Below are 121896 nucleotides of genomic sequence, written 5' to 3' on the forward strand. Positions count from 1 at the left end.
TGTCTTGATTATGACTACTTTATTCTGTTTCTATAAAAACATCATGAATTTACTACCTCAGTATTTAGGAAACCTAAACATGTGCTCCTGGGCCATCTACAGTCATATTTGGCTATAGAATCAAGCATGTCTTTTGTTTTGTTGAGGTGAAAATTGATCATACTTTGGTATGCAGATCATACCTACCTGGGAGCTATTCTTTTACATCTCCCCAGGAAAAGTTAATGCACCATTACCCCAGACCCACTGGGTTGGAAAGCTGAAGGGGAAGAGATCAAACTATGTCTCTCAAGTCCTTTCACAGATTCTAGTCTCTAAAATATGCCACACTTGACCTAAGTGTGTAAGTAAAATATTGTTAGAAACCAGCCAGTTTCATTCATAGTTGGTTTTGATCTATAACCAATCTGCTCTACAAAAGCAGATTAAAATAGTTGCAGTTCAAACACAGAATTACAAGCCCACAATCTTTTAATATTTGTTATATGATTCTGTGCAGAACAGGTTTGATAACCCCTAGTTTAGCGGAAACCCTTACGGTAATTATGGCATAGTAAACATATTGCCTGCTCACCCCCTTGCTTTTTCCTCTTCCTCCTTTTTCTTCTTTTAAGATATGATCTTGATACTTAACCCAAGCTAACCTAGCACTTTTCTTTTTCTTGTTTTGTCTTTTGCTTTCTTTCTTTCTTCCTTCCTTTCTTTTTTTAAGACAGGGTCACATTATGCACCCTTGGCTGTCCTGGAACTCACTCTGTATACTAGGTTGGCCTCAAACTCCCAGAGCTTGGCCTGCCTCTACCTCCTGAGCCCTGTGATTAAAGGCATGTGCCACCACCTAGCACCCAAGTTAGTTTAGAAGTTTTATGTAACCCAGGCTGGGTTGATCTTGAGATTCTTCTGCTTCAGTCTCCTGAGCACTAGGACTGTAGGTGTGCATTGCACCTGGTCTACATTTGTCCTCTTCTGAAGCCTCTTAAATACTTTAAAAATTATGATTTTAAAAGAAGTTATAATAGCCTGGATGCAGTGGCCATGTCTTTAATCCCAGCACTTGGGAGGAAGAGGCAGGTGAATCCAAGTAGTGAGTCCATCTCAACAACAAAAACAAAACGAAACAAGGTTTCTAATGACCAGAAAACAGGAAAGGGTAGCATCAGTAGGCCAGGCAATGTGAGAAACTGAGTGGCTGAGGAAGCAGATTCCCAACCGAATGTTAAAAGTTAAATTGTCCCCTGAGGGCTGAGCTGAGACTGTTGGCCAAAGGAAGCAACAACTGTTGAGAAACCCAGTCAAGTTTACACTCTGAGTTAAGCAAACTGAGTCCCCCAGCAAAACGATGGGGCCAGTCCGTAGAGACCCAATCAGAAAATCCAGCTGGCTCTAATGCTCCCAAGAGACCGGAACAGCTGGAGACAGACCTTGCTTATAAACATAGATGGAAGGGACTCCCGGCTTTGGTGCTGGGGACTGAGATGTTGTGTCCAGTAGAGTCCTATTCCATGGTAGTGTCAGAGACTTGCAGAGAGAACAACAGTCTGAACAGGACGAAGTGTCATATTGGTCTCTAAAGTGGAGTAGGAGACTGGTGCAGTGACTTCTGGGCTTAAAGAAGTAGGTGACTGTGCAAGATGAGGAAGAGAAGCCTGTCTTTGCCCTGTAGTTGGGAGGCTTTTCTTTGTCATGAGTTAAACTGCCCTTCCCAATGTTGAAGTCTTATGCTCTACTTCCTAGATTATTGATTTATTTGGTAATCATCGTTAACAGAATGTGGTTTGTTTGGGGCGATATGCATTTCTTTTTATTTCTATGTGGGTTCTCTGACACTTTGCACCCAAGTCACCAGCCAGGTGGAGGGAGCAAGAATGGGACAAGCAGGAGAGGAAGCTGGGGAGATAGAAGAAAATGTCCACACCCTTCTTTATAGCTGCACTATTAACTTTTACTGTGTGGATGCTGTTAAACCTCGCAGTGCTAGGAGAGCTGCCACTAGACCTCCAGCACCCCAAACTGCCCTGTGTCCAGCATATGATAGGGGGTGGGGGGATAGATTTCCATTCAGATTTGGGGAAAATAAGGCGTGATTAACCCAAATGCTAGAGAACGTACTTACAACTAAAAAACACAACTGCTTAGTTCTGGGACTTTTAGATTAGACATAGATAAACACCAAATAGATAGTCTGTGTTAACGTGAGGTTATTTGCGGCACATGGTGGCCCCTCGATCTAATATGACTGGTAGACTCAAGGAAAGAAAAGGGATACATGTGAAGATCCAAAAGCATGCTGACTTAGAGGAAAGGTGAGCCTATAAAGACAGAAGCCAACTCTGGGATTCCGCTATCACAATCGTGGGACCAGAAACTGGAAGAAGCTAAGGGAACCTAGAGGCTTCAATGGTCGCATGGCCTCTCCAACACCTTGACTTGGAACTTTCAGCCTTCCAAACTTCAAGAATGTCCATGAACAACCAAGTTTATGTTTATTAAGGCAGTTCTGGGAGACTGATGCACCAGCCCTCCTACCCACACATCCACTATTCTTCCTCTGTCGCCAAGAGTAGACTCTACATTTTCATCAGGCACTCTGAGCTTGGAGCAGCTCTGACAAATCCCAGTTACTCCCTGGACCTGTAAGGGTGCTTTCCCCAGACTGTGAGGGAGACAAGAAGCAGCTTGTAGTGGGGAGGGTTTCCTGCACATAACATTAGGGGAATTATACGCTTGTTCCCAAGAAAAGTGGGCTGTGGAGTGTAAAATCTGGGCCCTGGAGGGCGTTCCCTAGGCAACAGGCTGAACCTGCTCACTCCTTAGAAAATCCCTTCAACCCTGGCTGTTTTCTGGAGCAGCAGAGGCCAAACTCCAGAAACATAACAAAGGAAATGGATAGGACCTCTTCTAGGGAAAAATCCAAACCATCATTGACAATGTTTAACATCATGGCCCAGAAATTTTACCACTTCAGAGAACTATGTGTGTGTGTGGGGGGGGGGGGATCTCTATTGAATTGCTCATTCAGATTTCATGGGATTTGGGCATGTGCTATAGTTGTCTGTGTGGAAAATATTAATATAGTTTGATTAAATCATCAGTTAAAGGACAATGGTTGGAAACACAATCTTTTTCTATTTTTCTAAATGCATTTATTTATTTTGTGTGCACATGTATGAGTGTAGGTATAAGTTGTCATGTGTGGGTATGGGTACACTGGTGTTCGGGTATGCCTGCCCATTTGTATATGTGTATACAGAGGCCTGAGGTCAACTTTGGATGTTATTCCTCAGGAGCCATTGACCTTGTTGGGTTTTGTTGGTTGGTTTGTTGGTTTTGGTCAGAGAGAACCTCAGATTTACCTGTTTCTACTTCCCCAATACTGAGATCACAGGCATACAAATCATAGGCCCCAGTATTTTATGTGTGTGTGCTGAGGACTGGACTCGGGGTTTATCCTTGTGCAGTAATACTTTTATTGATTTAGCTATCTCCCTAGCCTGCAAATTAAATTTATTTTAATTGCTATGTAAAACACAAAGATGTGCATATTAACTAGGTATCATGGGACTTTGATATAAACATATGTACTTAAAATAATCAGAATAAATTTACCTTTCATTTACATTTATTTCCTTAGTCTTATGAAATAAAACATACATAGCTGCTATCTAGTTACCCTCCTATGCAAAACCTCATCAGAAATTTTGCTTTTAACTCCAGCTTAGAACCCAATGATTACCCCCCTTCCCTCATTATTTAGAAGACATGGAAATATAGGTTTTTTTTTTTTAATTTATTTTACATCCCAGTTGCAGTTTCCCCTCTCGCCTCTCCTCCCAGGCCTTCCCCCCAACCTCCCTTCTCATCTCACCCCTAATGCACTTCTCCTCTGTTTCTGTTTACTAAAGGGTAGGTCTCCACTAAATATCAACAAAGCATGGCATATCAAGTTGCAGTCTTCTAAGCACTTCTCCTTGCATTAAGGCTGGGTAAGGCAGTGCAGTATGAGGAGTAGGGTCCCAAAAGCCAGTAAAAGAGTTGGAGACAGCCCTTGTTCCCACTGTTAGGAGGCCCATAAGAAGACCAAGCTACACAACTGTAACATATGTGCAGAGAGCCTGGTTGTTGATTCAGTCTCTGTGAGCCCCTATGAGCCCAGGTTAGTTGATTCTGTGGGTTTTCTTGTGGTGTCCTTGACCCCTCTGGCTCCTACAATCCTCCCCTGCCCTCCCAGTCTTCTACAGGATTCCCCAAACTCCACCTAATGTTGGGCTATGGATCTGCATCTGTTTCCATCACTTAGTGGATGAAGACTCTCTGATGACAATTGGGCAACCACCAATCTATGAATCTATGTGTATAGTAAATATCACCTAGCACCATTACATTGACAATTTTTCCTCCACTCATGTTAGGTTCTATCCCAGGTCTTTGGGTCATCCAGCCTGTGGGTCCTGGTACTCCAGGCAGTGTCAGGTGTGGGATTACTCTCATAGCATGAGTTTTAGACTAGACCAGTCATTGGCTGGCCACTCTCTCAATCTCTTCACCACCTTTACTCCAGAACATCCCATAAGCAGGTCAGACTACAGGTTGAAGGTTTTGTGGCTGGGTTGGTTTCCCAATTCCTCCACTTGAAGTCTTGCCTGGTCATAAAATATGGCCAGTTCAGGCTATGTAACTGCTATTGCTAGGAGTCTTAGCTAGGGTCATCCTGATAACTTCTTGGGAGATTTCCTTGAGCCAGGTTTTTACCTGATCCCAAAATGCTCCCCCTTTCTAGTAGTCTCTTTTAGTACTCTCCCTCCCCTCACCCCAACCCAATCACTCACGTTCCCATCCCCACCCACCCACAATCTACTCACAAAATCTCTTCTATTTTCTGTTCCCAGAGAGATCTGTGCATCCCCCCATGAACCCTCCTTGTTACCTAGTTTCTCTGGTTCTATGGATTGTAGTGTGGTTATCCTTTACTTCATGGCTAATATCTACCTGTGAGTGAATACATACTGTGTCTTTTTTGGTCTGGTTTACCCCCACTCAGGATGATATTTTTTCTAGTTCCCTCCATTCGCCTTCAAATTTCCTGGTGATCCTTTTTTTAAAACAACTGAGTAATACTCAATTTTGTAAATGTACCACATTTTCATTATCAGTTGAGGGACATCTGGGTTGTTTCCAGTTCTGGCTATTACAAATAAAGCTGCTATGAACACATAATTAGGCAAGTATCCTTGTGGTGTTATTGTGCCTCCTTTGGGTATACGCCCAAGAGTAGTATAGCTGGGTCTTGAGGTAGATTTATTCCCAATTTTCTGAGAAACTGCCACATGGACTTCCAAAGTGGCTACACAAGTTTGTATTCCCACCAGCAATAGAGGAGTGTTCCCCTCTCTCCACATCCTCTCCAGCATGAGGTATCACTTGTGTTTTTGATCTTAGCTATTCTGACAGGTATAGGATGGAATCTTAGAGTCATTTTGATTTGCATTTCCCTGATGTTGAACATCTCCTTAAATGTTTCTCGGCCATTTGAGATTCTTCTGTCAAGAATCCTCTGTTTAGATTTGTACCCCATTTTTAATTGAATTATTTGATTTGTAAATGTCTAGTTTCTTGAGTTCTTTATATATTTTGGAAATCAGCCCTCTGTTGGATGTGGGGTGGTAAAGATATTTTCCCATTTTGTAGCCTGCCATTTTGTCCTATTGATGATGTCCTTTGCCTTCCAGAAGCTTTTCAGTTTCCTAAGATCCCACTTATTATTGATCTCAGTGTCTGTGCTATAGTGTTCTGTTCAAGAAGTTGTCTCTTGTACCAAAGTGTTCAAGACTATGACACACTTTCTCTTCTATCAGGTTTAATGTGTCTGAATTTATGTTGAGGTCTTTAATCCACTTGGACTTGGCTTTTGTGCAGGATGATAGATACATATCTATTTGCATTCTATATACCAACATCCAGTTAGACCAGCACCATTTGTTGAAGATGCTTTCTTTTTTCCATTGTGTAATTTTGGCTTCATTGTTGAAATCAGGTGTCCATAGGTTTATAGATTTATGCCTTTGTCTTTGATTTGATCCCTTTGATCCACCTATTTTTATGCCAATACTATGTAGATTTTACTGTTATAGCTCTATAATAGAGCTTGAAATGAGGGATGCTAATACCTCCAGGAGTTCTTTTTAAACAGGATTGTTTTAGCTACCCTGGGGTTTTGTTTTTCCATATGAAGTTGAGTATAATTCTTTAAAGCTCTGTAAATAATTGGGCTAGGATTTTAATGGGGATTACACTGAATCTTCAGATTGCTTTTGGTAACATGGCCAATTTTATTTTACTATGTTAATCCTCCCTTTCCATGATTATGGGAGATCTTTCTGTCTTCTGATAGTTCTCCAATTTCGTTCTTCAAAGTCTTGATGTTCTTGTCATACAGGTCTTTTAAAAACAGTTCATTTTAAAACCCATGCAAGTCTGTGCAGCATGTTGGAGGCCATGCATTCAGTTGATAGCACCATGAAAACAAAAACAAAACAAATGAAAACATCCTATATTCACAACCTAAATAAGCTGCTGCCCTGTACAATGTAGGATGAGCAGATAACAGGTTCATTTCGATCATACTCATGCAGTACTTATCTGGAGTATTTGTAACATGCATCAGCTTTATTTTAAAATAAAAGTATGTCTTTATAAAGTATGAGGCAGAAATGCAACTCTGTTGTTGTTGATAATAAAACGTTAGGTCACTTCAGCTCCTGAAAGGAGCTGCCTTTATTTTTCTTTTCAAAACTCAAATAAATGTCAAATAAATACATACATATTGTGTGTATGTATATATATATATGTGTGTGTGTGTGTGTGTGTGTTTGTAACGATGCTATTTTATTCATTTAATGTTTAAAATGCAACCAGAAAACATCTCTTGGAACATGTCTTGGAGTATAAGAATACATACACATTTATGTGCCAGCAAGATGGCTCAGTGGGTAAAGGCATTTTGCTTTCAAGTGAAATGACTGTTCACTCCCTGGTACCCACAAGGCAGAAGGAAAGATTCATTCCTGTAAATTGTCCTCTGACCACCACACACCACTGCCCACAGGTTAATAAATAACTGTAATATTTTTAAGTGCTGGAGAGACAACTCACTGGTTAAGAGTATTTGTTCTTCTTCCAGAAGACCCACGTTTGGTTCTCAGCACCCCCATCAGGTGACTCACAGCTGCCTATAACTCCAGCTCCAGGGGATCTAATACCTTCTTCTAGTCCTCACAAGGACCCACATATATGTGGCCTGCATACACATACACAGACACACATAAATAAGTAACTAAAACTTAAAAAACAACAATAAATATATGGGAACATATAGAGAACATGTTAAATAGAATCAATGTTTAGAATACAAATTAGACATGAATATTCAAAAATGAAACAAGACCCACATGGTAAATTTGTTAATTAATTATAATTAAAGTATTATACTTGACTATTTTCACCCATGAGTCATTCACAAGAGAGAAAAACTAAATATTAAGAAATGTACTGAATTCCAGGGTACATACAGCTCATGACAAACTTACAGATCCAAAAGACTCAACTGCAGACTTTTTCCATAATGCCATGTAAAAGAAAAGATTCACAAAATAAAAAATGTTAGGGAGTAGTTAGCATACACAGAGAAAGGTTCCACATGATGATCCAGAAAATTAAAAAAAAAAAACAATAAAATGAGAATAACTAAATAAAGTGCACTTCATGGTTTGATGAAAGAAAATGGCCCCCATAGACTACCAAAGATAAAGAGAAAAATCCCCAAAACCTCCATTGTGAGGAAAGATACAGATGGGCCAGTCTGTTTGCGTAGGGGATGGGGAGGTGGACTCCAAATCATTGAGGACAGAAAGCAGATGGCAATGTAAGTTGCTAAAATGAGTTTGCTAAAGAAAGGTGAGAGAAAGACAGAATCCCTCGAAGGGGTATCGTCAACAGTGAGCTAACGTTCCTAAATTCTCACTTTCCTCATAAAGCTTCGTGTTCAGCAAGAAATAAAGTAATTATAACCCTGGCCTCAGCTATAAATGGATTGATGCCAAAGCATCATCACCTAGCTATTCTCTTGAAACTGGTCCGACATCCATCTCTCTCATAAGAAGCCGGGTTGTGGTGCTGTTCTAACGTCCATACATCATAGCATCATTTCAATTTACTAAGCCCTCATAAAGGCCCATTTTAAAGTTGACATAGACCAAGGAGAGGAGATTTCCCGCGAGGCACCTACACATACACGGTGCTGGCAGGTGAACACGGGGCTCTTGACTTTGTACCAGAATGGGTGTCACACTGAGAACTCAGCATTGCTCTTTCTACAGACTTGCCTTGTAACACTGCAGAAGGATGCGTACCTGTCCCCAAAACGGTGGGAAGCGACCCCAAAGACTCAAAACAGTACAAATATCCTTCACCTTCTGCAGAAGCCCTCAGTCCTGGCTTTATGATCTCCCCAGGCAGGAACAGTAAATTCCAAGATTGCTTAAGGTCACCAGAGGGATTGGGTGTGTACAGGCTGGGAAATGTGCCATGTGAAAAGCCATGCCCAGGCAGTGTTCAGTAACTCCTAATGAATACTCAGTGGCAACCGTCTTCCTTCCAGTTGGCTACAGAGGAGGACTGACAGTCTGCCATCATTCAGTCATCACCAGCACTTGCTCACCCACCTCAGGCAACATTCCAATTGTTAGAACCTCGGGCTTTTTGGATAAAATGTAAGCAACAAGTCTGGAAATACTTTCTCTTCAAAAGTGGCCCCTTAATAATTACTAAAATTGCCTGGTCTAGTCCAAACTGTGAGACACACTTTCCAGCTAAGAGCACCACCTATTACTTTGTAAATTTTGTAGTTTGACAAATAGATAAATAAATTGAAATTTGTTTAACATTTGAAAATCTTGATGTTCAATAAAAAACTAGACTATTAACACCTAAATTTTCAACATATTAGAGTTTCCTAAGTCTATATTGCTATATTAACATAATGTTTTTACATGTAAAATCCAAATCAAGTCTCTTTGAATTTCCATGGACAATTATTTGATATGAAAGAGTAACCACATTTCCTTCCTCATATTAGCTATGACAAAATCATTTTTTGGTCATTTTCAGAAAACAACACTGATCTACAAAATGAAATAACTTCAGGTTTTCATGACATTTGATATTTCCATAACACTAGCCGAGTAGCAATGGCCTCTAGACAGTTCTCTGCAGTAAACATACCAGCTGGAAGTCCAGCAAGCCTATGTACTCAGACAATTCCCAGGCAGAATCCTCACTACACTGTGACAACCAAATACTTGATTTTCATAGCTCAACATATAATTTTAAAGTAGGGCAACCAGACTTGCAACTTGACAACTGGAATTTCTTTATTAAGTTACACCCATACTGAACAAGTTATACTGAAAGAAAAAGCAAAGCATTTAAAAAACAAAACAAAACAAAATTAAACAAAACAAAACAAACAACAAACAAACAAAAACAAGCTTGCACAAAGAGGGTTTGAGAATCTCTTCTTTAACACAGCAAAAGAAAAAGTGTGCTTAGCCAAAGGCTTTGCTAAATCTCTTTCATTACAGTGATAGTCATTTCTTGATTCTAGAGGAATAAAAGACAAATATGCATTGTCTCAAGAAAGTCCAGATTACTGCCGGAATTTTGCCTCCTTCTTTGGCATTTTTCCTCTAACCTGAAAGAGAATATCCTCTCCAGTATAATAAACTATCTTAAAAAGAACTAAGAGCAAAGACAGAGAGGTGGAGGGAGGAACAGTGGGGAATAGGCATCATTATGAAGCAGTTGCCTCATGACACTTAGTTTTGCATTTATTTCTGCAAACAGAACTAATCAATCCAGTAGCCCTCCAGTCAGGTGTGGTGCACCTAGAAAGGCCAAATAGGAATTCCTGGGCTGGCATCAAGCAACTGATATTTGGATATCATATCAGTTTAGTCATTTTGACATTTCTAGGTGGCAAAAGAAAACTTTTTATTTTAAATGTATTTCAAGTAATGAGAACTCTACAGTGTGGTTTCTGAAAATATCTAAAAGGATCAATGTTTTACCTAGAGTTTTCACAATTGACAAAACAAATAAGTTTCTGTTTTCCTGAAAGGGTTAAATAGATACCTAGGAAATAAATGACATGTATCTAAGGCAGGCAACTAAAAAATAATGAAACCCAAAGAGATTTTCCCAGGACTGAAGGGAAAATGTAGAGTGAACCCAAGGCAGTAAGGGAGAGTGTACCAGCAACTGGGGAGAGGCGCAGATCTGGTGTGGATCTGGTGGGTGGATTTGCTTTGCTTTGTCTAACTTCCTTGTTTGCTGTGTTGCACAAATCCTATTGAATATCAAGATTTGGCCTCATATGAATAAGACTCTTCAGAGAGAAGGATATTAACTTGTTCAAGCCTACAAACCCCTTCTATACACACAGTGAATTTTAAAACAATTTGATAATGAAAACCCTCAGAAAACACGACTTGAATGATGGTATCATTAAAAATACTTTGTGACTCAAGTTCACTGAAGCAAAATACAAACTGCTTAAGAAGGGCTATTTAAGTTTATGACATAAAAGGAATCCAAACAAGTGCTTATTACCTGGTCTGCTTTTCATTTTTGTACTTTTCTCCAAGTAGAATTGTGTCTTGCTTCATGAGTGTACTAAATAAAATGAAAGCTTTTGTTGTTGCTAGTGCTGCTTAACATTGTTTTTTTATGTGCAAGGAATGAATAATAATTAAAAAAAATAAGGAAAGGAAAATTCAAATATACTGAGCGATATAGGGAGAGAAGTCTCAAGAGCTTGGAGATTTGCATGTGGATGTGTTGGTTTGCTGAAGAAACATCTCTTGTGAGCACTTCATGATTCAGTCAGCATACACAGCCTAGAATCACTGAAGCAAGCAAGGCTAAGAGATGATGTGACCACAGATCCCCTGACCTTATTTCCAGGACAGCTGGGACTGCACCAACAAAGATGATAATCCATCTGGAATAGCAAGTGTAAAATAGGGAGGATCATAGCAACATGCTTAGAGTAGAAGACTTTGGGTAAACCCCTCCATTTACTTTTTGCCTCCTCTTGTGTGTGTGGGGGGGGGGAGGCATGCACACACATAAGTGTTAAAAACTAGCTGAGACTGCATAATCACGTATTTTGCTGTTTATTATGACTTTGATGCTTGCAGTGGTTTGAAAATGGTCACTGTAGACCCATAGAGAGTGGCACACATAGGAAGTATGGTCTTGTCAAAGTAGGAAGTGTGTCACTCGGGGTGGGTTTTGAGGTCTCAGAAGTTCAAGCCAGCCTAGTTGCCCATTGTCTCTTCTGACTGCCTGAGGATCCAAATGTAAAACTCTCAGCTACCTCTCCAGCACAATGTCCTCCTACATGCCACCATGTTCCCACCATGATGATAATGGATTAAAACTTTAAAATGTAAGCCAGCCCTAATTAAATATTTTCCTTTATAAGAGTTGCTGTGGCCATGGAGACTCTCACACAATAAAACCCTAAGACAATGCTATATAACTACGCGAGTTTCAAACATCCTCAAGAAAATTACATGTAACTCACTATTGTTCCTAATCATTTCTAATACGGCTTTCTAAAAGCTCAGTGTGAAAACATATTGTTTATCTCTCTTTACAATTTCTAACAACAAAAGCATGAACAACTTCCTCCCAGACATGGTTACATCTTTTATGGATGTAACTTTTCTGTCAAGCTCAAAATCTTTGTGTTTTTTTTTTACACCTAAAACTAACCAACAATCAAGTATTATCAATTCCATTTTGGAATCTGCAGAATCTTTCCCTACCTTCCAGTTTTACACTCAACTCATGCATCACACCAATCAACACTGGCACAAAAAGAAAAGGAGTATACAAAAGCATGACTATCAGAAGAGAAAGTGGGAAGACAATGTGTGAAGACAATGTGTGAAGCTGGGTAACAAGTAATGTAACAGGAAACATGGCCACTGATGAGGTCAGCATCCTTAAAGAAAGGGGTATTTTTCCAATAGGAAAGGTAGAAAACAGCACTATAGATAGTCCTGACTGGCTCAGTTGAGAACATGTTTCTATGTATGAACCAAATTATGATAATGAGAACTGGCTCTCTTTGGTGCATAGACCTGGTCTGTGTGTTCTGGCTGGGGTTTCTCATGAAGAAAGCAGACTTTACCACCTGAGCCACTAACTCATAAAAAGGTAGTAACACAAAAACTATGCTCTTTAGTATACCTCAATATAGTACTTCATGAACATAACACTTCAACAGCCCAGTTATCCTTGTAGGCATCTGAATTGCCCTGCCTGTTGACCTTCCTTTCCAAGTGGTACATACCTGACAAATTAAGTTTCCTCAAAACTCAGCTTGAACCAAGCCTTTTGTTTGTGCCCAAATCGTAGATGGGCCTTAACCACTCAGAAGGTAATTCCTTAGTTCTTAACCTTCTCCCATTCACATTCTCACATAATCTGAACCCAAATTCAAGATACAATTTAATATATCATTTTTCATCTCTTTGAAAAAATAATTTTCTAATGCTTTCCCCAAAATGGCTTTGATTCCATAGTCATATTTAAATTAAGATTCTTTTTTCAGCAGGAAAATCTTTTATTTTCCTTACCCATAACTCACCTATTCTTATTATAATGTTAGGTTTAGTTCTATATGCATTCCAATAGTCATCCTAGTCAAAAGGAATGTCTTCCCATTTTCATGACATTATTTTTGTTATAACATTCATTGACAAATAATGACACACTATTTTATTCTATCATGAAAAATGATTTCAATAAATAATTTATATCTTATATGTTTCAAACTTTGCTTTTAAAAATATTTTTATTAATCCTTTGGGACTTTCATAGAAGGCATTTTGATCATATGCACCCCTTTTCACAACTCCTCGAAGATCCACCCTCTTTACCCTTATCTCCCAACCCACCCAACTTTGAGTTTTCTGTTTTGTTTTGGTTTAAGCCTATTGGATCCAGTTTGCATTGCCTAATTACCCTTTGTAGTGGGGCCTGCCATGGCATGTAGTTGACCTACCAGAGGTTAATACCACTTAAGAAAACCAACTGTCCCAGCAGCTTTCAAATGCCAATAACACTTTAGCTAGGGGAAAAGTTTCATGCTCATCCTGCCCCTCTATGCTGGTATTTTGTGCAGCTTGAGCAAATTTTTTTTTATTTTTATTTATTTTTCTTATTTTACATATCAATATCAATCCCAGTCTGCCCTCCCTCCTAACCTCCCATGCTCCCACCACCACGCTCCCATCCCACCCAACCCCCCCCAACAGGTAGGGTGATACCTTCCAGGAGGGGTCCTCAAAATCTGTCAAGTCATTTGGAGTAGGGACTAGGGCCTCCCTCCTGCCTCTAGGTTAAGGGAATATCCTTCCAAAGGGAATGTGGTCCCAAAGTCCTTTCCTGCAACAGGGATACATCCTGGTTCTACTGTCAGAGGTCCTTTAGACTGCCCAGGCCTTTTAACTGAGACCCATGTTCAGGGGATCTGAGTCAGTCCCATGCTAGATTCCCAGCTATCAGTCTGGGGGCCCATTAGCTCCTCTTGTTCAGGTCAGCTGTCTCTGTGGGTTTCTGCAACTTGGTCTTGTCCTCCCTTTCTATATCTGGATTCCAGTGCTCAGTGTTCAGCTGTGGGTGTCTGTTTCTGTTTCTATCAGCTACTAGATGAGGGAGCTTGAGCTAATCTTATAGGCAGTGTTATTGGCTACATTTATTTCCATCTTCTGCCCACTTGGGTTGCAATGAGTGAACAACTTTACATGGTTTGATGGTGCAAATAACCTTAGCCCTAAGCTTTCTGACCAATGCACACATTAAAGGGAAATGCTATTTCTACTGACTTCTTGCTTTAATCACTATACTATGATATTTACATTTTTTTTGAAATTCCTTCAATACAATCGCTTTAGCCAAAATCTGTACCAGAAGAAGAGATGTGTGATAATTGGAAGTATGCTCTGGTTCTAAAGCAATATGAGCATTCTACAAAATCTCTCTAGAGAATGAGTTGTGAATTTGCAGAAGGGCTGGAATGGCTGAAGCAATGATCCAGTTGACTTCAGCAGCACCACTCCTTCTAGTCTAAGCTGGCAGCTTAGAATTTACCTTATACTGCTATGTTAGTGGCAATGGGAATTGCTTCTAGGAATTCACTCCTGTGAGAATTTGGCTATTTATGTCCTTGGCCAGAATTCCTTGAGTTTTGGCCTCCAGTCTCTCTTTTGCTTTCCTAGTAGAGAAGTTGTACTCATAGTAGCCTGGCTATAAGGGCCTTTGCCAAAAGGAAATCCGCATTGACTGTAACGGTAAAAGAACTGCAGCTAGAGTAATGGCATGTACTCTAAATGAAACAGACCCACCCACCATTTCCTTACCAATGGTTCACCAAGATGGTATTTGAATACTGCAAATAAACACTATGCCAGATATAGTGGGTGCACAGATTATCCAGGGATCACTCTCGACAGGGTGTGACACAAAATAGTGTGCACATTCTAAGTGAATGATAAGGGTGTCATAGATAATGAGAGAAGGTGGGGTTTAGCATGGGCTAAGAAAATCCAAAGTAAGTTTCAAAACTAAGGGGACTTAGCGGGCGCACAATTGAGTAGGAGTAGGCCACTTTATGCAGAGTCCCACCAGAGATGGAGTCAACAGGGGCACATTCTTGGACAACCTGATGCAAAAAGAGAGCTTTCGCACAGGCATAATGAATAAGTGATGAATTCAAAAAGTTAGGAAACACACTAGGACAAGGTGTAAATATTCCCTATTTTACACTACAATGGACATATTTGAGTTTTCAAGTAATCTTTTATTACCAAATTACCAAATAATTGAACTGTTAAAATAATTCTATAGAAAAAGAGATAAGGGATTGAAGATGCTCTTATCTGACAAGCCTTTGCTTTGAAGACAAACAAAAGAGGAGAAATGGTTATGCTAAGAGTGCTGAAGCCTTCTGAACCCTAGTCACTGTGGGACTGTGGCCAATGGGGGTCAATCTAAATGCTATTAAAAAGTTTGCACTGGACACAGAAGAACACACAGACTTTGGCAATATTCTTATCTTTTATTTTTCCACTGCGGGATTGAATCAAGGGCCTTGCATATGCTACGCCAGCATGCCACCACTGAGCCACATCAGTCACATCAGAAACCTTTCTTTCCTTCCTTCCTTCCTTCCTTCCTTCCTCCCTCCCTTTCTTCCTTCTTCCCTCCCTCCCTCCTTCCCTCCCTCTCTCTGTTTCTTCCCCCTTCCTCTTCTTTTTCTTTCTTTCATTTTTTTTAATGTGCGAAGTAACAGACTTCCTTACAACATTTTCATAAATACTCGATTTTTGGTTACCCTGTCCCTCTCCTCTTCCTCATCTTCCTGACTCCCAGCTCCATTTAAAAATTTCTACCCCCACTACTCCTCCTTTAATTTTTATGTCATGTGACATATCAGGTCTCTAGCCCTTTCCTTTAAAGGTTCTTTTCCCTTTGCCCTTTCAGTCCCTTTCTAGATTGTCTGCCCTCTCTCTCTCTCTCTCTCTCTCTCTCTCTCTCTCTCTCTCTCTCTCTCTCGGTGTGTGTGTGTGTGTGTGTGTGTGTGTGTGTGTGTGTGTGTGTGTGTAAAATTGGGATATTGGGATCTTGGCTTCAGGGACATTTCTGAGGAAAGTGTCTTCAACACTTGTGCTGTTCCCAAACTCTGAAGCTACACTATTTCAAAAATCCATGCCATTCACAGGAAGGTGTCCAGAGGTCAATCCCTGAAAGGACAGAATATCCCACCTGCTTTTAGACAGCCTCAAAGAGCCAGCCCTCAAGGACTGGAGAAAAATCATCATCCTGGGAAAGGTAAGATGGCAATTGCACTTTGAAAACAATCCTCTTCAAAGGGTACTACACTTAGCCAGGGAAGGAAGATAGGAATGTGACACAGAACCTGCTGACTGGGTCATGAAGCAACTGTGACAAACTTCAATCATTGAGCACTTGTATCCAATTGAGTTCTCCCTCCTGACTGCACCAGAATCCAGTTTTTGCTTGAATTCTGTTCTTACAAACTGTAGGAAAATATCTCTGGAATCTTAGGGTAAAGAGTATAATTAAAATTTTTAACTGTGGGACATGTTGGCAGATGCCTTTAATCCCAGCACTCAGGAAGCTGAGGCAGACTGATCTCTGTGAGTTCAAAGCCACACTGGTTGGTCTACAGAGCGAGTTCCAGGCTAGCCAGGGCTCTGTTACACAGAGAGACCCTGTCTGAAAGAACCAAACCAAAACAAACAAAAAAATCAAAAATTTTTAAGTTTTGTGACATAAAAAGAATATCAGAAATTCAAGCACATTGAGTAAAAACCATGCAGAGCCCATTTTACAGATTCTTTTTTAACCAAGGATAGATGTTTAGCTAGTTTTTCCAGCACGTAGTACAGCTAAGAAGAATTTTGCTCCTAGGTGATAGCATGTGGATAGCATGAAAAGTTAAAGATGATGTGGAAAATAGAGACAGAAATATGAAAACTTTACATTGGCTGGTTAGAGCAGTCTCCTTAAGTATAGAAGCAAACATCATCTTTTACTGAAAATTATTGTAATTATAACGAAGTAATTAGCAGCCCTAATGACCCTGAGTCATGAGGAGAACACAAAGTTTCACAGTGCTTAATCTGATTAAGGACTCGAAAAGATTATTAACAAGAACATCTTTATAAAACAACCTTCAGACTTAAAAGGGAAATCTTAAATTATGTAAATAATTCCATAATTATTCTAAACAAATGATAAACAGTGATCATCATAATTAGATTAGAAAAGTTCTGTATTACAGTGGCTTTTGATTTTTTTTAACCACTGTTTATTATTGTCTTAAAATTGGGGTTAAAAAAAAAGTAACAAATGCAAAATTGCAAGTATCTTTTAAAAGTGTGTTCTGAGAGTATGGCTTACAGAAGAAGCACATGGAATACAAAATGCAGTCCTTGACGTTTTATTTCAATGATTTAACACTACCGCAGTCAGAATGCATGACACTAAAAGGAACACTGGTTACTAAACCAAAACATTTAGCAAAAAGAGCTAGCACTCACGTACTGAGCACAAGTAGTGAGCACAAAGTATCAAGCAGTACAAACCCTCAGGCCTCTGACATTGCTTCGCACCTAGCAATCTAGGTAGCAAAGGCCAAACAGGAGGATAAGGATTTTCAAAGTTGAATATGAAATTCAGTCAAACTAAAATAATTGGATGGGAGTCTCTGGATGTGGCTGGGTTGGTGGAGTGTTCGCCTAGCATGCAGTAAGCCATGAGCTCGGTGCCCAGCATCTCATAAATGGTTATAGTGGTGCATGTCTGTAATTCCTCACCTGGGAAGTAGAGGCAGGAGAAGTCAAAAGCTGAAGATCACCTCTGCTAGGCTTCATAGTGAGTTTCAAGCCATCCTGGTGTCCTAAAGACCCTGTCACAAAAAAAACAGAAAAAAGTATTTTTGGAAGCAAAGAATGGTGTGAGAGGCTAGCTCGAGTTACATAGTGAGGTCATGTTTCAGAGAGAAAGGGAACCTTCAAAACATAAAACAATGCCATTCTTCTCTCTTTTCACTATGGAAAATAGCAATTCATAAAAATATGGCATGTATGTTAGGATATAATTGATCTAGCATTATTTTTACTTAAATGTCACTTAAATGTCACAAATGTAATTTCAAAGTCAATATTGATTGATTAGATAACATGAAGATAAAATCTCCTTGAAATCCAGCAATAAGTTTTCATGGCATAACTAAGGTCTTAGGCAGAGAATATGGGTGGAATTGGCAGGCTGAACAGCATGGGCACATAGTTCACCTATTTTCTTCTGTGGTTTGCTTTTCATTGATCTGTAGAGGATCTTATTGTCAGAAACATGCTGTGTGCATGGGTCTTTATGTGTAGATACACGTGTATGTCTGTTTATGCATGTGTATATGAAGCAGCTTTCCACAGTGTGATATGTTTTTATTTTCTCTATATATGTGTGTGTTAGACTATGAAGAAGTTTTAATTTTTATACCAAATGTATAACCGTTTCCTGTTTGATATGTAAATGTGTGTGTGTGTATCTTAATAAATTTATCATTACTTGAAAGTCACAGATATTCACTTATATTTTAATCTTTAAAGATATTTGCCTGTTTTCAACTTTTACTTTCATTTTCCTAACACTGATTTTTGGTACAGTTAATATATAATTTCTAATCTTAATAAAATTATTTTTTATAAATCAACACAATAATTCTTTCTTCCTACTGATATATAAGACCTGTTCAATCTCAAATCAAAATTTCCTATACATATGATAATTGTAATGCTGTCTCTTTTGCTCCCTTTTCTGTCTAAGCCTGTGCTATTCAATCCTTATGACCACATCATTAGCCCTGATATGTGGAAGGGCAAATTATTCCGTATAGTTCCTCTTCCAGGGGATGTGAAGATTAGTCAGCATTGTATAAAACCAGATATAAAGAAACTTGTTATTTATAAATACTGTGACCAATTCTTGTAACTTTTAAAGAAATAGATGGTGCTCTATTTTTATAACATTTGAACATTTTTCTTAACTGTATTTTAAGATAAGTGAACCAGACCAAACACAATACAAATAATAATAATAATAATAATAATAATAATTCTAAAGGTTAAAAAAATAGGGAGGTGGGGAGGATCTGGAGGGAGCTGGGGAGGGAATAAAACATGGTCAAAATACATGGCAATGAATTAAAAATTAATGAATTAAATAAATAAAAGGTTAATGAAACAGAGCTTCAAACAGACTTCAGTTCTAACATCTCTGCTGCTGTCTGTCCATAATCCACCCTGATCCCTTGCAGTCACAGTGGGCAAACACTGCTGTTTATAGAACCTGCAGCTGGATTTGCTTCTGCAAAGCCCATCTTTCATCTGGTCTGACGCCAGGATTTGGACCATAAAAGACAATTTAATTATCTCCAGAACCTGTCCTCTTCACCTGAGCATTTAAAAGATAATGAAATGGTAAGAAACTATGAAACGCCTTTTGGGTCTTTTTGAAATTAGAATGCAAGAGGGAATATAGTTTGTGGAGGACCGGTTCATACTTGTACTTTAAAAGTTGTTGAGCCATTTGTTTGAGAAAGATATAGACTACATTGTATATAATTAACTGTGTTCTTACTATGTTATCCACTAATGTGTCCCTAAATCACTCCAAAATGACAGTTTAAAGCAATATGCTCTCTTTCACTTACTTTTTTTTTGGTTTTTCTAGGCAGGGTTTCTCTGTACTGTTTGGAACCTGTCCTGGAACTTGCTCTGTAGACTAGGCTGGCCTTGAACTCACAAAGAGCTGCCCGCCTCTGCCTCCCGAGTGCTGGCATCAAGGCTTGTGCTGCCAACACCCGCTCTCTCACATTCTTATGAGTTCACTCCCCTCAACATAGTGAATCTCATTTGGAGTTGTTTTGTTGTTGTTTGTTCTTTTGTGGCAGGTTTTCTCTGTGTAGCCTTGGCTGTCCTGGAACTCACTCTGTATGCCAGATGGGCCAAGATCTCACAGAGACCCATCTGCCTCTGCCTCCCATTTGGAGTTTTTTTATCTTCAGAAAGTATCAAGGGGCTGAAGTCATCCGAGTCCTCTGAAGTGTGAAAGTGCCAGGTAGCTTTTTCACTCAGGGTCATCCATCCCCATCCCATCCCTGCCCCCACACCCCTCCCACCTGAGAACAGCTAGGGCCCATCAGGCATCTCTCTTTCTGTGTACTCTATAAAGCTAGTTTGAGCTTCCTTGCAGCTGGGAAGTCTTGGTAAAAAATTTAAAGAGATGCTTGCTTCACCTGGGGTAAATATTCCAAAAGGCTAAGGCTGAAACTATCAGTCCCCTTGGAAGTCACACAGCATCTGCATCTTGCTGTTTGCCACATGGTGCCAGCCTGTATTCATTGTAGGAGACGACAGACGACCACAGAGAGCATCTAATTTTATGTTTTGCTAAAAAAAATTGTTTATGTTCACATTTCAGACTTTTGGCTTAGGGAATTGTCTTGAGGTTAAGATTCATTTAAGTACAAGCTTGTGTTAAAGACTTAAGTGACAAGTTTCGTGTGCAACTGTTTGAAAGTGATTCTAGTGCTTTTAATACTCCATGTGCCTGTGGCTAGAAGAGATCTGTAGTGCTATCTCTAAACTTTATATGTTATACAAAATGTAGAGAGTTAATAGAGTGTGAGTTTAATACATACAAAATAGCCAGTAAATAATATTGCCCAGCACCAAGCTGTCTTAGCAGCCAGACGTGACTAAAGGAGAGATAATAAGAGCAGAGATGCCCATAACCACTCCTCCCTGCCCACCCCCCCAGCACTGGGCACAGCAGGCCAGAGTGCAGTCATGCTTCCCCGAGGTCCTAAGGAATAATGCAAGGCAGCCATGTGGCTGCATCCTGAATGAGAAAGAGGGACAACCCATAGAGACTGTGAGTCAAGAAATGCTTGCTTATCCACATAGCTCTATCTAGTTTTGCCCCTTTAAAAGAGTGGCTGATGGGAAAGACACAGTCTTTTTATGCTGTATTGGACCATGTTGACCATTTTCTTTATTTTCCTGAGCTACAGACTCCTGAAAGTGGCTTAGAACAGATAATGACCAGCCTTTCTACTCTCTGTAAAAAGGTCTCATTACATAACTCTGACCTTGGTGTCTTATACTGCTATCGGGACACTTTTGCTAAAGAGACCAGAGGTTAAGAGACTCGTCAGGGAGGGCAGGGGCCTCAAAGCAACAGTCCAAAGATGACCTTGCTGGAATGCCAGAGAGGGTTCTGGTTGCTGTTTCTTTGTTATCTCCCAAAAGAATTCCTCTCCTCAAGGCTACCCTGACTGTAGGATTGAAACTGAAGGGAGGCATCTGACACCCCCATGGCTCCCCCAACTGGAATGGCCAGCTCATTCTATCCCTTCATCTAAGCCCAGTCTCTGCCACAAACCCTTAAACCTCAGACCAGTAAATCCAAGGCACCCAATTTCCTGGGACCTATAAGCAACCGGAATGAAGCTTAGTGGGACATACACACACACACACACACACACACACACACACACACACAGAGGGGCGTGGGTGGGGACTATTGAAGAGTAGGAAATCATCAGAAGTGGGAAAGGACAGGAGAGGATAATAGGAAGTGAATGTAATCAAAACACATTATTCATGAAAATACACGAAACCATTACCATCTATACACACAAGTTAATAAAATGGATGTGTGCATATTTTTATTTATGTGTGCTCTGAAATTGCCTGCTTTTATTCAATTACAAGGTGATAATTCATGAAAGCCTAACTAAATTCACTAGTAAGGAATTTTTAAGGTTTATTTTCTTTTCTTTGAGACAGAGTGGTTACATAAGTCAAGCTACTCTCAAACTTTAAATCCTACTGTGTCAGTCTTCCAAGTGTTGAAATTATAGGTAAATGCTGTCACAACCCGCTCATTAAACAAAAAAATATTTTTGTTTTATTTTTTCAAAATTGGGTTTCTCTGTGTAGCAGTTCTGGCTGTCCTGGAACACACTTTGTAGACAGGCTGGCCTTGAATTCACTGAGATCCACCTGTCTCTGCCTCCCAAATGCCGGGGTTAATGGCGTGTCACCGCCCAGCAAAATCCCACATTGTAAGTGCTTGGTAGAGGATAGTGACATGCTCAAAAATACCTACAATTTAGAGTCTGTTTTGTATGTGTACTAAATTCCACAAAGCCAGGATTTGATGGTCTTTTTGCTTTGTTTTGTTTGAGATGGGGTCTTCTGTAACCCTGTCTAGCCTCAAACTCAAAGATCTGCCTGCCTCTGCCTCTTAAGTGCCTTTAGGATTAAAGGCGTGTGTCATCATGTCCCATTAGATGAGTGCCTTTAACATAGCAACTAACATTTGCTAGCATTTAAATTTAAGCATGCGCATGTCAAGACATGAGCACATGACTGTCATTTACTTTTTATGTACAGTTTGCCTGATCATTATTAGAAAAAGTCTGTAAGTGGCTGCCAGTGTCTATGAATTCTACCCAGCTCATCAAGGGCTGGAAGCTGTGAAGTCAAGGTGGCTGCTATCTCCAAGAATCTCTGCTCACTTCAAAGCTATGAAGAAATACAGAACCTTACTGATATGTTGCCTGGTCTATTCCTTTTGAAACTGTAGAAAGATTTATCCTCCTACAGGAACATTACAAAGATCCTTGCACTGGGGCTCTACTCAGATTTTGACTTCTTTATGTGACATGGCCCTATTCTAAGCATTATTGTAATTTAGATTCGTTTTGATTACTTTATTTTCTGTGTATGGGTTTTTCACCTGTATGTATGCACCATACACAGTGTTTGGTGCCCAGGAAATTGCATCAGATGCTCTGGAACTGAAGTTATAGACAGTTGTGAGCCATCCTGTGGGAGCTGGGAACCTACTCTGGCTCCTCCTCAAGAGTAGCAATTGCTCTCACCAGGGAGTCATATCTATTAATGCTATTAACTTATTTTTTTATTATCACAAAATTAACAGAATTCACAGAAGAGATTCACAATAGGAGGGAAATAGAAGATTAATGACAACACTACCCAACCAAAATTTTCCAGGTATTTGTGCTGTTTTCTATGCATCCATTTTAATTGCATATATTCTAAAGTGTTCTTAATCTTCTTAAACATATATAAAAAAATAAGATGCCTTTGAATCCCCCAAGACAGCGCCCCTTACCAGCAGGAAGTAGTTTGGAAATTCCCAAATATTGTGTATAAATGTTTGTTTTCATTTAATTGGACTTTGTTATATAAAATTAAATAAAAATAAATAAATAAATAAAAATAAGATGCATTGCTAATGAGATGCTGAATTTGAAAGACAACTGTACACTCATATTTTTCCATAATAAATTTTAAAGTCATAGAAATAATTAAGACATATAACCAGAAAAATAATTTAAGAGGATCTTTTTATCTTTTATTTTATGGGTGTTTTGCTTACATATATATCTGTGTACCATATATTTACCTGGTGCCCAAGGAGGCCAGTATAGGATATCAATTGCTCTGGACCTGGAGATACAGACTGTTGTAAGCCATTGTTGTGGTCTGAGGCTACGAATCAACCCAAGCAGACACAAGAGGTTACTGCAAGGCAATATTTAATGCACAGCAGCACAAAAGAAGGGGAGAAAAGTGGGGGCGGTGGATCAGGACCACAGATCAGATTTGGGAGCTAAACTACAACCCCAAACATTAGTTGAAGCAAGTATTGAAGCACAAAAATCTCAAATATTTGTTGCCAAGTTACAGTTACAATTTTCACCAACCAGGCTTTGGAGAGTAGGGGCTTCCTTGAATGTTCTATCATTGTCATCTGACATACAATGCAAGCTTTTCAGTCTAACCAATCAGATTCATTTCTTCTTTCTGTTGTTAGGAACAGCTATTATGTTTCTAGAGAACTACAGATGCAGAAAGACTATTTCTGTGGTTTAAGGAGGAGGTAGGTCAGTTATTGGAAGGTTCCCAGCTCCCCTAAGGCTTGGGAACCGGACACCCTACAAGCAAAATGGAGTCTGAAGTCAAGGTAGCAGTACTTCGGACAAGGTGCTTTTTGCCTGTTCCCAACACCACCACCTGGGAATTGAACCTGGGTCCTCTGGAAGAGCAGCTAGTGCTTTTAACTGCTAAGTTATCTCTTCAGTTCCATAAAAGTAATTTTTAACAAACCCACATTTGGAATAGATCTTAAAGAAAAATTGTCTCCACTTAATATCCTAAAGAGTAAGTTATATAAACATGTTAAAACAATATTTCATCACAAAATGATCTGGATTTTTTTTTCTGAGAGTGTCTTATTATGTAGACTTGGCTGGTCTGGCTGTGTAGACTAGGCTGGCCTTGCACCTACAAATATGTGTCTGCCTCTGCTTTTCAAGTTCTAGGATGAAAGGCATTTGCCACCATATTCAGCTGGGGGGGGGAAATGCATTTTCTTAAAGCTTTGTGTTAGACCACTACATATTGTATTATGGAATACACAGCCATTAACAATTTTCTCTGGGTGTGTAGTGGAACATGTTTACACTCTAGAAGAGTTCAAGACCAGCCTGCTCTACATAGCACGGTCCAGAATAGCAAGGGCTACACGGTGAAATCAGCTTAAAGAGAAAAAGAAGCCCCTACTTATGTTGATGGAAAGATACTCATGAAATAATGTTATTAAAAATACTTATTTCATACAGATGCACATTTGGATCATTTAGTTGCTTCATAAATGTTGCATATTCTGTATCTAACTTAGCCAACATTCTACTGCTATGAAGAGACACCAGGACCACAACAACACTTATAAAGGGAAGCATTTAGTTGGGGGTTGCTTACAGTTTCAGAGATTTAATTCATTATCAGTATGGCGGGAAGCATGGCAGCATGCAGGCAGACATGGTGCTGGAGAAGGAGCTGAGAATTCTACATTTGGCAGGCAGAGGAATAGAGACACTACTGGGACTGGCTTGGCTTTTGAACTCCATATTGACCTACTTCCTCCAATAAGGCCACACCTACTCCAACAAGGCCACACATCCTAATAGTATCACTCCTTGGTGATCCAGTTTTCAAATATGAACATGTGGGGGCCGTTCTTATTCAAACCCCCACAGTCTTCAAACAAAATCTATTTGTATCAGGTGATACAGCACACACATATATATCTTGAAGGATATAGGTACGCATTTACAAATAAATTTTAGATAGTATCAGCTGACATTTATTGAATTAATTTTTAAAAAGCAGAATTTCATACAAAGGTCATTCTATCTGTAAGCAACATCACAAAGCCTCTTCACTGTTAAAAAAAATGGTATTTGCTGAGAATGGGCCAAGTGAATGTTTTAGTGTAGAAAGTCACAGAACCTTTAATCCATTCATGTGCATGATGGCTTTCTAGAGTGAAGATCCTACCCATTATACACCCCAAAGTCTACTGGTTTGTTCTTGTTTTCTATCATGCTTTACACTTACTTCACACATGGAGAAGGGCTTGTGTACATTTTATTTGACCTACTTAATAATTTATCTTCCCCCAGCACACAGCAATTGGAATACTTGTAGTCACTCTGTCTTCTGCATGGTTCAAGAGTGCCTACCATCCAGAATATATGACAGGAACTCAGCAAACATGTTCTTAGTGAATGAGTTGTCAGAGAGTTTCAGGTGCTTAAAGTTTCCTCAGGCATTATCATTTCAAAGTTATTCAATTGCATAATAACTTCAAAGCAGAAATTATGTTAGCACCTTTGGGCCACTAGAGATTCATTTAATGAATTATTGTTGTGCTACAGTGGAATGAATTATTTCAGGGAACTGAGGGTGTTTCTCAGAGAGTGCTTCATGACCTGGAAAAGACTTGCAAAACAAGCTTTATATACTTTGAAAGTGTAACCAGACAACACAGGTAAAAATGACCACTGGCTCATGAAATGGCCCAGAAGGACCCGTACTCTGTAGCCACAATGGCTATCTATGGAGCACATTTGGCAACATGGCATTTTTCCACACAACAAGGATGTTTGCTTATTTTAATAGTTCAAGTATGAAAAACAGATATTCCTTCTGGAAACTGCACATTGTTGACTCATTCATTCTTTTGGGAGGTACATATTACTTCATTTTTTACATAAGTAGAGCCCATGTCAAAACAACTTTTAAAGGTATCTAAAATGTATAGGTTACTTATGTCTTCTATAATAACTTATGGTTTATGCTACTTAGAAAATATCTTAATAACCTTTGCTAGACATTATATAATGCTTTTTGTTTATGTGACAGCAAAGCTATATTTTCTCATCAAATGATAAAAGACACAACAATTTTCTCCATTGGTACCCCAGAAGTGTTAGAAATACCCTGCTGTTTTCATTATTTGTCAGTAGTTGAAGTGAATAAACACTGATATAAAATATGTTTTTTTTTCCCAGTTACCAAAATGGAAAGTATTTTGCCAGCTTTCAGTGCCTCCACACCCTAACCGCACACTAACCGCTGAGTTTATGCCTAAACTTTAACCCTTAACCCTACTTGGGGGTAGGATCAAACAAAGGATGTGCTCTTGCAGAGGTTAATCTATGCATGGCTTTCAAAGGGGAAAGTACAGTGCCCCAGGATCGATGCAAGACCCTCTTCTGGTTTTGTTCTGTTTTGCCTAGTTAATAAACCACCAAGAAAGATAATTTTTAAACCTAATTTGCTGAAATGAGAATTTACTAACATCTGGGGGGGGGACCCCGAGTCGAGAATTTTTGATAAATTGATTTTATATTAAAAATAAAGATCTCCACTGATAACTTTTGACCGAGAGGGTAAAGGATAGCTATCTACTTGGTAATCCAAAAAGAGGGGGAAAAAATTACCCAGTACCCAAGGTGCCCTTACACAGCTCAGCGAACCCTGGATGCTCCATGGCCACTGCGGGAGTGGCGTCTGGAGGTAGGCAGCTCTCCGCAGGCACGCAGGTCTCCTGACTTGTGGCTTAACCTTCCAGTCCCCACAAAGCTCGCTCGCTCGCGCGGCTACAGTGAAGGTCAGGGTGCACAGGCTAACCCCTGCAACCCACCGCTGCGAAAGGCCTCCTGTCCCAGGGAGTTTGAAAATGCGGGTCGTGAAAGGACATTTCTGATCATTCTCTTTCAAGGACGCAATCGAGCCCAAAGGAAAAGCGCAGTTTCTTCGAGGTTTGTGTGGAACAGAGTAGCTCTGGAGAATGGGGGTGGGGGGGGGGAGAGGCGGCGAGTGGACGGGAAGGGAGGGAGGGGGGCACTAATCAAAGCCACGTCCGGAGAGTCTCGGAGGCAGCGCAGTGTATACGCGGGCTGGATTCACAAGGGCTGCTTCCACGGCTTCCACGGGGGTCTTCGCAAGAGCGCGCGCAGGCGTGGGGACCGTGGCCCGGGGTGGTCCCCCGCCCTCCCGGCGTCACCGCCCCCCTCCGGCCTCTGCGCGCCTCCCCCTGCTCCTCCTCCCCGGCGCGGTCCGGCTGGAGGGGCGGGAGATCTGCGGGAGGAGCGCTCCGTAGGCCCGGGAGCTCGGCGGGCCCTGGGCGCGTGGGAGCCGCGGCACGGCGCTACGAGGCCCGGAGAGGAGGGCGAGGAGGTGAGCGAGCTCGGCGAGTGCCCGGGGGGTGGCGGGTTGTCCGGGGTCACTGGCAGCAGGCGCTGTGCGCCGCATCCTTCCTCCCGGACTCGGCGGGTGCTGAGGTGGCCAGGTGGCAGGGGGCCCGAAGGGTGTCCGCGCACCGGTCCCGCCTCCTTCTCTCCGTGTTCTCCCGGAGCCCCCGGAAAGTCCTGAGGTCCGGCCCAGCGGAAAGGACGCCAGGAGAGACCTTGTCCCAGGTAGGATGTGCCCGAAAGCGAAGGACCCGCAGGTGACTTTTACCAGTCACTTTGGATTGATGCAGCACTTTTCCCTGTAGGAAGCGCTGCTTGACAAACAGGTAAATAATGCCCGCAGTGGCTTTGCTTATTGCCCACTAATGTAATCCTGCTGTGTCCAGGCCATTTTGCATTAGAAGTAATTGGTCTGTTCTTTTGATGTCCTTAATTATCTCTGCGTCCCGTGTTCAGCCTCGGCTGAAACTTGTTGAAAATTATGTCCTAAAAATCTTGTTCTTAAAATAACACAGAGAGATAAAGAGGATTTGGGGGGTTTTTTTGGGTTTTTTTTTTTTTTTTTTTTTTGGAGGTTTCCATTTATTATTTCCACTATCCCGTGGAGTAGGACTGGTGTCAGATTTATACTCTTCTGGCAGATAGTTTTTCTTTCTTTTCTTTAATAGAAAAACTTACTCCAGGCTACGTTTAATTATTGCTTCATCACTGTAGGCAAAATAGAATTCAGACTCCTGCCCCCATGACTTGATTAGCCACTAGTCCCAGTGTACTGGGCCACTGCTCACAACCTTCACCTCTCCAATCTACTCCCCCTACCCCTTCCATCTCGTTGTCTGGTTGGTCTTGCTTTTCGCTCTTTGGCACTGCACTTCTCCCCACACTCGAGATAACCTATTTGGAGAGAAAAATATGCATTCTGACTCTTTAGCAATCAGCAGAGCCACTGCAGGCTGCCTGGAGGTGTGAGTGAGGGAGTGGTGGCTGCTGAAGTTTCTGCCTCTCAGCTAGTCCATCAGTTGGGGGAGGGAAAGGAGACTGTTTCATCAGTGTTAAGTTTAGTTAATTGTGAAAGATGAAAATGAGAAGCTTCATCCAAATTACTTTTATTGTGCTGCTACCATGGAAAATGCACTTATACTGAATGAGGGTAATTGTACTTTAATACTGGAACACAACACAGATGGGGGCAGTATTTTAAATGATTATAAATGACACAGAAAAATGAGAATAAAGGTAGATGTGCCAAAAGCTGGAAAGGTGAGGCCCATGAGAAAAGATGCAGGCCTAATATCAGGAAGTGCAGTTACTACCCTCAGTTTGTAACCATGACACTTACATAGCCTTGATATTAACACATCACTTCATCTTTGGGGCCCACAGATCTTGACTATCAGAAATGTGTCTGGCCTCAAGAAACATTACATTTTCTTTGGCCTTGGCATTTATAAAAATGCACTTAGTAACAAAGAACATTTATTGCATACTTAGTCAGTATGTGCCAGGCAGTGTTGTGCTGGCAGGGTGTGTGTGGTAAGAAAATGGTTTAAAAAAAAAGCAAAATAAACAATTCTTTAAAATACCATGGGCTGGAAGGAGGTTGGGGTTGGGTGGGGGTGGGCTGGAGTGGATCATTCCAATAAGGAGACAGAGTTCCCAGAATGGAAAGTGATTTTGTCTCTCCTACTCCTAGAAAAGGATTCTGGGGCTGGGCAGCACGGAATAACAGTGTCACGGGAAAAGGCAGGAGAAATGAGCAGAGGCTATCGTATTTGTGGTCTTTTAGGTCACCCGCAGGAAGGTGTTGTGCTTCTAAGTATAAGGAACTGATGATTTTTAGGGAAGGGACACATTTATGATGGTTTATGTCTTAAGATGACCTTAGCTCTTAGGTGGAGAATGGTGTGTAAAGATGAAGATAGGCTGAGCATTTAGAAAGTGTTTGCAAGCTGGGTATGGTGACATGTGCTTGGAGTACCAGATCTGAGGCAGGAGGATCACTTAACCCCAGGAGTTTGTAACCAGGCTGGACAGCATGGGGAAGCCCTTGTCTCAAAGGTGGGGACGGTAAAAAAGGTTTTCAGTGGGAAAGGATAAACAGCTGGGCAAGCTGAGTATGCTGGTGTAGTGAAGAAGGTTTAAATATTTTAAAAGGGTTATGCTTGATGGCACCTATCATTAATCTCAGCAGAGGCAGGCAGACCTCTACAGGGCAAGGTTAGCCTGGTCTACATAGCAAGTTCCAGACCAGGCAGGGCTATACTGTGAATATTTTGAAGAAGAGAAGTTTGTATCTAGGGTGAAAGAAAGAAAGCAAAGGACCCCCAGAGTTCTCATCAGAGCAACTGGAGGGAAATCGTGCCAGATCAGCAAGATGAAGAAATTTGGACTAGCAGAAGCAGGTCTACTACAGAAAAAAAGAGTTGATCTTTGAACCTGTTAAGTTTGAGATGCCATGAGTTAGGCCACAACTATATACCCGTAGGCAGCAAAAGGGATGTCCTCTAGGGCAGTGTGAGCTAGACTGGCCTTTGATGAAGGTAGACATCAAAAATGTATGATAGGGCCAATGAACTTGCTTGTCTGATTTTTCTTTAGCATTCTGTACCAAGCTGAATGCGGATACAGAGAAAGTGGGTGGCTGGGTTCTTCCAGAGTTTTACCAAGTATACATGATGGAGAGTAAGAGTGGAGGATCTTTCTAAAAGAATAACTCAACATACACAGTGAAGTCTAGACAGGGTTTACAGAGAAGCCAGAAACTAGTGGGTAGATAAAGTTATTTTGCCTTCTAAATATAAGTGTGAACATTTATTTATTTAAATTTTTATTAATTTATTTTTTTATATTCCAATCCCAGTTCCCCTGCCTTCCTCTACTTCCACTCCCCCCATGCCGCCTCCCCCACCTCCTATATGCTCCTCAGAGATGGTAAGGCCTTCCTAGAAAGTCTACTAAGTCTGTCCCATCATCTTATTGAGGCAGAACTAAGGCACCTCTCCACCCCAACACCCCTGTGTCTAGCCTGAGCAAGGTATCTCTCCATATAGAATGGACTCCACTAAGTCACTTTGTGCATTAGTGTTAGGTCTTGGACTCTACTGCCAGTAGCCTCATATATTGCCACAGTCACACTATTGTCACCCATATTAAGGGAGACTAGTTCAGTCTTATGCAGGTGCCCTATTTGTCAGACCTGAGTCAGTGATCTCTCACTAGCTGGGGTCAGCTGATTCTGTGGGTTTCCCTATCATGGTCTTGACTCCTTGGTTCATATTTTTGCTCCTCCCTCTCTTTGATTGTACTCCAGGAGCTTGGCCCATTGGTTAGTTGTAGATTTCTGCATCTGCTTCCATCTGTTTCTGGAAGAGGGTTCTAGCTTCTCTGGGGTTGTGGATTATAGACTGGGTGTCTTTTGTCTTATATCTGGTATCCACTTATGAGTGAGTAAATACTATATTTATCTTTCTAGTTTTGGGTTACCTCACTCAGGATGGTTTTTGTTTTTGTTTTTTGTTTTTGGCTTTTGTTTTTTGTTTTGTTTTGTTTTTTCTCTACTTCTGTCCATTTACCTGCAAATTTTAGGATGTTATTATTTCTTACCACTGAGTAGTATTCCATTGTGTTAATGTACCACATTTTCTTTATCCATTGTTAAGTTGAGGGGCATCTAGGTTGTTTCCAAGATCTGGCTATTACAAATAATGTTGCTATGAACATAGCTGAGCAAATTTCCTTGTGGTGTAAATATGCCTTGTTGGGGTATATGCCCAACAGTGGTATTTCAGGGTCTTGAGGTAGGCTGCAAAATAAATATGGCCCTGTTTTTCAAAATTAACTTGGCATTATTGCTTATCATTCTGTTGGAGGAATGTCAGGGAATCCTAAACTGCAAAACCATTCTATTGCTGTGAAGAGACACCATGAAAACATTTAACTGGGTGCTTGCTTACAGCTTCAGAGGTTTGTTCATTATTATCATGGTGAGGAACATGACAGCATATAGGCAGACCTGGTATTGGAGAATTAGCTGAGAATTCTAAATCCTGATCCTTAGGCAGAGAGAGAATGGGTCTGGCATGGGCTTCTGTAACCTCAAAGCTCACCCCAGTAACAGCCACACTGATAAGAGCCGATGGGGGCTACTCGTATTCAAACAATCACAAGGGCTATGTTGCATTGTTTTACAGTGTTAATATTCCCTTAAGTATTAAATGCACAGGTAAAATTAAATACCCATATGGACCTTGAGATCTCAAGGATCCTGAATGCTACTTGAAATACTTTTAACTGGAACTCCTGTAGTTGGTGTTAAATATAAGGTGATAATGTAACATTTATGTTACAAAGGAGAGAATTTTAGCATTTGGAACAGATCGTAGGAGTCAAGCACAAGTGCTTTCCATTTACCAAACAGAATAGAAGCAGACTGAGAATCAAGATGGATTCAGAAGCCTACACCAGTCCATTTACCTCAACAGCACAAAGTTAAAACTTGCTATAGATGGAATAATTTTGCCAAGTACTTAATCAATATTACCGTCAAATAATTAAGTAAAAAAATGTAGGGAAGATCACAGATCTTTTAGCTGAAGAGGCTCTTGGGCCAGCATCATGGCCATCACCTGGGAGCTTTTAAGAAGGACAGAAATCAGAGTCACCTAGACACCCTGTGAATATGTTTCAGCAAAATCACCATCCCTGTGCTCACAGTTGCATTGAAGTTTGCCTGGCTCTCCACTTACAGACTGGGTTTGCTCAGGCAAGGACTCATGGAGCCTGGAGAACTGGGAGAAAAAGCCCTCCCTCATGGGAGAGGATGAAGAGTTGGCATCATCAGAGCACTGGAATTTTGGATGTTACAAAACAGGAACTCAGTGCCCTGTGTGGTGTGATGACACATTTTAAGGCATAGCATTGCTCTTCCCAGAAAGGGAAAGGGAGATATTACAAATTAACAAGTGGAGTTTCTGATATTGCTTCTAAGTAGGGGAGGGAAATGGATTGCATGCATATTCTTCACCTTGTCATATTAAGGGCAGCTGTTCTCTGGGCGTTTATTTTTCACTGTTGGAAACAACAACATGAAAACAGACACCGATAAGAATCAGCTAAATCGGCGGCTGTCTCTAAAAGCAAGCATTAGATTGAATCCTGACCTTTTAGAGGTGTTTTTTGATCCTGGATACCTATTATTCACAACTAATGATCTCCTATAAAATTTCCAATGCCCAGGCTCAACTCTCAGTCAATTAAGTAAACATCGGGATTGTTATATAATAGCAAATGACCAACTTTCTCCAGGCCATTCAATGGAGCTGGAATTGAAAACAGTCATCTTTTGAAACTCTTATAAGAAGAGACAGTTCTGATACTAGCTCTGCCTTTCTGCCTGTCAGTGGACCCTGCCTTGTGCAACCAAGCTGAGGCGTAAGGGGGCGGGGATGGGGATGGAGAGAGGGAGGGAGGGGGAGAAATGGAGAAGGAAGGAAGGATGTATTCACTGGTCAGTGGCTCTTTCAGACATTGAAGGATGCAAAATTATTTTTTAAAGGAAGTTTGTAATTAGAGTGAGTGATGTTGACTTTTGATTAAAATGGGTATATAATATACATTTACTGAAAGCTATTAATTTGTATATTTAAAGTGAATGAAATTATGTAAATAATGAATTTATGTAAATAAAATGAATTCATTATGTAAATCATACCTCAATAAAATTGTAGTTTTAAGTTTTGTGTATGCTTCAGTATTCCCAATCCATTGATTAGATAACCAAGAAACCAGTGTCCGTTTCATGTCTCTGGCGAGTCAGCAGCTGGTTGACTGTTAGGGGACCGATCCATGACCAGTGTCTCAGCACTAGGGAGGTTGAGACAGAAGCTGGAACTGAGAGACCCTATCTCAAAAAATAAAGCAGAAATTGAGATAGACACTCAGCATTGAACTTTTACCTACATGTGCACAGGCACACCCATGCATGTGCACCTGCCCACACATGCATACATACCTAAAATTATCTGAAATCTTTGAAAAAAAGTGTTTTAACTAAATTTGTAGAATTAGACTTAACCAGACATCCTTTTCTTATTGAAAATGTTCCTAAAATTAACAGAAGTGTTTTACTGCCCCACCATTCATAGAGCCCAGATTGGCCTTGAACTCACTGTGCAGCTATAGGTGACTTTGATTTTCTTTCTTTCTTTCTTTTTCTTCTTTTTTTTTTTTTTCCTTTCCTGGAACTCCCTATGTAGAGCAGGCTGAATTCACGAGAGATGAGCCTGCTTCTGCCTTCCAGTTGTCTCCCAGGCCTGAATCCACCTACCAAGAGCAGGGTTCCTGAGGATTACTGTTGTGTGCCATTGTGTCCAGCTTCTGTCCTAGTAATTGCAATTCATTGCACATAAAATTTTGTTTTAGTGACTCAGACTCTAGGAATGTGATGAGATCACATCTACATACAGTTAGTTATTGAATACATACTGAACCTTGGAAATCTGAAACAGCCCTGAGACATTCACTGCATTAGGAAATTGTGGGCCTGCTTCAAGAGGAGCCATAGCCTTGCCTTTGGGCTTTCCTGGAGGGGTTGGAAATGTTTAAAATCCCTAAAAGAAACAAAAATGCTTTTATTCCCAAAATCTGTTACCACCCTACAATAAGCAATTGGTCTCTACTTGTTTGTTTAAATGTCCAGAGAATTCTGAGACTGTCTTAGCACAAACTGAAGTTGCAATGGTTAAAGCCATCATCGAATTAGAGAAAATTGGTTTGGGATATTTGGCATTCCATTTCTGGAATGTGCTCCTGCCATTTAAGTATGACTAAGCAGATAACTGTGGGATGGGGGAGTAGAGGGAGGAGGGATGCTGACTCCAGGGTGCCTTCCCTCTGGGGAAAGGCATTTTCTCCTAACAGATATTGGGCCTTTCCACTTGGAGCCTCCTACTGGCTATGAAAATTACAATGCTGTAAAGCTTGGTAGTTTTATAAATCAATAGAGTAAAAAATAGTGAAAGGGGCTACATAAGATTACCAACACAGACAATGTTATCATGACCCTTTCCTGAAAAAAAAAAAAATAGATACCCTCTTCAGTATAAAGGACAGTTCTTCAAGTGGAATAACAGAAAACCACCGTGCTTTCTCCATGTATTTTTAGTTGGTATTCAGGAGTCAGTGCACAAGCACCTTTCAGGGAAGGCTATGGGAAGCCAGATTCCCACTGACACATCAAAATGATGCAGAATTTATACATGTATTAGGGAGCAGTTTGTAAGTACAAGTTTCTTATCTTTTACACATATAACACAGGGTAATGGGGGTGGCTGGAGAAAGAGCACGTGCTATTCTTCCAGAGGCCCTGGGTTTAATTCCCAGCACCCACATGGTAGCTTACAATGGGCTATAACTGTAGTCCCATGGGATCTAATGCCTTCTTCTGGTGTGCAGAGATACACACAGACAAATCACCCATATACACAAAATAAATAAATATATTTTTAAAAAAAACTGAAACACACAGACAAAGAGAGAGAGTCAGAGACAGAGACAATACAGACAGACACAGAGACAGAGTGTTGAAGTAAGGTAATAAGCACCATGCAGTCTAGAGTATGCTGACTATACAATTTAGTTTCTTTTTTTATTCTGAGGTAATGGATTTTTTTATTATATTTTTTATTCATTTTATTATAAGTACACCCCACATGTCCCCAATGACCCTGAATTTCTGAGCGTAAGCACTGTGTTGTTCCTGGATTTCTATCTCTTATTTACAGAGCACATGGGCCCAGATACATTCATATTGGGTCACTACAGGGAAGATGTACCTTGAAACTGTAACTGCAACATTCCTTGTCAACTGAAATGTGTACTGAAGAGTTTACAGAGCTTTCTTTTCCTTAACTAGATAAATGTGGAGATGTCATTAATAGCCCATGTATTCACACCATAGACACTAAGGAAACAATCCAGAATACTAGATGAACAGATTATAAATGGATGAAGGTTTTACACCAGTGCCTCAGCATCAGATATTACCCATTGCTTGTGGGAGATGGCCTGCTCTTCTGTCTGAAATGGGGGCTCCAATGGGATATGAACACACTTTTTGGCACTTTCTTTTTCCTCCCCTCTAAAAGTACAACATACCTTCAAGGTGGTTGCAGATTCCTGAGAAGACATGTGCCCCCACCCCCTGAATTTTCCAAATGTTACTTAGAAAGCACTCTGTTTTATGGTATTAACAGATTCAGATCATTTGTTATGAGTTAACCCAAGCAGAGATGATTAGCTAAAGTTCCTGTTGTGTTTAGAAACACATAGATAACAATTGGGGATGGGAGTCTGTTGCTAGTTTCACTGTAGATTTACTCTGTAGCCTCAGAATGAGCAGAGGTTAGCAGGCTTTTTTGTTTTTGTAAGATGGTTATCTTTCTGTAGCCCAGGCTCCCTCCCAGAGTTCCCTCTGGGATTAAAAGCCTTGCAGGAGGCTTGAAAACTTCTATTTGAAATCACACTGTCAAATTACTTAGTTCTCTGAGCTCCAGCTCAGATGAGAGATAATATACATTCTTTACCTGAGGATTTAACCATGAATATTCCATGAAATAACACATAAAAATATGGTATATTGTTTCAACAATATACCACAATTTCCCATCTTGGCTCCATGAAAGTTCTTTCTTAGGCTGGCAAGATAGTGTAGGGGATAAAGGTGCTTACTGTGCAAACCTGATGATCAGGGATTAATCCCCTGAGCCCATGGTGTAAAGAGAAAAAGCTACCATCTCCACAAAGTTGTAGAGGTCCCCTGACCTCCACAGACATGTATCTGTATCAATGCATACAATATGTAATAAAATTAAGATCCCTCTCTTTGCCTTTCTGTCTGTCTGTTTCTCTCTCTCTCTCTCTTTCTTTCTCTCTCTCTCTCTCTCTCTCTCTCTCTCTCTCTCACACACACACACACACACACACATACACACACACACACACCTTAACCCTATAATAAAGTCTCATTATTTATTAGGTTAATTTCATTCTTAGTCACATCACATTGTTAGTAAACTTGCCATTAGGAATACTATGTGAATAAGGACCACAAGTGTCACTACAAGAGTTGCCCATTAATAGATATAAAATTTGTGGTTTAATAAGAGGCCACTGGTGACATTTTTAGGTTCTAAGGTATTTATGTATTTTTTCACACTCTTGATTTAGAGAAGTCTGAACTTGTTCCCCCCCCCAAAAAAAAACCTGATAAGTAATTATAACACTTTTCATCCTTAGGTAATGCATATATGAGGAAAAGGTAATATTGTAATTTCACCCTTAATTTAGGAATGAAGTGAGTACTGGTTTCATAGCTTATGGTTCCTTTAACTTCTGTTTCCTGGGATATTCCAGGAATATGTGGATGGCTTTGCACTGCCTGGTTGCCTAGGACTGTCTGAGAGCATAATTACATTTCCTAACTTGAAAGGCATGAAATGAGACATGGAATACATGTGAAGATGGTGAATTTTCTCAGACATTAAAATTACTAAATAATGACAAAAAACAGTGAAATAGCCAAAGAATATCATAAATATGAATATGACTCCTCCAGCCTGTACTCAAAGCCATTTCCCAGCTAACAGCAGCAGTTGCAGCAACCCTTCTGAAATCCCCACTCCCACCCAATGACACAGGCCTTCCCTGGCAATCTAATCCTGGCTTTTCTTGTTCTCATGCAACACTGGACAAATCAGTGCTCCTTTTTTCTGTCTCATCTGCAAATGGATGTTATAACAACACCTACTTCATTGGGGCATTTGTATGGATTTGATGAACCTGTAAAATATCAGACAGAGGTGAAACCCATACTATGTAAGAATTAAGCAATATTAATATTAGTATTGTTCTTCCAAAATTTAGTTTATGCATCTATTCAGGGTCGTCTATTGCTAGGACAGAGGGGTGAGTTTTCCTGACTCCAAAACTTTTATTTAGTTAAGAACAAAAACTGGAAAAAAGCCCACATTTTGAATAGTAGTGCCTATAGAGTCCATTAATTTCTGAAATGATCTGTATTTGCTGTTAATATGAATGAAATTTGCAGTGGGGTCAGAATGGGATAGTGTTTTTCATTCAGAGCCAGCAGTGAGACTGATGCCTGGCAGTCTGACTTGTGTGAGTGAGCAAGTTATTACAAATATAAACATTAGTCACTTAAATTTAAAAAAAAAAACTACACACACAGAGACAGACACACACACCAGGAGAACTGTATCATAGTCTTCCTAGCCAGGAGAGAGAAAGGGCAGACACATACTATACATTTGAGATCATAACACAATAAAACCCTTTTACATAGGGAAGCTATATTATGGAATATAGGGCAGATAAAGTATCAATGGTATTTAATTGTTGTTTGTTTGTTTTTTCTCTTTCCTTTTTCTAATTTTATTTGAAACAGAGTCTCACTATATAGTCCTGGTTGACCTTGGAACTCACTACATGGACCAGGCTGGTCTCATACTCAATAGACATCCACCTGCCTCTGCCTCCTGAGTTCTAGGGTTAAGGTGTGTGCCACCATGCCTAGCTCTTCACTAGATTTTGATGCCTGTTTTTCTTTAAATATTGTTCAAGTGATGGCATTAATTTTATTGTTGGCTGTTTTATTTTAGTCGCCTTTAAAAATCTGTAGTTAATGGGTACATGTGATAGTTCATAGACTAAGCTCCCAAATGACTACCTGGTTTTGTTTGTATTGCATGGAAATTTGTTTTATCAATTTTTTTAAAAGTCATCTCTTGGTATCAGGGTCCTTTCCCCCACCTCTGGTGTCATTTCTGATTTGCCACCTGATCTGTTGAGCTGGCTAGAGCTGTTTTTTGACAATCATTCTGAGTGAAATTCCCTCTTTGCTGTAAGAAAGGCTTTCTACACATAGGTGGGTCCTTAGCCCAGCAGCATCCACTTTTTTTAGAAATGCAGACACCCAAGCCTTCCTCCAGACTGGCTGGCTGAGAATATACATCTTAAGATTCCCAGGCTATTTGTGTGAACTTGCGAAGCCCCATTTAGCTAATCACCTTTGTGTTAATTTCTCTATTTAGAGATCTTCTCTACCTTATAAATTGTGTTTGCTGTGTTCTGGGTCATGTAGCATGTCAAAATATTTTGCCTTTACAGATAGATGTAGGACATAATTATAGCATTAGAAGTGTTTTGCTGTTTGTCAATATGTTTAATTGGTGAATATTTTCTTTTCTCTCCTCTAGGACATTCCTGGAGATTTTAGAAACATTTCTACCATGGAATCCATCTCTATGATGGGAAGCCCCAAGAGCCTGGAGACTTTTTTGCCTAATGGCATAAATGGTATCAAAGACGCAAGGAAGGTCACTGTAGGCGTGATAGGAAGTGGGGATTTTGCCAAGTCTCTTACCATTCGGCTTATTAGGTGTGGCTATCATGTGGTCATAGGAAGCAGAAATCCTAAATTTGCATCTGATTTTTTTCCTCATGTGGTGGATGTCACCCACCATGAAGATGCTTTAACAAAAACAAATATAATATTTGTGGCTATCCATAGAGAACACTACACCTCCCTATGGGACCTGAGACATCTGCTTGTGGGCAAAATCCTGATTGATGTGAGCAACAACATGAGGGTAAACCAGTACCCAGAATCCAATGCAGAGTATCTGGCCTCACTATTCCCGGATTCCTTGATTGTGAAAGGATTTAATGTTATCTCAGCTTGGGCACTTCAGTTAGGTCCCAAGGATGCCAGCCGCCAGGTATGCATGGCTTTAAATTTTATTATATGTCTGGTATTTTGTAACCAAGTAACCCAAGTTCAAATGCATTGAAATGATTGTTTGAAAACTATGTAAGATCATGTGAAGACTATATTCCAGCAACATAAAGGCATGTTTCTCTTCACATACACACAAAAAAATTGATGTGAAAGCTTCATAAAATGACATGTATTTTTCTGTAATTGTCAGTTAATTAAAGAAAGGGTGATGTTAGCTGGTGTGTCATAGGACACATTACATTAATCCTCCAGAATTAAGAGACAAAAATGTAACAAGTGTTTTCTCCTTCCCCCATCTTTTGCCCTTTCTGCCTTTGCTATAGCCACTTCGTGATGCATTATTCCATCCCTGAATGAAATAGAACTTTGCAGAACCCTAAGAATCCCTTAGAATAACCTTTGTGTTTTTCATAGATTAAGTGGGTTTTTTGTTTGTTTGTTTGTTTTTATTTGTTTTGTTTTGTTTTGTTTTGGTTTGGTTTGGTTTGGTTTTTTGAGACAGGGTTTCTCTGTATTGCTTTGGAGTCTGTCCTGGAACTCACTCTGTAGACCAGGCTGGCCTTGAACTCACAGAAATCTGCCTGCCTCTGCCTCCCGAGTGCTGGAATTAAAGGCATGCGCATAGATTAAGTTTTTATAGCATGTAAGCATGGATTTTAAGCCATGGGGCAGATAGGCAGAGGTAGACTGATTTCTCAGACTCACTGTCAGCACACAGGGCTATGGATCACACATCATCTAGTTCAGCTTGGGAAGGCAGCAGATGGTAGGTTCTGTTAATGCTTCCAGAATGAGGTAACTATAAGAAAACACATATGGAGACTACATTAAAAGCCCTTCAGAGGCATGCTTAGGTAGTGAATCTGAGGGTTCCTCATAGAGACAGTTGATTACAGGGCTGGAGTGATGGCTCAGCAGTTAAGAGTAGCTACCGTTCTTGCAGAGGACAGGAGTTTGGATATTAGCACCCACCCTGGGCAGCTCACAATTGCCTGTAGCTCCAACTGCAGGCCTCTGAGGGCACCTGCCCTCATGTGCACAGTTAATCCCATCCCTTATACAGTGATATTTCACATATCAGGGTTGTGAACTCTGTACTGAGTGCTTGCCGTCACTGCGACACAAGCCCCTGGATTTAGGGGAGAAGGATTTACCTTGTTCAGTTTCAGAGGCTTTGTCTCATCATGATTGGGAAAAGTGATGGAACAGAGCCATTCATGTCCCAGAGGGCAGAATGCAGAGACAGGGCAAAGCCACCATCCTGCTGGCTTTCTCCTTTCTCTTCATTTATATATCCAGGACCCCAGCCTATGGCATGGTTGGCCCACCTTCAGGGTGAGCCTTTTCCTTCCTGGTTAGTTCTCACTAGAAATGCCCTCAGACACGTCCCAAAGTGTGCCTCGCCTTTCCTTGGGTGATTTCAAATTCAAGCATATTGACAAGACTAGCTGTCACTGTAACCACTCACCTCAGGTCTGTCCTTCTCTCTCCTTGTCCCCTTCTTGCTTTCAGTTTTTTGAGACAGTCTCATACCTTAGTCCACGTTGGCCTCCACCTTGTGGCGTCTCCCAAAGACTGGGATTACAGGCATCAGCCACCACACCCTGCTCAAGTATTTCAAACAGTGCACACTTTCCCTACCTCTCTGTTAGAGATCAGCCCAGAGCCTGATCAGGCTAGGCAAGTGCCTGCTCGCGGGTCACACTCCAGCTGCTAGAGAAGGTTCTTCCTTCCTTTTCAAGAAAACATATCTCATAAAATTGGCAAATTTGAGGCAGGGCCTATTCGACAAAGTTGACATAATCCCTTCCTCAGATTCATGATCATTTTAGTTTTTAGTGGAATAAAGCTTCATGGGACAGTGATTAAATTCAAATTCAAAATGAGCTACAAGACCCATCATGACAAGAGCCATATAATTGGTACTTCATCATGCTTGAATGATGAACATTCAGTGGTAGTGAATGTTTCACTTATAGCTCTAGATTTATTGTTATCATTTATAGACTTTTCTCCAAATAATAAAAAAGGGTTTGCTCCACCATTTCACACCTGCAATAAATTAATATGAATGCTTTACTTATTTCTTTGCTATAAAAATTTCTAAGTTTAGAAATCTGTATTTGTTTAACAGTACAGAGTTTATCATTCATAAAGCTGGCTACCATCAGTTCAGAGTCAAAGCCTGAAAGCTGAACTCTGTATTGCCACCTTCACATAAATAGATTTAACACACAAACACTTCAGTGTGGCCTCTTCAGAGCTTGTGTACAAATGTCTTCAGGGATTTATTTGGAAATTTGTTTTCCTCAAACAGCACTAGAGACTTTGTACTGTTTTTCTTTAAACTGAGTGAGATGATCTGCCTATTCATAGCAGTAGCTCACTCCAGCAGTAAACTTGTAGTTCAACAGACACTTGTTGAATTTTTGACTTTATTATTGTTCCTTATCCTACCTATGACATCATTATGCTCCTCTGGAAATGATGACCGTACCTATGCCATCATTAGACTTACTATAGAGATGATATGTTTAGTCTTAGAAAAATGACAGTTCCATTCTATTTAAGTTAACAGCCTTATAGAATCATAATTTTACTTGTGAAGAATATATCAAAAAGTGAAAGCAATTTTATATGTTCGCCAATGAAACAGTGTACTTGGAGTTATTCAAGTGTTTTACAGATACTTAATGAATTTGCCTCTAAACCTAAAAGTAAATTTTATAATGAGTCTGGCATCATGATACAGTTTGTACATTTTACTTGAGAAGGCTACCACTGCCCATTTGCACTCTTTCTGGGATAGCTCTGAAGGGCAGTACTTTCTGTCACTCTCCTCAGCAGGGTCTCTACTTTGTTCCAACTGAAAGTTGGTCATAGAAGCAAGGAGATCCAGCCTCAACCCTAGAAAACTGGGTTTGGAGGATATGGCCACTTAGACCTCTGGGGAGGGAAGGATGTGCCTTCCCTTGCAGCTGCTGCTGACCTGGGTTCCCTAGGAAGCATACCTTCTCTTCTGGCAGCCTCCCTCTCCTGAGAACTTCTCTGAGCCTTCCTAGTTGCAGCTAGATTCTCTTCCCTTTCTTTTTTTTTTTTTTTTTTTTTTTTTTTCATCAAAGGGGGAAAAGACATTTTAGTTTTCATTGCACTATTTTAAGTCTGTTTTTTAAGATACTAATAAATCTAATCATAATGCGATACTTTTGACTGATTAATGCATTATTAAGGTACTATTCTAAACTATTAACAGTACCTATGGTAGTATTTAATTTAAGTCTGTTTAATAATTTACAGTTAATAATAATTTTCCCCCATCTTCATTCACTGACATCACTCGAAGTCATTAAACAGTGCACCATAGATTCAGTACAGTTTGTGATTAGTCATTGGATTTTATGAACAGCCATGGTAATGAGCCTGTTTGTTTTTCTTACAGGTTTATATATGCAGCAACAATATCCAAGCTCGACAACAGGTTATTGAACTTGCCCGTCAGTTGAATTTTATTCCTGTTGACTTGGGATCCTTATCATCAGCCAAGGAGATTGAAAATTTACCCTTGCGACTATTTACTCTCTGGAGAGGGCCAGTGGTAGTAGCCATAAGCTTGGCCATATTTTTCTTTCTCTATTCCTTTGTCAGAGATGTGATACATCCATATGCCAGAAACCAGCAGAGTGACTTTTACAAGATTCCTATTGAGATTGTGAACAAGACCTTGCCTATAGTTGGTATTACTTTGCTGTCCCTGGTATACTTGGCAGGCCTCTTGGCAGCTGCGTATCAGCTTTATTATGGCACCAAGTACCGCAAATTCCCACCTTGGTTGGATACCTGGTTACAGTGCAGGAAACAGCTGGGATTGCTGGGCTTTTTCTTTGCTGTTGTCCATGTTGCCTACAGTCTCTGCTTACCGATGAGAAGGTCAGAAAGATACTTGTTTCTCAACATGGCTTATCAGCAGGTACTGAACACTCTTGTTATTCATCTGGTTCTAGTGGCATAGTAGGAACTATAAAAATCTGACTTAAAATAGTATTTATGTACATTTCACAACAGCATTTTTCTTTTTTGGCATATTTAGGGAACAGAAGTACGGATTTTACTTTTTTGAGACAGTCTCTCTCGGCATATGCTTTGTGGGAATTGTTTCATTTGAGACAGGGTTTCAGCTATATAGCCCTCACTGGCCTGGAACATGCAACATAAGCCAGGCTGGCCTTGAACTCACAGAGAACAGCATGTCTCTGCCTCTTGAGTGCTAGGATTAAAGGAATAAACCACCACACCTAGTGGCCAGGAATTTGGCTAGAGTTTTTTCAACATAGCAGCCCAAGGGCTCTTTGGAGATATTGGTAGGAGTGGCATAAATAAATAAATAAGTGTGTGTGTGTGTGTGTGTGTGTGTGTGTGTACACAAAGTAAAAATGGTATTGAAAATATACTTTTTCCACCAGTAGATACACATTTAAATCAAAGTTTCAGCTGAAGAGGTCCAACTCTTAATTTATGCTCTAATTATATTGTTTGTAGATAAATAGATAAGATTGCCATAAACTCACAGTTAAGTCAGACGTGACTAGTATGCATTAGTAATATAAGGGAAGGATTTGTAGAAAAATGCTGCAAATGAATTGAAACAGTTGGGAATTTGGAAGGTATATTAGTAAGGTCATTCAAGTGGACAGATATTTCAGCTTATCCTGAGGAAATTTTGGTTTCCAGGAAAGAAAGGTTAAGAAGAAAGAGGCATTGACACAGGTAGGGTGGCTTACAAGCCTGAGTTAAACTTAGTAGAGCATACCCCAAACATTCAGCCACTTTTATACAAGCCTGTAGAAGGACCCCAGAGTTGAGTCTGACCACAAATGCTTCTTCTCTGTCTCTTGAGAACCAGTCAGTTGAGATCCATAATCTTGGACTTAGGGCCTCTACAATAGTGACTCATTGTGATCATAATGGCATATGCTTGTCCCCCTCTTTACATGCTAGAAAAGGAGGGGGTCTTAGTCCCCTTTTCTCCACATCTGGAATAATGCTACAAACTGGTTCTCTATGGTGGTTCATTATGCTGAATTAATTAATATGTAATTAAGACTATTAATCTTAAATATTATAAGTGGCCCGGTTCTTTGTAGACCAACAGTAAACGGTGTGTAGAATCAGTTAATGTTCTATGAAGTAAAGGAAATTCTCATTTGTTTTTCTTGTTAGGTTCATGCAAATATTGAAAATGCATGGAATGAGGAAGAGGTTTGGAGAATCGAAATGTACATCTCCTTTGGCATCATGAGCCTGGGCTTACTGTCGCTGCTGGCAGTCACTTCAATCCCTTCCGTGAGCAATGCTTTAAACTGGAGGGAATTCAGCTTTATTCAGGTATGTGGGGGATTTTTGGTAACACATCATACAGCAAAGAATTTCATTGTTAAGTTCAGTGTTAAATATGCTCCATCTAAAAAGAATGCCTTTGAAGCCATTGTTACACATCCAATTCATGGCTGAAGGCCAGATTTCAACCATTCTGGTTAGTAAAGGAAAGGCCAGTGCATCATGGCATTAGAAGGCAACCATAGCAATGTCTGTTATATTATGGAATAAAAGGGGAGATGTGGACTTAGGTCAAATTAGATGTTAAAAGTTGAATTACTTGTTTTTTTAAATTTAGTTTTATGATCATTTTGCTCATGTGTTTCTGTGTGCGCGCCACATACATGTCTGGTGCTCACAGAGGTCAGAAGAAGGTGTCAGATCTGCTGGAACTGGAGTTTTGGACCAGTTGTAAGCCACCATATGGGTGTTTAAATCAAACTAGGTCTCTGAGTCATCTATCCAGCCCCAAAAAGACAATTTTATTATTTGTCAAATGAACTCACATGCACACACAATAATAAGCACTGTCAAACTAAGTCACTATGCTAATGGTTTGTGACAACCAACTGCATCTGCATCCAACTGCATTTCTTTCTTTCTTTTCTTTCTTTCTTTCTTTCTTTCTTTCTTTTTTTTTTTTTTTTTTTTTTTTTTTTTTGGTTTTTCGTAGCTTTGGAGCCTGTCCCCTGGAACTAGCTCTGTAGACCAGGCTGGCCTCGAACTCACAGAAATCCACCTGCCTCTCATTCCCCGGTGCTGGGATTAAAGCCTTGTGCCACCAATGCCTGACTTTTTTTTGTAAATCTTGTTAATGTGTTTTATTTACTAGGTCAATCTTAAATTAATGCACAAGAGTATCTGTAAAGAAATTCAGAGAACACTCGTGTTCTTTAAAAAGTTAAATGTTTACCTACATTAATATCTGTATAATGTATTCACATAATTTAAATATGTATAAAATTTGGATTCTAGTTATATGGTCACAATCTGTACTTTCTGATCCAAATGGTATATAGCATAATATATACAATATTAATAGTAGAGCCTTTTGATAATATACTGTTTTAGTCTTTGCCTACTGATATTTTGGGGTTTTTGTTTGTTTTTGTTTTCTGGAGGAGCAGGGAGGTGTAATGACAGGGTTTCTCTATGTGGTATTGGTTGTCCTGGAACTGGCTCTGTAGACCAGGATGACCTGAAACTCAGAGAGATTCGCCTGCCTCTCCCTCCCCAGTGCTGGGATTAAAGGTGTATACCATCATGCTTGGCTGCTTGGGGAAATTTAATATATGTTTTTATATAGTCTTTGAAATACATGAATATAATGCATTCACTCCCTGCTACTTCTCCTCCAACTTCCCTCCATCCACCTCCTTCAAACTCACCTCTTTTTAAAAGTCATGCAAAAAATGTAATTAAGGACAATCCTTGTCTAAATTTATCTTCTCCCTCTGAAGAAAGGAGAATGAGAATGCTTTCCCAACTGCTACTTCATCGCACCAGAAAGGAAATAGAAGGCTTTCTGGTAGAAGGTTCCAGGCAGACAACCATCATCATAAAGTTAGACAACTAATTGCAAGCGCCTTGCCTTGCCTTCTAGAGAGCTGACATTTTCCTAGTGGACTTAGACATTGCATCACTATACCGATGTACTATTCCTTTTGCATAATATAAACTAGTTGCCAAAGTGAGTAACCTTAAACATAGTAATTCAGAGAACTTAAAACATGAACCTTTTAACCTATAAAATGGCCAGCTATGGCATTTTTAGCCATCTCACATATTAGGGTCCGTAACCACATTTGAATTGTTACTTATATTACACATTAATACTCTCATTTGTTGAGACAGAGTCTCACTACATAGCCCAGGCTGGCCTCAGACTCAGATGTGAATCATGATGCTTTGAATATGCAGTTCTCTTTCTTGTCCTTACTAGTACTGGAATCACAGCCATATAAAGCATACAGGTGCCATGCATATCTATACCATTAGAGAAAAGCTGGATGTTCTGATCAATAATCCAGCAGTAGAATCAGTCCTAAGGGCATAAATCTAAATATAAAAGCTCTGAAGTGGTATTATTTATAGTTGAATAAATTTGCCACCAGAATGATCAACACAAAGGAGTGATTAATACACAGCCATTTAATAAAATGTTACACAATATTAATGATATGCTTTCATTTTTAATGGCATGGAAAATGCTTGTGTTACACTAAATTAACTAATGAGACTATTTATTCAGTTTATGCAATCTGACCTGATATATGCAAATAATTGTATGTCTTAAATAGCTTCATTCAGATGATAGTATCACTTACAGAATAAAGTGTAAGCAGGGTATCTGCATGGGCTGTTCTGTGGGTAAGTCACATGTTTCTTTTTCTTCCTCTGTCTCAAGTCTACGCTTGGCTACGTGGCACTGCTCATAAGTACTTTCCACGTGTTAATTTATGGATGGAAACGCGCTTTTGCAGAAGAGTACTACCGCTTTTATACACCGCCCAACTTCGTCCTTGCACTTGTTTTGCCCTCAATTGTAATTCTGGGTAAGATGATTTTACTCCTCCCATGCATAAGCCGAAAGCTGAAAAGAATTAAAAAGGGCTGGGAAAAGAGCCAGTTTCTAGAAGAAAGCCTGGGAGGGACCGTTCCTCATCTGTCCCCAGAGAGGGTCACAGTGATGTGATAAAAAGGGGTGCTTGCTCACTGATGCCAGACACACTTCCGTCCATGTCCATCTCGTTACCTCTCCGCCCACATCTCCTGGAAGTGGAGTGTCTGTCAATCTTCTGTAGTGTGAAACCAGGCCCTGAAGTTTCAGCTGAAACCATGATAGCATTTTCTTCAAGTTAAGTCTTATAAATGTCATATTTTGCCAACATGGAATTTTGCAGCCCACATGTCTTGTTATAATCTAGGAGTATTTTCTTGTGTGTAACTGTAACAGTACTGTCATTTTAACTATATTACATAATCAGGCAGCACTTTTTGTAGCTGATAATGTAGAATGTTTAGAACACTTGGCAAAACAGCAGAATTGGAAGCTTTTAATGTTACTCAGTGGATAGATGTTTTCCCTGAGGCTAAGGATTTTAATTATTTTACCCAGTTTAAGAAAGGGAAATGAATAATTAATATTATTGAGGAGGGACACGTCATATTAGCACCTAGACTGCACAGGAGCAATCTTCTGCTTTCATAAAATGGGACTGGAAAATGCCATTAATTATACAAAGCAGTGTGAGTGTGAGCACACACAAATGAAAGAGGAACCTGAAATTGTATTTAAAATGCACTGGAGACATGAAATGAATACTGCTAATGCACAACTCATGAGAGCTCTATTGTCTTATGTTACAGATCAGTTTCATTTTCATATTAATATCAATCAGGGAAAGAGCTTAGGGACTTGCTCTCTCAAGCTGTTATTTTGAATATAGTACCAACCCCAGGAGTTGTAGAACTGCCCTTAATTGCAGTGAAAGTGTCAGGTTTGCGCATGTCAGTTTGTATTTGTTGCTTTGATCAGTTACCACTCTCCCTGAGCAGGATTTTACTGATGTCCACTGAGGGAATGTGGCATGGTTGTAAACACTTGTCCCATTTAATATTTACAACAAACCTTGAAACTGAAGGATAGAAAAGATAAATTTTCCTAAGGTCACACAGTGAATAGGCGGCAGAGTGAGCAGTCACGGCCAAGTAGTCATCTTTCAGAATCCATTGTTTTGTTAAACATCAGGATGTACAGCCCACCCCATCTCCACACACTGCATTCACAATGCCAATCTACATGTTTCCTCTCTTGCATATACATGGACAGTCTTTAGAGTATGCTGTGTGCTTCAAAGGATGTACAGAAGTATCCTAATCATAATTTTATTATTGCTGAAAACACACAATAGCACATCGTTTCCCTGTGCAGTGAAGGACTGAGCGGGGAGAGGGTCATAGCAGTGTGGGCGAACTGTTGAGATCCTGCAGCTCGTCAGAAATTCCCATCATGTGGCCATGTCCTTTGCTCTTCCTGGAAAACTCTCCTGCCTTCACTACCATTCGTTAGGAAGCAGTTTGTAAGAATGGAGGATAATAGCACACATGGCTAATTATAAATCTACTCCAGAGACATATAATCATATAGACTATCCAAAAAACTTTCTCAGTGCTGGTATTCCATGTGTAAATTGCATTTTGTTCAAACTTTGGGATATACTACATTTTTTTTCCATTTGTTCTTTACTTATCATAGTACAAAGTTATAGATGGGATGTAATTATATGTATTCTTCCTAAAACTGTATCATTTCTAAAGTTACCTACTGACTTGAATCCAACCATCAAAAATAAAATGACTCTTATTTTTGTGGAGCCTACCTTCCCCACTAGTGTCTCTTTTTCTATCCCTGCATTATTGTTAGTCTGGGAAATCACCCACTACTCTTCGATGATTTCTTGGTGAACTGTAACATTGAACACCCCATTTTAATTATATTAATCATGATCATTAATTCTTAGTAGGAATCCAGTATAGTGATGGCTTTTAACAGTAAATGCCTACAAGCTGATGGCCCATGTCTTTAATCTGAGCACTCAGGAGGGAGATGCAGGTGGATCTCCGGGAGTTTGAGACCAGGCCTATCTACAGAGTAAGTTTCAGGACAGCTAGAGCCACACTGAAATTGTGTCTAAGTAAATACACACATACACACACACACACTGATACTGTCATGAACTAATGAAAATAGCAATGCATTTTCAATCTTGCTTACTTCCTTAAACTTCACTCTTAGACAATTTAATGTGAAAATACAATGAGATATTTCTGAAAGTTACATGATTAAAATACATCTTATATATGTTAGGTAGCCCATAATATAAAGTCACTGCCATTATACATACAGGAGGCCTTTGAAAGTATAAAATTAGATAAAAGTTACAAATATCTTTCAAATGACACCTTTTCTTTGGAATGCTATGAAAATGAAATTTTAGTTTTATAATAAATGTATTATAGTCATTACAGTTCTAAATGTTGAAAGGCCCCTCTCACAATGCATATCTATTTATTCACTTTTGGTTGCTTAATTTGCTGCTTCTGTAATTTTTCTTTTCATTAATTTTCTCTTTGTCTTTAAAGGCATTTTTCTGGCCTCAGAAGTAGATTGAAATTTGTTGTCAAATGTGAGAAGGTGGCGGTAGGAATTTACCATTCAAAGAGTAGGACTAGATATGTCTCAGTGGCTAAGGCACCTATGGACAGACCTGATGAGCTGAGTCTGGTCCCTGGGATGACTGGGGTCAGGCTACTGACTCCTACAAGCTGTCCTCTGACATGACATGTACTCTCATGTTCTCTCCTCCCTCTCTCTGTCTCTGTCTATCTCTTTCTCTCACACACATACCAAGTAAATGAAATATAATTAAAATCTTTAGAGGTGCAGGGAGGGTAGGGAAGGTCTTAAAGAGGAGTAAACTGTGTTTACTAATTTATGTTTTGAGAAGTATGAGTGAGAAATAGGAATGTAGAAAACATAATCTGTCTTAAACCCTTTGTAAAGACAGCCAAATAATTTTTCCTATGAGGAAAAAACTCATATAACATGTATCATGCTACTTAGCTTTTATGCAGATTTCATGTTTCCTTTATTAGGAATATTTAAAACCACATTTAAATATAAATGTATTCACATTAACATCTGATTTAAGACAATGCATTAAAATTTGCTCAGATAATCTGCATGAGATTTTTACTTAAAATTTAAAACATAAATTATGTATACATTATGATTATTTATCAGAGACAATTATTTTGCATAATACAGAGGGCTGGTGGGTTCATGATAAACTACTTGATTATTTTTTTATAAATTACCATAACTTCAAGTTGACTGAAGAATTTGACTTTCAAAATTAATTTGATAATGAAAAACATATGTTCCTACTTAAGTCAAATTATGAAAATTATTTTTAACAGGATCCAAGAATATTCAAGAATGTATTCAGTGTGATTAACATAGTGAACTCAAGGACTAGAGACCCTGTCTTAAAAAAGAATCTCTCTCCCTCTTTCTAGCTCTCTCTCTATATATATATTCAACTTTTTCTATTATCTATCTCTTATGTAATATGACAAAAGTCTTAATTTAAATTTTTATGTCATTAAGCTATTAGTAATATATTCTATAGTGTTCCCTCCCAAAATGAGATTTATTTATAAAATAAATATGCCACGTGGCATTTAACATATAAGTACTATAAATGTATTCATAACAATACTGTAAACAACAAATTATACTTGTATCAGTCCATAAAATCCTGCCTTTGAAATATGCAAGCAGAATAAAATAGAAATTGTTTTGTAAATTCATGACAAAGCAACGTCACATGTAGTATAACGTACCTCAGTCCACTGCTACCATTCTGTGTGATGTCAGGAAAATGAGGCAGTAAGACAAATTCTGGCATGTAGTCAGTCTTTGTAATTACCTAGAATGAAAATGTAGCAACTTTAGTGGCAATATTCTTCTGAGAGTCACAGAGTGAACAGATTCTTCAATACTTTTGAGTGTGACAAAATCATTATGAAATTAATGTTTAGGGGTTCTAGCCATGTGGTACTAAAACAGTGTTTCTGTTTAGCGTACTAAAACAGTATTTCTGTTTAGCCTAACAGGCATACTAAGAATTGTTGGGTTTTTTAGCTTTACAAATCACTAAATTTCCATTGTGCACAGATACACAATGAAGGCAGACCAGGAATCTTCCCAGTAGCTTAGAGATACTCCTGGTGACCAGATGAGGTAACTCACAAAGCAGGTGCTTTATTCGAGTTCCAAATTGTCAACTTGCAGGAATTATTCTCACTGATCTCCTTCTGAGGCTTTTCTCAGTCAGAGCAGGTGTTCAGCCTTCACAGCTGTCTCCTTTCCTGGGCTGCTAAGGACTGCTGTTCACACCTTATGAATCAGGGTGTTCTTGTGACTGATCTCAATGACTGACTGAGAGGTGTCCCTTCGATGTGCTGGCCTCTGAGGACTACTCCAAGGAAAGGAAAATGGCATGTGTTTTTTATGGGTCATTCCATCTGGCTAATGAGGCTGTGGATAAACAGCTGTCCCCAGAGGGTCAAAGCAACACTCAGAGGCAGAATGGAGGCCACTAGAAAAGAGACAACTCCCTGCTCCTTACTGTGTTTAAACAATTGTAACTTTGAGTTTCTGTGTTCTCTGAAATCTAAATTTAACCCTTTCCAGTTCTTTGTCACAATATTAATTTAGCATTTTTGAGTAGGTTAGACTAATAATTCTTTTAAAAGATTTTAAAGGATAATATACAATTTGTGTTACAATTAATATTCTATTGTTAATTATTCTTGTTTTCTGTATTTATATTTCATTAACTATTTCGTATTGGCTTGTATGATTTTCTTTGTATACATTTTTTGTGTGTATTCATGTTTGCTAAAGGTCTGTGTCCTGTAAAACACTGTTAACAAATTGCATACCATGATTCTATGCCATTATCCCAGATCTGCCTTATAAACATTTTAATAAAAAGTATTATTTAATGTTTTATTTTCTTTTTTAAAATATTATTGAGTAATTTGAATATTTGGTGGAATTCATCTAATATATTTGTCTTTGTTTTTAACTTTTAAAATTTATTCTTTGTGTTTCACATCATGCTTCCCGATTTCCCAGTCCCATCCATCTCCCTCTCCCTGCCAAAATAAAACAAAATAAAATTTAAGAGGGGGAAAAAAGGAAGAAGGGGGTAATCCTAACATGGAAGTTGCAGTGTGACACAGTGAGTAACACACTAAGCCCCTTTAATCATACTGTTTGTTTGTTTGTTTTTTGCTTTTATTTTTTTCAAGCAGGTTTCTAATGCATTGCCTTGGAGGCTGTCCTGGCACTTTCACTGAAGATTAGGCTGGACTCGAACTCAGAGACTCATCTGCCTCTGCCTCCTAAGTGCTGGGATTAAAGGCCTTCGCCACCAACTCCCGGCTTTAATGATGATTTTTTTACATGCAGGCATTTATCCCAAAGAATCATCGGTATGGTTAGCGGCCACTCACTGGTCTCTGCTTCATCATCTACACCAGGCTCTTTTGGAGCCATTGCTGCCCTGTGTTCTGGAGATCCTGCAGTACAGGATCCACATGACCTACACTCTCCCACCTATGCACCGGTACTCTAGAAGATCACACATGGGGTAGATACTGGAGTGGGCCAACCCATTACCCGGGTTGTGAGCCTGTTTAGTTGCAAGGTTGGTTAACCCGCCAGATCTCCCCTGTCCTCACCACCAGGGTGCGCTCTCCAGCATTGCCCTGTCTAATTCACCCCTTGCAGTGATAAGAAACTGGCAGAATCAGTTCTTCCACACCTACACCTTCAGGGCCAGCTGTGTTGCCCAGGCAAGGTGTAGGGGCCACTCTCCCAAGTGCTGCAGCTGATGAGCAGAAACAGCTCTCCTCTTAAGACCTCAGGGCCAGCTCGTCCACCTACCTCAGGTATTGATGGGTGCGTGTGGAAGGCCATCTTTCCCCCACCCATGTCACCATATGACAGGTGCAAAATGGGGACAGCTCTCCCAGGTTGACAACTCTGGGGCTGGCTCACCTACACCATCTGCCAACAGGGTCATTTCTACTGTGCTGCAAGTGGTGATGGGCAAGGGATAACGGGGAGGCATCTCTTCGCCCGCCCACACCGCTGCATGATGGACAAGTATTTCAGACAGCTCTCCCAAGCTCACAACTTTGGAGCTAGCTCACCCACAACTGCCAATAGTTGGCTCTATTGTACTGTCCCAGTGAGGTGCAGGGCCAGCTCTCCTGAGTGTTGCAGCAGGTAGCAGGCAGGGCCAGCTCTCCTGCTCTTTTGACCTGAGGGCCAGCTGCCTCAGGTGTTAATGGAGGGGGTCAGGGAGGTCTCCCATGCTCATGTTCTCAGGGCGGGTTCACCTGTGCCTCCATCAACAGGGCCAGCTCCACTGTGCTGCCCAGATGAGGTAGAGGGCCTGCTTTCCCAAGTGTTTTAGCTGGTAAAGGGGTCAGTTCCCTGGCCAGCTGGAGGCTGTAGGGACGAGGAGGAGGACATCTTTCCCTCACTCCCACCCCCACAATACAGATGAGGGAGGCATCCAGAAAGTAATCCAACTGATAGTTGCTTGGGTAGTGAATTGTATTTACACAAGTAGTCATTTGGGAAAGCCTCTGTTTAATGATGATCATTGAGCATTTTTAGATCAGGATACTTGCAATATTTAAACTATTCTGCAAACCAGGTATATAGTTTTAGGTGTTGCTATGTCTCCAGTGTCTAATACAGTATGTTCTACAGCGGCTATTTAGAGACATGACTTGTTTTTATAGAAAATTATGATACTCATCTCTTCTGCAGTTATTTCTTCCTGCCTGGACTTCACATTCCCTCCTATTACTGCCTCCCCTTCTTGGCTTGTCTCCTGGCCAGTGGCTTTGAGCTGCCCTATCCTCCCAGAAAGGAGTTGCTGGGGTGTTGCCACCACCACTATCACAGTGCTTCATGTTAAGGAGTTCTATGCATGCAGCAGATCAGGAGAAACCGACATCTGTAGATCTGCATGGATATGCTTGAGGATGTATCTGTACAGGATTACCAGAATAGAATTCCCAGTTAAATTTGAATTGCAGTCAATAAATGACCATTTACAGCTAGTATTTTAAATATGGTAAAAGCTGGCCTCCCCCACCCCTAATTTGTCAACCCAAATGAAGGAAAAATGTATTTTATTCTATTTTATTTATTAAAGATTTATTTATTATGTACACACTGTTATGCCTGCATATATGTCTGCAGTCCAGAAGAGAGCACCAGATCTTGTTACAGATGGTTGTGAGCCACCATGTGGTTGCTAGGAATTGAACTCAGGATTTTTGGAAGAGCAGGCATCTCTCCTGCCCTGAAGAGAAAAAGTTGAACAAGGAGATACAACATAAAATTGAGCTATTATATACATTATACATCCATTTCCTCCAAGTGGAATGTTCCAAAGACCTTCATGGCAATACCTTATAAAACTAAGGAATTAACTATACATGTTCAAAAACCATGACAAGTTTAGTAACACCTATTTGTCTCTTTCTCTGTCCTGGAATAACAGTTCCAAATAAAGTGATGATTGCTGTGTGCTTATGGAAGGCTCAGGAAACAGTAACATATGTGGAATTTTTGAATGGCAAATTAAGTATGAAATAAATGATTTGTGCAGCTTTAGGCATAAGACCCTTCAAGCTCAAAATCCAGACATATTGAGAGATCCAATGACAGATTCATACTGATCAAATGTATAGTAGTAGATACTAAATTAACATAGCAATTTACTGACAATGAAAAATATCAGTGCCTTACAGGTGATAATACCATCATGGTTTTAATTAAACAATGTATTCTTCAGTCTGTTCATAGGAATTCAGATTTTAACCTAAAAGATAAAGGGATTTATTTTGCATTGAACTGTGTCTTCCAAAATTCGTATGCTGAACTCCTAACCCCCACTACTTCAGAACATGACTGTATTTGGAGACTGGTGTTTAAAGAGATAATTGGGGTGAGATCAAATGGGTGAGTCTTAATCCAATATGACTGACATACAGGCTTTGATAGGGAAAACCATGTGAAGGAAAGAAAGGGAAGAAAAGAGCAAGGCAAGAGGAAAATTCTACACAAAACCTTGGTCTTGGTCTTCCAGCCTCCAAAACTGAGAAAATCTCTGTCTTTAAGCCATGGCATTTGTTACTGAAAACTTCAATAATAAACACAAGGGCCATGGAATCCAACAAGTGCAAGTATCCATACGACACGAGTAACTAATGCCATTGGAATACACGAGTCTGCTAAATCCTACTTTACAATGAAGTTCCTTATCATGTGAACATAATACATACTTGATACTTCTAAATGCTCAGGCACTTTTTCATTTTATAGTAATACTCCTGTCTCAAAAAAAGAACAAAACAACAACAACAACAACAAAACCCCTAAATGTTGATCACTTACTTCATTTGTCCAGTACACATTAACAGTTTCCTCAACTTCCACTTGCCATCTGGATTACTGTTGATACATGTTTTATTTGAGAAACGGACTTCAGGGGTGGCTGTTCCTAGTCCTTCCTGCTCCATGTATTATGCCTAAATTTGCATGAATGGTTCTGTCAAACACAGATGGATTACTTTTTAGGCTTGTAACAGTAAGTCAATCTGGAGGACTATTTAAAACATAGAGGTAAATTAAACTCTAACTTTATATGGCTTTCTTCTGTTATAAATTTTCCTTAAAGCTAACCCACTACTAGTAATATTTTATATGCTATGACATTTATTTAAAACAAACTACTCTGTAAGTAATACTCTGTAAGTTGCTTGAACATTTAGAACATATAGAATTAGTTTAGAAAGAATTAAATTCAAATGTGTTTTAAAGTACTTACAAAATATTTTTAATTCATGATGAATAATTACAATTTTGCTAACTTGCTAATTATGCAGGGTGCAAACAAAATCAGAAGAACTATACTAATATGACATTTGTTCATTTAAGTATATACTTTATTACTTGTAAATGTTCAACTTGTATGAAGATTAATATATTAGAATGTCATCTTACATCTACAATACTTCTAAGAAAATAATTCATATATTCATGATGTTAAATTCTTGCCAACATGTTGGAGCATTTCTATTTTCTAGGTAGAACGTATTTTTCATATTTATCTTTTGTTGAATTGGACATCTCAATAGCCCTGTCATCCATCTGTGTCTGCCTTTTTAAAAGCAAGGATCAATGCATAATAATTAAAATTAAATCTATACAACTTAAATAGTTGAAGCTTTAAAAACCTTAAATATTGGTGCAGGTCTAGGGAGAAAATAAAACAAATAGTGTCACTAAGACAATTGGCTAATAGAATAAATAGTCCAAGTCAGTCTCCCGAACCTTTAGAGATATCTAGACTGATAAACCTAAACCAAAACAAAAATAATGAACACACACACACACACACACACACACACACACACACACACACACGCACACACAATGAGCTCCTCAATTTTTAAGTGTACTTGTTAAAATGGGAATTCTGATTCAGTATTTACACCAAGAGATACAAAATTCTGCATTCCTGACAAGCCTCTATAAATGGCCTCAGTTAGGAAGCCCAAGTTACCCACTTTGAACAGCAGGGATCTAAAATGTTTACTTCGAATAATTGACAAAATGCTTTAATTTTACCTTAAATCAAAACTCTAAAAGTAATTGGTAATTCTTGAAATTTTAATGAACATTCATTGAATACCTAGTGTGATCTTGATGAGGACCAAAACTGTGGTCATCAGCATCACCTGTTAACAAGCTATACACACTAATATTAACGAGGTGTGTTCATACCACACCTACATCTCCAGGGGCATTTCACTTGCTGAGGGCACAGCCACACCCTTTCTTAGCATTCCACAGGCATGAGTGCTTAGATACAAATCTCAGTAAGATAATTGTCCTTGATTTTAAGCGTCACTACGTCACTACTTCATCAGTAATACCACTAACTATGCAGTATGTACAAAAAAAAAAAAAAAAAAAAAAAAAAAGGATACCACACAATGTGGCATCTAATACAACAGAGGAAACCAGTTTCCTCTCAAACATCATTTTCATAGGGAGTTAGCCATCTGAAGATGGTGGCATTTGTAATTAGTGCTATATCCAGAGATCCCAAGGTAACTGAGGATAAAGCATAAGGTTGCTTCGCAGCCTGCCAATGAATTAAAAAAAAAAAAAAAATATGCCACCTTAAGGGGGTGGGGTAGTAATTACAAAGGCGGGTGTTGGTTTGCCAGGTAGGAAAACCCACCTGGTGAAGAATTTTAGTGTTTTTCTCTGGTTGCAAAACTTCCCACCCTAAGCAATGCTATAGACATCCAACAGCAGGGGCTCCAGCATTCTAGACAACCACTCTGCTGCTTGAAATCTTTCCAGCACTGTACGATGCTTCCTTTGTTTGTCTGTCAAGGTAGTCCACTAAAGTGCAAAAGAGGTTAAAAGTGCAAAAGAGGTTATAAAAAAAAAACTGGGAATTTAGGGTGAACTGGCTGGTCCTATTACTAAAGGGTAAGTAGTCGGCTTTCAATCACATCCCTCCGAATGTTTCCCACCTCCAGCTCTTACTCCTTCGCCCCACACAGACATTTATCAAGCAAGAGCAATTGCGACAAGACTGAAACTCTAGGTGCATACCGCAATCTCAGTCGCAGGCTCCCTTTGTTTCCCTGTCGCACACGGGCAGACCGTCTTTTGGCAAAGTTTGGCTCGCCCAGCTTCCGTAGGTCCCGCCCCCTAGCAACGCTGGGGCTTGTGTTCACAACCGGAGCGCGCCCGGCACCCGGCCCGCGTGTGGACCGTGCAGAGGCTGCGGGTCCGCGGCGTTGCTGAGCGGGGCCGCGGCCCGGCCCGGCTTTCCGGATCTGTCGCCTCCCTAGCTGAGGCCGCGCTGCGGTTCTCCGTCAGGGCTCGTGGCTCGCACCGCCAGCCATGTCCTCGTTGGAGACCGCGGCCACGGCGGACGCCGCCGAGGCTGGCAGCAGGACCAAGTCCAACAGTCCCCGCACGATCCCGGTGGTTGGGGTGGTGACCCCGCATGAGAATATGCAGGTACCTCCGGGCTCTGCAGCAGAGCGGGGAAGGGCTCCGGGGCAACCGGGTGGAATCCAGGACCAGAGTGACGGAGATTAAAGGGAGCAGAGCTGGTCCCTGGGGCCGTGCGGCCGGCGAGGGGGCTGGATGTCGTCAGCCGCCTGTCTGGGGACTCTAGCTGCTTGGTCCTCCTGGACAGACTACCTGCTCTTTGAAGTGTAGTCACGAAAGGGAAGAGTCGTCCTTAGTGACGTTTGATTTGATAGCCAGACCTCTGGTTGTGATGGGGTTTTGTTATCAAGTGGCATTCCCGGGTTTACATTTCCTTTGCTGAAACTTGTATTCACTTGGTTGGCAGCCACTGTTGCAGAGTTGGGAGGAGAACTGATTTTATTTATCGTGTTTATATTTGGACTCGAGCTTGCTTTTATTACAAATGCAAAGCCAGGGTTTTAGAATTGGGTTGGGGATCCTCTCTGCCTCGTCCCACAAGGTGTGGGGGGACCTCTATGGGAATTCCTGTTGGGGTTTCACAAGTCTCAAGCTACGTCAGGAACTCTGTCTCCTGCGTTCACATCCTGGAGCCTTGGAGAGTTACTTGGGAGCAGCCAATTGACTGGGGACTTCTGTGGGAATTGGGTTGAGCTCTCTGAGGACAGTCACGCATTTACACAACAGCCCGCAGAGCACAACACTTTCTACATAAGGAGAGGATGTCAGGGGAATTTGCCTCATCAGTTTTGTGGAGGTATTCCTGTACAAGAGCATAGAAGTGTAAGCCTCAACAGCGATCTCCACTCTCTGAGCTACAAGAAAGCTGAACATTGCCACTGTATTTTAGGCACTGGGCACTAAGAACTAGGTGAGTTCGACTCTCATTAGTTTCTTTAGGAAAAGATTACATGAGACAGACAAACGCGCTTACAGAGAGAAATATTTTCAAAGGATTATTGAAAAATAAAGTCTGCAACATAGAAAGTGACATAGCTGTATGCGTCTTATGTGTGTTTCTGTCTTCTGTGAGTATTCACATTTTTAGAACCTACTGTGAGGATGGAAAAGGCAATTTCTATCTCAACAAATGGAACAGAAAACAATTTAGGGTATAAATCTCAGTGATCTCTCATCTTGAATTTTTTGTTACTTTTACATTTCTTATTCTTTCTCTTCCTCCTCTTCCTCTTCCTCCTTCTTTTGATTTTTTGACACATGGTTTCTCCATGTAGCCCTGGCTGTTCTGGAACCTGCTCTGTAGACCAGGCTGGCAGCAAACACAGAGATCCACCTGCCTCTAACTTCAGGGTGCCTCTAACTCTGGGGTGGGCTATCACAGCCTGGCCTGCCCCTCAGTTTCTTCACTCCCTGTGAGGCCTGGTGTTGCTAGTAATACTTAGGATGATAACCTTTAGCCCTCTGCTCGAGTCATCAGAAAAGACCTTTGGATGCTTAATATTTCCAATCCTTTCAAAATGTTCCACTTTTGCTTGTAGTCAAGAGAAAGCTAAAACACAGATTGTAGAACTATGAAATCAAAGCAAGGGCTGATAGTAATGGCAATCATGATAGTACTGATGTCCATTGTGATAAGCTTGATGGAAGGCTCAGGGAGTGTGGGTCTAGACGGCCCAACTTCCATCCCTTAGAACCCACGTGGTAGAAGGAGAGAACTGACTCCTCAATTTGTTCTCTCACTTCCACACCCACCTCCTCATACAAAATAAATAAACTAATAGATGTAAAAAAGTTTAAATGCCAATTTAAAGATTCTGTGTAGCTTAAATAAATGTACACAGAAAGCTTATAAAGTTCCACAGATCCTGAAAATATGCAGTTATCACCAGCATTCTTTATTCAGGGGACAACTAAAGTTTATAATATCACTTGTCTTTAAAACTCATGGACTCTCTAAGATTTTAAAGTAGCAGCTAAAGATTTCTTGCTAAAAAAGATAGTATTTTATCAACCTAACCTATGCTTTTAAGGGTTGTCTTATTAAGACACTTAAATCACCCTAACCTGAATACACACACACACACACACACACACACACACACACACACACACACACAGATAGAGAGAGAAAGAGAGAGAGAGAGAGAGATTGGGTAACAACCTAGGAACAGATAAAATATTAAAATATACAGGTATTAAAATATACAAATTCTTACATATTTGCATTGGAGCAGGTATGGATGCCACAGTACCCATGTGAAGGTCAGAGGACAGCTTTCATGAGTTAGCTACCTCATGCCACTAGGTGAGTCCCAGGTATTGAACTTGTGATCAGTGTTGGGAGCAGGTGCCTTTCACATGAAACCATTTCTCCAACCCTGCTCTTAACACTTTAAAGCACATGCTTCACTTATACAATGGGTAACATTAATGAGCAATACTTTAAAGACCTCTTCAGGAGGCAAGATTTACTGCAAGTGCTCTCCAAACCTCCATAGGTCATCTTCCTAACCTTAAAATGGCATTATGGAAAATACAGAGTGGAAATTTCAAGCCAGTCATGAACAGGGAAAACAGAGGTTTAAGAATGTAGGCTTTTAATTGTATGATTTTACATTGTTGTGATTTTCATAGATATGCTGCCTTTGCATTCCAATGTATTTTTTTCTGTGTAAGAATTTTGACTGTGCGCACAAGAACTATCCCCAAAGCTTTAGGAAAACTTTCTTTTTTTCAGATTTCAAAACAATAAAACCCTACTAGAATTTAGTGATTGGTTTTTAATCATTAATTATGTTTGATGAAGTTGCTTTCCTATTGTTTTTAAAATTGGTTCTTTGTGGGTTTCACATCATGCATACCAATCCCATTCATCTCTAAATCCCTTCATATCTGCCCTCTACTCTTGCAGCCTCTCCAAAAAGTAAAAATTAAAAGAAATACAAAAAACAAAAACAACCAAACTAAGATACATAAAATAACTAACATACAGAAAAAGTCTTGTGTTCTTCATGTGTGAAAGATATTTGTGACTGCCTTTTTATCATTTAGGAAAGATTTGCAAGGCATTTAGCACTGTGGCCATCAATTATATTATAAGGATCCGTGTGGTGTTATTGATGCTCTAATCATGACAACTTTCCTTTCTATTTTTGTTGTTATTAAACTCTGATGATGTTTACAGGGTAACTAAACCTTATGAGGTCTGGTGCTATGGGATTGCCTTTCTAGAAATAGTTCCAGGGCTCTTGGCTCTGTTCATCTATCTACTGGAAAGTAGGGACATTGGGCCTTGTTTTCTGAGAAAGGAGATAGAGTGGCAGTGCAGATTTCCTTGCTCAAGTGGAAATCTGGAGCATGTGGTTGATTACCCTTTCTCTATTTCAGATCTAGTTTAATGCCCCCTTGTTCTAAAGAATTACATATCCCATTGGAGCAAAGCTTCCTACACTCAATGTGTGCATGAAGAACACAGGATCTTATGAAGTGCAGCCTAGATTCTGCAGCTCTGGGCTGGCTCCTTTTTGTTCTCCTTTCCTAGCAGATTTCCAGGTAATGCTGGTGTTGTTAAGTGAAGGACCCATTTCCCTCTCTGAGTAGCAACAAAGAGCATCATTAGCAGCAGGATGGTATAAACAGTGCTATGAAGGTTCATAGCTAATTCCTGGAAAGCTTGCTAGAAATAGTTTCCTGTGTTTCCAATTACAAAACAGTAACAGTGAAACACAATTCCAGCCCTCCCCCAGCCAGATCAGATAATGCTATAAAGAGTAAGAGACTGCAAGTGGCACCTCAAAAAATTTGCTGGTCGAGCCTGGCGTTGGTGGCTCACGCCATTAATTTTAGCACTCCGGAGGCACAGGCAGGCAGATCTCTGTGAGTTTGAGGCCAGCCTGGTCTACAGAGCAAGTTCCAGGACAGGCTCCAAAGCAATACAGAGGAACTCTGTCTTGAAAAGCAACTACAAAGAAGCAAGCAAACAAAGAGATTTTCTGGCTCTCCTTTTCTCTCTCCTCACAGACAACATCAGTCCCAGCTGGTCAGTCCTTTTAGCCTGTCCGTTGGCTCCCATTTATTCTCTGCCCAACCTGTTGTCTTGAGGTAGCATTTCACCCTTTGTTAGGCTTCTTCCTCCCCTAGACTCGGCTTCAGTTCCTTTCAGGACACTGTTGCTGCTTACCATAACTAATAAAATTGCCTTGAAATGGCCTGACTTCTCTAAGCTTTTTCCCTGTTCTATAAAATCAGCCTGTATTTGGTGAGTGGTCCCCAAACCTAGATGGCCATCAAAGTCTTCTGAGGAGCTTTTGAAAAATACTGGGAATATCTGGGCCCTACTGCATGTTTAATCAGCTTTCACTACCAGTGTGGGCCCTTATGGCGTTCCTTTAAGCCCCACTGAAGCCCCAGAACCACTAAGCTGCTACTGTCTAAGTTCAATGCTGACCCTGGGGAGCCCAAGTTCTGTTTCTCTACATTTATCTGATGCACTGCTTAACTTCATCTCCCTGAGGGCAGAGTCTTACTTGTCTTTTTCTGCAGTATTTTTAGTGTGATGCCCAGTACAATACCCAAACACATAGGAGGTGATGTTAAATGGTTTGAATGCACGGTCTCTTCTCTTCTTGTAGATTTCTGTAATCTTAGCCTATCTTCAGGCCCCACATCTCTTCAACAGGATGTGCTTTCCATTCATTTTTATCCTCATTTATCTGTCTCTATAGAACTGGAATAGTTCTAGCTTTGGATCCTGCAACCTCTTACTTTTTATAGCCTATTTTATGTTAGTCATTGCTTCACTTTTAGATGCTTTCCATTAGATTATGTGTTCCTGTGGGCAGGAAATATATCTTAATAGTTTTGTGCCTTTCCCTGAGCTCCTTTTCTCTGGGTTCAGAGTAGAAGCGTAAGCCCTATCTAACATGCTCCCGTGCTCCAATCACTGTGGCCTTCTGGCTTTTCAAGTTTGCCCCCAGGCTTTTCACTTTCCGTGCCCACTGCATGGACATTATCCCTTCCTTAGCCACAGCTTGCGCTCTTACCTCAGCCCAAGACTTTGCTGAAATAGTACTCCCTATGAGTCAGCCCTTCACTGACTACTGAGTGTGAAATTATACTTCTCAAGCAAGCCAGTGCTTTGTAACCATTTAATTTTCCCTAGAAGATTGTCATCATACCCTATACTGTAGAATTTACTGACTTAATGCCCTCCATAGCATATAGTTTATGTAAGCAGATTCTGTGTAGCACCTAGATAATGCCTGACAGAGTGTGGACGCTCAACATTGTGGTTGTGATTAGTTGTCTAATTTACCCCAAACTTCCAGTTACTACACTGAACCTATGATTCAAAAGCCCATGCCCATCAGGTGTCCTGATGCTTACACTATACTGCAAGTGAAATATGATAAGCATTGTTATTCAATATGAAAAATGGGCTGGGTGGTGGTAGCATACACCCTTAATCCCAGCACTCAAGAGGCAGAGGCACGTGGATCTCTGAGTTCAAAGCCAGCAAGTGATTTCCAGGAGAGCCAGGGCTACACAGAAAAACCTGGGAAATGGGGTCCTCAGTCAGCAGTATGATGTCACTAGAAACCTGTGAGAGAGCTCATCCTCCGCCCCAATACAAACCTCTTCCCAGCACTGTCTGTCTTTTATAATTCCTCAAGCTGGTGACTCACCCTCACCTTTTCCCTTCTCTCCCCATTCTGCATCCAGTCACTTATTAGGTCCCGCAAACTCAACCTCCTGGGTGTTGCTGAAGTTACACACTTGTTTTCTACCCCGAGTACAGTTCTCTCTAGTTAGGTCACCACACTGCAGAAAAAAGTAATTATTTTATTATTTTATTCTTCTGGCTTAATCCCGAGGAAGACCACTCTAATCAGTCAGAGACTATTTAGTCAGCACTTGCTGTTGGGAATGAGTCAAACAACATTGCTTACCTTTGTCAGAGAATGCAAGACTGGCACGAAATCTTGTTATGGAGGGTGTGTTGTGGTGATTGGGAATGGTTGCCACAGAGAAGCGCTAGGTAGTTTGGAGGCTGGACATCCAATGTAATTGCAGTGTGAAGCATAATTGTGTATTTTATGCTGGCTGTTTCTTTTTGACTTTCTATGACTGGTACCAAGTTGAAATTCAGAGGTAAACAGTAGAGCAACTGGAAGTCAGTGACCAAACTTTGCTCTTTCTGGGTCTGTTTTTGTAGAAACTATGGCTTGCCTTTGTGGATTGCTGTAAAATTTTCATGTTGGGCCTGAGTTCAAACTAGAGTCCATAAGTAATTATCAACAGACAAGTCTGGCCATTGTCCGTGTATATACATACGCAGTCTCAAAAAATTCAGAGGCTTCCTAAGACCTCTGTATGACATCCAGAGCCTTCTGTGTAATTCCATTGCATACTGATAGCTACCTGAAGTCAGGACAGTATGCCTGTCATACATGAAACATAGAGCCTGCCAACTAAAACTTATAGAGGCTGGGAAGGTAGAATGTATACAGAGAAACATAATGTGATGCTGTGCAGTAAATACAAAAGAAATTCTTGCTGCTCCCCATTTTTTATGAAAGATTCTCTGGGGAAGAAAAATGGGATTAAAAAAATCATGCATCAAGTTTTCATTCTGATCCCTTTGTCTAACCCTCAAAGCAAATATTTTAGAAGTTATAACACAAAAGGCTACTATTTGACTGTAGCTGTATCTGTATCCATAAAATCTGAAAACTCAGGAAGAAATGAGAAAGAGAAAGTAACCACAAGTTAAAACCACATTGTTAAAACTCCAAATCTTCAAAGGCAAAATTAAGTTTACCAAACTGTTTGTTCATGGTAAATTTAACAATTTAATAGTTATAGTTAACAATTGGAAGGTTCTCCAAGGCCTCACCCGTGGATGAGAAGCCATTGGCAATTGGTGGGATTAAGAGTCACTTTTCTTTGATGGTTGGCCACTGGCAGGTTGCCCATGCCTGACTTAATAACCTCATAACATGTATGTACATAGGGGTGGCTTTACATGGACACAGCGGGTTATAAAAAAATTAAAACTGGAAGCAGGAAAAAAGATACAATGGGGAAATGGGGGTTGGGAAGGTGGAGAGAGGGAGTGGGTGCAGATATGACTGAGATGCACTTTAGGAAAATTTCAGAGAACACGTGTGTGGGGCTGTGGGTGGGAATGTGTATGCTTGACTTAATTCCTTTATTACCCTGGGGTGGAATAATAAGAGCTGTATGTTTCTAGGCTATTGTCAAGCCTATGGACCTTAATCGTATCATCAGACTCCTTGAAGAGAATGATAAGGTGAGTACCCTTGGAGAAGTTACTTTGCTGTATCACTTAGAAGCTCATATTTCCCTGAACAGTAACAGGCATTTCCTCTAATGTAAATATTATCTCTTTTGTTGAAAACTTTTCCCACATGCATGTTTTATATTAAATGTTTAAATTTAGTGTGAGGACCAATTTGTTTCATAATAGGGCCAAACCCAACCATATTGGCTATAATCAAAAGGATCAGCCAGAGCAGAGAAAGGACTCTCTTGTGTTAATAGCCTTAAGAGTAGAGAAAGAGTCATATACCCTGTGTTAATAATTCTTTCCAAGTAGGACTACAGAGGAGACATTGTAGCATAAGGACACTAAATAACTAGTAGAATATTTCTAATCTGAGTGAGGACATGCAAACAGATTTATACATAGACATAGATGATTTGTTCTGAGAAAAATGAGAATGCAAAGAAAATACTTTTTCTTCTATAAGACTCAAAAATATATAGTAACTGTGTATGCATACATGTACACACACAGCACCCTCCTATGGTTACCCAGGTATTGGCAAGTGCCTCAGAGCTAGCACTCACTGCAGAATTACCTGTAGTCATTTTCAAAGATGAACACATGTTTTTAAATAAATAGAAAATAGATTGACTCAGGTACAGCCACCAAAACAAAGCAACATCCTATGATTAGGAAACACATCTTGCTATTGCTTAAACATTTTTAGTCTCCACTTTTTTTAGAGCAAGAAAAATAAAAACCACCAAGAGTAATTTATCTTTTGATGACTGGTTTTTTGTGAAGTCTAAGTGTTTAAATTGCAAATATATCCACATTAAAAAGTAAAACACCACCATGGAGAGTTCCTATTAGTTGTTTTTGAAGGAAGAGTGGAAAATACAGACAGTGCCAGCACTTTTCGTAAACAGTTTGATTTGAAATGGGGTAGAGGCAGGCAAGATAAATCACTGGGTTAAGGCATTTGCTATCAAACCTATTTGATTTCAATCCCTAGAACCCACATAGTGGAAGGAGAGAACAAACCCCTGAATCCACTGATGTCCTCATGTGTGCCATAGAATGCTTGCACGTTCACACACACACACACATACACACACACATGCACTCATGCATGCATGCCCACACGTGCACTCACACACATATACAATAAGTGTAAGATAAAAGAGAATACATAACAGAGTCTTGTTTTTAGTACACACATGCATGCACACTCACACACATATACAGTAAGTGTGAGATAAAAGAGGAGAATACATAACAGAGTTTTGTTTTTAGTTGACACACAAGTTTTGAAAACACATTACTGTGTAGAGGCATATTAACTGTACCAAAAGTCTATATGATTCAGTGAACTTTTATACCATCAGAATTGGCATTAAGAACAGAAGCTGTGAGGCTTCACATACAATTTTGTTTCAGTTTTTAGTATATTTTGTGCATTTATCCATAATCAAAGCAAAAAGCCTATTACAGAATACCAGAAAACACTGTTTGCTTTATTTCCTTTGTTAATACATGTCCATTATTGAATTCAGTTCTTCCTTAGATGATAAGGAAGGTTATATTTAACCTTTCTTATTCTCTTTTCTTTATGTGATATTGTATCCATGTATATATTTGCTTTTTATGTAGAATTACTTAGTAATTTTAATCTGTTTATTTGTTGAATAAATTTTTAAAATCTTAACTAATTTAATGGCACAAGTGAACTAACAGACCTTTTGTTTTAGGATGACTTAAAAGAAAAACAACTTAATAGTGTCACAAAACTGGTACAATATTATCAGAATGGATTTGTATCCTTTGTGTGTGTGTGTGCTCATTTCATTCATCTGGAAACACTAAAAAGTGTTAACAAGGTATCACAAACCAGGTAAGTTTATTATCTGATAGTTGTAGAGACCAGAAGCTCAGAGTTCATCTTACTTGGCTAATGTCCAGGTGTTAGCAGGAGCTGATGCTGCTGAAGATTCAGGAGGGAGGTGAGGACCCATTTCCTTGACTTTCCTACCCGCAGTAGGCTTCTTACAGAGCATTGGCTCATGAACTGGTACTTCCCTGTGATATCACTCTCACCTGTTCTGTGTTACAGCATCTCATCCTCCTGCCTCTGACACTCCTGTCACCCATGTCCCCTTACAAGGATCCTCATGATTACAACTGAGCCTATCTGGGTAGTCTAGCATAATATTCCTGTTCTTGTTTACATTTTTTTCTGTGATAAAAATGCCATGACCAATAAAATACATGGAAGTCAATGGGTTTGTTTCAGATTACAGTTTACAGTTCATTATGGAAGGATGTCGGGCAGGAACTCAAGGCAGAAACCTAGAGACAGATCATGAAGGAATACTGCCTACTGGCTTGCTCAGCTTACCCTCTTCAAAGGTTCCTGAGACATGAATATCACTGAGGAGGCCATTATTCTCTTCATTATATTGTTATTATCTGTTGATAATGTCAATTCCTATAGATTCAAAGGCCATTAATATGATTAGAAAGGCCAAATCAGTCTTATTTCTGCCAGTATACATAGTGAGCTTCACCTTGATTACCATTTTACTGTCTCTTCCCTTATAAAATAGGAATGATCCTCCCTCATTAGGTTATTAAGAAGATCAAATGAGATAATAACCCCTTATCACAATAGGTAGGAACCAGTGTTCAAACCTCAACGCTATCTGTCTGTGTGTAATAACCAATTTCATGCTAATGGCTATTTGTTTTTTAAATTTTTGTTTATAGATGATTTGCAAAATATAACAGTTTCATAATTACACTAGATTATTATACATGTTGTGAAATGTCTACTCTCAAGCCAGGTGTGGTAACTCATACTTATAACCTCAGCACTTAGGAGGTAGAGAATCAAGACTCCAAAGCCAGCCTCCATACATAGTAAGTGTGAGGACAGCCTGGGCTAAATGACACCCTGCTTCAAAACAACAACCAAATCTTTCTTCATCTGCACCCATCTGCCATAGACTTGTAACACAGAACTCCAGAGAAGAGCTCCATAGACCCTACTTTGGGTATATCTGAACTGACTCTTTGCTGACAGTTGTCTGATTTTGGTCTAAAGATGTGCATCTAATAATAACTTTTTCCAGTCCAAAACATCTTAAGCTTTCCACTAAGCAATGTGTACTTATAAGTTTTTCTAAGTATTTTCTTTATAGTAGCCTTGTTTTATGAGTATGTGTTGGGGCAGTCTGAGACAACTAAGCAATGTGTACACATCATATAAGTTTCTCTAAGTATTTTCTTTATAGTAGCCTTGTTTTATGAGGTTATGTTGGGGCAGTTTGAGAACTTTGTATATTTAGTACTAATTATTGGTAGCCAAGAAACTCTACTAGAAAGTGATTTTTTTTCCCTGTTTAATTTGGCAACTTAGCAACTCCATCATTGTTTTTCCTTAGGATTAGACAGTTGATAACAAGTTTTTAATAGGATGACTTTAGATATCCTAAGACTTTAAATTAGGGAGTATCACTTCCCTAGGAAATTATTATGAGGCCTTTCCTGGGTTGATGTGAACACATATCTATTTACTTAACTATCACTGATAACAGACTAAAAGAGAGATTCTATCCAGTCTAGCTTAGTGAAACAGTGAGTCTGTTGTGGTTACTTGCAGAGGTAGGCACAGACAGTTGCTTACCCGGAGCATAAATGACTCAGAGGCAGCTGCCGCACTGACACACCCACCCCATCTGGAGTGATGATTCCTAAAAGCTGCATCATTGAAACTTCCTGCCTAGCTTGCCAGTTGCAAAATCTCCAATTCCAAGCAGTTATGTAGCTCTAATACGATCTAGGAGAGGGACTTTATGAAACTTGTTTAGTTTATTTCCTGAGCCTTAGGAACCTCTGTCCATTTTCTAGGAGAGAATTCTTCACTTAGAAGGAAATTTCTACATGACATTGCACCCTTCCTCAAGTTCTTATGTTCTTTCTGCCTTCCCTTCTGCATTTTTCCTTAAGCCTTGGAGAGAGTGATATAGATGTTTGATTAGTTTCCTTCGTCTGTGGCAAAGTATTGAGCAACAGTCAAGTCATCCCAGAAATTTGATGTTTTATAAGTCTCTGAAGTACAACACCCATTTCAAAAGAAAGTTTCCCTTTTTGACTAAGGCTGGCAGTAGCAGTAATCTATAGGCATAGTGAGAAGTGTTTAGAAGGTGATAATAACAAGCAGATTCAATCTATTTAACAAGGCAGTAGTAGTTGCATCCCCATTGAGACCTGTGACCTCTTCAGCCATTGGCTTTCCACTTGGCTGTCAGTTCTTGATGTGGATCTTTTCTATGGAGGAGGTCTTAAAAACAAACAGAAGCTGGTTGCATCCATAACAGTTGTGCCCCAGTCGCATTAGTGGGTATAGTTTCCACAGAATGTTGGTACCGTAGTACTTGCAGTGTGTATATAGCTAGGGAGGACTGTTGATAACAATTCTCCTTTCGCAATCTACATAATTCCTCTGGCACTACAAAGACAGCTAGTAGGGAGAAAGTTTCCAGTTTAGTCTCAGTTTAATTTCTTCACATCCTATGACCAAAACATATTGTATCTTCAACATAGGGACTTGCAGTCAGTAGCAGTGGCAATAGCTTTTATGGTTTTGGGCACTTTGAGAAAACTTCTTGGCCAATAAATCACAAGAAAGTACCCTACCCCATCACTAGATTTTCATTTAGTAATCTTATGACTTTTCTTTCCCCCCCCCCCCCGTGTGTGTGTGTGTGTGTGTGCATGTGTGTTTCCTTCATCCTTTACATTCACTCAAAACAGTGTTCTGGATTATTTTAATTCTAATTATATGTTACAGCAGCTATAGATAGACAAAAGTGCAAAGGGGGACCGATTCAGATCATGATGGCTAATAGTTGTGATATAATCCAGGAGTTTCTTCCTTAATGGATTTACTGCCTATTCTTCTCCCCTGAAAACTATTGTCCTGCCTACTCCCCAGCTTCAACTACATCAGATTTGAGGAATGAGTATTCCTATCTATGAGGGATGTATAATAATATTTTTAAAAAATGATATGTGGCCTCCAGAAAATATGATGCTAGCAAACAGAGAATTCTGGGGGAGGGGGGTGGCGGGGAGCTTCCAAGAAAGAAAGTACTCCTTCAAATGGAAATTCCTTGTAAAGCTGATTAATTAATAAGAACTTCAATGACCATGAAGAGGTTGGAATATTATAGGTCCAGAGTCCAATTACAATTTATCTTGGGTTATCTTTACCTCCCTGACAGCCATGCTTTCCTCATCTTTGAGTAGACTTAACATCCTGTGACTAACAGATAAAAACCTTTTGGAGGGTATTAACATAATAAAGCTGTGGTTTCCACCAACAGAAAGGGCAAGTGTCATCAGATGGTGTCTGAGCACTTGAAAAATGCTTTGATCTTTTTTATTTTCTTTGTTCTCTTACTGTAAATGGCTTCCACATTGGAACATGGAATTTGACACTACATCTGTGTTCCCAAGCCATGTTCACTCATATTTGGCTTCAGAAGAAACTGTCTCATCTCCACTGAGGTGAGAATTGTGTTTTTGCATTAACATTACATTTTGTTGTGATAACTATGACCCAAAGAGATTCCCAGAAAAAGAGTTTATTTTTGGCTTAAAGTTGAGTAGGATGTGTTCACTATAGTGGGGGAGGCATGGCAATGAGAGGCCAGAGAGGGAAGATGAGAGATCACATTTTCAATCACATGCAGAAAACAGAATGTAAGAACTGGAAGTGACCAGGCTATAAACACCCGAAGCCCATCCACGGTTCTCCACCCATAGCCTTCCCAGACAATGCCACAAGCTCAGGATCGGGCATTGGAATACATGAGTCCATGGGGAACATTTCTCATTCAAACCACCAGACTATATACATTTGAAGACACCAACATTAAATCCATAGCGTATGGAGTAAAGGTTTAAAATATGCCTTTAATTCTAGCACTTGGAAGACAGAGGTAGGTGGATCTCTGAGTTTGATGCCAACCTGGTCTGCATAGTGAATTCCAGGACAGTCAGAGCTACATGGTGAGACACTGTCTAGAGAAAACCAAAAGAGAAAGGAAGCAAGGGAGGGAGGGAGGGAAGAAGGGAGGGACAGAGGGATGGACAGACAGAGGGAGTGAGGGAGGAAGGGAGGGAGGAAGGGGGGAGAGAAAGAAAGAAGGAAGAAACAAACAAACAAAGATTAGTGAGTATGGTATCTTATGACTGTAACTCAAGCATTTAGGAGGCTGAGGATTACTGTAAACTTGAAACTACTTGTGCTAACTAATAAACACTAGGTCAGGTGAATCCACAGACCTTGTCTCAAAATACTGTGTGTTTGTATGATGTGTGTGATGGGTGTGTGTGTGTGTGTGTGTGTGTGTGTGTGTGTGTGTGTGTGTGTATGGTGTGGTATGTGTGGTGTGTGTGTGTGTTTGTAGTTACTCCAATACATTCTGATGTTTTAGAATTTTTGAAGGCCATGATTTCATTTGGTATCTGTCATTTAGCTGGGGAAAAAATTCTTTACAATTTATTTTAGTATAGTCATTAATTCTCTTAAAACTTTTGAATAAAAATATATATTGGCTTACAGTTCAGGATGGTATTTTACCTCATTTATTAAATATTTTATTGAATATAGGAAGAAATCTAGGCTGATATTTATTTGATCATTAAAACATTCTTTTTTCAGTGAAGTATATTATGTGTGCCTTCATGAACTCGTGTGAACCACATTATGTGCAGACAGGGGAAGGCTTTTCTTATCTGTGCAAGGTAGCTTCTTCAAACTCTGTGTATTTACTCACTTTCCAAGTCCTCAATGCAATGAAACCATTTATATATATATATATATATATATATATATATTTATTATATGTATATATGTTTATATAATAAATATATATTATTTTTTCTTATTTTACATAGCGATCCCAGTTCCCTCTCACTCCCTCCCTCCCATACCCCCTGACCTCCCCAATCCATACCCGCCTTCTAGGAGGGTGATGCCTTCTAGGAGGGATCATCAAAATCTGTCAAGTCATTTGGAGTAGGGACTAGGCCCTCCCTCCTGCCTCGAGGCTAAGGGAGTATTCCTCCATGGGGAATGTGCTCCCAAAGTCCTTTTGTGCACCAGAAATACATCCTGGTTCCACTGTCAGAGGTCCCTTATACTGCCCAGGCCTTCTAACTGAGGCCCATGTTCAGGGAGTCTGAGTCGGTACAATGTCGGTTTCCCAGCTATCAGTCTGGGGGTCCATGAACTCCCCCTTGTTCAGGTCAGCTGTCTTTGTGGGTTTCTGTAGCCTGGTCTTGACCCCTTTTCTTATCACTCCTCCCTCTCTGCAACTGGATTCCAGGAGTTTGGTTCAGTGTTTAGCTGTGGGTGTTTGCTTCTGTTTCCATCAGCTTCTAGATTGGTAACTAACTTATATGCCATCATAGAGCAATGAAACCTTTTTACAGAGAATAAACAGGACCTCTGAAAGCCTACCACTATCTATTCTCAACAAGTGTCAGGAAACTCAGGAATCAGCATCTAGGCAAATACTAAAGTAAAACATTAGCAAGTGATGCAACCTGAAAAGATTTCATCACTTGTATTGATTGTGGATACAGAAGTTTAGACAGAGAACTACGCCATTAAGCACTCCATGATCCCTAGGTTCTCCATGGCTTTTCTTTCTCATCTAGAGGCACTGTCATGAGTCTCCTGAGCATCATGAGCATCTATTCACCCAGAAAATACTAGGCAGGCCTGGCTCACACTGCTCTGACTTACCCAAGTCATGGAGGAACAGTGTTCAAGCCCTTTTCATCTACTTCTCAAGTTGGTTCCCTGGGTCTGCAGGCTCCAGCCTGAAACTGCAGCTGCAGCTGCTACTATTGCCTCTCCAGCAAATCATCCAGGGGTGCTGTCCAGGGTGGGCAAATGATTTCCACTGCCAGCGTACTGTTTACAGGAGAGAGCTGTATACGGTTTAATCTGGAAGCATAATTGTCTGCTCCGGGAACAAGCTTAGTCTTTTTTTCCCCACCAGTTTACAATTTATTCATCTACAACATGGCACGTTTAATGAGACCATAAGTGAAACAATGCAATATGTATATATTATCTCCTAACAGAAATATCTGAGTTTTAATTTTAACAATAGCTATGTTAAAGTATCATTGGGAACTTTAAAATTGATTGATTTGGAGTGGTGGCACTCTTTACAAGACAGATTCTGTCTGCATGACTGTGCATCAGTCCTGATTATCTTCCCCCCATATGAAGGACTGCTGCTCTGTGATAAAGAAGGAACGAGCTGCATTGGGATCAGAAGGCCTCTCCAGAACTTTCCCTGGTAGCAGCGTTCACCTTCATCCAGTACAATCTTAGTCTTTTGCATCTTAATTGTTTTATCATTTATGCCTTCTCTGAACTTTTTTTTTTTTTTCAGATTTTAAGGCCTTCTAGGAGTTTACTAGCATAGAGTTTAGCTTCTATCAATTTTCCCCTGGGAACTCTGGCTGGACACAAATCTTGCAACATTTGATTTAGAGTAACCTAGGTATACTAGGTATACTCTTACCCTTTGTCTGTTATGTCCTTCTTTCTTCTCCTTTAGGTTTTTCTTGTTTTGTTTTGTTTTGTTTTGTTTTGTGTTCCACTTTACAGCCTTGAGTTGCAGCAAGACCCTATTAGTGTGCTGATGTAGGTCAGATTCACCAGAGCCTCTACAAAATCACATAACTATACAATTACATGATCAGTAAGATCGTGTTCTGTGTTCACCGTAAGGCTCAGCAGAGTCACACCTTTTTAAAACATTAGTTATCAAACACATTTCTACCTGACCTGGTGAACCAGTCACTGAATCACACCTCTCCTACACTCGGTTCCCTCTGTTCCCGGTCTCTATTGTCTTCCAGTTCCTGGTATCCGTGGGAACTTGAGCCAGCAATAACCAAGTGTTCCTAATAGCTCATGAGTCAGGCCATAAGGAACTGGTTTTCTTCACCTTGCCTCAGATTATGCAGCCCGTTTTCTCCAAGAGGGATAGTCATATTACTCATCTCCTCCACAGCCCCATGAACCAGACTGCGGCAGACTCTGTCATTACTCACTTCAAAGAATTTCCCAACTCAAGCAGTTCTGGTGCTGAGCAGCATAGTTATCATAATTCTTCCTCCTGGGCCATTAGTAAGACTTCTGTCTACATGTTGAATGATGGTTTTTCCTTCTATGTTGAAGGTCAGATCTGAGGAATGTCTTCTATCATGGGGACCATGTTCTCTTCCTCGCCGTCCATTGTTAAAGCATGTTAAATCATGGATTTCTCTTCTCTATTAAAGGTCAGATGCAAGGGATGTCCTTCATTACTTCCACCATTTCCTTCTTCGATGTGCATTCCTAAGGCCCACACCTGCATCTTGGATCATGGGTTTTCTCTTCCTTCCTATTTGTTCTTGTCCTCATCACCGTCGAATTCTTCCTACAAGTTCTAAGCTTCTGAACCTCAGGAAAGGCTTTCTAGTACAGCTCTAATTTATGCTCTCCTTTCCTTCCATCTCCTCATCATGACTTATGGCTCTCGGTTGAATCCTGTCAATTCTAGCTGCTTGTTAGGAGCACAGTAGAAATTACTCACCAAATCAGAGTCTAATGTGGAGGGTAATAGTTGCATGTCCCTTCCCATTGTAATTCCTCCTTTAAAACAAGCATTTCCCTTTAAGCAGCTTTGTCTGCCTTACTTGCACATGTTATTACATATAGCAGTGGACATACCAAGGTCAGCACAGCTTGCTGACAGTCTTTTATTGTGTGTGCTACTCTTGAGGGACCACCATGCAGTCTCTAGTGCTTGAACTGTTGTTAGAGTATCTACATACTTTTGCAGTGGATCTCATTCATCACCTATACCACATGAAAGAAGATGACCAAATTTGGACCCCTGCCCCCTGAAAGGGTGTTCCATTCTGAGACAGCTCAGCCTTGGCTACATATCCTGCCACACACTCAGGAAGCATGTAACCACCACTACAACAAGGAGACACACCATCCCTTACATGGACAAAGGTACCCATATTAGGGTTGTCCCCCCATGGACTCTGCCTTCAAACTGAAGAGCCCCGGATGCATGTCTCATCACACATTGCAGGGGCCATATATTCACTTTGCCCCAACTCAATTTCACTTCTGTCTGTTCAGACACCAATTATGTTATATGATTTTTTTTCCCATGGAGACATGCACAGAACCTATTTAACTCAGAAAAATCACTGATGACAAACCAAAACCAAATAAACGATTCTACCCAAGCCTAATTTAGTGACTTTATTGGGGTTACTTGCAGGGCTGTGGATGACTCAGAGAAAGCTGCATTACTTAAAAAGCTAACTCCATCATTAATGACAAAGAAAATTCACAAAGCTACATCCTTGCAATGTGTGTGCCCCTCCCCTCATAAATGTCTTTTTTTTTTTTTTTATTTCCTAAGGCATATGAGCCTCCTCTCCCTATAGGCATGAATGTTTCAATTCAATTCAGAGGTGATTGCTACATAACAGAAGCTAACAGAACCGCCACAATCTCTTAGCCATCAAGCAAAATCAATGAAATTTAGTTTTTTAGTGACTATGCTTTTTAAACAGGCAAAACAGAATATGTTTTTAACCTGAAGATCTAGAAGAGGAACATTTTGCTTTTATGTGAGTTTTAAATGAAATAAAATTTAATGTGAATTAGCAAAAAAAAATGCATCTGAACAAAATGAAGTACTACATTAAAAAAACTTGAGCTGTGCCTCTTTATGTTGTGGGTTGAAATAAATGTTATTGAGACAAAAATGAATAATGTTGCTAAAAATAGTTATAGGCTTTTCACTTTGGACTTCAAAATGATAATCAAAATAATTTTTACCACATTTAACAAGATAGATGGACTTTCATAAGCTTTCTGTGGGAAAGGCCTATAGAACTGTGTTTATAAATTGATGATGATTTTATTTCTTAACAAAATCCTGAAGCCTCTAAGGGACCTGGCACAGGTGTTTAAAATCCTGGGTCTGTGCGCAGATAAAATTGAAAAGCAGCCCTGCTTTGTGGAACCTGCATCTGACCTCATAAAATTGTGTGGGTGAGTTGTTTAATTTCACTTGGTATAGCTATATGTTACATTATGCTTTATTCTGTTTTACAGAGGTACTTGGATATGTAGTGTATCGATAATAAAGAGTTCAGCTGGTTGGGGTGGCACACACCTTTAACCTCAGCACACAGCGGGGAGAAGCAAGTGGATCTCTAAGAGTTCGAGGCCAGCCTGATCTACAGGGCGAGTTCCAGGACAGCCAGGGCTTCACAGAGAAGTATTTAGGCAGTTATTTCAAATATTGCACTCTCAGACTGCTAAAGAAGAAATTAAATTGAAGTATAAAATGCTTTCTTATAAGTAGTTACTTTCTCATGATCAGTAAGCAACAGATGAAGCCAAAGGACTGTAGGTTTTGTTTAGAGACACTTATCATTACTTAGTTTCAGTTTGGTTTTCTCTTTTTTCTTTCTTTGGGAAATTTGACTCTCACAAATGCATCAAGTTCTATGTCATGTTTCATTTGATTTTGTGATTTTGAATAAGAAAGAAAATTTTGTTTTATATACGTGTGTGTGTGTGTGTGTGTGTGTATAAACTAAAGGTAAGGGTTATAAAATTAATATTCCTTCTCTTCCACTATTTTAGTTTCTACACCAGTTCTGGAAACCACACACACACACACACACACACACACACACACACACACACACACACACATATACTACTTTGCTGCCACATAGTGGCTGCTCTAGACATATGTTTAAATCATCATTTTCAGGTCACTGGACTATTAGCAGAAGAAATTTCTTAGTTGGAAATGAATAATTTAGGTAATTTTGTCTTCTAAATCTACCTACCAATTTAATGTTTTAAATAGCAAAGTGACACAATTAGGATGACTATGTATATATACAGGGACATTAAAGTCTTCGATTTAGCAGCAGTAAAATAACAAAAAAAAAAATCCTGGATCAATTTTGATACTATACTAAAATAATGAAAAATAATTTACCAAATGCTTATGCTTAGCCTTTTAAGTAGAGATTGTACAAATAGGGAGATAAATAATTTTTCTAGTGCTTTCAAGGAACTCTATTCATTTTCATGTTGCTATGTGTGGGTGCTGTGCAGATCCTAAAGGATTGTGTTCAGCCCATCACCTCCAGCATCATCTGTGGGATGTCTCACCTTGTAATGTTGAAAATTTTTCAGCTGTGTTCTTCCCTTTCCCTCCTTTAGAAGTTATTCACATTATTATTTTTTTTTACATTTCAAATGTCCACCTATATTCAGCATTCCATATATCCAATCCTCACTTGATTGTCTTTGCAAGAAAATTTTAGAGATTCAAAAACTGAAAATCCCTCAAGCTTTTCTTCTTTGGCCTCTAATAAGCTTTTTCATTGTACCAGGAGCATATGTTATTTTCTACATAGCCTTTTGGGTTGGACCTCCCTCACCCGGATACTTTATTCTATAGGAATCTTCTTTGATAGACAAATGGAAAAAATAAGTGGGACAAGATATATGGAGTTTGAGTTTTGAGATCTTCAGCTGTCCATCAGTCAACTAGATAATTTTATTTGTTTCTAATTTAATTCTAAAGGAATGAGTCCCCATTAGAAGTTATAATAGTGTCTCTTTGTAGCTTGCATTGATATATTTATAAATTCAAATTAACTTGTGCAATGTATATCCACATATGATAATTCTCAATGCCATTTCCAACTATTTGGTAAGTGTCTTTGAAAGATGTGAGTTGGAAGTCATTTGTATAAATACGTTGTACTTCAAACAGCACAGGAGATTCAAACGGTTTATATTTTAAGAAGTAACTTTTATCTGTCCCTTGAAATTTAGAATAAGACCCACAATTTATAAGCTTCTGTGGTTTACAAATAAGTATTTTCAGATGACTTTGATTATAGAAACTGTAAATTGCAATTCTAATATAATTAAAATTTTAAAGTTGAATTCCTTATTGTTCCCCAAAGCATTCTATTTTTTTCATGACTAGTTCCTAGTCCAGTTAATAAAGAGGGGGCACTGACCTTTGGAAAGAAATAGACCTTTAATCTGGTACCTTCTGCTTTACAAACTTCAGGAAAAAACACTAAACGTATTAAGTTTTAGTTGATTTTCCTAGCTGTGATTACAACTATAATTCACTATGACTTCACTGTCAGAAAGACAATTCGTGTTTTATCAACAGTGATGGAAGATTGCTTTCTTGACTCATGCCTGTCTTCATTCTTATGAAAGTGTTTTGTTTTATTTTATTTTATTTTTTGTTTTCCCCTCTGGTTGGTTAATTAGAAACACAGTTTTCTTTCTGATGGTTGTCAGTGCTCCACACTGAATAAGATAGGCTAGGAGAGAGTATCACTTTATTCTTTAGAAAATAAATATTTCCCCTTTTATAAGTGATGCATCAATCAAGGAATCCATTAAATATTACTCTGACATCCTTTACTCTTATTGAAGCTTGCCATTTTTGAAAAAGAAGGTATCGGATGAAATAACCTACACTGAAGATACTGCGAATTCACTTGCACTTCTGGGTAAGTTAAGATTTCTTAGATGGGGAATATAAGATGGCAGGACCAATGTGGGGAAATGGGTGTGTCTTCTTTCACTGTTTCCTTAACAGTATCCTCCACACCAAGGCTCTTCCCATATTTTATAGTTGAAAGTTATCACTGTGTACTCAAGACGATTCTGGAGCTGTTTTCTTCTGAGATGTTCAAGACTGGCTTTTACTTCTTTGTACATATTTGATTTGATATATGGTTTAGTTTTGGGTTTGTTAACCTTTTTTCCTCATTACTTTGAGAGGTTCATACAACATCTTTTGCTCATATCCACCCCTCCCCCAACTCTTTCTAGCTCTAACACCCAACTTTATACTGTACTTCTGCTCATCGAGACGAATTTGTGCTGCCCAAATATTCTTGAATGAGTGTTTTTTCACTGGCACACACACTCTTGAAGAAACCAGTCTCCCCTCCCACCACAGCAGTCAGTGCCCAATAGCTGCATAGCCAGAGGTGGAATTCCATGCAGTGTTCATTTAATAATCATGCAGTGTTTTCACATTTGGGCTCTTATATTGAGTTGCTGAAACCGTTGAGTGCTCCCTGCACACTCCAAACTCTTAAATAAATCAAATGTGAAAAATGTCATCTTAAGAGTATGCATGTATATGTATCTTGTCTCTTTTATTTTTTAGAAATAGGAAAATAATTTCCTAAGAAATGAGATTATATGAAACACCTTCTGATAATCGGCCCCTGGGACATGATGATATATTCTCAAACAAATGCGAAGTTAAATTTACAGCTACTAATTTAAGTCTTTATTTGTAAAAGTAAAATAATAGGTAAAGGGTTGATAAACTTTTAAAACTATTATTTTCTGGGTGCTATACTCCATACAAACAGTTTTTAGAGTGTCAACTAAAGTGAATAAAATGCACTTTTGTTTTTAACATTAAATATTATTTATAATTGTTTTATGTCTAAGTTTCATCATCTTCAACTGTAGTTACTCAGAGTAAAATTCCTAATTTCATCTCAAACAGTAGAGCAAAGTAGTATCACTTAGACTGGAATAAACATGGAGAGTTACAGGAAACCTTAAGAATCAGGCAGGCTCAGAAGAAATGGGAGATTTTAATTCTGTTATTAGTGGAAAAGTTAAATCCAAAGCCATCCTAAGAGATGACATGCTAATATTAAAAAATATAGGTTTTGTTGGTAATATTATTTTCAAGTATCTCTTTTGGCCCCACTGTTCTAGAGTGCCACCTCTTTAAGAATTGGCAGACGTTTTTATAATACATGACTTATCATCAGATTACTGTTAGTAACAGTACATTACTGTGCCACTGAGGACAATATGAGTTCTTAACGTCTTACGAATTCCCTTCACTGATTATGTAGTGCAATACTGCTCTGTCCCCTGCATGTCCTAATTGCTGGAAACATGAAGTAATTGAAAATATACAATATGAAATATTGAATAAAATATAGTCATGACCATTGCTAATAACTCCCAGGTTCTACCATGTACTGATAAGTGATATTACAATTTCATCTAAATGATATGTAGCTATTTCTGACTCAGGAGAAGAATTCTGGAAATAAATGACAGATTATTTAGGCTACTCTGACCTAAAATAATAAAGCAAGGAGCTGTAAGGAACACTCTTAATTTGTGGTAACTGAAAAGAGAGAGAAGCAATGTGAAAGTGAGAGTTTCCCATACTTAAGTTTGACTAGTTTAGTTGTTACCCTTGCCTGTTGTTACACACACACACACACACACACACACACACACACACACAGTGACATTCTACCTCCAAATGAAGCTCCAAACATGTTTGTAAGGAGTTGAAAGGAGTTATCATTGACATTATGAAGGGACAACTTTCTTGAGATAGTGCTAAAGCAAGAATGAGTCCTGGATATGCTAAAGCAAGAATGAGTCCTGTATTGTGCTCCACCCCATCTCCATACTCCCTCACCCACTGGCCAGTGCTCCACCCTGTCACTGTGCTCCCTCACCCACTGGCCAGTGCTCCACCCTGTCTCTGTGCTCCCTCACCCACTGGCCACTCCTGCTGGAAGTGAATGTTAAAGTCTTAATGGAATTCTTTACTCTCTTCTACTCAGAGAATCCAGCCTGATCCAGTTTATTCCTCAAGCTGACTCTAGTTGTCCTTAGGCATCCAGAGGGGAAGGGTCATTGTAGAGTCCCACAGATTATCTTTAGATTCTCCTGGGGAACATTCTTTCTTATTCTCCTTTCAAGTATCACATTCCAAACATAGTTTCCCCTCTTCCCCAGCCTCCTCCCACTCCCCTCCAACCCCCCAGATCTACCTCCCTTTGCATCCCCTCAGAAAAGAGCAGGCCCCCTCCTGGGGAACATTCTTGTTTGGACTTCAAAGGAGTGAATGCAGTCTAGCTTGAATTATTGAATTTGCCAAATCAAACTCAGCAATAGTATAGATACAACTGAAAAGAAACACTGTGTCCTTCATCTTCTTGCAAAATACTTAGACAGAATTATGCCTTTGAGACAAAGAATGCCCTGAAATTCCTCCCTTTCAGTCTGCCAGCAAATTGAGAGCAAAGCTAATAAGGAATTTTAAGAAAAGAATACACTATGAATCACAAGTTTCTGAGAGTAGCCTGAAAGAATGCTAACCTATATTTTATCAACGGTAACTGTCACATGTAGCATTTAACAATGATTTAACCATTATTCTCAGCCCTTGTCTCATGTGAAGTCAACCTTTACAGAATTCTTAAATGTGGTAACTATTAAGCCCATTTCAGATGAAAAAATTTAAATACTAGTTTATACACTTTTAGTATGTAGCAGAGTCAGAATTTATTCTTGGATGGTCAGGCTCCAGTATCGATATTATTAGTGTCATTTGGTTCTGTCCGGAAATGACAGGCTGAAATGATTGAGGTATCAAATATGTAAGGATAGGTTCAAAGTATTATGCAGACACATATGTACATATATATGTATGTTCACATATACTGTAATGCACTATATCACTTCATTTTACCCAACATTAGAACATAAATAAGATAGTGGTCCTATAAATTTATCATTGGGTCACAAAGTTATAGCACCTACTGTTTGTGGTGATGGTGTTAGAAGCAACCCCCCAATGCCAGATATATGAAAATACAGCAACATAGTTGTATACAATACATAACACTTGGTAAGTGGCAAGTGCCTGTGTCCCTAGCTTATTATTTACTATATTTTATCATTTAAATAAATAAATGTCCTTTCTACTTGCTATTTTTAAAGTAACTGTCAAGCATTATACTCTTTGCCAGCAGCACCCTCCAATAGCTTGCATTCACTATGTATCTCAGGTGTTCTGTTCTCTCTTGTGCTTAACTTAATATCAAGTTTGTGTAAGTACACAATGTGTTATTCATATAAAAATAACACCTAGCAAGGAATTTCCTCGAAAATATCCTCATATGAAGGGATGCATGACTGTGGTGCAGTGTATGTGTGCACAAATACACATGATCACACATGTAATTATAAAACCCAATATGAATATCTGATGAGATTTTCAGATAACTATTATAATATTGGAGTCACATGCTTACATTTAAAATAAACTTATAACATGTTATTTATTACATCAGCTTCCTTTATCTTTCTGGCAGGTGAATTAATGAAAATACCAAGTTCTAAATTAAGGATACAAATTTGTAAGTGTATTGTTGACTTCTATCATGCAGAACCACCAAAGAAGCATATTCCAGGTAAAGTTTCATGTATCTTTGTGTCTTCACGAAACAAAAAATTCACTATTTCATATTTCATTAACTTTGAAAACACAGGGACTCATGGATTCAACACATAAAAATAAAATTTTTGTATAGCTTTAACTTCAGTTACCCTTAAAAATTGTATGAGTTTTTGTTTTGTTTTGTTTGGGCATTTACATCAAATTTTTATCTTGATGATAAATATTTATGGTCCAGTTGATAAAGGCATAGCCAATCAAGTTTAATTGTTACTGGTAGTATTTTTTAGCATTGTAAATAAAATTATTTAATCATGATATCAATACATCCAAGTAGATGCTAAATTACTAATAGTGGTGGCATTCTGTATTAAATTTGGGAAGAATTCTGTATGTTATAGCTAGGAAATATTAATATATACTGGTGAGTAGATTATATCAAGCATTAGCATTGTTAGGATATGTTATTTAAGACATACTTATCTTCATTGATTATATAATAGTAAGGGGAATAAATAAGTGATATTGTGAAGATATATGTTTTTAAATAGGTAAAAATAAGTTGATGGTAGTCTAAAAACTGTATGACTAAGGAGAACATGGAAAGACATCTGAGTTAGTGAAATACATAAGGAGATTATTAAATATACAATGTGAAGTCTCAAGTAGATAGACTGGAGAATTCAGTGAATAGTAGATACTGGATACTAAAATCACTAGGGATAAGAAAAACAGGCTTGAAATTCACTGAGTGGGAATGAAAATCCAAACTGTCAGTGATTGAATTAGTCAGGAAATAAATCATGTAAACAGCAAGGGACCAAGAAGAACATTATAAAGAGTGTTCATGTTGAGAATTGGAAAATATGCTTGAAAGAATTAAGGGAAGCTTAAAAAGGGTCCAAAGAATAGAAATGTTCAAAAAGAGGAGGGGCTTTGTCTGGCATTGCTGTCATTGAGATGCCATGTGTGCTGCTGAGACTGCAGGCTGCCCTGTTTCCTGCACTGTGACCTGACGAGGCTGAAGGAGAGAACAGCCATGGAGAGAACCTGAGACACCAGAAAGCTGGAAAAGGACAAAAAAGGAGAAAGCCAGAACATTGGAGAGAAGTACAAAAACCTCAGGGGAATCCTAAATGGTCAAATGGTACAAAGATTATGTGTAAACAATGTGAAGAAATGTTGAGCCAGTCTCTAGGTTATATTCTGAACAAGAAAATTCCTCCTGGTATAAACCATGAGAAATTTGTATTATGGAGAAGTAGGTATTGCCCTTCCATCTCCAAATGTGCCCTCCAAAGCTCAGCCTGTTCACTGAGTGTCAGAGAAACCACATAAATAAATGTAAGGAACACAAAGTGCTACCTACCATGCCCAGTTCTTTTCAAAACATGAAAGGGCACATAGTGATGAGAAACCATATATAGATAAACAAAGTGGGAAAGCTTACATTCAGAGACATGTGATAACACACAGTACAGAGAAAACTCATAAATGTAAGGCATATGTATTGCGGTAAATAAGGATCAGGATAAACAAATAGGCCGAATAGATGTTTATTCAAGGAGAAATAACTTACAACCTAGACAGATGAACACCCGATCCTCTCCCATATGGAAAAGCCTTTGACTGTTCCAGTTCATTTCTAATACATGAGAGAAACTGCTCCAGGGAGAAAGTCTGTGAGTATAAGCAATGTCAGGGGAAGCCTGTGGTTATCTTGTTCTATTCAGATATGCATGAAATTATGCTGGAGAGAAACATTATGCACGTAAGCAATGTGAGAAAACTTTCAGTCATCCATGTTCCCTTCAAATGTGTGAAATAACACATTGGAGAGAAGCCTTATGTTTGTAAGCATTGTGATAAAGCATTGTGGTGGTCACAACAATCCACATTCATGAAAGAACTCACATTGGTGGAAAAACTATGTATGTAAGCAATGTAGAAAATCCCTGAGTGGTTCAGGTCCTTTTGCATATGTGAAAGGATTCACAGAAGAAAGAACCCTTTCTTATTTAAGCACTGTGGTAAAACCTTCAGTTGTTCTACTATTAAAGGCATGCAGAAACTTTTGTCAAAAAAGAGAAACTCAGTGTTGTAAGCAATGTGAGAAAGCCTTCTTTCACAAATATAAATTAACTCATGCTGGAAAGGATCCTTGAGCAATGGGAAATTTTAGGCACACTTTTCTTTCTCACCTGTCAGTTCCCAAATAACCAACAAGGAGACTCAATATTAATTATAAATGCTCAGTCAATAGTTCACGCTTATTACTATCTAGATCTTACAACTTAAATTAACCCATTTCTATTAATCTATGTGCTGTCACGTGGCTCATGGCATTACCTGTCCTCCAGCCTGTCTTGCTCTCTCTGTGTCTCTTGGTGACTCTACTGATTCTGCCCTTCTTCCAAGAATTCTCCTAGTCTGGATCTCCTGCCCAATCTGTCCTGCCCAGCTATAGGCCAGTCACCTCTTTATTAACCAATGAGAGTAATATTTATTTATAGTATACAATGATTGTTCCACAGCAGGAACTGTTTATTGTCACATAACTGACTTTCCAGGACTCAGGAGAATGCCAAATGCAGATAACTTGTATTAATATAAGCTGTGTAGAACAACTGTCATTATTTTGATTCAATTCATAGATAGAGCATGCTATGGGGAGAAACTCTGAAGAGAAGAAATATGAAAAGTCCTCATTAGAGTCATGTATAAGAATTCACTCCATATCATGTGGGTGTGAAAAGTAATTTTTAAGACTGTCAATTGTCACAGTAATGTCAAAATCTCATGAAAAGTTTTAGTGTAGAATAAGCCTATCGATGTATCTGGAAAAGACTGATGCAAAATACTTGGTGTAGCATCTTCTATAAAAAGTACCCATCCTGAAAGAAATGTTCAAATGTGAGAGATAATTTGTGTTTATCAGGGGAAGAAACCTAAAGACTATCATGTGTGTATTAATGAATGAAGTATTTAATGAAGGCACTTCTGTAATGATGGGTGGAAAACCCAAGCTAGTGTAGTTGTAGTTAATGTTTGAGAGCTGCTGACAATGGTGATCTTATAAAAATATGAAAGGATCATGAGACCAGAAGCAGGCTCTTGAGAGTGAATCAGGGACGGCTCATAAATACAAACTCGTACTTAGAATTGAAGTGGCAAAGCAAACAAGAAGATGGGGAACAGGAGCCAACTGGTAACATGTTGTAGTTAAGAGCACAAGCCTAGAATTGATTCAGCAAAATAGAGACACCTCTTAAAGGCAAGATGGCTCAGTGGGTAAAGGCATCTGCTGCCAAGGCTAGCAACTTGAGTTCAATCCTCAGGACCCACATAGTGGAAGGAAAGAACTGACTCCCACAGGTCATCTTCTGACCTCTACACAAATGCCTTGACACACGTGGGTTGTAGCATACATTGCCACAAACGTGCACCAAGAGAAACAGGATTAAAATAAAGTAGAAATATCTTAAAACTTCATTTAAAACTGGACATAGTGGCACACACATTTAATTCCAGCACTTGGGAGACAGAGGTAGGAGGATCTCTGTGAGTTCAAGGCCAGTATGATCTACAAAGAATGTTGAAGTATATCCAGGGCTACGCAAGAAGGAGGAGGAGGAAGAGGAAGAGGAGGAGAAGAAGAAGAAGAAAAGAAAGAAGAAGAAAGAAGAAAAAAAACCTGTCTTGAGAGACAAACAAAACTTTATTTTCAAAACAGAAAGAGAGTGGTGCATGAGTTAAGACAGAGGAGTTTTGAGGTGCAGGGAAGTAAGTATAACCTTGATGTAATCAAACTGGAAATTGAGAGTTGTAGGCAGTACACTTAAAAGTGTTTCTCAGTTGGTCCCAAGTCATAAGCATGGCTGGATGTTTAGGACAACAGCTGGAAAGTCCTCAGTAGAGTGATTGGAAAATATATAGTCCTGGACACAGGAGTTATTAGGTTCATGAGACTAGATGTTACTGTGTCCTTCAATAGAACTGTAAACTCAGTGGGAAAAAATAACAAGAATAAAGCACTTACTTCAGATCACCCATACAAAAGACTTATGCAACTAAAATCATGAGTTGGAAAAGCATTTTTTTGTGAATGGGCTACAGTAGAGTATAAAATTCTACATGGAATGTGCTGTTAAAATTATGTACATATAAAAATAATTAGATGAAATATATTAAATGTTAACATTATCTTTAAATGGTAAAATTATAAGCAATTTTAATGTCTGTATTTTCATTTTTAAATTTTTATATATGTATATGTGTGTATGTATGTGTGTGTGCATGCACTGTATATATATGTGTGTGTATATATATATATATATGTATATATGGTATATGCTCATGTATGTGTACAGGCAGTTGAGAGCATCCTGCTCTGTCGCTTCCTAATCCTTTGAGACAGGGTCTCTTACTAAACCTAGAGTTAAGCTTGTGGCCAGTTAGCCCCAGCAATCTTTTTTTTTTTTTTAATTGTAGCTCATTGAGTCCATTTTTTTAAATTTATTTTATATAACAAAGTCCAATTAAATGAAAACAAACATTTATACACAATATTTGGGAATTTGGGCATTGTTCTTTCCAAACTACTTCCTGCTGGTAAGGGGCGCTGTCATGGGGGATTTAAAGAAGATTCAGAAAACCTGGCTGTAATCTGTAGGGCTGCTTTGTCCAGCTGTTTTGAATGTAGGATCCCCTTGTACTCTGTTTCAGGCGGTCTGGTGTGGTCAAACCACATTAGTCTGGAAGGAATCCACAGCTTTTCATTTTCTTTGGAAACAAAAATAGAAATCCTTTTCCCCAGTAACTTGTCCTTCAACTTAAATTTTGGAGTCAAAGCAATTTTTTTAATTTAATTTATTATTTTACAAGTCGATCCCAGTTCCCTCTCCCTCCCTCCCTTCCTTCTTCCCTCCCTTTTACCCTCTCTGCCCTCTCACATGCACTCTAATCACCCTCCCCTCCCATCCCCCCACCCCAATTCCATATGTAGGGGAATGCCATCCAGTTGGGGTCATGTAGATCTGACAGGTCATGTGAAGTAGGGACTAGGGCTTCTCTCCTGTCTCTAGATTAAGGCAGTTATCCCTCCATGGGGGATGTGTTCGCAAAGTCCTTTTGTGCACCAGGGATACATCTTGGCTCCACTGTCTGAGGTCCCTTAGACTGCTCAGTCCTTCTGGCTGAGACCCATATTCAGGGGGGCCTGAGTCAGTCCCATGCTGGCTTCCCAGCTATCAGTCTAGTGGCCCGTTAGCTCCTCCTTGTTCAGGTAAGCTGTCTCTATGTGTTTCTGCCACCTGGTCTTGTCCTCTCCATCTGCATCTGGGTTCTAGTTCAACTCAGTGTTTATGTATGGGTGTTTGATCCTGTTTCCAACAGGCATTAGTTGAGGGCTCCATGGAGAAGTTAGTTGTTGATCTCACTCTCCCGGAAGGGCATTTATGATAGCCTTTCCACGGAAGCTCAAATTGGTAGTTGGGAGCAGTCTTGTAGTTCTCTAGACCTTTCTTTGTGTTCATTTTTATCTTCAAACCAATATTTAGCCCCAGCAATCTTACTGACTACCCCCAAGCCCTGGAGTCACAGGCAGGTGTGTAGCCATGCCATGCTTTTTTGTGTTTGTGTTTGGTTTTGTTGTTGATAAGTTTTGTTTGTTTTTATTGTTATTGATGTGACATAGTGTCATTATGTCCCCCTGGCTGGCCTGGTACTGTCTGTGTAAGCTAGACTAGCAGAGAACCCACAGAGATCTGCCTGCCTCTGCCTCCTGAATGCAGAAATGAAAGGTGTGTGCCACTATGCCAGCCCATGCCAAGATTTTTACCTTCATGTTAAAGATTCAAAGTCAAGTTCTCATGCTTGTAGAGCAAGTGCTCTTACCCTCTCTACATTTGTAAATACCTTTCACAGTGAGTATATAGGTCATACCCCCCCACACACACACACCCAGATAACCCAGGTGTGAACAGGGCCTTGTCTATGGCCTGGAGACCAAACTCAGAAAATTAAGACAAACTGACAGACATCTCAAAACTGTGTCATAGCTAAAGAGCCTAGTTGGAGTCAAAGGTCAAGGTGTCCTGAAATCACTGAGGGAAGACAGATTCCCCTTACTGTGGTGTTTATTTAATCCCCATGACTATAAACAATGAAGCAGTGATCTGTGCAGCTGGCAAAAGTGGCAGTGTGTCTCATGGGACCTGCAGCAGAATGAAGTTTTGTAAGTCATGCTATTCAGCTGCCCTAACATATCCCTGAATTCATAATCTTTTATTTCTCCCCTCTAATTTACTGCTGATATAATGTAATTCTTACCCCTTGAAAGAGTTGAAGCAGTCCATTATCACATACAGTGAAAAAGAAAAGTATTTGTAACCATGCTTTATGGCTTTACAGAAAGTTACTACTTACTGACATATACATAGGGTTTTTTGTTTGTTTGCTCTGTTTGGTCATATGTATGTTTTTAGAATTTAAGATGTGTTTCCAAACTCTGTGGGTTTATTTCAAGGCCAAAAGACTACGGAGCCCCTAGGACAAAACTGGCATATTGTAAATTAAATGTTATTGGACATAACCATGTCCATTTTTTTCATTTCATTTATGGCTTTCTTCTTGCTATGATATCATGCTACAATATCTGAGAGAACCAGATAATCCAGGCACAGATCATAATAACCTTCAATGATTAAATACATACTGCTTGGCTGTTTATAGATAACTTTGCCCATCTCTATATTGTACAAGTTGTAAATGCTATGTGTTCTCTAAAAAGTTTTTGATGTTGTTTCTGTTATTAAATAATCATTGTGTGAAATAACTGTTCCTGTTATGGTATTAGGCTACCAGCAGGTTAGCTCATCATACAAGATCAAGATGGCTGAAGTTGGAGGACTGGCAAAAGCAATGGTCCAGTCCATGTACTTGCTTGAAAATCAGCTTGTTGAGAAACTTTGGGTTCTTAAAGTTCTACAGCATCTCTCAACTTCTGGTGTGTATAGTGATGCTGAATTTAAAAACTTCATTGTTTCCTTTTCTCTAACAGACTATGCAATATAAATAGTTGTTAAATTTAATTTTCAGAAGGTAATTGCACTTTAATGGTGAAAGCCCAAGCAGCTGGCAGAATCTGTGCTCACCTCAATGATCCAGATCCCTCAGGACAGCTCCTATTTCGCTCATCAGAGATACTTTGGAACTTATTGGAGAAATCTTCAAAAGATGAAATTATACAACAGCTCAGTAACTTGGAATGCTTGCTGTAAGTGTATGTGGGTAGATAGGAATGTCGTTTGCCTTGAACAATAGTTAGTGGTAGATAACTAACAACTTTGAATAACTATAAGTACATTTCATGCCATTGTAGAAAGAAAAGAAGCTATACCTTTTGTTGTTTTGTGAGTTCTGAGATAGGTCCCGTGTAGTAAGGCTGGCCTGGAACTCACAATATAATTGAGTGAGGATAGTCTCCTTCTTCCTCTTCCCCAGTACTAGAATTATAAAGAAGCATGTACTGCCATGCCCTGTAGAAGCCACAGTGGTCTAGTAGGATGCTCTCAAAGCTTTGTGCTATATAGCTAAAGTGTGCCTTTACAGAAGGATAAAGTAAATTAGATTTTCATAACTATTTATTCATTAGTTTTATGATTCATACTTAGTACCTTTCCAGTTCTATAATTAAAATTGTCAAAAAGTGTACATAAGTTTTCAAGTTGCTTACTCAATTATTCAATGAATGGTTATTGTCTATTTGCTATAGTCAGTCTGAGTTCATAAAAATATAGCTAAAGCCTGTGTGTGCTAGAAATACACGTTTAATCCCAGAGCTTGGGAGGCAGAGGAAGACAGAGCTCTGTGAGTTCAGGAGTAAGCTCCAGGTTAAACAGAACTACATAGTGAGACCCTAATAAAAAATAAATAAATAAAAATAAAAATAAAATAGAAGAATTGAAGAGATGACTCAGCAGTGAAGTTCTTGCAGGGAACCTGGGTTTGATTCCTAGCCCCACATGGCAGCCCACAACCACTTATAACTACAGTCCTAGGGGATCCAATGCTCTCTTGTGGCCCCCATGGGTACCACACATGCATGTAGGGTATAGGTATACCTGAGAGCAAAACACTCATATATAGTAAATAAATCTAAAATAATTTATTTGTTGTTTTTAACATCCCAACCAATAAAATAAAATTTTAATTAAATTTTTTTAATTAAAAAATTTTAAGTTAAAAAACTAGAACATTTCATGGAGCTTCATTTAAAAAAATACTAGAACATTTCATGACTGTCAGACAAGGTGAGACAGAAACTCCATCATCAACCTCCTCTTATGTTTAAAGAGAAAAGCAAATATATAAGCAATTAAAAGAAAGTATAATAAACATAATGAGACTTGTTTCAAGCTATTGCATCTTTTCCAGAATAAGGTGGAAGGATATGTTTTTGTTTTCAAGTGACTCCAAGTTCCAACCCTACTGCCCTAGTTAGCTTTAACTGTTAACTTGGCACAGTCTGTAACTACTGAGAAGGGAGTCGATACTGAAGGCTTAGTTAGATCAGATTGGCCTGTATGTCTGTGGGGGACTGTCATTATTGTAACTGCACTAAGATGGCCCGCCCACTGTGGGTAGCACCATTGCCTTGACAGTGGTTCTAGACTCTACAAGACAGCTAGGTAAGCACGAGCCTATGGGTGAGCTCGTAGGAACTGTGGGGGAACATGGTTTCTACTTCAGTTCTTGCCTTGACCTCCCCTCAGTGATGAACTGTGATCTGGAAGCGTAAGCCAAAGAAATCATTCCCTCCTCTGAGTTGCTTTTGGTCAGTGCTTTATCACAGCAGCTGAAAAGAAACTAGAACACTGACTGATGATGCAACTAAAAAAGACAAAGAAAAAGCTGACTTCACAAGCTCTTTGTTGAGATTGCAGAAAATGTGAGGACATAGTGCCTCTCTGTCTATGGGTGCTGTCTTCACACTTTTGGCTTCATCCTGGTAGAACAGTAGTTCTCAACCTGTGGTACACAACCCCTTTCACAGGGGTCATATATGATATGGTCAGGGGTCACCACAACATGAGAAACTATATTAAAGGTTCACAGAATTAAAAAGATTGAGAATCACTGCTTTAGAACCACAAGCCAGGGAGAGCAAATGCCTACAACAAATGGACCCCAAGAGGCAAAAACAATGACTGTCCACTACAAAAGGAACCTGACCTAGCGTTGAGATGGTTTATGCTTCCTCTAGCTCATTAACCTCAGCAGTATCTCAGCGATTAGGAATCAATCACACAGGACATTCTTTTGCAGAGAGTATCCCACAGGAAAAGATTCAGAAAAAAATAAAAAACCTGAAAGAAGTTTAGCATGAGGAGAGCAGAAGAGTGAGGCAGGATGTTAAGATCTGAAGCTACAGAGAGCGAGAACCATAACATCAGAGCCTTGGGAAGCTGCCTACCAGAAGACTGTATCCTAAGAATACAGAGCAGCTGGGAGTGGCTTTAACATGTCTTGTGACACAATCACATCCACAACTGTGGGTAATTAGATTAGTGGGTTCTCATCTGGTGCATTGTGGTAAAACAGAAAGAAGCAGGTTGGGAAGGATGAAAAGATGAGAAACACTTCAGTCAAAAGTTTAAAATTAAGAGTAGATTTTGTTGATAGAGATGTATTTTTAGAAATGTATCTTGGTTGAGCATTCCTTGACAGAGTATCAGAGAGCTGTAGTTTATAAACAACAGTAAACTTTTCTCACAGTGTTCGAGGCTAGAAATCAACCCAGGGTGCCAGCATGGTAGGGTTCTGGTAAAGGTGCTCTTCCAGATAGCAGGACTCTGACAGCTCATCCCTGAACAGCTCTGCAGTTCCTAATGTAAGGACAGTGATTCCTTTATGATGACCCTGCCTGATTGGTCTGAACCCTTCCCCTAAGCCCGCCTTCCCCAAGCTTCATTCAAGGGAGCATTTCAACAAATGACCTCTGGAGAGGCACAAACATTTTGCCTATAACAGTATCATTTCTAATATTTTGTTTTCTAGGGCTTTGAAGGAAGTATTTAAAAATCTGTTTATGAGGGGCCAAAGTCATTATGAACGCCAGCTTAGAAATGATATATTAGTTATCACCACAATTATAGCTCAGAACCCTGGAGCACCAATGATTGTAAGTATGCATTGGATTGCATTGATTTTAATGGTGAAAGTGGTAGGATATTGTAAATCATGTTTTAGTGTTTATGTGTTTTATTGCAGCTCTAACTTACATTTTAGTGTGAGGATAGTCACCATTGCCCTTCTGCTCTGCCATTCTGTTGCATACCTGTGCAAGTCTGAGAACCTATCTTATTTCACCACTTATAGATTCATTATCTCTGATGTTCTTTTTTTTTTTTTTTTTTCTGTCCATCTAGCACATTTCCTTTGCTTTCTTTATTTTACTTTTTTTTTTTTTCCAAGACAGGGTTTCTCTGTGTAGCTTTGTAGAACAGGCTGGCCTCAAACTCACAGAGATCTGCCTGCCTCTACCTCCCATGTACTGGGATTAAAGGCAAGCACCACCCCAACAGCCAGCTTCCATTTTCTTTTCCATAAAAGAATTTTGTTTATCATTTCATATGGTACAAATGTGCTACCTGCTCTCAATAAGCCTCTTTTATATAAAAATATCTGTAATTCTTGAATTGTACGTTCATTGAATATAGACTCCTAGGCGAAACTTTCTCTATTAGCACTTGAAAAGTAATGTTCTTCTGTCTTCTGCTCACCGCTGTTCCTCGTAAGTACTTGTTATTTCAAATTCTTGCTTCCTGATATGAAAAGAGTTCTTTAAATTTTGTCTTCAAGATTTCCCTCTCTATCATTGGTGATCAGCAGTTTTGGTACAGTGGGCCAAGGTTGATCCCTTCTGTATTTATCCTTTATATATAGAGTTTCCTAGATATATAATTTTTTTCACCAAATTTAAACAAATTGGGGTCATTATTTTCATCATTAGTTTTTAGTTTATTCTCTCTCCCCCTCTTGTTCTGGCATTCCAATTACTTGTACATTTGATTGTTTTTTACATTGTCCATGTGGTTATAGGATTCTGGTAACTATTTTCAATCTTGTTTCTCTCTAGTCCTCAGATTGGATGATTGTATCGGGCTATGTATTTAAATTAACTGACTTTCTCTATCACATCCTTTGTACTGTTCATCCCTTTTTAGAGTGCTTTTGTTTCAGATACTGGAATCTATCTCTCTCTCTCTCTCTCTCTCTCTCTCTCTCTCTCTCTCTCTCTCTCTCTCTCTCAGTTCTGGAGATGAAACCAGGGCTTTCTTCATGGTAGGCAAGGTTTGTACCACTGAGCTATACCCTAGCCCCCTTAGATTCCTTTTGCACTTTCTACTTTCATGCAGAGTTCCTGAATTCCCATTCATTATGAGTATCTTTACTATGGATTCTAATATAGGCCTCTGAGGAGTGTTTTTTCAGGTTTGTTATTCATAGACATTGGGCTTGTCTACATCCATCCAAGTACTGGGATCCACCAAATTCCAGTTTGGTTCTTCTAGCCATAGCTATGATGTGTAGAATTATCGGTATTTGGACAGATCAGGCAGTCCTCAGAGACTGGGGAAGCATTTGTATGCATATTTGAGTTCACCTTCTGGCTTTCTCCTTTATGAGACTGAACCTTTCATTCTAGTGGCTGTGGTTGCCTCAGTCCTCTGATTCATTGGGCCACTTAGACTACAGCTTTACCGTTGAGTTTAACATCCCCACAAGGTGTAGAATAGGGATTGCTACTAGCCTAAAACCTAGTTTTAAAAGAAGTTGGTATAAGAATTTACGCAGTGAATTTTTCTTTAGACTTTATCAAAGTTCCAACTTTCTTCCAATGTCTACTTGCTTTTGGCCACAAGATTGCTGCCTTTTATATTTTGCTCAAAGAAGTCTTCTTTTATCATAATTGCCCAGCCATATCAGAAGCAATCCTTATATTTAAAGATATTTATTTTAACATTTGTAATTGTGTGTATGTGTGTCTGTCTGAGTGTGGGTTTGTCTCTGTGAGTGTAGATGCCCACAGAGGCAGAAGAGAGTGTTGGAACACCTGGAGTTGGAGTAACAGGTGCTTGGCAGCCACCTAAAGCAGGTTTTGGAAACTGATAAGGTTGTAAGAACAGTACACACTCTTAACTCCTCAGCCATCTTTCTAGCCCCTCCCCATACTAGAGAACAAAACATTGAATGATTGGTATCTTAAAATAGATTTTTCAACAGTATTCACATGCCAGCCGTATTACTTTCTATATTGGGTTTCAAAGAACTAAGTACAAAGGTCCCAATACCTTTCAGTATACATCAAGTGGTCCAATATTAAGAAGTCATGGAATTTATACTGCAAAAATGTATAAATACTCCTACAGAGTACCTAATTAAGTCTACCATATGTAGGTAGACCTTTATGTCTGTCTGACAGGTCGTGGCCAATCAGTGAGTTCTCAATTACATCATTGTAATATTCCAATAACTCTATGAACATAAATTAAAGTAATAACATTCTTAGATTTTTAAAGAAGCCATGTGAATCTTGAAGAAGCAGAAATTCTGCAATTGCAAAGCCTGGTATTATTTCACCCTATAAACTTTCCTTACTATACAAACTCCAATCACATGTCTTTGTCAGGAGTGAGTTCCCTTTGCTAAGGTATTTGCAGCTCTGGTAATTCCTCAGGCTTTTATGTTAAGTAGTACTGTTTTGCTCTCTCCTGGCTGTCCTTTGATGTAATGAGAGGGACTGGGATAAAGGCAGGATCAGAAAAGAATAGCTGTTGAAAAGAATTAGATTTCCTCCCTATGGTATCATTTAAAGGTATAGAAAGTGAAATACAGTAGTGTAAGAACTTCTCACTCACTTTCAAATATCACATCAGGTATTCATAGATTAAATTTGAGTTGCCTAGCCATATGGTGTTGCTGTCTCACCTTTATTCATTAATACAAGTATTATAAATTCAAATGAGTTACAGTAAGGAAATTGGATAGCAGCAATTCAATGGCAGGCAAATATGGACACTTTTAGCTTAATTGCCACTCTAATTATTCACCTTTCTGCTTATTTTGTGTGTTTCTAATAGGAATGTGGCTTTACCAGGGATTTGATACTGTTTGCAACTTTTAATGAAGGTAAAACTTGTACCACATTAACCATTTTGTGAGTGTCTCAATGAGTTTTACATAATTTTAGCTTTCATTTCACTCTCTTTTTTTTCTTCTCACAGTTAAAAGTCAAAATCCTTTGGTAAAAAGTCTTAAGCTTTCTAATTCCTATGAAGATTTTGAGTTGAAGAAATTGCTATTCAATATAATTGTGATCTTATGTAAAGATTTAACTACTGTACAGGTAAAGACTAATGAAAACAGAAAAATTAATAAAAGCATCTCACTTTAAAGCATAGTCATCATTGCAACTCTTTCATTAATCAACCCATGTCTATAGGATTGAAACTAGTAAAGTTACCAGCTTAAATTGTAGCCATTTAAATGCCCTTTGCAACAATAAACACAAAGGACATAACTTTGAACCACACACACCCACTAAAATGATGGTAGGAGATACAGATCTCCTAACAGAGAACATAAAACAAAAGTAGTTCACACATCCCAACCATCCTGTCTATTTTTCAGTTGCTCATGCAAGGAAAGCCCTTCACCACTAAATCACAAACAATGTCCCTGCATCAGCCAATTGCTTTCCTCTGACTGTCAAGCTAAGGGATGATTAATGTTGAAGGTAATTGCTGACCTCTATCAGACCCTTATGAACCCATGTTTTCTCCTCACAAGCCTAGCATCTTTAATTTTTACTAACTCATTTATCCTGCTGTGTTCATTATTTCACATGTGATGTAATTTGAGGAACACTGGGATTAAGTACCACTTCTGCTTGTCACCTTTTTTAATGGCCTTGGCCAAGTCCGGTTTCCCACCTGAGGCTTGGTTCCTCCTTTATAAAGCTGAACACACTTGCACACAGAGCTCTCAAGAGCTTAAGGTGAGACCTTTGCCAATCATAAAGCGTTGGAAAGATGTACTACTAACTGTTGTGTGAGTTTAGCTCTTTGCTGCATGCATTAAGTGAAATTTCCTTCTAATCTGAAACCCTTTGGAGCTCTTTTCATGAAAAGAAGTGAGTGTTCATTCTATGAAGATAAGGACTACTGATATAAAAGTGATAAAAGTGGGGTTGGTGGTGAGTAAGCTTTACTTGGGTGCAGTCCCATTGTGATCACTTTTTAGGAGTGTGTTTTTGAGTGGAATAATTAGTTTCTCTAAATCCCAGATAGTTCAGCTTCAGCAGAGGGTAGCACCTACCTTGGGGATTATTATGAGACTTTATTATTATAACGGTTGTTGTCATTTAGACAACAGAGCCAAATAGCTAAAGGTTGTCATAAGATTTTTAAAAATACATTGTGAACAACAGTGGAGTTAATTTTTGGTCCAACAATAGTAAGAATAATCAATATATGCACTACCACAGTTCATGGAGCATTTCAAATCTTGTCCACTGGAGTTTCACATGATGCTAGAACTAATACTCTTGTTCATGTTTATTCAACTCCAAATCTTGATCCCTTTGAATGTATACCATGAAGTGATACACTAATGAATTCAGCGGAGAAGTTAAAAAACAAACAAACAAAAAAACAACTCATAATTGTTAGGAAACCCTCTTTATTGAGTAATTAATGCTAAGCATGTAGGAAGACAGTACCAAACAGGACAGTGGTTTCCACTTTATGCACTGAATATGCTTCAATCAGTGTCAGCTGTGACATTGGTCACTTTATAATAATTCCTTTTTTTATTTTTATTGAAATGCTAGGTTCAATAAAGTTATAAAAATCTTGAAGTGTCTAATTAAATACAGCTTGTGGTCTGACAGTCGTTGATATATTGTATGAATTCTATTATTTGTACATAGCAGTTTGGATAGCCCTAGTATTGCCTTCGGGCTCTTTTTGGGGGGCAGAGGTGCAGCTTAGCAGCAGGCTGTTTGACAAGTATGTGCACGACCCTATAACAAAAGAGAGAGAAAGAGAGAGAGAGAGAGGAGGAGGAGGAAAGAAATGCCACCCATTTATTTTCCTACCTCTATGATTTTATTATATGTAGAAACAAATACATGCACCTCATCAAAAATTAACTCATGTGTATTTTCTGTTATTGTTTTCTAAGGAGCTTGTACCCATAAAAGGGGATCGTTTTTCTTATTGACACCAGACTGCTATTGATGATAGCAGTTATTGCCTTTTCCATTTCCATGTGTTTGGGGTACTGTCATGGATAGGAAGAAAATGCTTTGAAGTTATCACTAAAACATCACATTTGAAGTCTTTGAGCTAATTTTGTTAGATTAAATAAAGATATTTTAATTGTGCTGCTAACAAAGTACATTTTGTCCTTTCTTATAGCTATTAATCGATGGCAAAGTTATCTTGGCTTTGTTTACCTATGTCAAAAAGCCAGAAAGACTCAAAATTATTGAGTGGTCTGCAGCACAGTATGAAGAACTACAACTGCATGCAATTGCCACCTTGTCCTCAGTGGCTCCTTTGTTAATAGAAGAGTATATGTCATGCCAGGGCAATGCTCGAATCCTTGCCTTTCTAGAATGGTGTGTGCACGAGGGTGAGTGCAACAGGGCCCTGTTATGATGCTGGTCTGTATTTCAGCTGAACTCTCGGTATTTGCATAAAAAAGCAATGGTTAAATCTTTTAGTGTGTTTATATGTCTCCATAAATATTGAGATATTAGAGCTAGAGAACTGACTTGGCAGTTAATAACACATAGTGTTCTTGTAGAACACCTGAGTTTAGCTCCAAGCGCCAATGTCAGAGAGATCACAAATGCCCCCAACTCCAGCTCCAAGAGATTCAGTAGCCTCTACAGGCACCTGCATTCATGTGCAAATGTCCCCACAGAGACACACACTCTTACACATAATTAAAGATAAAACAACCTTTTGATAAAAATTGAAATTTCAAAGTCAGATATTAACAAAGACCTTAAATATAACTAATGAACATTAAAAGTAATCATATATATGATTTTATTTAAATTATTGTATTAGGCAGCCTATAAAATTTTACTTAGGAAGGAATGAAAATATCTGGACAACAGTTTAATATATTCACTCCACAAACATTTATTGAGTGTCTACAAAGTACCAGGTGCTACTTCAGCTGCTAAAAATGCATGTAGACTTAAAATACACACAAACCCATCAATAGCCTCATAAAAAATTTAAAATCTAGATTTCTAGTCAGAAGCACTAACTTCAAGATATAGTTTATCAAAGAGAAGAGCCTCAATTATAAATGTTATTTATTGAATTCTCAAAAAAGAAAGTAAATGTACTCATGAACACAAAAATTTGATAAGGAAGAATGCTGTAAAAGACACAAACAATGATGCCTCTGAGTGCAATTTGAAAAGGTGTCTTTCCATTCTGAGACTAGAAAGAGAAAGTGAAGGGATAATATTTCTGTAAGAACAAAATAAGCAAATATGACTGGATTTTAACATCTGTTTAAATGTATAGATATTTAAAGTATCTGATATATTGTTTTTAAATGAAAGCATTTGTTTCAAATGTTTTATGCTTTAAGTTCCTTAGTTACAAATTCAATTATTACTTTTCCACACAGATTCCTTCTTTATTCATGGTAACAGTTTTCACGGGACAGGCGGCCGTGGAAACAAGTTTGCACAGATGCGATATACTTTACGACTCCTCAGAGCCATGGTTTATCTTGAAGATGAGACTGTGAACACGGATCTCTGTGAAAGGGGGGTTATTCATCAACTAATAGGTAAAATATTACATGGCAGCTCACTGGGGAAAGTGGGGTATTTATAATTCTAGATATTTCATATGAAATATTTTCCTACAGATCCATTATGTGAATGAGCATATCCTGGAAGTTTTCCTTGTTTTGTTTCATCTTGTTGATGTCAGTCAGTTTTCTTTTTACTGAAATATCATCATCATGAATCCTGTAAACATTTATCTCCTATATCTTTTTCAATTTAAACAAACTGTTGCTACATTTCATTTTTCTGGTAATGAGATTGCCACTTCTCGGCAAGCATTGGAGAGACATTTTAAAGAAGGTGAAGTCATGTTTTCCAGTCCATTCAGAATATGGAAACACTGGCGCACAGAGACCAGCATCTAGGAGTATCTTTTCTACCGTAAATACTAGAGAATTCATGAATATCAGCTTCCTATTCAAGCTGTCATGCCCTTTATTATTTAAAAACACATAGTCCTCAGCCCTCCCCTTTCCTCATTTTAAAAATTGCTGTCTCAGGCTCCATATAAATGCCATGCCAAAACTACAGAAAAGAAAAAAGAAAGTGTGTGTGAGCACAGAAAGACTTCTCTTGTCATTACCCACTAAATAGCAGCTTATAGCAAATATTAGCATTTCCACTGTATTAGGATCACTTATAAGTGATCCAGAGGTGATTTAATATCTACATGAATGTACAGTGCCATGTGCAGATACTGCACTAAGTTTGTTTTAGGGAAGTACGTGTCCCTGGCTTGAGTTGTCTGGGGAACATCTATACTCAGCTCATGTTAGCTGTCGGTCCCTGTGGAGGACACCTAAAGGAACCATCTGCCTCACAGTTGCTGATTTGGCTCCATTTATGCTAATTTGGCTTAATGTTTGGGAGCCTGTGGTAAAGCATTGTGTCTTGCTGGTCTGGAAGTGAAAGAGAAACAGGATCCCATCATCCTCTCTTCCAGTAGGCCCAACCTCCTAAACCTTACACCACTCCCTAACCCCTGGGCCTTTGAGGGACATTCAAGAGTTAAATTGAAACTGCTAGATGTCAACTAATTGAGATATGCTTTAAACCCATGCCCAATTTAAAAACCAATAACTAGAAAGCAGAGTTATGTAAAAACATTTATCTTTATTCCAGATGGGCTTAAGATGACGCAATGTGAAAGTACATTTTAATCACAACTGTGCAGCTCACTGCATAGAATTCAGTCCAAATGCCCCATTTTAGCTGGAAGTACAATCATTGTATACCCAGGGAAAGATCTGAATCCTGCCTGAGCTAAGGGAATGTGTTAGGAGGAAGCATAGCAGACAACAAGAGTGTCAGGACATTTCCCCTCCATCCAAGGATGATGTCTGTTACAGTCTTTTTTAACCTCGGAGGGCTTTGTAGACGTTTCACCCTCAAATATATAGAAAGTGCTGTGCAAACACAGTGTCTGTGTAAATATGCTTTCTCCGTAGACAGAGAGGTTAGAAACAGACAGAATGCTGGGGAACCTTGGCCTGATGGGACCAAAAGAAAATAGCATGTCTTATGCTATACCCTCATCTAGGCACCTAATGAGTAGCAAAAAAAAAAAAAAAAAAAGTAAATATCCCGAAAGCTAAAGAGGTTTAGTTATTTTTCAAACTTGGGGGGTCTTAACTGGAGCTTCACTGGACGATAGTCTCAAATAAAGGAAAAGGTTGATAAAGGTTATTCTGTAAAGCAAAGACTATCATGAGCAGAGGTCCAGTATTGAAATATGCAGGGCAGTGTGCTCAGAGAGGGCATAGGAGAGCCAACTTTAATCAAGACAAATCTGATGAGAGAGCCAACTGGATAAGCGCCGAGCAAGCTGGGAAAAAACTTTGAGTGCAAAGAGCAGCTTGAATAGAGGGGTTCTGTTTAGTGAAATTGTATGTGTAGTACTATGGGCTTTTTAGTTTTAATATAATTGAATTCTGTGTGTATGTATGTATGCATGGTATGTGTGTGTGTGTGTGTGCACATGTGCATGCATGTGTGTGTGAGTGTGCATGTGACTGAATGTGCTACAATGCAATGTGAGGACATAGGACATTGTGTGGAGTCTCCTCTCTCCTTCTACCACTTTGCATAGGTTTCCAGGATCAAACACAAGTTACCAGGCCTGTACATCTTAGCATTTTTATACACAGGACCATCATCTCCCTGGCCCTAATGCTACGTGTTAGAAAGAATGGAGTGGAGAAGATAAAGGCAGAAAGTTCAAGTACCTGAAACTGAGGAAAATCATTCTTTATTAACATACCCATAACACAACAGGCCCATAAATTCCAACCCAAATAAGGAATTAAAATGAAGTCATCCAGAAAAGAGAACTTCAGCCAGCAATCACATGGTTTCTGTAGGTAGCCCTGGTAAAGGAGCACAGACCCCTCTGAGCATGGGGTGACCCCCACCTTACACACCCCTCTGAGAATGGGGTATTGCCACACTGTGGACCCCTCTGAGCATAGGGTGACACCACACTACAGACCCCTCTGAGCATTGGGTACCCCTGCACCAACTCTTTATCTAGCAGGTTCAGCCTGCTCTGGGGTCTCATCTTTCACCCTTCATCCTAAAAGGATTGTTCCATAGGGTTAGGCTCTTGGCTTCTTTGAGAACAATAGCTCTGTAGTGTCCTGCTTTTTACATGTCAATCCCAGTTTCCTCACCTTCCCCTCCTTACCTGTTCCCCTCCCAACCCCCATCCTGTCTCCTTTCTGCTCCCCAGAGAGGGTGAGGCCTTCCATGGGAAGTCTTCAAAGTCTGTCATATCATTTGGAGCAGGGCCTAGACCCTTCATCATGTGTCTAGGCTGAGAGAGTATCCCTCTAAGTGGAATGGGCTCCCAAAGTCCATTTGTATACTAGAGATAAATACTGATCCACTACCAAAGGCCCCATAGACTTCCCAGCCCTCCTAACTAACACCCACATCAGTTTTATGCTGGTTTCCCAGCTATCAGACTGGGGTCCATGAGCTCCCCTTTGTTCAAGTCAGTGTTTCTGTGGGTTTCTCCAGCCTGGTCTTGACCCCTTTGCTCATTACTCCTCCCTCTCTGCAACTGAATTCCAGGAGTTTGGTTCAGTGTTTAGCTGTGGGTGTCTGCTTCTGTTTCCATCAGCTACTAGATGAAGGCTCTAGGATGGCATATAAGGTAGTCATCAATCTCATTATAGGGGAAGGGCAATTAAGGTATCCTCTCCACTATTGCTTAGATTGTTAGTTTGGATCATCCTTGCAGATCTCTGGGCATTTCCCTATTGCCAGATTTCTCTATTATAGTATCTCTCTCTCTCTTTTTTCTCCTCTATTCTTCCCTTAACTCAAGCTCCCTCATGCCCTCCTCTCCCTCTCCCCTCCTCTTCTCCCCTTCTCTTTCTCCTATCTCCCTCTCCCCTCTCTCCATGCTCCCAATTTGCTTGGGAGATCTTGTCCATTTCCTTCTCCAGGGAACCTTGTATATCTCTCTTTGGGTCCTCCTTTGTTTCCTAGCTTTTCTGTCGGTATGGATTGTAGACTGGTGATCCTTTGCTTTATGTCTAAAATCCATATATGAGTGAGTACATACCATGTTTGTCTTTTTGTGACTGGGTTACCTCATTCAGGATGGTTTCCTCTAGTTCCATCCATTTGCCTGCAAATTTCAAGATTCCATTGTTTTTTTTTTTTTTTTTTTTTTTTTTTTTTTTTTTTCCTGATGAGTAGTACTCCATTGTGTAAATATACCACATTTTCTTTATCCATTATTTAGTTGAGGGGCATTTAGGTTGCTTCCAGTTTCTGGCTATTACAAATAATTCTGCTATGAACATAGTTGAACATATTTCCTTGTTGTTTGAATGTGCATCTTTTGGGTATATGCCTAAGAGTGAAATTGCTGGATCTTGAGGTAAACTGATTCCCATTTTCCTGAGGAACCACCATACTGATTTCTAAAGTGGCTGTATGAATTTGCACTCAGCAGTGGAGGAGTGTTCCCCTTTCTCCATATCCTCTCCAGCATAAACAGCATTTCTAAATTCTTAAAGCCTAAAGGAAGTGCCTTCTGAGACAGTTTTTATTGTGATAATGACTGCTGAGTCATTTTCAGGCTTGATTACAAGGGAAGGACTTTTAAATCTGGCAGCCTAAATCTGTGGAGTTGTTCTCTTCATGTAGAAGATATATAAAGAAACAGCAGATAGAACACACAGAGAGGCCCCCCAAATTTGTTACTGGTTAACTGCCAAGAAAGTGAAAGATAGATAGATAGAACAACCTACAGTCAGACATCCCCCCCCCACCCAAGACAGGGTTTTTCTGTGTAGTCTTGTAACTCACTCTGTAGACCAGGCTGGCCTCAAACTCACAGAGATCCACCTGCCTCTGCCTCCTAAGTGCTGGGATTAAAGGTGTGCACCACCACTGCCCAGCTGCAGTTAATATTTTGATAATGAATTTGCAGAAGTATATATCCCTGCCTAGTACATGTTTTTTTAAACTTTCTTTTTATTTTCCTTTGTGTCTTTCACTTCATACATCTCAATCCCATTTATTTCCCCATCCTGGCCAGATGGTGGTGGTGCATGCTACACCCTTCTCTACAGGGCCAACTCTACTGTGCTGCTTAGGTGAGGCACAGGGCCCACTCTCCTGAGTGCTACAGCTGGTGAGGGGTGGAGTCATGTCCTCCACCTGCTGCTGAGGGCAAGGAGGAGGACATCTTTTCCTCACCCAAGCCACCACATAGCAGATGAGAGGGATGTGACCTGCCCTCCTATTCTCAAGCTGTCAGAGCCACCTCGCCCATGCCTCTGTGAACATGATCAGCTCTGTTGTGTTGTCCAGGTGAGGTGTAGGGCTCTCTCTCCTGAGGGCTTCAGCTAGTGAGGGGCAGTACCAGTTCTGCCTAGTGTTATAGCCAGTGAGGGGAGGGGCCAACTGTACGGTTCTACAGTCTTGGCCTTTGGTGGTATCAGGAGCCACGGACATCAACAGAAACAGCAGCTGCATCAGGACTATGAAACCAGACATGGGCCCCAGCAGCAGCCCAGGCCCAGATATCACCATGGTCCTGCAGGGCAATCAAGCCACTCACCTCAGCCTGCTCCTTGCCTCTTTCTCATCTTCAGATATGTCTCTGTCCACGGGACGTGAACCATTCTGTCTCTCTTTCCCATACCACAGCATGCGTTTGCTCACCATAATAGTGCCCTTTTGCCCAGCAACACCAAATGCCACGTGGGCCCCTGCCTTCTCTTCTACCCCTGCAGGGTAGATCACTGCAGACCTGCATGTGGGCCTCCTTGTCTCTCAGTCTGTAATGGAACTGTGCAAGCCCATTCTTCCTCAGCGTAAAGATACCATAATAGTGCCCAACTGCCTGGCGCTTCTGGTTGGTGCAGAGATGTTGTTGGAGTCCTCTTGCAAGTCGGGGCTAGGATTCCCCTCCCCAACTGTGTTTGGTTGAGCTCCATCTGCTGCAACTTTATGGCATGGGGAGGTGTGTGTTGCTCAAAACTACATGTTTTTAAACAAAATTTGTCAAAATATGAAGTTGTCAGGTCATCATTTAGTGACATTCCACTAATTCTATACTAACATTTCTGCATGCATAACACTGATAATTATATTAAGATGTTCTATATCTATGCATTGTATATGTATATACTTTGAAATTCTTCGTGAGACAGCTGACTTAAGTGCTTATGAAATTCATTTTCCACACTCTGTCCACAGCTTCTAGGTTACTATGCATTGAAAACAGCCCCTTCTATAATAAAATACTTTCTCTAGCTGAAGATTCTTCTTAATGGGGAGTTTCCTAACAGTAATCAATCAAATATGCATCAAGTAACTACACTCTTTATTTTTTCCCATGCTAGGAATCTTTAAAAATATGGCAAGCAAACCCGATGAAAAGGAAGAGGCCATTGCCTTGGAGATCCAGTCTGATGCCTTGCTCATCCTGTCTGGGCTCTGTGAACATTATATTCAGAGGAAGGTGTGTGATACCTGCAAGTCTGCACTGCAGGTCTCCCAGTCTCCTAATGGTACACGTTCTATTAGGTGTCCATGAAAGTTGCCCTCTTTGCTGATCCTGTAAAATGTGGGCTGCTAAGTTGGCTCAGCAGTTAACCACATTGCTGCTAAGCCTGACAAACAAATCTGGTTTCTGCAAAACATATGACAGAAGGAAAAAATCATCTTTGACTCCTAAAGATGCATCATGACACACACCTGCCCACACACATATGTAATGAAAAAAAAAACTAACCAAATTTTAAAACTTTAATGAAGACATAACTACATGCAGTGAAATACAGAGCTTGAATATATATTTCATAGGTTTGGTAAATGTATATAATGTATTTTACCCATATTCAAATTGGAACATGTAATATGCATCTCTCTACACAATCTCATATAGGTATCACATTGACTATTGTGCCTCTATTTACCTATAGATTAGTTTTGCCAGTTCTTTATATGAGTGAAATCACAGTGTTTGCTCTTCTGTGTGTGTTTTTTGTTATCCAAAAAGAAATAGGTATTTCTGAAATACTTTCATATTGTTGCATGTATCATTCCTTTTTTTGCTCAATAGTATTCTATGAACTATCAGCATCTGTATACCTATTATCTTATTAATAGGCACTTATACTGTTTCTATTTGGATGAGTTGATGATAAAGCATCAGGGAATATTCTTGACCCCTGACTTTTGGGGGATGTAATGGTTTCATTTCTTCTGAGTCAAAACCTCGGAGTAGAATTACAAGATCTAAAGTAGCCAAAAAGTTTTCTATCCTAGGTTGTAGTGTCAATAATATCACTTGGAGTTTGAAATGTTTTTATATCTAAAACTAGAACTTCAAAACAAGAATTCATCTGTAGCATCTTCCATGATGCACACTGATGCTGCTCTGCTTTTGGTGTGATGCCAGATTGTGTTCACTCTAATGTGGAAGAAAAAAAATTCCTTATTACTAAGAAAAATTACTATTAACCTACACCTTGTTTGAAACCTTCTTAAAGTAGCTGGCATTATAATAATTTACCATGAATAACTAGGAATGAATGAGTACAATTAAAAACAAACAAACTACTTTTTAGGTTTACTTATTTTATGTGTATGAGTGTTTTGCCTCTGTGCATGTACAGTTACCACACATATGTCTGGTGCCCTCGGATGTCAGATGAAGATTTCAGATTCTCAAATACCGGAGTTGCGGGTGACTGTGAGCTTGAACCCATACCCTCTGGAAGAGCAACAAGTGCTCTAAAAAGCTGAGTCACCCCTCCAACTCCAAATGAGTGCAATTTTTAATTGTATTAAAATTCCTCATTTAGAAACTAGCAAACCTAGCTTGTAAGCAATCAAACCATTGCTAGCATTATTTTCTGGTAGAAAAAAAAACCTTAAGAGATAGGATAAGGTAGAGAAGAGAACAATTATGTACCTATTCCAAGAAATGATGTAGACAACTCTCTTCAACAGGAAATGTTTGGAACTGAAGGAGTTGACATAATTCTTCATGTAATGAAAACAGACCCCAAGAAGTTACAGAGTGGCTTAGGCTACAATGTTCTTCTTTTCAGTACCTTAGACAGCATTTGGTGAGTATTACTATGACCAAGTGAACAATACCCCAGCACAAGAAAGTTACATTTACAGCTACCAGCTTTCTCCCCTTAAAATCACACTAGATGGATCAGTTGGTGCCTTCTCTGTTTAGATGACCTAAGCATGAGTTTGAAAAGTAACTAAGCCCCTCACTCAAGTAGAAAGGCCACTTGTTTCAAAATTTGCTTGTTGTCATCTAATTCCATACCTAGTGTCATCTAGGAAAACATAAGCATCTCCTTCTTATGCAGTGCGATGCTGATGTTGTCTTGGCTCTCTTAGGCATTCTGCTCTGCTCCACTGACATTCTTCTAGCCTTCCTGTAATTTTGTGTTGTTTAAATCATTATGCCTTTTAAATATATCTGGACATTTGACACAATTACTTCTCCTTGTTCTTTGTTCTACTTAGCTTTTGTTTATAACTTGGATGCATTGAAGTTGTCAGAGTGTCCAGAGAAATAAAATTAATAGAGAAGAATATTTATTATAGGAATTGACTCAGTTATAAAAGTTGAAAAGTCCTAAGCTGAAAAAAAAAATAAAGCTAAACATCTAACTTTGCTTTCCAGTTATTATGACAAAATACCCTGCACAAAAGCCACTTAAGGAAAGGGTTTACTTTAGTTCCTAATTCCAAGTTCCAACCCATCACTGAAGGGGAGACGTCAAGGGGTCAAAAATTTGAAGCAGCTAGTTACATTACATCTATAATTAAGAGCAGACAGAGAATAAATGCACGCATATTTGTGCTCAGCTTGTTTTTTCCACTCTTAGATAGCTCAGGGAATGGTGCCACCCACAGTGAATGGGTCTTCTCACCACAAATAATGTAATTGACATAATCCCTCCAGACTTGTCCAAGCCAACCTGTTCACTTGTTTTCCAAAGGAAGCAATATAAAACCAATGGACAGAGGAAGCTATCATTAATGCTCAGAAGAAACAGATGAAAGTCTGTTACCAATGACTACCATCGTCCCTACTGTTGGTGATAGCTTAGACAGCCTACTAAGGAAACTCCTGAAGAAAACAGTAAAAGTAGCCCTTGGAGGAGTTCCAGCCCCTCACTCCATACAGTCCACATTGACTTGAATAGTAGGCACTTTAGCAAATGCCAACTGCAAGGATAAATGTGATCATGAATTATCAAATATTTTAGCTGTGCCAAACCATGAAAAGAGATGATGAACAGTTATACTTGAAGAAGCAGTTATTACAGCAACTAGGGGGCTTTAAGAATCACCATTGTCACAAAAGTAAAGGAAGAAGTTGCACACACAAAAAAGAAAATTATAGAGAATTAATTGGTATTAGTCTTAAAAGAAATTGTAAAAGTGCATATTGCTCTCCCAGAGGACCCAGGTTAGTTTCCCAGCTTGTACATCAGGTGACCCATAACTGCCTATAACTCCAGCTCCAAGGCACCTGACACCAACCTCTAGCCTCTAGCCTACACACACACACACACACACACTTGAAAAAATAGTTAAAATTAAACTACACTTTTAAAGCTTCTTCGGAGTTTTAATTTTTAAAGTAAAAACAAAGTAGCTACTTGATTTAAAGGAATAAAGTAAAAGCCTTGGCTTGCAATGCTGATAGGAAGAAGGGATTTGAGGAATGACTGGCTTTCTTTTCATTAAAGGTGCTGCGTTTTGGGATGTTATACTTCTGAAGATTATTTTCTTGAAAAGGAGGGCATTTTTCTCCTTTTGGATATATTGGCAGTAAGTAATGTCCACAGCACTCTTAACACAAAAGTTAACTATAGGTCTTTGCAAACAAAGAAAACAGTGCTTTGTGAATAAATGTGCCCCCCCAGTCATGGATAGCTATATTGTTTCTTTGTTTGGAATTTGGTGTTTTTGAGACAGGGTCTCTCTCTATGTAGTCCTAGCAGTCCTGGAACTCACTGTGTGGATCAGGCTGGCCTTGAACTCACAGAGATCTTCCTATCTTTACCTCCTGAATGCTGGGATTAAAGATATGTGCCACCACACACAGCCAGATAGATACATTGTTTTAAATAAAACCCTTCTTGGAGATTACAAAGCACTAGCATATTAAGGATTCTGAACATTCCTCCAGTTAAGGAATCAGTTTATACACGTTAATGTTCCCAAACATAGATGAGCAGACATTTTTTCCAGCTACTCTTGTCAACCTGCCAAGGAACAGTTTATTAGTTTTATTCTCTGACAATTCCTTGCATGTATGTAAATGCAACCTCTTGACTCTCATCCCTCACCCTCTCTTTCCTCCTTTCTATCCTGTCATCCTCCCCTCCCCCTACAAATCTCTTTCCCATACTTGTAGATTTTTGTTTTGTTTTGTTTTGTGACCCATTGGTTTTAATCAGGACTATCTGTATGGCCATAGATAGGTTGAATCCACTGGAGCCCGGGAGAATCAAGATTGGGTACACAACTGAAGATAATGACTGACCTTCCCAGAATCCATCAGTAACCAGTAGCTCAGCACGGTAGGAAGGGTAGGGCCCCATGGGCACATCCCTGTTCTATGATTGGTTGTTGACAGGCTCAATTTTGTACAGACCCAGTGTAGGCAAGCATGGCTACTGTGAGGTCATGTTTGCAATGGCTGTGTCGGGTTCTGAAGATAGTATTTTGCAGCCCTTCTTCCTGTGTCCCACTTCTTATAATGTCTCTGTATCCTTTGCCTTGATGCCTCCTGAGCCTTAGAGGGGAAGGACATAAACATCCAGTTTAGAGATGAGTACACAACTATCACTTATTCTTAGTACTTTGTGCAGCTATGAATATCTGTATTGATCACTTTTGACTACAAAGAAAAGATTCTTAATTTAAGAATGAATAGCATTGGTGTATGGAAATAAACATCAATGTTTAGGATATAGTTAGACACCATATTACTTTAGCTAAACAACAGTAATAAGCTAGCCCTAGGGCATATGGTCTTCTCAGTCATGATTGCTAGCTGTGTTTATAGTACAATGCAGGTACCTCCTATGGAAAATGCCTCAAATTCAATCTGAGCATTGTTAGTTGCCCCATAAAAGTTGTACCAGTATTCTACTAGTACAACATCTTGCTTGGTGTGTTAATGTTGTAGTTTGTAGGCTTCATATCTGGGAAAGACCACAGATGCCTTTTCTCCCCCACAGCCTGAGAGGGGCTTCTAGCATTGTAAAAGCTAGCCAGCAGGATGGAAACTTAGAACTCACTTCTAGTTTGATTTCTCTACATCTTGCAACCAAGCTATATGGTGTCTTAAGCAATAGGATCTTATCATCTGGGTCTGGTGAGCAAGCATAAGTCTGTATGGTTTTGAGGATCTCTGGGGCCTTACTGGGCAGCGAGCCATGAAGAGTGCTGTACCTGCTCTGGGACTTGTTTAATAAACAGAGGTTTCTAGGAGCTGCATTATCCAGCCATTCAGATATCGCCATCTAACTTTTTAAAAACATGGTTTTAGGGCTTTTTAGATTTATTTTATGTAAATGAAATGTTTTGCCTACATGTATATATGTGCCTTGTGTGCTTGCCTAGTGCCCACAGAGCTCTGAAGAGATCACTAGATCCCCTGGAGCTGGAGCTGTGGATGTCTGTGAGTTACCCTATAGATGATGGGAATCAAACCTGATTGATTGCAAGAACCATTGTTCTTAACCACTAGCATCTAGCCAGCCTCTTAATGTGTTTTCATTGGCTTACAGAGTAGTAGGGTTCCATATGGCTTTTTCATACACCTGTCATTTTGGTTAACTTTCCTTTCTGTCCCTTCATCACCCCTTTCCCTGCCCCCATCTTTTCTTTCTCCTTTCTCTCTCTAGCATTCCCCATCTCCTTCATATCACCTGTGTTTCATACTCCCCCCTCCTTTAAGGCTCATAATTCGAGACTGGCACTTTTCTAGTTTACCAGCTTCTGTAGGTCCAAGTTAAATGTATAAATCTGAAGTTTCAAAGTTAGGATTGGATGGGATTTTCTACATTTAAATTTTGTGTTTTTGTTTAAAAATATGTATGCTTGATGATAAGAGAAATTTTCTTTAATTCTTGAAAGTTCTTGTATAGTTACTGATAGAGTACAAATTTACACATCAATTTAAATTTTTTCATATTTGACTGTCAGAGTTATATCAGTTATTCTCTTGATAACTGAGAGTGTAGCTAATAATATTATTTTTAAACCTTCATAAAGCATATAAATGGGAACAATCTTGTACTCATAGTGAACTGTCCCTGATAACCATGCTCATAGATATAGTCTTTTCTTTTTTGAAAACTCCTCCTTCTATTTCCACCAAATGAATGTATTTTTACTATGAAGTGTATTTATGACTACTTAATTATATTAAATCTCTTTATTATTTTAAGTTTTAGTATTTGAGAATGCTCATGAATACTATCTGGTCATTGTCATCATCTAAGAGCTTAGAGGGAACTGGCTGATAATCGAAGTGTGTCTTGGTAAGACAGGCATTCTTAATATTCATTACCATTTTTGTCATTTTCTATTTCCTTGCAAAGTTGAATCAAAAGAAATTCTGTAATCTGATACTTGGAATAATGGTTGAATTTTGTGATAATCCCAAAACCTCTGCTCATGTCAATGCCTGGCGAGGGAAGAAGGACTTAACTGCTGCTAGTCTCTTAATTAAACTGTGGAGAAAGGAGGAAAAGGAACTAGGAGTAAAACGGGATAAAAATGGCATGATTGTTGGTAAGTGTGTTCATAATTTTTGGTAGCAACAACTAAAGGTGTATCTCTAGAGTTTTAAAGAATATAGGATTTTGAGGATACTTATCCCATTTTATGGGCTGCTTCTTCCAACAAGATACTGAAGATTTTCTGTCATAAATTGTGAATAATTGGAGTTCTATCGATTAAGTGCTTGCAGGACCACAATTCTACCTTAAAACCACAGAAAGAAAGAAAGGAAGGAAGGAAGGAAGGAAGGAAGGAAGGAAGGAAGGAAGGAAGGAAGGAAGGAAAGCCAGGGATAGACCTAGCTCTGGGGATGCAGACTCCTCCCCAGGGCTCACAATCAGGCAGGCAGAACCATGTATCCCAGGTTCTGTTATTGAACAGGCTCTGTCTCAGGAACAAACAAACAAAATAAAAAGTGAACAAAATACAGGTTTCTCTGGCACTCTCTCTCTCTCTCTCTCTCTCTCTCTCTCTCTCTCTCTCTCTCTCTCTCACACACACACACACACACACACACACACATTAATAAAATAAGAAATTATGAGTAATTAGAAGTTAAGTAAGTTAGTAGGGGGTTCATTTTTTCTAGAATATTTTAAAACATGATATTTAACTATATTCTTTACCTCAGACTAGGTTTGATGTTTTATTTAGCAATAAAATGATACATAAGTGAAGTATTTGGCAACAGTCTTTACAGTATTCTGTGTACTGGTGTTTATGTATTTTTCCTTCTTACACAAAAGAGATCCCTTTCTAGTAAAATTAGTCAGATATTCATCAGTTTTAAGTGGCATAGTCTAATGAGGCTGATGGAATCCATGTGTGATTGACTTGTAACCTGACACCATGTTACATCTTCTGAACCTTTCACACTCTTAATGTTTAGTTAAAAAAAAAAAAAAAAAACAAAAAAAAAAAAACAAAAAAAACTGTTAGTAATATTTATTATTAAATAAAAATACTACCACTATAAATGATTTCTGTTTCTAATCCCTTTTTACTATCTGAGTTTTAAACTAAAACAACATGAAACAGCTTTTCTCCTTATGGCAGAATTTATAGAAACCAATCAAAATTGTTGTATCACTATTGATCTGGCGTCATCCTATTTCTGTAACTTTAAATTTAACAAGATTTTTACATTGGATTTTCATCATTAGAGAGGATATGTAGGCTGGAGAGAGGGCTCAGCAGTTCAGAGAGCTTGCTACCCATCTGGAGGATCTGAGTTTGAATCCCAGTAGCGAGGTACAATAAATGGCTCACAGCTGCCTGAACCACCAGGTTCTGAAAACCAGCTCCCTCCTCTGGCCTCCGATGGCCTCCCATACATGAGGCATACACACACCAAGACACACACACATAAATAAATCTTTTTAAATATTAAAATTATAGCTGTGGGGTTTTTCCTGTTTGAGACAGGGTCTCTCTGTGTAGCCCCTATTGTCCTGAAACTGTATGTAGACCAGGCTGGCCACAAACTTGAAGATATTCACTGCCTCCCACATGCTGGGATTAAAAGTGTGCACCCTTATTCCCAAAGTAGCTATAGTTTTTTACCTTACATAAATAAGAAAAATGAAAGCCATAAGTTTTGCCACCCAATGGGAAAAATTTACTGACTATGCTTTCAAAGTGGCCTGAAGTATATCAGTGATAAAGTGCTTGCTTACTAGTCCTGGGATGGATTTCCAGAACTTTAAAAAAGAAATAACAATATATTTTATTTTATTTTTATTTTATTTTAACTTTTAAATGTATGCTTATGTTTTGATCCATTTTATATATGGAATAAATTATCTAATATTCACTATAGTTTTTAATCTCTTCCTTCTATGTTTTGTGATACCCAATAATTAGATACAAAGAAACCTCTATTTACTAGTTTTCAAGAAGAGCAAAAGATCATGCCCCTTCCTGCTAACTGCCCATCTGTTGCAGTTATGGATGTCGCTGAGAATATCAGAGCAAAAATTTATGCTGTATTGGGAAAACTAGGTAAGAAAGCCCTGAAACTCACAGTTTCAGTGTGATGAGCATTGCCGCACTTGCTTTTGCTACAGAGTCCATGTGACACACATGAATAAAGTCCCTTTGTACAATAAATACCTGCTCCCTCATGACCACTTATAACTGTGGCCAGGATGTAATATATATGAGAGTAATGTTTCAAAAGTTAAAATTGTGGAATGCGGAGCCCAAAGAGCAGTTCCTTTTGGCCTCCCAGGCTCTTTCAGTGTGCAGCAGGATCATGAGGTGAGATGTTGAGGCTTGAACATTAGCATTCTGAATTATTTCAGCTTATAAAGTGTCTGCTTTCTACTAAGGGAAAAGTTCTCCTTTCCCCTTTAGCTTCTGATAGTAAACTCTCTCTGATATGGTCCTGAAAGAATGAGTACTTTGACTGTGTAATCATAAACTGCAGGAGGATTTGTTGTGGAAGTGTGTTTTTGCATTTGTTTTTATGGTAAAAATACGAATCTTGAAACCATTTTCTCCTATTAAAATAATTCTCTCTGAACAAACTTTGATAGATTTTGAAAACTTACCTGGCCTATCTGCTGAAGATTTTGTCACCCTCTGTATAATACATAGATACCTTGATTTTAAAGTAAGTACCTTTTAAAAACTTAAAATTTATTATATAAAAATAAATTGGGAAAAAAAGGATGTGTCTATAACTGAAACAATTGTTTATATTACTCTAATATTTTTTCTATTTTTATATGATTATGATATAATACCCAAACCATATGGATTTCTTTCATGAGACAAGATTTTATTCAACTGACAGAGCACATGCCTCATAGACATACAACAGTAGTTGTTTGTATAAACTGACCAGTGGTTGTGAATGCATGCACTAAACCTGCTGAAGAGAGAGCCAAAGTCAGAAAACCCCTCCCTAACTGAGGAGCTGTTGGCAGCAGACAGCTGCTTCGAGAGGGAGGATCTGTTACATATGTTCCAGTAGATGGTCCTACACCCATACATATAATGACAGTAATAAATGTGCTCCATGGAGTGGCTGTTTGTTCTAAATGAAATTGAGAGGGACTACTGGGGCTGTGGCTAGTAGAGAAATAAGAGGAAAGGAATGGAGGTGGGCTTGATAGATACATTATATGCATGTATGAAATTCTCGGTCAGCCCAGCTGTTAGCTTGTAAGAAGATGATGAATATTACAGAGTCATTCTGAAGCCTAACAAGATTTTAGAAATCTTTACTGTTTGGAAAGCAGTAGAACCAGAGCTAAGCAAGTTATTACTTATTAAAGCATTACTACTTACCAAAGTACTCTTTGTCATTGCTTTATGCCATAATCAAATCTCACTTAACATTGACTAGGTTGCTTTTTTGTCTGCTAAATGAACTGAGTAAATAAATGTCTTTGAAGTCTCAGGGAAATCTTCTGAAGTACATTTTATTTGTTGTAAATGAAAAAGTCTTGTTTCAAATGAAAACAAAAGTATGTTGTATTCCTGTTTTAGATGATATGACAGTTTCTCTAGTTTCCAATACAATTTAGTACCTTACTCTCAGAATATGAAGTGGAGCTTTTGCATGATGAAACTGTAGTTAAAACTGTAGTTAAAAGCTTGAGAGTCAGTTATGTTAATAGGATCTCAGTTCTAGAAGTCACAAGACCCAGGCTCCCTTGTTCCTCAGATTCAGTAGTAAGGTACTAAATACTTCAGAAAGCCAAGCTTGAACAGCAGGTTCTGCAGCTATGAAATGAAAGTAACTATATACCAGAATACTCATGTAGCTGGTGCCCACATCATTCTCAGCAGGTCTAACTTATTCCCAAGAAGAAAGTTAGGAAAAGCTTAAACATTAACAAGATGACCACTTCATAAAGATTATGTAAAATTGTTTCACTTGCTTTCATCAATTTAAATTTCTCAACTTAAACTTTGCCATGACAGATTGGAGAAGTATGGAATGAAATATGTGAAGAAATAAAATTGGAACAGTTAAAACTAGTCACTTCAGATAAAATGTCTTTGGAATCTATTACAGCAGCAACAGAAAACATTGGAAAGATGGTTGCTACCCTGCAAAGTGAGATGATTGAAAGCCAAGCACGCCAAGATGTGCAAAACGAACAAAGAGTGTATGCAAAGGTAAGGCAAGAGTTCCATTCAGTATATAAAGTAGGTGAAGTTATCCTTAAAAGAGATTTGTCTTATTTATGAGTATTCCAACATTGAATTATTTTCCTTTCCCCAATTTTTTCAATGTCTGTGCAATTTTAAAAGAAACTATAGAGTTAAGAGTTTAAAATGTAATCACTCTTTCTAGTGTTGCTTTTGCATTGTAATTTAATTTCTTGTTTTCTTTTTTCTGTGTATATATGTAGTATATGCTTGTTTACACATTTATGTGCTTGGAGGTTTATATATAAATGTGGAAGCCAGGCCAGGTGTTGGTGGCCCACACCTTTAATCCCAGCCCTCAGGAGGCAGGGGCAGATGGATCTTTATGAGTTCGAGGCCAGCCTGGTCTACAGCTCAAGTTCCAGGACAAGCTCCAAAGCTACACAGAGAAACCCTGTCTCAAATAAACAAACAAACAAAAAATTGAAAGCCACAGGTGAACATTCAATATCTTTCTTAATCACTCTCCACAAGGTCTTTCTCTCTCTGAGCCCACAGCTCATCGATTTAGCTCAATTGACAGCCAGAAAATCCCAGAGATCCTCCTATCTCCTCCTCCCCATCAGTGGAATTATGCGTGGCCATAGGCCACCTTGCCAGGCTTTTTATGTGAACTCAGGTCTGCACGCTTGCACAACAAGCAATTTATTGGCTGAGTTATCTCCTCAGCCCTGGAATTTGATTTCTATACTCTTATATTTTACAAAGTTAAGAGATACCTGACACACTTAATTCTTTGACATGTCCAACAGGGTTCTAAAAGTTGTAACCTGCTTAAATATATACTATTAAAGGGGGCAGGAGAGGTGGCCCAGTAGTTAAGAGCACTGGCTACTCATCCAGGGGACCTGGGTTCAATTCCCACTACTCACATGGCAGCTCACAGCTTTCTGTAACTGCAGTTCCAGGGGATCCAACATCCTCAAGCAGACATAAATGTAGGCAAAACACCAATGTACATAAAATAAAAAATAAAATATATACTTTTAACATATGCTGGCTTATGGAATACATAACTCCATAGATAAAGTTATCTTTCACACCTCATAGACCTTTAATGTTTTGCCATCTATAGGCTTATCTGTCCATCAGCTTCATCCTTACCTCGATTCCAAAACATTTATGAGTGTTGATTCTATACATGTTTATGTAAACTGGTCAGCTGAACAGAGAAATCAGCCAGGAAAATGACAACATTTTCCCTAAAACTTTGCGCAGATGAGAAACTGCAATATTGTTTGTTTGTTTGTTTGACCAACTAAGAGGCATTTAAACAATGTCACCCATAGACACAGGGATGTCAACACTTGGTCTTCATTCTCTATGACTACAGTTAAACACTTGTGGCTCCTTGAAATGATCTCCAAAGTGTTGTCTTTCCACATAGACTATTGAATGTTTGATTCTATAGTTTAGGACCTGTGCTCATTCACTGGACTGCCACTCCACAGCTAATTGCTTTCAAGTTTTACTTGCATAAGTTTTCATGGCATAAGTAATGCTATAAGCTGGTTGATCTGCTCAGAACCAGGAAGGGAAGATGGATTTATGCTGCCTCTTGAACACTAGTTCTTTTGAATTACAGAACCTTTGCTGTTTTGATTAAATATGTATTTCCATACCTCTGTCCCCACTTAAGTAGCCCTAAGGTTAGTGTATTTATAATGGTATTATGTATATTCATCTGATACACAAATATACACCAATGGCATATATCCTCTGATTATACAAAGAGGAGCTTATTAAGAAATAAGGAGTTGTTAGTTAGTGGTTACCCTTCTAGACTGCAGTACCACACCAAGCTAGCAGTCTCACAAAATTGCATACCTTATTGCAGTCATAGACTAAAAGTAATTTTGCCAATATAATTAGCTAAACTAATGATCAGTGGCAACAGGATCTCTTTATTTTCACCTGTGAATTTCTTTTTAAATACTGCCTTGAGTTTTCTCTGGACTTAATGTCTTCACAAACAGGAACGATGGAAAGCACCCAGTCTTGCCAAGAATGCTCATTATTAAAAATGTTCTCAGCAGTTTGCTTTATGTTCTGTGGAAAGTATTTCAGACTTTAACGAATAACCTTTTTCATGTTAAGATTTGTTTTTTGTGTTTGCTTTTTGAGGCAGGGTTTCTATGTAGCTCTGGTTGTCCTAGAACTTACTTTGTAGAGCAGGCTAGCCTAGAACTGAAAGGTTTCTTTCTATTTCTGCTTCCAGCATGCTCAGATTAAAGGCTTGCACAGTCATTGTTTTTGAAATTATGTTATATATCCTAATTTCTATTTTAGTCAACAAACTGGAGGCAATTCCTTTAAAATGGGGGCTTCTGGTGTGTTTAGAAACTGAAGGTCCCAATTCTCTTATTTGTTTCAGATACAGGCAACACATAAGCAAAGAGAACTGGCTAACAAATCATGGGAAAACTTCTTGGCTAGAACATCAAACGCTAAAACACTAAAGGTAGGATTTTTAAAGCATTACCAGTATGTACAACAATCAGCCAATCTTAAGGACAGTTTTTTTTTTTTGAAGACTGAATATTCGTTTCTACAATGTTAAATAGGATACTACTGCCATTAGATCCTTGCCTGCCTCTTAGACTGACAACTGAAAGCATTTCACAACTGAAAAATGCTGCTTTACATTTCATTTGACTTAACACTAGGAAGCCAGAGTCTTGTTCCTGAACGATGAAGATGATAGCCAGGAGAAAGCCAGAGAGAGCTGTGCCCTGCTCCTCATTCTGAACCTTCTTATTGAAGGATTCCGTTGTTATAAGCAGAAGTGTGAGGAACAGGAAAGCAAATGTACCTTCTCTCTCTAATGACCATCTATCCTGTTTTACTAGCAGTTAATACTGTTTTCTTTCTAATTTAAAAATCTTCAGAAAGCAAAAAGGCTCCAGGAGAAGGCTATAGAATCCTCTAAATACAGTGAACGACCACAAAATGCAACATTTCACCATACAGTTATTAAAGGTCTTAACACAACGGTAAGATCATTTTTTTCCCACATCTCTTTCATAATATATATGAAGTTTGGGCTGCCAAAATGTTATTTCTATGGGAACTTTTGTCTCATATATTTGCTTTTTGTTGTTTAAATTTTCTATCATTAAGGCATATCTCCAAGACACTCACTCCCCCCACACACACACCCTCAGTGCTAGGTTAGAGCAGACACAGCCCCCCCCCAGGTTTCCTAAGAAGTTTCTCCCCACACTAGACAGTGCATTGGTTACGTCTTGCTTGCAAGGTAAGCACAGTTAGTTCTCCTTCCCCTGGAAGTAGACCTGTGCCACATACCAGTTTTCTTTGAGATCTCTGTTGGGCACAGTTTGTCCCTGACCACAAAACTAATGAGCATTAGAAGAATTCAAACCCACTTTCTTGTTACCAAAGTCCTTGTCTTTCTCATATGTCACACCAATTCTGTTATGTTGGGTATCTTTTCCAAAGCAAGCCATAGGCTCTGTGGGCTTTTCTGTTACCAAAAAAAGGTTTCTAAATGGACTTTCAGATACTTGTCTTCTTCTCCAGGTGCCTTCAGGTCGGGTGGTGACAGTGGAAAGCACTCCTGCTCGGTTACTGGGAGGACCTCTGGCTGACACAGACATCGCTCTTAAAAAACTGCCTATTCGAGGAGGAGCCTTGCAGCGGGTGAAAGTGAAGACTCTGAATGAGCCAAAAAAGAGCGTCCCTATCTGATGAGCTCGAGAACCTTTATGAAATAAGTTCTACTTAGAACATTTTAGCAAATGTAAGACAAAAAGTTAGAATAAATATTTTTGAAAATATAAAATTAAAGTCAGGATAATATAGTTTATTTTTATTAAAAACATCAATATACCTATCAGAAAAGCAGTCACCACTATCTCTGGAAAAGCTGTTGCTCCCTTAAATGAAATTGTAAAGTTTATCAGTTAGGACTTTTGGCTATGCATCAATTACTTCAAGTAATCTACCCTGAAGGACATTTCTGTGGACTTCATATCTTCCTTCCTGAGTAATGTAGACTGTGGACACAGTTGGACCAAAGGGCTGGAGCTGACTTAGTAGGGATTTCCTTCCAGCAACCCCACCTTACATTCTTTCAGTTGAGAAGAGTGGATATGTTTTCTCAAATAATTTGTGCTGCTCCCTCTATATCTTGAAACCCTCTATTGATCACTCCATAACACCTCACCTTGAAGTTGGACACATTTTCCTTGCTCTTTAAGCCATAAACAGTCTACGCTCACCTAAAATACCTTGATGGAGTCAGAAGTCAAGGGGCGATCATCAGAAGGACATAGGAACACCTGGAGCAAGAAATAATATGTTGGTGAAAATAGAAAATAAATGTTTCTATTATAAAAGGCAAGTGCCAGTCGCAAGCTAAGCAGCAAAAATAAAAATACAGATACAGTTGGTCTTACTATTAAAATATAAATTTCAAAGTGGAGTTGGAGAGATGGCTTAGTGGATAAGAGCACTGGCTGCTCTTGCAGAAGTACCCAGCACCCACATGGCAGTTCACAACTCCAGTCCCAGAGGCTCTGATCCTTTTCTGGGGCCCTTGAGTAACAGACACGCACATGCACAGACATACATGAAGGCGAAACTCCCATATACATAAAACAGATAAATAAAAATTTTAAGTAAATCAAAGTTTGAAGCTATTTAATGCTTTCTCTAATGGGAACGTGACATTGTGGGGGAACAAATAGAAGAATGCAACATGAGATGTTTGTACAAACAGCACCAAGTAATGCCTCATTTCTATCCTAGACACATCCAGAAACCTTATGTAGTGACCATAGCTAAGAGCAATGAAGCTTTGCAGCATTTGTAGACTATGAACCACCCCCCCAGACTCTTAGTTCCCCAAAGGCAAGGGAAAGAATATGTACAAATTTTCTATTATGATCAACACTTCAGTAAATATGTTAATGATGGTGGCCTTGACTCATGCAGCCTTTCTCTTGAAGTCTTAAATGCAACAATACCCTGACCTCAAAAGGAGGAATCAGCCCACAGGATACTTCACAAGTGATGCCAAACAAGGACAGCATATTAAAGTAGTTTGATACATATATCAAAATAATTGTAGCTTTTCTCCAGTTATAAGGCATAAATACATTGATATAAATGTAAACAAGTTATAGAAAAATTTATGATTCAGTTAAATATCAGTTTTGCACACAGTACAACGTCCCATCTCCAGATTGATTTAGATTGCTCACCATCAGGATTATCTAATATCTACAGACTGTTCTGCTACTCATTAGGAAGAGAGAAGGCAAACTGAGACAGGTTATTTTCTAGCAGATATTTACCGCATGAAGAACTATAGGCTGATGAGAAGTAGCAACAGCACTTATTGCAGAAACTATACAGATGGTAGGCAGATCTCTAACATATTTGTCTGTCACAGTCCTAGCTATCATACAATGAGTGAGTGAGCCCACCTCTCCAATAACACCAGGATTCTGCTTTTTCTTTCTTTGTATTCTGTTCATACACCTCTTGAGTCCTAGTTAATATCCTGTCTCGGCTGCCCTGTCTGAGAGATGGATAGTATTTTCTTCCATGAGCCATCTGGGACAAAATTTCAAGCTGTCAAACTGCAATGTGTACTAATCAAGTAAATAAAACTTATGCTTTGGAATCAAAATTAGCTGTTCTGTATCCTTAAGGTCTCTGGAAGTTCATCAGCTACACATTAAGTTAAATGAACTCTGTGTAAA

General features: G+C 39.2%; 2 protein-coding genes across 5 annotated transcripts; both read left to right on the top strand.

Moving 5' to 3' along the window:
- The first annotated feature begins 26705 nt into the window (after positions 1-26705).
- Steap2 (STEAP2 metalloreductase) lies at positions 26706-47983 on the top strand. Of its 2 annotated transcripts, none has more exons than XM_051174583.1 (5): positions 26706-26860; positions 38566-39087; positions 42547-43074; positions 44325-44489; positions 46888-47983. In XM_051174583.1, the coding sequence occupies exons 2-5, from the start codon at positions 38599-38601 to the stop codon at positions 47173-47175; spliced, it is 1470 nt and encodes a 489-aa protein (XP_051030540.1). In that variant the 5' UTR covers positions 26706-26860; positions 38566-38598; the 3' UTR covers positions 47176-47983. The 2 variants fall into 2 exon arrangements, with proteins under 2 accessions (XP_051030540.1, XP_051030541.1); XM_051174584.1 differs by lacking the exon at positions 26706-26860 and adding an exon at positions 27476-27618.
- A 17334-nt stretch (positions 47984-65317) lies between these two features.
- On the top strand, positions 65318-120100 carry Cfap69 (cilia and flagella associated protein 69). 3 transcript variants are annotated; one of them, XM_051174581.1, is made up of 22 exons: positions 65318-65434; positions 67162-67227; positions 76459-76568; positions 79008-79084; positions 82733-82831; positions 89672-89821; positions 89914-90091; positions 92875-92998; positions 95961-96009; positions 96105-96226; positions 98301-98517; positions 99538-99702; positions 105568-105686; positions 107183-107301; positions 108955-109036; positions 111823-112015; positions 113867-114004; positions 114541-114617; positions 115937-116134; positions 118542-118628; positions 119056-119160; positions 119708-120100. In XM_051174581.1, exons 1-22 carry the CDS (start codon positions 65390-65392, stop codon positions 119873-119875), a joined length of 2688 nt encoding a protein of 895 aa, XP_051030538.1. In that variant the 5' UTR covers positions 65318-65389; the 3' UTR covers positions 119876-120100. The 3 variants fall into 3 exon arrangements, 2 of the variants coding, with proteins under 2 accessions (XP_051030538.1, XP_051030539.1); XM_051174582.1 differs by lacking the exon at positions 76459-76568 and having other exon boundaries at positions 65368-65434; XR_007833817.1 differs by lacking the exons at positions 119056-119160; positions 119708-120100 and having other exon boundaries at positions 116031-116134.
- The last annotated feature ends 1796 nt before the right edge of the window (positions 120101-121896 follow it).

The sequence above is a fragment of the Phodopus roborovskii genome, unplaced genomic scaffold (genome assembly GCF_943737965.1).
Source record: "Phodopus roborovskii unplaced genomic scaffold, PHOROB, whole genome shotgun sequence".
Lineage (NCBI taxonomy): Eukaryota > Metazoa > Chordata > Mammalia > Rodentia > Cricetidae > Phodopus > Phodopus roborovskii.

Bases quoted from the DNA above. Each gene is read 5' to 3' on its own strand.
- Steap2 (XM_051174583.1), top strand. From the start codon at position 38,599: ATGGAATCCATCTCTATGATGGGAAGCCCCAAGAGCCTGGAGACTTTT. The intron at 43,075-44,324 runs GTACTGAACACT...TTTTCTTGTTAG, and splicing joins TCAACATGGCTTATCAGCAG to GTTCATGCAAATATTGAAAA. The intron at 44,490-46,887 runs GTATGTGGGGGA...CTCTGTCTCAAG, and splicing joins GGGAATTCAGCTTTATTCAG to TCTACGCTTGGCTACGTGGC.
- Cfap69 (XM_051174581.1), top strand. From the start codon at position 65,390: ATGGACCTTAATCGTATCATCAGACTCCTTGAAGAGAATGATAAG. The intron at 89,822-89,913 runs GTGTGTATAGTG...TTTAATTTTCAG, and splicing joins ACAGCATCTCTCAACTTCTG to AAGGTAATTGCACTTTAATG. The intron at 96,010-96,104 runs GTAAAACTTGTA...TTCTTCTCACAG, and splicing joins GTTTGCAACTTTTAATGAAG to TTAAAAGTCAAAATCCTTTG.